The sequence below is a fragment of the Anabrus simplex genome, chromosome 3, assembly GCF_040414725.1.
Source record: "Anabrus simplex isolate iqAnaSimp1 chromosome 3, ASM4041472v1, whole genome shotgun sequence".
Classification (NCBI taxonomy): domain Eukaryota; kingdom Metazoa; phylum Arthropoda; class Insecta; order Orthoptera; family Tettigoniidae; genus Anabrus; species Anabrus simplex.
The window spans coordinates 14571514-14684227 of NC_090267.1; the positions used below are offsets into that span (position 1 = coordinate 14571514).

General features: G+C 38.7%; 1 protein-coding gene across 1 annotated transcript; it reads right to left on the reverse strand.

Annotated features, from left to right (window-relative positions):
* Positions 1–27186: 27186 nt before the first annotated feature.
* On the reverse strand, positions 27187–68518 carry LOC136866613 (uncharacterized). Its single transcript, XM_068226957.1, has 6 exons — positions 68365–68518; positions 67092–67162; positions 50605–50736; positions 36188–36295; positions 31790–31872; positions 27187–27274 (listed from the first exon to the last, which is right to left on the reverse strand). The coding sequence occupies exons 1-6, from the start codon at positions 68432–68434 to the stop codon at positions 27205–27207; spliced, it is 534 nt and encodes a 177-aa protein (XP_068083058.1). The 5' UTR covers positions 68435–68518; the 3' UTR covers positions 27187–27204.
* Between the last annotated feature and the right edge of the window lie 44196 nt (positions 68519–112714).

Here is a 112714-nt window from a genome sequence, read left to right on the forward strand (position 1 = left end):
GAAACCGATTCTGATCGTCATACATCCATTCCACCATTCTTTTTAAATAATGCTGTCTCTGAAGCTTTTTCACCTCCTGGACCGTTACCTACTATGTCACCTGGGTTTAGTAGTTTGCCTCACCCGTTGGCTATGTTGCTTAGGGGAATTTCTAAGTTTTCTATTAAATCTACTAATGAAGTAATTCAATTTGTAACATTCTTAGTTGAGTTTCAAGATCAAGCCCTAGTTTTGTCTCTCTCTCTCCTTCTCAAATTCTTCAGATTATTTACCCTTACTCTATTGGTGTCCTCTCGGACAAGATACTCAGAGCAATAGCTGAACAATCGTCTATAGAAGACTTTCACGCCCACCTGCTAGCTAATTTCATCCCGGCTCGAGCCATGTCTTCCCTAATTCAAAGATATTATTACAGAGTACAGCGACTGAATGAAAACCTCGCCGACTTCATCCAAGATATTAAGTTTTACACAAGGGTATTTGCTCTTCATTTCCCCGAAGATCAAATTCTGCAGACGATTGTTGAAAGGATTTCCCCGCCGTACGGGTCAAACTTGTGCTTTGCATCGCGCCCTCAAACCTTTGCTGAATTAGAGGCTATGGCTGTCTCAGCCGAAGAAGTTAGGTATGCCGATACCTTACGAGTCGCTAAGGAACCCCCTCCGTCTTCAAGTAATTTGCAGCCTCAACCTCGCCGAACATTCTTAACCTGCAAATGTTATGCTTGTGGATCAGCAGATCATCTCCGTAACGAGTACCCAGTAATAAAATTGAGTGGGACAAAGAATGGAGCAGGTTCATAACAAGAATGTTTAAAGTGTGGCTCCTTTAATCACCTCGCTAAGAATTACCCTAACGCAAATAGCACCCCCACTGTTCAACTTCTGGTACAACCTCCACCAACTCGAATAATCGAAAATGCCTAGTGGCATCGGCTGAGTCGGCAAATTCATCTTCCCAAGGCTCAGCCCCGGTTAAATCCTCCGAAAGCTCGGAACAGGGTAGAAGTTCTTCTAACCCCGCCGTTGAATGCTCCGAAGTATCCCTTAGGATAGCGGCGGAGACCCACGCACTTGTACCTTTTCTGAAAGTGGATTTGAATAATGAACCCGTTACTGCTCTATTAGACTCACTGAGTGTTTGTTCCATTATTTCGGCGGAATGGTATTCAAAATTAAAGTCTGTCTGTAAATTTTCTGACTATCGTTCATCTTTGGTTCAATGCATTTCGGCCAATTCCTCTCCTTCAGAAATGTTAGGTTTCATCTTTGCCAAAATTCGAATTTCTAAATTTACTTGGAAAGTTAAATTGTTTATGGCTAAGAACTTGTCTTGCCCGGTATTATTGGGAGCGGATTTCATGTTTTCTACTGGTCTAGTGCTCGACATTCAGAGCAAGTCGTGCACTTTCAAATTTGTCAAATATTGCAAAATTCCCTTGCTTAAATGTAATTCTGCACCATGTTCAGCTGTTTCGCCTACCCAGGATGAGATGTTGTTAGAACTTAGACATCTACATGAGGAGCAGGCTGATCGTATTCGGAAGTTGTGTCAGTTTTTCCCGATGTATTTTCCGATACTCTTGGTGTTACTGACCTTATTGAATACAAGATTGAGGTTACGGATTCGATCCCAGTTAGATATCCTCCTTATAGGTTATATCCTCCTGAAATGAAGGCTCTCAAGGAGACCATCGATTAAATGCTAAAGGATGGTATTATTCGACCATCTAAGTCGACGTATTCATCGCCTATTCTCCTGGTTCCGAAACCTCAAGGTGGCTTCAGGCCTGTGATTGACTATAGGGCTTTAAATCGGAAGGTGGTGTAACAATCTGTTCCTCTTCCCGACCTACACTCTAGTTTTTCATGGTTACGGAAAGTAAAGTTCTTCACTATCTTAGACCTTAATCAGGCATATAATCAGATCTCTCTAGCCGAGAAATCAAAACATCTAACTGCTTTTGCCACGAATGGAACTTGTGAAAGTACAACCGCGTGCCTATCGTGCTCCACACGGGGGCAGCTGTGCTAACTAGACTGTTAGATAGGGTCTTCTCCGACATCAAATTCGAAAACTTACACCATTATCTCGATTATGTCGTCGTATTTTCTGAGACCTTTGAGGAACATCTAGATCACCTGAAAGAGGTCTTCAGTCGCCTTCGTAAGGGAGGGTTAACGGTGAAGTTATCTAAGGTTGCTTTCGCTAAGCCTTCAATGTTATTCCTAGGGCATATTTTGTCTCCCGATGGTGTTCCGATCGATCATTCTACAACACTGGCCATCCGTGATTTCAAACCTCCTAAGGACATCAAAGGTATTGCCAGGTTCATCGGCATGGTAAATTATCTTCAGGAAATTTGTTCCCAACCTCGCTAACAGAGCGGCGCCCGTGAACTTACTCCGTAGGAAAGGCGTCAAATTTGAGTTGGGGCCGTCTCAACAAGCCGCTTTTGAAGACCTGAAATTAGCTCTTTGCAACGCCCCCGTCCTTGCTATGCCTGATTTCTCTAGGGAAATCATTGTTCAGACTGACGGCTCGTCGTCGGCGGTGGCTGCTGTGCTTCTTCAAGAAACTGAACTCGGAAGGCAACCCATCGCCTATACGTCTAGGACACTATCGGCTCAGTAAGCCAAGTATTCCATTTATGACCTTGAGGGTTTGGCAGTCTTATTTGCATTAGAGAAGTTCCGCCTCTATCTGGGAAATGTTATGTTTGACCTGGAAACAGATAATCAAGCCTTAAGTTGGGTCTTAGCTAGGCCGCGTCGTACTGGTCGAATAGCACGATTGGACATCAGGATTTCGGCCTTCCAATTTGATGTTAGGCATATCAGAGGATCCGAAAATGTTATGGCGGACGGACTAAGCCGAATGTTTGCTAATGATGTGGAGACCTCCGAATCGGAAGACAGTTCTTCTCTTCCCGAGCCCATACCTCCTGGTGTAAATGCCATTCTAACTGATGCCCCCATGTTGTTTAGATATATTGAAAAATATCAACGCGAAGATCCTGTGCTGGCCGCTATTATGGAAACTCTTGTCGTCCCTTATGTGTTAAAAATGGGGTTTTATGTTGCCCGTCGAGACACGATCAAAAGATGAAAGTTGTGGTTCCAGCTGTTCTTGTACCTATGATCTTCAAGTACTATCGTGAGACCCCATTAGGGGCATTAAGGCATCTTCAAAACTCGAGAAAAGATCCGAGAGATGTTTACCTGGAATGGTATGGACGGTGAAATTCGAGAATTAGTAAAACTTGTAAACCTTGCTTGCATAGTAAACCCACCTTGTCCACTAAGCTAGGTCTATTATCTTCTCATCAAGCGTCGCGCCCCATGGAACGCCTCTATATCGACTACGTCGGACCCATCCCCCAATCAAAGGGGAATGCCAACAAGTTTATTCTTGTGTGTGTAGATGGTTTCACAAGGTTTTCCTGGTTATTTCCGACTAAGCTGGCTACCGCTCAGTCCACCATTTCCTGTTTAAATTCCATCTTTGCTTCTTTTGATCCGTGTCAATATTTAGTTTCTGATAATGCTAAAACCTTTACCTCCAATCTCTGCCGTAAATTCTGTTTTGATCTGTCCATCTCTCATGTAACTACTTCTGCGTATTATCCTCAACCATCTCTGGCTGAGCGGGTCAATCATAATCTGAGATCGGCGCTCATCGCATTTCATCATGAAGATCAATCCAGGTGGGATACGTCCCTGCACTGGTTGGCAGTTCACGAGTCTCATAAGTTTATTCCTGCTTCTCTGTTTAAATTTGTGCCTAACACGCCGCTCCCTAACCTTCTACCAGAGACAATAGGTCCCGATAATATTAGAGATCTATGGAAGAAAGCTAAGGCCAATCGTAAAGCTTCTCATGAAAAGGTTAGGGAAAGGTATGATCATGGACGGAGGCCCACCAATTTAAATGTAGGAGACCAAGTCATGGTTAGAAACTTTGTTTCCGCAGGGAAGATTGGCCCCAGATTTCATGGACCGTGCATCATCTTGGACTTCGTGACTCCCGTTACACTATTAGTGAGCAATCCAGCCACGGAGAGGATCTTTAGAGTGCACCTCTCACAAGTAAAACCTGTTTAATGGCAGTACTTTGTTGCCACTAAAATTTAACAGGAGTTTTGAAGGTTATATTTTTTTATTTAAGGCATTCTGCCCTATGGTTTCATTTCCTTATGTGTATGATTTGAATGTACGATCTACCCCTCTGGTTTTACTGCTGTCCATTCCTGAGTGGCCATTACCAAGCACCCGCCTCATGCATATCCACACCATTGGCAAAAGTCTTCCACGTGTCACGCCCCTCAGTATCACCAATAAAGATCGTACCCTCTATTCTCAAGTCACCAACAACACTTTTCTGTCGCCGAGATCTTACTGTTTCAGTGCCCACGCAGTCGCTCGTTGCCGTACCACCACCGAGGTGGGGTACGGGCCCACTCCACTCCCGTGATGTCTTCCTGTGTACGGCGCTCCGAAGTCCGTCTCCCGGCAAAGGCTGAAGTGCGGCGCACCTACCGCCAATTCATCTGGGGACTGGAGATATACTTCTAATCTGCGGCGTCCTTCACCACGACTACACCTCTCATAGTAGCGGGAGAGGTGTATCTGAGGGTACTTGAGGGGTCCGGGCGACCTCAACTGGATATCGGCAGCGGCTGCAGTACTTGCCGTAAAAATTAATAACATGTATTTCACATTCTACAGCAACAAAGACATTCTAAAGCTGGAGTTTAATAAGTTTCTACCCATGAACAAAAAATTAGAATATTTGCTTCAAGTGAAATAATATTTCTTTTCGAAATTCTTGTGTCACCCCTCGGAAGGACATTTGGGGAGAGGGGGGGAGGCCTGTACCGGGAGGTACACCCCAACGCCGCGCATTTAAATCTTGCGCCTAAAAAAAGAACTCTTCTACTGGAGAAACCGTGAAATTGAAACTGGACCTAATTATAAATTTACTCAGAAGATGTCGCTACTGTAATTTGGCGTAATTTTGTTATTGTGAAGTTTCCAGCACTGTGTAAATTTCTACTTGCTTTGTCTACCCTTCATCAAGAAGTTTGAACATTCTTCCATAGATGTCACTGCTGAAAAACTATTATCATGCACCCTGGTGCGAAGTGCAAGAACATTTGATTTGAAGAAGTTTTGTATCCATAAGTTTCTGTTTACTAAATTATGTTCATTCATTTTTGGGTTAGCAATATTTATCTTTTATTTCCGCCAGTTTTGAATTTAGCCAATCACGAATTTTTGTAATTAACTTTCCGCCTATCAAATGCTTCTTCCTCGATTCTGAGTATCACTTTTGAAGTTAACCAATAAAATCCTGTGGGTGTGTCTTGATTATTCGTGAAAGGTCTCGAACTTTCCCCGAGTGTTCATAAATTGCGGATTTTCACGTCTCTTGGCCAATTGATCGTCATCTGAACTAGTGTGTGTCTCAAGCAGGAGGCGGGGGCGCCTCTTTCATGAGGCAGCAGTACAGCGACAAGATAATGGCCAATTTAAATCTTTATTTCTTGCAGTTTAACCCGAGGGAGAGGTCCGAAACTTTAACTATGTAGCCTACTTTTCTGAAAATGTTACTTCTGCCAGTTTATGTAATAATTTCATAAAATCTTTAACTGGGAATCGGGGATAGGGAATGATGTACCCTCTCGAGCTCCCCTTCATATTGGTTTGAGGTGACTACGTTTTATAACTGTTTTTTTCCTTTCCGTAAAGCCTTAAATTATTCTATATACGAGTCACCTCCATAGTTTGGGAATAGCCCCTGTTTCATCGGCCTAGTGCCCTTTAGGTTTTAAGAATTCATATTTAGGAGTGCAAGAATTCGCCTCCTTTTATTTTATGTTCGGGCCATTTATCTAACTGCTATTTCTTTTTACACGAAGGCCCTATAAGTTGGGTACGAGATACCCCTGTTTCAATTTTTCAGTTGGGCCATGAAAGGCCAAAAGATATAAGATATTTCTGGTGTTGCCTTGAGTAGGCTTGAAAACTGAGAGCCTGTTAGCTCTTTTTCAAAGTACGAATACTGGATGTTATGAAGGCTGGATATTGTATGTTGGGAGCAAGCGCTCCAGGTATTGGAGGATTTCTGCCCTTGTGTAAATTTGTGTCTTTCGTAAATTTGAGCTAGGAGCTCAGGAACTGTAATGCGAGGGCTTGAAGTCCAAGATCTGTTTTTACCACCAATTTTGTCTATCCTAGACTTGTTTATTACTACTGGTACCTGTTACATTGTTATTTGTTGATTTTTGTAATTCTAAAGAAATATAACCTTTGTTAAAGTTTTAAATCAATTCGTGACATTGTAGTTAGACCCATTCATCCCGGCCCCTTCTTTCACCTCTGCTGGTCCACGGGTAACCCCGTAACAATATTATATTACCTTATTAATTAATTCCAACAAGCCAAATGCTCATATACAGGAATTGTACAATACAATTTCTTTATCGTCTAAAATTAATATGATACATATACATTAGCTGAAAATGAATATATAAATTTGTTATTATGAACGTTACTCTAAATAATTCCTTTACCATTACACAAAGTCTTATCGAGAAAGTCATCTACTTACTTAGGTACTGATTCCATAGCACTTTCTTTAATTGAATTTTGATAGATGACAAATAGGAAACTGGTTTTAAATCTCTTGGAAGATGATTATATGATTGAGTGGCTGAGAACTTAAAGCTACGGTTGCCATACTTATATGAGTGTAAAAGAGAACTTTGTCACCTGTTTGTCGTGTGTTATAATTATGAATATCTGAATTCAGGGTGTAGTTACTATCGTGCAGGACACAGTTTAGTTGAATTTTGTGAATTAATATTGATGATCTAAAAGCAGTGCACATAGATAAGGGCATAATTTTACTATTAGCGTAGAGAACTCGAGTGGGTGTGTCAAAAGGAAGATGATAGGTATTTTTGATTGCTCTATTTTGTATTACCATAAGTTCATGAAGGACTGTCTTACTGCAATGAGACTAAATTACGTTTAGGTATTGTAAGTGACTGTGGATGAGTGAGTAACATACTGTAGGTAGAACTTTCCTACGGACAATATATCTTAACCTTCTCAAAAGCCCAGATACTGGAGCTATCTTTTTCGCAATGTAATCAACATGCTCTACCCAGCTTAAATGTTTTTTCTATTATTAGACCCAGATATTTAAAGTGATCGACCTCACCTATTTCCGTGTTGTTAATATATATCCTTGAATGGTTAATATGTTTTATACTCGGCTTAGTTATAATCATATATTTAGTTTTATTGTCATTCATAGTTAATTTATTGATACTGCGCCACTTGTTTATTGCGATGATGTTTTCTTGCATATTATTGATCACCGAGTCCACTTTGTCACCAGTGTAGAATACATTTGTGTCATCTGTGTAAAGCATAATTTTAGCATTTAGATTCAGAATATTTATATCATTTATGTATATCAGAAACAAAGTAGGGCCCAAGATAGACCCTTGTGTAACCCCACAATTCACCTCCTTGTCCGTGCTCTGATAATCATTGACGGAAATAAATAGCTTTCTTCCGCTTAGATAGCTGGGGAACCACTCTAATGCAACACCACGAATTCCAGCATCTTCTAATTTAGATAACAAAATTTCGTGATTTACCGTGTCGAAAGCTTTAGCGAGATCAATAAACAATCCGGCCGCAATCTGGCTACCGTCAACGCTTTCCTGAAGCATCGACACAATATCAGTAACTGCGAGTTCTGTGCTGGAATTCTCCCTGAAGCCATACTGGGATCGATAAAAAAATCTGTGTTTGTTAAGAAAAGCCATTAGTCTTACCTTTATAATGCTTTCTAATATTTTGGAAATGATGGGTAGTAAGGATATAGGTCTATAGTCCCCTGCGTTACTAGTGTTCCCAACTTTGAAAATAGGGATAACTTTAGCAATTTTTAAAGCCTGCGGCACGACCACAATTGCTATGGATTCATTAATTAATGTAACAAGTTTAGTTATTAGCTGTTCATCAAAACTTTTGATCATAGTAGCTGTAATCCCATCTACTCCACAACTTTTTTTACTTTATAAATCTTAATTATACATTTGACCTCCGCGTTATCTGTTAGATATAAAAAAGGGATTCAAGCTGGTGGTTACTATTCTGATCTATGATATCATGTGTGGTTATCTGAGATGCAAGATTATCGGTTATGCATGTAAAATACTTATTGAATTCGTTAGCAATTTCTTGTTTAACATTAATTACCACATTCCCTATTGACATAGTTTTGCAAGTTTCTGAGCTGTGTTTTTTGTTATATATAATTTCATTCAAAGATTCCCACGTTGTCTTAGGATTTTTACCAAACACGTTTAATTTTTCCGAATAATAATGTGTCTTAAGTTTCCTTTTTAGGAATGTTACTGAATTTCTACATTTAATGTATTCCTCTATCAAAGGAATATTATCTTTGTGTTGCCCAATCTTAAGTTAAGAGTGAAGAGTGTTCCGAAGCTTAACGAGTTTTATCAATTCAGATGTTTTCCAGGGAGTTGCCACATCCATTTTGAATTCGTTTTTCTGATTTTTGGTGTGGTGATTGCCTCTATTTTTTTTTTTTTTGGATTTGAGTAATAAGGGAGTTGTACATGTGGTTCATTTTAATTTCCTGGGCAGAATGTCTTGCATTCTCTGGCAGGAAATTACTGTTATTTAAATTAATTTTATCCCTGCATTTTAAGGGTAAAGTCAAAGTGTTGTTTTGGATATAGGTTCTCTTATGTGGTCATGCAGTATCCGTGATAAGGATGTTATGATCACTTATGTCATTATCTACATTCGAAACTGTGAAATATATTTTATCTGTGTTAACTGCTACATGATCCAGAAGAGTTGAAGATTTGTCAGTCGTGCGTGTTGCATACATTTTGTTACACAGTGTGAACCCATAGCATGAAAGAATGTTTTTATACTGCTTTTTTAAATGATCTTCAGTAAAAGTGTCAATATTTGTATCACCAATAAAAAACAAGGAGTATTGTTAGTCTGAGAAAGGAAATTCTCCAAAGATGTTAAAAATGACGTTGCATTGCCCATCACAGGATTGTATCCTCCAACTATATCCAGACTATCTGAATTGGAATTACCAGCTGAGATGTCTCCCCAAATCTCAACCCAGATCAAGCTATGTTTATTCCACATTTGTTAAGAATTTTAAATTTCCACTTTTTATGGATAAATATCCCTGACCCATCACCCCCTTGTGTACATTATCCCTGTGAGCAAACAAACATGAGTAGTTACTTAAATTGTAGTATTTGGCCTCGTGGCTTTTAACCCAAGTTTCGGATATAACCAAGACATCAACTTCACCTAAGATGTGGAGCAGTATTTCTAATTCGTCTAGCTTATTTTTAACACTTCTACTGTTAATATGGAGTATTCTTAGCTTTTTACAGTCAGGAAGAATGTTATTACTGTGAATAATGTAGTCATGCACACTCACAAATTTTAATTCCCTACAGTCGTAGGGATTAGCGTAGATAGTGTGGTCTGTCGGTATCGTCCCTCTCGTCATTGGCGTTTTACCGCAAAGGCCATCTTGAATGTCCACGGAGATGTTGTTTCTAGTTGCTACTAATACGGCTTCCATTGTTTTGGTCAGATGTCTTGTTCGTTATTACGGATTGGAGTTTGCAGATTTCATCTACGCTGGTAATACGCGTAGTCCTTCCAGTGTCGTCGTTTTTAACATACATTTTACAGTCCTTCGTCCAAACATACTTAAATCCGTGCTGTCGAAGATCCCTTGCCTTTTTGTGCAGATATGTATTCTGCGATGTCAGGTGTTCGTTGATATATGTATATTCCGTGACTTAGCTTGAATCACGGCCTCAGTGGAGGTCAATCTTGGTTTGCTTCTCTTTGCTGTTAGTATTTCTTCTTTCTTCAGGCGACTGCAAAATTTTACCGACAGAGGGGGCGGTAGTTCTGTTTTATTCTGAGGAAGTCTGTGGCACGCTTCAATGTCATTGGTGTTTATGTCTACTCCTAGACACTTAGCAACATCTATCACGATTTGGACAGGCTTCTCATTGATAACCACAGGCAGTCCATGCGAACATATTGCTGGAGCTCATTATTTTCAGATCTGAGCCGCTGTATCTCGTTGTTAGTTACATCACGCTCGTTTTGAAGTGTTTGAACATGGTTTAGCAGAACAGTTATTTCCGTCGTAGCTTTGTTGAACTTATCACTCATTCTGATTAGTCCAGCTTTCATTTCGTCAAAACTTGCGGCACAAAACGATACAGACTTTTGAATATCTTTCTGTTCACACTCGATAGATTCAATTTTAGTGAGTCTATTGTTGATTTGGTTAATCACACTAGCCAGGTCCTTGAGATTAGGACAGTCACTATTGTTTTTATTGCTAACACCTTCACTGTCGTCACAATCAAGACAATACCACTTACTGGTTTTAGAGAAAACAAGTTTTTTAAATTCTCTTCTGTTAAGTTCGACACAAGTTGTATGATAAGACTTACCACAGCCGTCACATATGATAAAGTCCTCTTTAAGTTGAATTTTCGCTTGTTTGGCAGATGTTATAAATAAAAATACTCGAATCCAGTTGTTATTCCATATAAAATAGAACTAGCAGATGTGAAAGTAAATAAAATGATAACAGAATTACCAAATATATTAGAAGAACTTAAAAAAAGAACATTACTATCTACTGGATTGAGATGTAACACAATATTTCGCAGGCATTTTTAATAAAAATAAATAAGCAAATATTTAATCAATAATTTTAATTTTCGAATGCAAGGAGAATATAAAGAAGATTCTAATGTAATAGTTAATAATAATAATAATAAAAATAATTCTTTTGGAAAAGATTGTCTACCTTGGCAAAATTCGAATTCTGGAGTAAAAACATACAATACAATTGTTTGCCAAATAACAAGCCCATGAGTTAAAAAACAGCTTGGAAACCATATTCTAGATATTTTAAATTGTCCAGATAAAAAATTAAAAGAAACGTTTTCTTCTAAATTAGCTAAAGAAGACGGTATTGCAAGATTGGAAGCAACAATTTATAATTATACGAAAGAAAATTTCCGATAAAAGAATTTAATCCAATTCAAGATTGTGTAGAATTCTTAGAAAACTCGAGAGAATATTTCCAAAACGCGCCATTTTATTCTGTTCCACTCGCTAAAATGTGGTGAAAATGAACAGATTCATTACAAAATAGTTGTCTTGTTTTAAAGATATATTACAATATGTGTACTGGGGTAACAAAAGTACGAGAAAATTAACCGGGATACAAGTTCGTTTACCATGGAACCAAGAATAAAGAAACAACGTTATTAAATATATACTATCTTATTTACCGGTTAACTATATAGAAACTCTAGAAGATGTAGATAACTCGAGTATTATATCTACAGTCCAAAAATGTTATATTAAAGCTGGAGAAACATACTTTACGAAATCTAATATTCCATATTCTACTACAACGAAAGAAATAGATATAGAATAATTTGAATTAACTAATACGAAAAATATTACACCGATTGTTTTAAGAAAAAACAAATACCCATAGCAAACTCCATCCATATCCCATTAAATAAATTAAACCAATTAATATGATATATTTACAGCCTACTAAGAAAAGAGAACAAGAACTAGGAAATATAGGAATCCAAGAACGAAACCTCTATTATTTTGAGTAAACAAGACCTGTACAAGAGGAATATAGGAAAGAACTAGAAAAAGAACAACAAATGGAAGAAACTGAAGAAAAATTACGAGATTATTTCAGTAAACGTCGGAAAGACTTGGACATAAACAATTGTAATTATAATACATATGCTTTTGTAGTAAATAATAAAAATAAATTTCCATATGTTGGAGCATTATGCGAAAAAGATGGAATTAAATATGTTTATTCTATTAAAGGGACACTTAAAATAAGCTAATAGATCCAAGTAAAAACAGAGAAGATTTAGAGGAGGAAGGATTTGGTTTTATCTCTTTTAATGGGATAAAAATAATAATATATAATAAATAATGCTATTTGTTTTACGTCCCATTAACTACTCTTTAACGGTTTTTCGGAGACGCCGAGGTGCCGGAATTTAGTCCCGCAGGAGCTCTTTTACGTGCCAGTAAATCTAGCGACACGAGGCTGACGTATTTGAGCACCTTCAAATACCACCGGACTGAGCCAGGATCGAACCTAACAAGTTGGGGTCAGAAGGCCAGCGCCTTAAACGTCTGAGCCACTCAGCCCGGCAAAATAATAATTTAACCAGCAGGAAATCCATTTATGGAAATAAAGGTAAAGGGAACTAACCATTATACTATAAACTCGTAGATGCTTTAGAAAATAAAGAAAATAATTTGTATAACGAAGAAATAAAAGAACAAGTAGATAATGCAAGAATGGGGGGAAAATAAAAATAACCGTGTGTAAAGTTTAAAAGAGGGAACATTATATGTTTATAGAGGAAAAGAAAGATATATATTTAAATTCGAAAATATAGAAAGGGTTTATGAATCTAATTATTGGTTAGAGAAAGAAATACAGGATAGAAAATTAGAATTAAATTATAAGATTAAAGTTTAAATCATTAACATAAAAATAAAGAAATATTTTGTTTAGATTTTAACAACTTTGATTTCTGGAATAGTTATATTGTTTCCTTTGAAATAATTTAAAAGCCCTTTTGGATAATCTATAGGAAGTCTATGTAAAGATCTTATATAATTTTTAATATAATATTTTCCACTCGGATAACAAGGAACTAAACCTCTCGCTTCTTCTTTATTATAGATTTGGTAAACATTATTATCTAAATAGGTAAATAACAATAACCATAATTTATATTTTATCTTATCTTTAGTTGTATGTATTTTATATAGGAACTTCTAGAGCAATATCTTTAGGTAATATTAATTTATACTTTTATTTTCAAAAATATGTGTTAACTGTATATACATATGAAACTAAGAACATTATAAGAAAAACAACTCGTTAAAGATTTTTAACTATATGTAGAAACTCGCAAATGTACCCCTGCTTCGCTACGGTATTCTACATTGTATATTACGGATATCGAAGTAAATTGCTGTACATGAAGTGAATAAGAATTGCATGTCTCTTAGCGTTATCCGAGAAAAAGCATAGGGATGTCCGCAGACGTTGTTTCCAATGTAAAGTGAGAGTTGCGGAGTTGTGATGATAACGACAGGTCCAATGTCTACCGCAATTCACTAAGTGCAACGTCAGTCACATTTTGATGGGGAAATTTGTTTACAATCGGGGGCACCCTTGCAAGTGGGCACCTATACCTAATGATAAAGATAATCAGGTAAAAGAGTTTTGAAATAAATGTTCGCTCCCTTGCCTTCTGCTTGTCAAATCGAGAAGGGAATTATTCATTACAATGGTACACAGGCGTTGGAGGAGAACCCCATTCCTACTGCCAGTTAAAGTCAATATGGAGAGTACTGATTACAACAGCAGACGCCCTCCTTCTGACAGTCACTATTGATTTGTAAAGTATTAATTACAATGTCAGACACCCCTTCTACATCGTTACAAATCGACTTAAATGAATAAATGTAGATCGACATACGGAAGTATATGCATGTTCACCTTCACTTACAGAATAACTGCTGCTAAACGGTGCATTCATATTGAAAAACAGATTGTACGAAAAGACGGCTCTGGCCTCCTTTAGCGATCTAAATGGCTGGTCCTATGATATTTCCTCGTATCTCGTCTATTTAAAGGTAAGATTGTTTTAGAAACGTCGAATAGGGTGAAATTTGTGTAAGGTTTTCACACAGTGAATTACGTTTCAGATACTTATGCGACAGGTTCAAACATAGAATTTCGCTCACATATGGCTACTGGGTTGGCCAATATTCGTGTAGAATTTGATGATCCTATCTTTCCTATAACTGAATCAAACCATCAATTATACGTGTACAAACTGCACAATTTAGATAAATCCAGAAATAGAGCCAAATTTAACGTATAAGGGATAGAGATACGACAAAATGTCATAGGACAAAAGTGGTAGATCACTCCAAATTCAACGGAGATTGTGCCATCCGTTTTGTGATACGAAATACCTCGGGGAGTTCTGCACCGTCATTAAAATTGCCTCCATATTTCGATATTTTTCGGCGGTAAAAATAAAATGTCATCTCGTAAATTTTCCGTCGGTCACAAGCTAAAAGCTATAATTTTGCCAAATTTCAATTTTCTAACTCGTCTGGGAGATTGTGCTGCCATCTTGATATGGGGAGGCTTTTAAAAATTTGGACTTTCAGGAAACCTTTAAGCCCATAAAACCTATAGGTTATCGTTCTGAATAAATATTACCGACTGTGTTCTTATGCAGATTTGAAACTCACAGCGTGTCCCCCTCAGAGAATTTTGAGAATTTTAGATTTTTCTAGGGATCCTGAAGTCATCAGCTTGTCTAGTACCAAGTTTGAAGTTTCTAAGATGCCTAGAATGGTCTCATTAATTCACGACTGTTTTAATTTTTCGTCTTAATTTATATATATAGGACAGTATATATAGATCACGACAAACTGACTTCCATTTATTAATATGGATTATATTTCACCCGCTTAACTAGTTGTCTTAGGGGCGCCTTGACACCCACAGTACGTTTTCCAGGTAGAAAGTCATACTTGAAAGTCATACTGGAACATACATACGTCCATTATCTCGGTCATTTTTGACAATTTTTTTAACCCTTTCTCACCCCCTATGCCAAAGGGGGCTGAAGTTGGACTTTAAAAATCCGGAATGTTACTATTCATCTCAGGGACTCGGAAAACTATGGATTCGGCAGTATATTCGATCATTTTTATATCTCAATCCACCCACACCCGCCACAAAAAAGGGGGATGAACTTGGACTTATAAAATATCCGGAGTCTCACTATTCATCTCAGCGACGCCGACAACTATGGTTTCGACACTATTTTCGATTATTTTTGTATCTCACTCTCCCATCGACCCCACCACGAAGGGGGCTGAACTTGGACTTTAAAAAAAGCCGGAGTGTCACTATTCATGTCAGCGACCCCGGAAAGTATGGATTCGACACTACCTTCGATGATTTGTATATCTAAGCCCGTCGCCTCTCCCACCCCCCCTAAGGGTTCCTGGGGTGTATTACCCCAACGTGGTTTGTCTCCTGATACTAAAAATCCGGAGTGTCATTATTCATCTCACCGACCCCGAAAACTATGTATTCGACACCATTTTTTATTATTTCTATATATCACTCCCCCATCGCCCCCTACTGTGAAGGGGGCTTTACTTGGACTTAAATTCTGGAGTGTCACTATTCATCTCAGCGACCCCGAGAAGTATGGATTCGACACTACTTTTGATGATTTTTATATCTCAGCCCCCTCGCCTCCCCCTAACCCTAAGGGTTCCTGGGATGTATTACCCCTACGTGGTTTGTCTTCTGATACTAAAAATCCGGAGTGTCACTATTCATCTCAGCGACCCCGAAAACTATGTATTCGACTCCATTTCATTTAATTTTATATATCACTCCCTCCTCACCCCCCCCCCCAAAGGGGGCTAAACTCGAACTTTAAAAACATTCGGAGTGTCACTATTCATCTCAGCGACCCCGAAAAGTATGGATTCGATATAATTTTCTTTAATTTGTATATCTGACCCCCCTCGCCCCCCCCCCCCCCCGCCCTTAAGGGTTCCTGGGCTGTCTTACCCCCATGTGGTTTGTCTCCTGATACTAAAAATCCGGAGTGTACTATTCACCTCGGCGACCCCGAAAACTATGTATTCGACACTATTTTCGTTTAATTTTATATATCACTCCCCTCTCGCCCCCCACCCAAAAGGGAGGTGAACTTTCACTTTTAAATAATCGGGAGTGTCACTATTCATCTCAGCGACCCTGAAAACTGTGGATTCTACACTTTTTGGATTATTTTACCTTGCCCTCACCTGCCGCCCCTTCCCTAACGGAGCTACGGATGGCTTACCCCCACAGTGCTTGCCTCCACATAGTAATTCATAAGAGTACCAAGTTTGGTTAAAATTACTCCAGTGGTTTAGGAGGAGATGTGTCATTTACACACACACACACACACACCCACACCCACACATACATACATACATACATACATACATCCATTTTTATATATAGTAGAAGAAGAAGAAGATTATGGTTGCTGTATTATTGCATAGAGAAATTTTATTTTGAACACTGCAGACATCTAAACTTATCCTGTATATGCGAGGAAATTATTCGAATCCAAGGAATGAATATTACTTCGCTCGCGGCATGCCCAACTATGAGAATGGCTTCAATAATAATATTATAATAATATTATGTCATCAGTTTTAGAGTCGTGTTCATTGCAGAGGGCAGGATTCTTATTCTTAAGAAGAATAATTGGTGCCACAATCGTCCGCTCTAAGATGCTCGATGTAACTTCAGGTGACTCCAAGTCTTTTAAAAGCTTTGCCGTGTAGTCGATAGACTTGTAACTGTGTAGAACATCGGGTAATTCTTGTAAAAGTTGCTTGTTGAAAGAAATGAATGACATGATATGTGATAGAAGGAATGAAGAGGATGAAACCCGGCGCCGGCATATAGACCACTCCTCTCGAATAGCTCAAGACTTTACGCCCCCATCCGACGGACGAATCACCATCAACAGCGTCATATGCCCTCACACCATAAGACCAAAAAAGGCCTCCTACGCCATGGACGTAAAATGGCTCCTTGAATATTGTGTTCTCTACTTATCTTATGTACGTTGCCTAGCGACAGTGACTTTATGCATTTAATCTTGGTGACAGCACGTTGGATTGTCATATCCCAAAGCACGTTTTTCAATGATTTTTCGTTCATAACTCAGCAACGAAAGCGAAAATTCCGGCTACGAGGTGCATTCGGACCCCCTTCCATCTACCTATGTTCAAAATTTCAGATCTCTGCGTGCTGTAGATTTTTAACTATATGTAGAAATACTGTTATCCTAGTAAAATTCTAATAAAATTTCCTTTAATAGAACAAGAAGGTGGAGAAATATTTAGAAATATACATTACATGCAGCCAAATACAGATTTATCTAAATCTAAGAACCAATAATATTTTAATAAAAACAGCCTGTTGGAGATGTTTAACTATATATAGAAAGACACTTGTTCTAGTAAAATTCTAATAAAAACAGAACAATTCTAGGGTTTTTAACTTTATATAGAATGTCGCTTATTCGATGCCCACGCAAAATTCCACTTTTAAATATTTTTATATAAACAAATAATATTTTAATAAGAAACAAATCCTTTAATATTCCTTAACTATATAGTGATGTATGTTCAAAATAATTATATATTGATCCATCGCTTGCAATTCTCCACCATAATTGAGAACTTTTTCGTTTTGTTCTCAGAATATTGGTATATTAACTTAAAAATTCAGATTCGGCTTCAGTTAAAATATATATAGTTATTGAACGAATCAACGACTTCCCGCAATTACGGGTTGCCACAAGCATATCAGGATAGAGAAAGTTTTTATCACATAGAAATATTGTGATAATACGGATTTCTTAGATTATGGAGGTCCGAACAGGTGAGATTTCAGGATTTGTACAGATCCACGTATGGTGGTGGTAACTATTCTTTCAATGCTGTTGATGGGCAGGTCTAACTTTTTCCAGAATTCTACGAACAAGGCAGGTATTGTGCCACGAGCACCAATCATTAGGCCGATAATCTCTACTTCATTCAGCTGGTATTTATTTTTGTAGAACGGAATGGTGGGCGCGTAGATGTTCTGCTTTTCAAGATGAACTTCAGTAGACTGGCCGACATGGTGCACGAATCGGATAGTCGGATCGATAATGAAGCCTTTCGTGTCGTTATCTTTAAAGGCAATTATATCAATTCGTCTTGTGCTCCCTGTCGTAGACAAACCGTGGACTTCTTCATATACACGGAAGTTTTTGCTTTATATTCAAAATCTTCGCAGTTATATTAATCTCGTTGCTCTTTATTTCCACATACTTTACATTCGTTTAATCTGACTTTCTGCGTATAACATAGTGTTGGAATTCCTTGGTTTCATTACAACTTATACAGGTCTTCATTTATTAGGAACAAAAACTATGTCTAATATTAGATAGCAAATAAATGTATAAATATAAAAATCGATTTTTTCCAAATGATATTTTTATGATTTTTTCTTAACTTTAGTTAATTTTGTTCGGTTTTAATTTTATTTTTTAAATTTTTATAATTTTCTTAATTTTACTTCATTTTGTTCGATTTAACTTAATTTTTAAACTGTTTTAATTTTAAGCATGTAGAAAAATTTGCATAATTTTGTGGAGCATAACGCAATATTGCGACTTCTTATATTTTATGTAAATTGTCGAAAAACTAGTGATTTTAGGTTTCTCTCATATTTTATGTGGGATAACATATAAAAATATAAAATTATACGCAGAATTGTGAAATTTTGAAACGCGTTTAGAAGTGGTCCAGAACCCGGGGTTTTCTACTACTGCTGTCCATGCACAACATTTGGTTACAAGGATTGTATCATGCACATACAACCTTTTAACTTTTATAGGAACAACAGCAAATCTCATGAAATAACGCAATGAAAATGAAAAGGTATAAAATAAAATAGCAATGACACAGATTTCAACACCTCGAGGGCAATTACGGAAAGACATAGAGATACAATTACTACAGTGATGATGAAGATAATGCTAGCTTTTTCAAAGGGCCTAACATCTAGGTCATCTGCCCCCAATGGTACGAAATGTAATGGAATTTAAGTGTCCAAAATTCATGCACTAACCAGAATAAAATGTTGATGAAGAAGTAATGTATAATAATTTAAAATAATCAGTCGATCCAACTCACAATATTCCAGAATCAATCCACTGGCTAGAATTCAAAGAGACGATGATGAACAATAATTATGAACTTAAAACAAACAGTGGATCTGACCCGCAATGTCCCAACTTCTAGAAAATAACTTAATGTAATATATATTGACCAAAGAGCTGCTTCCAAAGCACAATACTGAAATGATGATGCTTGTTGTCTAAAGGGGTCCAAAATCAATATCAACGCCCCCATCATGGTAATTATCGCTAGTAAAGTAGAACTATGGTATTTCCCATGTAGCGGTACTAATCACAAGTAACATAGACTCACTGTGTTCCTTCCATTGTGGTACTACTCACAGGTAATGTACTACACACAGGTGACACTGACCTATGATATTTCTCACATAATGGCGCCACTCATGGGGAACATAAAACCATGGTTTCCTCACATACTGGTACTAAACATAGGAACACGTACTATTCCATGGAGTTCCTGACATAGCGGGTACTAATCACAGATACCGCAGATCCACGGCGTCACTCATATTGTGGTACTAATTACAGGCAACGCCCAGACCCGTGGTGTTGCTCGGAACACAGAAGCATGATGTCCATAACCGGTAGCCGAAACACGCCACCGATGATAACCTCTTTTTATCTCCTTGGGGTGTTCCAATCAAACCTGGACATATGGAACTCTCCGTAATGGTGGCGTACACTATACACCGGTACGGTAAACCAATAGTGATCCACCCAAACCCATGGTTTTCCTCACCTAGTGGTACTAATCGCAAGAAAAGTCAACTCATGGTGTTCCTCGCATGATGGTACTATTCACAGGTACACTCATGGTTGAAAATTCAGCATCCCTTGGTTGTCCCTTTTAGTTGCCTCTTACACCAGGTAGGGGATACTGAGGGTGTATTCTTCATCTACTTTCCCAACCAGAGGGGATTGTGTGTTTGGTCCATCAGAGCTCTTTTATTTCACTCAAGTCCACCAGCAAGCCAGTTAGAACCCACCTATTGACCACCTGGGACACACCTCAAGGAAGTACCACCTATCCCCTTGCTACGACAGAATAGTAGGTTCGGGTTGTTGCCATTTTCTCTAGGTGTATATTCGCTTGGGAAAGAAAATGAGAAGATGCTTATAATCATGGTCACCAATGCAGCAACTTACATGATAAATGTACAATAAGTTAAGCTCTTAAAAGGCTTGTATCCTAACTTACAACATGTTGTCTGTCTGGCACATGGAATTCACAGGATAGCAGAATTACGATAACGATTCCCAGAAGTAAATAGAGTTATTTCTTCTGTAAAGGCACAATCTAGTATCAAACTTTTTAAGGATCTCCTGCCAGGCATTCTCTGCCACTAGAACCAATTAGAACCAGATGGGAGGAATGGAAAAATGTAGTTGTGGACCACTGTGATAATTTAGATGATGTTAAGAAGGTAAGGATTAATTATAGGCCTGGGTGATGTGGATCATGTAAATGTAGCTATAAGAGATAGGTAAAACAATGGACATGAATGACTTTAATGTTGGAACACTAAATTCCACATAAGAAGCAACATTTTTCTTTTCTGGAGGTGTTAGAAAAGTTAGATCATCATCATCATCTTCCTTCCAAGTATTGGGCCATGTGACCTGTTATGGTCTTGCATTTTACTTTTTGCAAGACTTGAAAGCAGTCAAATGTCCTTCCGATGGGTTGCTAGCCTGAAGGAAGTAAGACCATTGGTGGGGCTGCCACCTCTCAGCTAATGGACTAGCTGAAATCACAGCATTTCCTCCATAATTGATGTAACGGTTATACCGCCGTGACTCTGTCAACAAGTCTGGGAACAGGTTTTCATCTCGGGAAGGTGAGGTTGGCCTTTGGGCAGGAGAGGTTATGTCATAATCATCATCATCATCACCATCATCCTTCCAAGTACTGGGCCATGTGGCCCATTACGGTCTTGCATTTTCTTTTCATCACTTCATTGGACGTCCTATAGATCTCTGTCCATTGGCTGATAGCGTAGGATCTCCTTTGGTAGTCTTCCAGATTCCATCCTTTGAACATGACGTTTCCATTCCTACAGTTATCAGGCATGCAATGCAGTTAAATCACAGGCAATTAATATTCATCAAGAAAAATTATGAATGACTCCAATCAACTCTATGACGATTAGAGGATGTCCACAAATCAGATGTGCAGGAAATTATCCCAGGGGAAGCAGAAATAGCTATAAAGATAAAAGTGCAAAAAGTAGAATTGAAAAATCCAGGACAGGAGAGGTAAAAGTGCAAAAAGTAGAATAAAGAAATCTAGGGCTGGAATTTCTACATGATGTGAGCAATATTCAGAAAGGTGAATATAATCATGATATTTCTGGTTACTGCACCAGAGATTGCTGCTATGGAATTTGCACCTTTAACTCCCTGTGAAGTAGAAAGGAGGTTTTCAGTATCTAAACACATACTCACAGGTAAAGGAAAGTCCCTATTGACTGAGAATTCGGGGAAGTACTTAATTGTTAACTTTTTTTGCTAGTTGCTTTACGTCGCACCGACACAGATAGGTCTTATGGCGACGATGGGACATGGAAGGGCTAGGAGTGGGAAGGAAGCGGCCGTGGCCTTAATTAAGGTACAGCCCCAGCATTTGCCTGGTGTGAAATTGGAAACCACGGAAAACCATTTTCAGGGCTGCCAACAGTGGGGTTCGAACCTACTATCTCCCAAATACTGGATACTGGCCGCACTTAAGCGACTGCAGCTATCGAGCTCGGTGATTGTTTACTTTAATAGAAATACAACTGTTAGCAAAAGTGAGACTTAATCTGTGCAGACAACAGAGAGATTGCTAATGAAACATAGAATAAATATTTTCAGATAATATTAATGCACAGCAAAAACTATTGATTCAGTTTCTTCTGGGGCTTTCGCAGAGAGCATTAACTCTATTTAATAAAAATGTGAACTTTACTTTCATTTTGTGGTACATTTATTTCTCATATAAATATTTAGTGTATACTAGATGTTTTATTACATATAAAAGTGCATATTTTCCTTTCTTAATGTGCATGTGAATTCGTCCTGTAATTATAATGGTTTAGCTGCAGGCATCCTACTAAACATGCTGTGGATTAAACTCTGGACAACGCTGAGTTGAGAGGTTCATCTCAAACATTATGTGGTACCGGGAAGGGCATTCATCCAAAACAAATAAAGCCTTCAAGGCACACAACCATAATAAACTGAAGAATGTTTACACATTTTTTTTTAAGAACAAAGCAGTCCCAGTCCATTCACAGTCAACACCATATTGAGTTTGAACAGCTTTACCAACTTTTCCAATTGGAATGCTTCTTGAAGTTAATCTTTTGAAGATGCCTTGTTGAACAAACAGAAGTAACTGAAGTTGTTTCCAGAAAATATCAGTTTATCACATCCCTAAACTATCACAGGCATTTTGGTATTTACAGGTATTTGCCCATGCATGCCATGTGAGGGCAATAGCCAATAGCATGAATACCAGAGAGCAGCTAATTTTAAAAATAGAATACGTTATTTTCTATCTCAACATATGCAAAAATAATATATACCATTCTAAGCAGTGGCTCTTAGAACCAATCAAACCAATAGCACTGCTTGCAGAAAAGTCATGTTGCAAAAGAATTCATCCATAATATGAATAGAAGAAACGTTCAGTCATTTTCTAAGTAGCAGCGCACCGAATGCCCTTTGGAAGAAATCCTAGCTTGATGGCATTTTGAAATAGATGTCATAATTTTTCTGCCCAATTCCGGGCCTGTTTTGCACCATTCTTCCATGACATAGCATCAGAGCTTCTTTATTTTTAATACTCTTCTTGCTCAGTTTACATTATAATTTCACTGATACAGTTTATGTCTGGGGACTTGGGTGGAGTCTGCAGCATATGAGGTGTATTGTAGAGTAGTCATTCCCTATCAACCCAAGGAGTGTACATAGGGTCATTATCTAGCTGGATGAAGCACTCACTTTCAAGACATAATTTTGCTATGCTGGGTATGAAGTTCTGCTTCAATATATTCAATACAACATCTTACCCATCTGTTCCAGTATTTTATGGCAGTTATCCATCCCAACTGCCAACATACGCCCCCTTATAATTATGGAACCTCTTACATATTTTACAGTTACTTGCAGATTTTCACATTGGAGCTCTGTGTTCTTCTTTCTCCATACATGTTGCTTCCCAGAGCAATTAAAAAATAGAATTACCCTTGTTAGTAAACAACACACATTACCAAAACTTTGGTGGCTTCCTAACGCACCCTTTGGCAAACACCAGTTTCTACTTATGGTTCACCACATATCCAGGGCTTCTTCCGGTTTGTACACCCCAGCAAACTAGCTCCATGTAACAGGCGTCATACGGTGTCAGTGATGATGTTCTTCCCAGTGGAGGCTTGTACATCTGTTCGAAGCACAGGCACAGACACATGGGGGACTGTGCTGGACAGTGTGCAAAGTACTTCGCTCTTCTTGTGTTGTCAGCTTCCTTAGCCAAACATGATTCTTGTATTTGTTTTCTCAGCAATTACTCTCTGAAAATCACCAATTAGATGTAGTTGGATAATTAATTTGCATTCAACAAGAGCTAAGTCCCTTTTCTTAGTCATTGTAAATGGAGCATGTACTAGATATTGACTTACCAACACTGGACTGAGATTGGTGATGAGTCTTACTTCCTCAATGCTGTGATTATTATAAAGACCGTCCACAAGATGCCCAAATATTCTTGCATTGCCATTTCCTAGCACAACAACCACCGTGACTTTTTGTTAAAGAGTAGTGAAGTGCAAGAGGGTATATTCTGCAGTTATTATAAGAATAAATTGCATATACAATGTGTATAAATTTTTGAAGTACCTTAACATTTCTAATTCATCTTTGGTGTTTAATATAAGAAGAGGGCAGCTGGATGAATACTTATGCGGGAGGCTGCGTTTTGTTTGACAAGCAGAAATGCTCTGAAGGGACAGACTAAATGAACCTAATGCTGTAGGAACAAGCGACGTTACATGGTAAAGGCCATTGAAACATTTAATCTAAAGCATACACCATCACAGTATTGTTAATTCTCAATCATTTATCCACATGTTTTGCAGGATTAAGGCTTTGTCACAACAAGCCTTAGTCAATATATACAAGGCTAACCAATTTTTTATTCTTATTTAAATGTGGCACAGCTCTTTCCAAAGGACACCCCTAATGGAGATGACCATTAGGTATACTACAGCGCATACTAATTGACTGGCTTGAAGTCATCAAGTTTATGCATTTCCGAAATGTGAGGATACTCATGAACTGTGGATAGCTGGTAAACAAACAGACGATGCTTTGAAACTACTCCACAATATGTTCATATTTGAAGCAAAATTATATTTTAAAAGTCATTAACCAATTACCAACATCATCAATATCTGGCACTAATGAGAATCGAACCCCGCCTCGAAGGACGGCAGCTAATATCACAAGTTCTTACACTACATGCGATGTTCTTGAAGAGGATTGACTGTCAACATTAAGACATCTATGCTGCAACAAACTTGGCAACTTCGTAAATGCCTTGCCACATGAAGAACAGCAATATGGTTTCACCTTAGCGTGGTTAGTAACATGAACTCTTAAGTTTCTTTTACTATAAAAGGCACGTCCACAAGTAGCACAAGCAAAAGGCCTGACATTACTATGTATTTTTTCATGTACTCTGAGCATCGAAGACGTCTTAAAAGAATTTTCACAAATCGAACAACGGAAAGGTCTAATGTCCGTATGAACTTTCTCGTGTGCTCTTAAATTCCATGTATTTCGAAAAGCATTTCCACAGATCCCACAGGAGAAAGGCTTGTTATCACTATGAACACTTTCGTGTCTTTTAAGGTGTGTTGACCTTTTAAAAGAACTTCCGCAAATGGAACATGAAAAGGGTCTTTCATCTGTATGGCATAATTCATGAATTTTTAAATCTGCCAAACTTTTAAAAGCATTACCACAAATTGAACACGAAAATGGCTTCTCTTCAGTGTGTACATTTCGGTGAGCCTTAAGGGTCGAGGCACGTTTGAAAGCACATCCACAAATTGAACAAATAAATGGCTTAATTGCTGAATGACACAACATGTGGTCTTTGAGATTACTTTGACTTGAAAACATCTTGCCACATAATGCACAGGAGTACGGCTTCATTCCAGTATGAGTAGGTATATGCCGTTTGAGATCATATCGGCGTTTGAACCTCTTACAGCAAAGTTTACAATAATGCGCCGAGCCTCCAGCACTCTCCACACTGAAATATATGCAAAATTTCTTACCATTTCTAAACAGCAACATAACACAAGCAATTGCATGTCCATGAGCAGAACTCATAGTTACCCATACGTTCGTGGTCCTGTTTGAATATAACTTTATCATTACATTAAATTCTTCGAGCAACAATTAAAAAAGGGGATCTAAAAGTAAAGAGCCAGTTCCGACATAAAATAAGAAAATGACATTTATAAAACGTACTCATTTACATGAAAAGAGTTCCTCCTCACAAAATTACTCCTGAACTTTTAAGTACTGCGCACGCATGTATGCATAATCGAAATTATGTTCATGGTTCTGCTACTGCGTAGATGCAATGGAAATGCATCTTGACTCTACTGGTGTGTCATCTCTTGTAAAGTACTGGAAACAGAACAGCTCTGTAAGCACTCTTTTGCATGCGAAGATGTGACTATAAAAGAAAGCTGTTTGTTTATTTGAATGCCATAATAGTTGGCCATGTGGGGGCTGACCATAGTAATAACATTTTGTGTTTGATCGAATCTCATCCGAAATCATTCTAACCACGCTTAAAAGATTATTGGTCAACTGATTACCAGAGCATTTAATTTGCAATACCCCATGGATAAGGTGTAGTGATACCATGTTGGATGACAAATGGAATGTTTGCTCGCATGGAGAATGAAGGTGTGTGCTAGGTTGACAGTGAAAGTGATTATAAGGAAAATTCAAGTCATGATGTTAGTGTTGTGAAAAAAAAATGTGCTCTCAAGTGTCTTTGGAGTGAAAGTAGATTGTATTTGACACATAGAGAAGGCAGCTATCAAGTCAGCAACATGAGCGAATAATTTGCATGCATGGAGTGCATCATGCTTGCTTAACATATTACGTAAACTGTTAAGGCAGTTGTGTTAGAATACTGAACCAATTACATATACCAGAAAAAATTCAGGATTGGTCCCTCAGGGTCCAAATATACAGTCAGTCAGTGCCACTAATTCAGATCATGCAGTTCTAAAAGAATATTGGCAATGGGAATACAGATGCTTTTATCTGCTGCATCATATTCCCCGGCTTGGGTTTAAATAATATATGTCATTTGCTTTGCATCCCACTAACTACTTTTACGATTTTTGGAGATGCTGAAGGGTAGGAACTTAGTCCTATACGAGTCCTTCTACATGCCAGTGAATGTACCGATACAAGGCTAACGTATTTAAACACCATCAAATAACACCAGACTGAGCCAAGATCGAATATCTCACAAAGTGTACCAAAATTAGTGGGCTCATATAACTCTTCATAGATGCTGAATGCATTCATCTTCACAAAATAGGCAAAGGTGGATCTGGCAATGAGGTAATTGAAGTTTTGTAATAGTAACACCTTGTCAAAGAATCCCAAAACATAAGCAAGATTTTCTAACTACCAAGAGAGATTGTTGCCCTGAAATCTGCCCAATATATTGCAAATAGCTGATATAATCGTGGCCAGTTTAATAGTTTCTCCTCATCTACTACATTTTCTTTAATTCTTGTTTGCTTCTATAGGATCACCCCTTTCCCATCACATTTAATAGGAAGTCCATCAAGCAATTTATTACAGACCCACAAAAATTTAAGAATAAGAAAAAAGTAGAGTTATAATTATCATCGAGCATAAACAGTCTACGCAACGCCTATATTGGTAGTTATAGGCTTGTTGCATCATGTACTATTATTATATTCAATGCAAATTTTGACAATTGATACAATATGTCAGTAAATATAAATGGTTCTGTTCATAGTCGAATTTGGTCTGCACAAAGCTGTTTCCAACTGTGAACTAAGAACACAAATGATTTTCTTATTCATGAACAGCTTCGTTATTAGTCTGAGGATGATGACAGATACTGCTCTGAAAATCAGGATATTGGGAAGAATGATGAAAAATTGGGAGTCTTCCGCTTAAATCGGGAGACTTGGTACATCTGCGAGACTGGAAAACATTCTTCCCATAATGAGCTGACAGTACGACCTGAGGTGAAATAAAGATGAACTAATAAAAGTACAATTCATGTAAGTACATAATAATGACATACCAGCAAAAAAGAAAACTGTACAATATGAGAAGGGCCGGTCATTGAAGGAGTGACCCTGTTAGATTTCTCCAAAACGTTTGTGTCCAAACTTGTATAAGGGACGTGTCTGTCACCCTTCTTCTTGAACACAAACATTGATCCCTCATGGAAGGTTTACTTTAGGCATTGTTTTTCATTTTAGAATGAAAGGTGCAAGATTTCTGCCATCAGCTGTTACAGCAAGCATTGCAGTAAATCGTTGTTTTTTGCTTCCAGTAGTGTATACGATAAAACTTGATGTCCCTTTCTTATCCTTCAGTTTATGCTTCTCAATCACAAAGCAATTTAAATCTAACACCATACTTTTTGGTTGAAATCATTTGGTACTTTTTTGGCATAAGGTTATTCTTTGTCAAAGAGAAAGTCCATTTCTCTACATAAAATGAATCATCCAGCCACAGCTAAACTTCAAATCTGAGAGACTGGTTCCATGTGCAGCACCTATTTCCTCATCCCTTAATATACAGCATTTCATGACAAACATCATACTGAACATTGCACAATGAAATCATACATATAAGTAGATTCTCCTCTACTGGCGGAAACTTGCCGCTTTTTGGTCCGTGAAATGCTTTGCGAGACTTGTTAGTCACTTGAAGTGCACTCTCTGTTACCAAGGTACCGAGCATTGCATTCAAACATTGAATACTTGTGGCTCGCTGCCCTACTCCCATATGATTCAGCATAACTGATCACCGTGAGTTTATATGATATGATATTACTTGAATACTTGCTAAATGTGGACTAACAAGCAATTCTGAGATCACAGAAAATGCATGTTCCATACCCAAAACACTCACAAAATAAGTTTGTACCAGACAGGAATAGAGCATCACTAGTCACTACTGTGCTGATTCTCTCACTGAATTCGTGCAGTGGTATTTCCTACTGGCGATAACAGCAGGTTGCCCAGTATTTGGAATGCCTGGTTTTACAATAGGAAGGCTTCTGACTGAGTAGTTGAGATCTTTAATTCAAAACGTATCCTGAGCTGGGTGATGGATATTCAAAGAACTGTTGATATTACTTTTTCTCCACTTTGGACCCTAAAATACTGGGGTGCGTAAATTATATAAAGGCGTTAATTATGCGAGAAAATACAGTAGTACATCGTAGGGGAAACATTCAGGAGACAATAACAATATCAATTGGCTCCAGTTAACTTTCCAAATACTTATATTGTAGTCTATTATCAGCGCTTGTGAACCACATGTCAATAGAAAATGAACATGGGTTGTATAACTTTGTACAATTTCTTAGTATAGAATATGTTATATCACTGTAGAAATCTGCTGAAATATGTGTAAAACTGCAGTAATATTCAATGACTAGTACAATTAGTGATATGAATATGCAGTAACTTTTTAATAACAGCTGAATACATACTGTAGTGTTGAAATGCACATAATACACCACCTACAAATCGCTGCCTTATGTGGTATTTTCTATTAATGGCTAGTAATTTTTGTAATGTCTGCCTCTGTGGTGCAGTGTTTAGTGTAATTTGCTGCCACCCCCAGAAGCCCGAGTTTGATTCCTGGCTCTGCAAAGAAATTTGAAAAGTGATAGGATTGGTACAGGGCTCCAAGCAGCCTCAGGGCATTCCATATCCACCTCAGCCATCCTTAAAGTGGTTTTCCATTGGTTTCCCACTGCTCCTTTAGTCAATTGCTGGGATGGTATCTAACTTAAGGCCATGGCCACTTCCTTCCCCCTTCCTAGCTTATCCCTCCTAATTTTCCCATCCCCCACACGGCCCATGTTCAGCATAGCAGGTCAGGCCATCTGGATGGGGCATTGGTCCTCCTCCCTAGTTTTATCCCCCAAATCAAAATCTTACACTCCAGAACACAGCCCTTTATGTGGTAGATGTGGCATCCCTCACTGAGTCTGATGGAAAAACCAACCCTGGAGAGAAGAACGGATTGAGAAAGAAGACCTTTTTGTCATGTTTTATAATGCAATGTAATAATTAATTCATATACTGTCTTTAAGGTAATAATAATAATAATAATAATAATAATAATAATAATAATAATAATAATAATAATAATTGTACCGCGAGGGTACACCTGTCCCATTCATTTAAATCAAGCACCTTGCAAAACGACTTCTTATACTGAAAACATGAAACAACTAGTGCAGAAGTTCAGACTCTGATCAACAGATTTCACTACTCAAGTGATAAAGTAATTTTGTCTTCCTAGGTTTACTACACTGTGTTGATTGTCTTTTGTTTTTGGCATGTTAAAGCTGTCAACACTACAACATCCTGCTGCCAACTTCAAAAGTGGCCAATAGAAAAATACCTGTATTTGATTTTACACCTATCAATGTTTTCTTCCACATATTTAATTAACCTATAAAATTTGAGGGATGTGTCGGGCGTTAGTCCAGATCTTTCCCAAACCTTCCTCTCAGGTATAAAACCTGGCAATTTTTCAAGCTACCTTGTCTTCTTGATCATCGAGTGTACTGAGTGTGTTCTAGTAGTGGAGGCTGGGGCGTTTCGCACTTCATCGAGCAGCCCAGCGCAGTAAGGTAATGGCAGCCATGTTCTAACTAGGTGATAGCCTCTGAAAGCTAACCCGAGGGGAAGGCTTCCAGTCTTTAAAAATGTAACTTTAAATTTCTGATCTCCAACAATGTAAACTTCTTCAAATGTTAATCTCTAAACTAGCTTAGAAACTTAGCTTAAATTCAGGAACAGAGTGTGTGACACCCTCTCGAGTTCCCTATCAACTTGTATTTGAGATGACTATGTCTCTGTAACTGTTTTATATCTGTAGCCTTGTAATTAAAATTTTCTCCATCTAGTCACTTCAGTGGTATGGGATTAGACTCTGTAGCATTGGGCAGTGAGCCCTACTAGGATTTTAAATTTCTAAGTGTCAGTGTCATGGAGTGCAAGTGTCTGCCTCTGCATTATTTTGGTTTTCGGGCCAGTAACTTTAACCTGTGTTTTTTTCTTCCCATCACGGCCCAGTAGAACAGGTATTCGATACCCCTGTATCATTCAATTCCTTTCTTTTAGGTTAAGTAGTTTGATTGTTGTGTGTCTAAGACAGTGAATACTGTTGGAATTGTAAATAGTAGGTGGTACCTTTGACAGGCCTGGTCGTTTCTAAAAATTCTGTGTCCTATTGTAAAGTTTTAATAGTGCAAAGATGCTCTTTGTCTCTTGATGATTAAATGATGCCTTTTGGAAGGTGGCAACGTTGTGGTGGAGCAAAAGTGCTCTTCGAAGAGTTGTATCTTGTTAAAAGATATTGGTAGATCTATCTCATTGAGTGTGTTAGAAAGGAGAGACAGTGCTCTTGGAAAATATCAATTTAAAGAGCGACAAGCTCAGGTTCCTAATGTGTTGCTTGTTGAATGTTTTTTTCTGATTGTACCTACAAAGTGCCTGATCTAACCAACTATTTCTGCAAATGAAATCCTGTTTTTGCTAAGTGAATTGATTGTTAATATTTAGTTTCTGAAAATAAAACCAAACGATGGGAAAAAAAGGAATATAACTTTGATTTTTAAAGCTTTAATTAATCTTTTGATTATAGTAGATAGATCCATTCAGACAAGCACCTTCTTTCACCTCTGTCCACCACAAAAAATGTAACAATAATAATAATAAATATCCTGCCAGTGTACTAAAATTCTATTCAAAATTAAATTTGAATAGATTTATGAAATTCCACCTCATACAGGATCTTCTCAATTATAGAGCTGCCATCTTAACACTTAACTTATAAGGAAATTTATCTTAACATTATTAAAACACTCAAAACCAAACACGTTGATTTGCGTTTTACAATACTGGTTCAAATGGCTGCATTATTTTGTGCTGATGGCACCCTAATAGATGGATACTGGCTATATCAATCACTGAAGGTTTGATTTCTGTGCTTAAATTCAATATTTAGATATTTGTTTGTATTCCAAAATCAAGAAAGATCAAACTTGTATGTCTTGTATGAAAACTGTAGAAACAGCTTCCTCTGCTATAATTGCCACTAAAAAGGGAATTCACAAATGTTTTCAACAAAATAGTTGATGACATTTCAGATAGTGAATATAAAATGACAATATATGCAGTGACAGTTGTTAGGTACTGAAAGTAAACCTGCTTTAGAAATGTATTGGTCAACTTCAAGTACTTTTCTTCAATGAAACTACTTCCAGAAACAGGATTAACTTAAATGTAAATTCCCTGAACATTTTGCTCAATTCTCTTTCCTACTTCTTTTAGAAATTAAACTTTAAGTGTAATATTATTAAATAAAGGATGAAATTGACAAAAATGGTGAGCTCAGGGAGTTCCAATAATCAACACTGAGGATAGCTGTCAGTGTATAAATGACCTGCTCAGAACTGTGTAGAGTTAAAGTTACCAAACTGAACCAAACCGTACTTACTTGTTGTCTTCTTCAAAACATGGAAAATGTTGATCAGCTCTATGTTCGTCTATAAAGATTTCATCCTTTATGCCCGTCGAGTGCTATAAGAAATAAGAATATAAGTTAATAAACAAGGTAAAGAGGTAACAAGAATAAATATATATAGAGAGAAGGCACAATTGAACAAATGATAAAAATAAATTCCATACTTGCACAACAAAGTTACCTTCCAAAGTAAAAAATATGAATACCATACATATAAGAGAAATCCTGGATTATTTTTTCTCAAAATCTGGAATTGAGATGTTTGGGAGGAAGTATTATTTGCACTAATGTTGGTAATATGCTCCTAACACATAGAAATCTGAAAGTGTGTATTTTTCCATTCACTGTGTTGGCAACTCTGTTCCATACACAATCGAGAAGCATACCGCGTAGATTTCATGTCATTTACAAGGTGTCAGCTTAAGAAAAAGCAAATGTTCAGGATGGCTGGTGAGAGTTTTCAATATAAGTCGTTCACGGCTTTAAAAAAATTGCACAATACTGAAGAGGAAGAACAAATTGGTTATTACACTGTGGAAAGAATGTTGAAGTATATCATAGGAGGAAAAATATGGCTAGTTTTTAACATAAAACGAATAACTGCTAGAATTTATGGGCACAAAAAGCAAAGTCTCAATAAAAACCAGAATATTATAATATGTGATTGACAAGAGACAGTTTTGATGTGCAGACACGAGTGAAATGCGTCTGACGAAAACTATAGCAATAGAATGAGGGTTAAAACTGATGCATTTTAAAGTAAGCTGTGGATGGCTCGCACACATTTTTGAATGAAACAACTTCAGTTTCATTAAAAAAATGTCTCCTTATTAGTCAATGCAAGAGAAATTCGTATTTACGCTCGCAAACTGGAAATGCAGGCCAGACATCTGTCATGACAGATCTATTCTCTATTGTGTAATTATTTGTACTGTCATATTTACAGCTTTCAACATAAATATCTAACAAAGTTTTTTCAAAATTTCCCTTCCTAAAATTAGAGCTCGGCAATTATTCATGTATATAAAGTACAGTAATAGAAAGGAAAAAAAAAAGGGCAGTGTCAAATCAAGTCATATAGGGAGAGAAACATGAAAAGGGTCGTAAAATATTTTAAACACAACGAAGAACCAGAGTGAGAAGAGGGAGCAACAGAAAGAAGAGAAGGTGTGATGTTGTGGACAGCATGCCAAGAGTACTGGCCCAGGTATATAAGACAGGCGAGACTTGTTGGGGCTTAGGAGCAAGTTGGCCGTGATAACAGAAGGACGTACTTCCTTCCCGCTTAATCATACACTGTCCTTTAATTAATTTACATTACTGTCCTTAATATTAATTTGAGCTAATTAGCATAACTCATTCAAAGGTTTTTTTGACTAGTTTTGATCAATACAACGATCACCTTCAGCATATAAAATAAGATAAAAAACACAACTAAGAATGAAACATAGCTATCTAAAAACATAATGGTGACATGTCCATTTAAAGAAGTCAAGTGACCCCATTAGTGTGTTGGAAATGTGGTGGAGAAAAAAAGAAAAAGAAGAGTGGCTGAAGTCTTACTCAATCAAATGAGGCTTATTATTCTTATTATATAGTATTATATAATTCAGACTTTTTTGTGGAGTTTTGCAAGAGTGCTGCTGAAGGCATTTTGATTCCAGTCTACAACACCAAGGCTATAAACTAGAAATTTGGCAGATACCTGTAATTCTCAGTGAACACATAGTGACCGGGTGCATACGGGTTAAGAGAGGGGTTTTATTTACAACAATGAAAGTTTTAATCCCACCTAATCAATACATCAATTTGAGCTAATTAGCATTAACTCATTCAAAGGTTTTTTGGACTAGTTTTGATCAATACAATGATCATCTTCACCATATCTAATAAGATAAAAAACACAACCAAGAATGAAACATAGCCATCTAAAAACATACAGTAATAGTAAAATGCCTATTTAAAGTCAAATGGTACTGTGAAAGTCCTATAAGAGAAGAATAGAATAAGCATGAGAATAAATACAAATTATGGGTTAATGATTCTAAAAGTTACATAATTGTCAATAGTGACAGACGAGCAACCGTGCAACAAATCACGGCTCAATTCAACACAGGCCATGCTAGACACATCTCCCAGTGCACAATCCGTAGGAACATGGGTTTTATGGGGTTATGGGAGCCGACGCCACACACGGGTGCCACTGTTAACCCAACGTCATCGGGCACATTGACACGCATTTGTTCCCAGTCACCAGGGATGGACACCGGAACAATGTTTGTGAAAGATCATATTCCCAAAAAAGAAAAAAGTAAAATCTGCATTAAGCCACTGAAACAAGACAACTGGCATACTTACCCTATTCAATGTCACTACCTTCAATCTCTGAGCTATTCTAACATTCTGGTCACCATCCCATACTGCATCATCCTGACTTCCGTCCAACGCATTTGCTATGCCTGTATTCAAGAAACTCTTCACAATAATGTCTGCCAACACCACAACCCATGCCCGCATAGCCAATCACACACGAGTTCAACTGACAGCCTCTTTCTTGCGGTACCCTCTTGCCATCCATTCGGCATACAACCTACGTATATTGTCCTTGAAGGGCCAACGGCCGTAGCCACGTGAAACACCGGATCCTGTGAGATCTCCGAAGTTAAGCAACATTGGGCGTGGTCAGGAGTTGGATGGGTTGCCACGCGCTGTTGGTGGGGGGTAAGGGAATGGAGGAGCGGAAAGGAACTGGCCACACCCTACCGCACGTAAACTCCAGCTCAGGAACACCTCTGCGGAGGTTCAGACCTGCCTGTGGGCAGAATAACCTTTACCTACCTTGAAGGACTTGTTGACAGAAACATCTAAGGGCTGCAGACAATATGTGGGTCCACCAAGCGCTGAAGCAGTGCCCCTGCCTGTGCTCCCCACACCGTATGGACCCAGTCCAGGACAAGAGCTGTACCCATCCATCCTTTCTCTTGAACCCGTACATGAATGCCTGTGGTGAACTTTGCTTTAGGCACTGTTTTTCTTTTGAAAATAACGTACGGTGGCAATCTTCTTCCATCTGCAGTTATTACTAGCATGACAGTGACACACCCAGTTGTACGTACAAGCATGCTAGATTCTCCCTTCTTGTTGATGGTGGTGTTGCATGGCATGTCGAAGTTTATTGGGGTTTGATCTGCATTGCCAATTTGAGATAAAAGGCAGTTGTTTTCCTTCCGTATTGTTGTCATGTGGCAATGAGAATCTATGATTTTGTGGCTGAAATCGCTTGGCATTCTCTGGCAGAGAGATGTTCGACTTTGCAGACACAATCCCTTTCATGTCATGAATGTACGGATCCAACCCGGCTCACTTTCTATCTGAACAGCTGTTTCCTTCCTTAATCGCTAGTTTGCGTGCTTTGAAATGTAATATCTCATGCAAGATATTAAAGCCATCATTTTTCAAGTCTGTAACATAATGAAGCAACTCGTCTTCCAGCTCAGGAAACTTACCGGCCCTCTGAATGCCTTACGTGTTCAGTTGGTGGTTTCTAGCACAGCTTTCTGTTTATGCCAGTACCGAACATTAAACTCAGTCACACTGAAGTCTCAACTAACAGCTCTGTTACTATGTTCTTCAGCATATTTTATTACTTCGAGTTTAAACCCAGCCGTATATTTCCCACCTTTCTGTATACCTTAAAGATCGATCTAAATAAGAAAACATAACTGAGAAACAAGAATGAAAAGTGAAGACCGAATACTGACACTTGTCAACAATACAACAGATGGACGATACCTAATAACGTAATCACTTGACTGCCTGGACAGGTAAACACTCTCAGTTCGCACGATCAGTCCTGCCGGATAGGTAGCGGAAAGCATATTGACAGACAGAAGAGTGAGAGGGGTGACCGAGTGTTACAGGCTAGCTAGGAATGCTTCCTTGGGGCGGGGCTTTGTGAGTTAGGTATTTCTGTTACAACAGCTAGCTTCAGCCGTTCTGCAGGTAGAAGGAAATGCAGCTTTTTCTTGTACTGTCACGTACAAAGTACCATAACAGCAATTGGGACAGTCTCGATATTTAATGTAAGCACGTCCATGGAATACCCAAAGTGTAGGCACCATATATTTTTATGATAACATCAGACATGAATGAGAGTTATGAGCAGGGAATTTTTTCCTTGAAATTTCAAATGGTAAAAATGGGATGTGAGCTATACGTGGTGGCGAGTTATATGCTTGCAAATAAGGTATTCTCAGGAACTTGAACACAAGAGAAGAAATCATGCAGAAAATGTAAATCTGGACATGTTGACCTGTGAAGGAATGGGAACAAATCCCCACGATTTCACAATGTTACTCCTGGAGCACATACCTCTTTGACTGCATCTACATCAAGCTCTTTCTCAAATGTGGAAATAAATGGTTTTGGATCATCCTTCCCCATCACCTGGTTCTCTGTTGAAGGGTGGACACTTCGATCCTTAAAGAAAATTAAAACAAGAATAAGGTTTTTAAGTTAAAACAATTACTAATTAGTAAACACAGCTTAATATAAGTCTACACATTGTAGAATACAACAGAGACATGTGGAACAATCAATATCACAATCTCACCACATTCAGAAATGAAAGAGGACAAGCAAATAAAATGGAAGCCACATATAGAAAGACAGGCAAGTGTATAACATGATAAACACGAAGAAAGGACCGGCAATAACAGCAAGAGGAGATGAGGACATGTTTTGATATTTGTTGCAATCCTTCTTGTTCCCTTTATAATCGATAGGGCCAGTTACTGCACAGTTAAAAACAGCCTCATATAACACCATTAACTAAGAGATAAAAACCTTAAGAAAATATCATAATGAATAACCCTGGGTTAAAAGACAGTCATTAAAATAAAACCATGAGGGACTCTAGAAAAAAATTAGACCTCGAGTTCATTCACTACTGATCTGCATTTAGTTGCCCAGGTGGCAGATTCCCTATCTCTTGTTTTCCTAGTCTTTTCATAACCCTTTCGTACTCAGCGAACCAATCTATCGGGCCAAGACATTATGGTGAAAAAGCTCACGGTGCCAATACATCGGCTCTGTCCTATTTAGGGATTTTAGTCATATGAGCAGCTGTTAAATGGTAAGAGTTGATCATAACAGTAACTTAATGTGTTAAATTTGCATTTTACTTTACAGATATATCCACCAATCCTACAAAATATTTTTATTTTCGACAAATGAAATCTGTTGAATGTGAATGTTTATGTTGTGGTTATTCGAAGTTGTTTTTGTGTTGATCAGTTTTGGCTGGCTTATGAATACAAAAATTTGATCTTGCTATTAGTTTAGTTTAGAGTTTATTTTGCTTCTTTGGTATATCGTGTGTTCGCTGTACTTCGCAAACAATAATTTTACTCCTCATTACTCTGTTGTTGCAGGTGCTTGCGTCATCTTTTTATCGCAATGGCTAGGCTATATTCAAGGCCGATTGAGGCCGATATCTTTCAATTTTCAGATGATTAATTCAGTAATAATGACCTTCTTTTGCTCATTATGTGGGAAACGGCACAGTCCCAGCTGCTCACCGTGCATCGGACCGCGAGGACCTGACATCGATGAGAGTTACGTGTACAGTGAATAACTTTGTGCCATGCTTCATGAATGAATTGCAGCACACACATCATATTGATACCAAATTATTCTGAATTAAATGTTCTTTCTTTCAGATCTAACAGTAAAGAAGCAAAATGCAATAATGTCTGATCTTTCTGTCATTGCAAACCATAATTTATTTTCTTTAAATTTATTTTCAAAGTTTAATATTATTTTTTCTCTGCAAATAACATCAGCCTTTGTGGGTAAGGTTAACTTCTGAAAGTAACCAGCGGAACCCGACCTCTACAGAGTGCGTCCCCAGGTGGCGGACAGGGGGACCTAGTGTATGAAGGGCTGGTTGAAATACCCAATATAACCCACAGACCAACAGGTACCCCAATTCCTGGGGACATTAAAATACGGTGACACCCTCTCCCCAGGGGTCATAAATATGGAGGGCTCCTGCCCTTGGTTATGGGTAAAGTCCTCAACGGTATCTACAGCGGAAAAGATGAAGAAGGCAGAAGGGGCAAACCTGTAGCACCTGTACTCCAGAGGAGCAGCTATGAAAGGCATGTCTCCGTGTTAGGGGCGGCCATGTTTGAACCTGGTAGTAGGTATAAAATCCCTTTGGGTGTGACGAGCCCATCGAACAACAGCCTATATGGATAAAGCAGATATGGTGCCTCGGAAAAAGTTAGGGCATCCCCTGCTAAAAGCGATGCACAGCTCTTTGGGTGCAAAAGAACTGTGAGAAGTTGGCAACCAGCACCAAACTACATCAATATTGTGATAGTAAATGTCCTGACTCTGACAGGAAAGACAGAAGAGCTGGTTGACTTCATGAAAGAAAATGATATAGCCATACTTGGACTGTGTGAGACAAAGAGAGGGTTACGGAAGAGATTCCTCTGAAAGGAGGATGCAGGCTGTATTACAGCGAAGGACTTGAAGCAAAAAATTGAGTGGCCATCATACTTAGAAAAGAAATCCAAGAATATGTGGCATATACAAAATGCACTAGTGATACGATGATGGTAATGAGACTCCAGTTTGAAAATGGCATGAATGGTCTATTTCAGTTGTATGCCCCACAAACGGGTTGCACAGATGAACATGTAGAGGATTTTTTACAGGAAGTGGATAGACAGATAGAAGATTAGGAAGTGCTATTGGTGGGAGATCTAAATGCACAAGTTGTAATGGAAAGATAAGGAAAAAGAAGTAGGATCCTTTGGATATGGAAACGTAAATCCAGAAGGTTGGTGGATTTTTGCATGTTGGAAACACCTGGTTTAGGAAGAAGAACAGTCAGAAGATTACAAGGTATGGTTGGAGAGACAGACGAACAAAGACTATGACTGAATATATAATCATTGAGAAAGAACACCAGAAGGATCTTTTAGATGTAACAGCCATGCTCAGGCAATGTTAAAGAATGTTGAAGATGAATGGAAAAGATTTAAGAAAGCACTGGTTGGATGAGCAGAAAAGGTATGTGGTAGAACATCAGGAAATGTGAAAGACAAAGAGACACACACTGCTGGAATGATAGGGTAAAGAATAAAGTGAAGGAAAAGAAAGTGTCATAGAAAGCATGGAAAACATCTTCTTAAGATTGAAGAAAGTAGTAGAAAATACGTGGAGGCAAAGAATCTAGCCAAGAAAGTAGTGAAAGAAGAAAAGAGGAAAATCTGGGCCTTATTGACACATATATTGAGAGATGATATGCAGGCCAGCAAGAGATTATAGAATGGTATCCTAAGAATCAAAAAGACAGATCAAGTAAACACCAGATTTGTGATATCCCATGTTGCTAAGATAATGGAGAGGATACTGTAAGATACGGTCGGGGTTGAAAATTTCACAAAACCAGAAGAAATAAGAAACAGATAGAGTATTTTCAGAAGTTGATGAATTTGAGAAATAATGACAGTCATTCAATGGACCACCAGGAAAGGCAAATAGTTGATGAAGAAATGGATAAAGAAATTACAATGAATGAAATTGAAATGGCAGTAAGAAAGACGAAGAATGGCAAAATTAATGGAATAGATGAAATTTCAGTGGAAATGAAAGGCAGCTGGAACTGTATGCCTTGAGTGGACATATCGAGTTCTCAGGATTGTCTGGCAGAATAAGGAAGTCTCTGTGGATTGGCAAAAAGGAATAATCACCCCAAATTTCAAGAAAGGTGATAAGAAAGTATTGAAGAACTGCAGGGAAATTACTCTGATATCCCATGTTGCTAAGATAATGGAGAGGATACTGTAAGATACGGTCGGGGTTGAAAATACGATACTCGAAAAGCAGTTTGGTTCCAGAAGTGGAAAGTCAACAAAAAAGCCCATTCTCATAATGAGACAACTAATGGAAAAGCAATGGGAGTATGGGAACGATATGGTGATGACATTCATTGACAATGAAAAGGCATATGAGTGTCCTGAGGACTAAAGTTTGGGACAGTCTGGTGCAAAAAGGAATTGGACAGGGATTAGTAAAAATGATCATGGCAATATACAAGGAATGTTCTAGTTGTGTGCAAACACAAGTTGGCAGGACAAGTTGGTTCAAAATCACCAGTGGGCTGAGACAGGGAAGTGCTCTATCACCAATCCTGTTTACAATACTAATAAATGACATCATGAAAACAGCAAAAGCAGCATATGGAGGAAGGGAAATGAACATGCACATGATATTGTGATTAGGGGAGAAGATGACATGAAGGTTCAAGAACAGTTGGATGTAGTGAATGGGAAGATCAAAGAATATGGATTGAAAATAAGTGTAGAAAAGAGTAAAACACTTCTTATGACTAGAGGGGAGAAAGAAGGGAAAGGTCAGATTAGACTTGCAGACAAGGTCCTGGAAGTAGTGAAAACATTCAAATACCTGGAGAGTGAATTAATGGAGAATGCTCAACTGGATGCTGAGATTAGTAAGAGGTTTCAAGCTGGAAGTTGTTTCTATCATAGTGTAAGAAACATGTTATGGGACAAAAATGTGCCAATGGAAGCAAAGGAAACTATGTACAAGATGTATTACGTACCCATAACAACTTACGGAGCAGAAACTTGGGCAATGACAAAGAAGGATGAGAGTTGAATACAGGCAGCCAAAATGAAGTTTTTGAGGAGTATGACACAGAAGAGTAGATGAAGTAGAAGAGATAAATAAGGAATGAGAAAATCTGGGAAGAAATTGGAGTGGAAAAAATTAATGATAGAATAGAGAAGAGCCGATTAAGATGGTTTGGGCACGTAAAGCGAATGAGTGATGAAAGAATGCCAAAAAAGGTGATGGAAATGCAAATGCAAGGAAGGAGAGGCTTTGGAAGACCATGACTGAGATAGAAGAACACAATCCAATGCAGTAATAGAGAAAGAAACCTGGACTGGGACACAGTGTTGGAGGAGGAGTGGTGGAAACACTGAAGAAAGTGAAGGAGGAACTATATTTGCCCTTACCTGGCTACAGCTGGTTAATGGGAAATGATGATGATGATAATGATGATAATTATTTTTTGCTTTACCAGTGATAATACCTCCAAGGTATATTAATTTCTGAAATGCTCATATTTTGCTGGGTCTTTTTTCAAGCAAATCCCTGCATATAGGCTAACTGCAAAAGTGTTAAATAACTGCAAGGTATTTGGAAAAAATTTTAACATCTCCCTTGGTCAATCATTCCAATCTGTAACTCGCCTTCCTATAAATAAATATTTGTCCCAATTTATCCTCTTCATCTCCAACTTTATCTTCATATTGTGAATTTTCCTACTTTTAAAAACACCATTCAAATTTAGTCATCTACAAATGTCATTCCACGTCATCTCTCCACTGACAGCTTAGAACATACCAATTGAACCAGAACCTCATCACCTTTCTTACAAGTCATCCCAGCCCAAACTTTGAAACATTTTCCTAACATTACTATTTTGCTGGAAATTGCACAGAACAAATTGTGCTGTTTTCTTTGAATATTTTCCTGTTCTCAAATCAAGTAATCCTGGTGAGGGTGCCATACACTAGAACAAACTCTAGTTGGGGCCATACCAGACTTACATGCCATCTCCTTTACATCCTAACTATAACAACTAAATAACCCCATAATCATGTGCAGAGATCTGTACTCTTTATTTGCAATCCTGTTGATGTGATTACCCCAATGAAGATCTTTCCTTATATAAACACCTAGGTACTTACAGTGATCCCCATAAGGAACTTTCATCCCATCAACGAAGTAAATAAACTTGAAGGGACTTTCCTTATTAGTGAATCTCACAAAGTGACTTTTAACCACATTTGCCAACCATTGCCTACTGTCCATTGTTGATACTGTTATTTGTTGGCAGGGTAAATAAATGAGTACAGAACCCTGCAGCATGCTATTTCTAAGATTCATTAGCTAAGCACTAAACTACACACAACTTTCCCTCATACCACACATTTACACAGTTTGCACACTCTCTCTCCCACTTGTTATCTCACTACACAGTTTTACATTCACACACAAGGCTACATGTTCTCCTCTTTGCCGTCAGTGTGCACTGTAGCACGCTAGTCGGACAAACATGGCAGTTCACACACTTCGTAGCACTGGCAGTCGCTCACAACTGAACCCAGGCTAGTCACTCCTCCCTTAAACAGTCCGGATGTCGGATGTGTCCTGGAACCTCGGAAGATGGAAGACTCCAGATTAATCGTCTGGTAATTTCCATAGTTCTATGCCGTGCTAGCATGGACGAAAGCGAGTGGGGGGCCGGTCTAGCATTTAAGTCTTGCTCATGGTTGATGTGGTTGAAGCATAAGCGGGTGGGCCAATACGGTGACATCCCCACACATATGAATTTGGCATGGTGGACGCTATAACCATGACATTGCCCCCTCCTTAAGGCTGCTTGTCCCGAGGTGCTCCACGATGCGTTGCCAGACGGTTTGCTCGGTTGGTCACCACCTTCCCATGGGGGATCCGTTGGGTCCGTTTGACGGTGTCCCCGTTCCCACTGATAACAATCAACAAGTCCTCGCGTGGCAGCCGGAACTTCGGTGGTTTGCTTTTGTCCATACCCGCGTCCAATTTCAGGGCTTGAGCATCTTCGTAGTCCTCCAGTGTGATGCACGGGACTGGTTTGCTTGTCCCGGATTTATTCCTGCTGAATTTCCTCTTCTTCTGGGGTGCAAAATTCAATGTTTGTATTGGCATGCAGCTTCATGCTGGAACAAGCGTCCTGGTCAGGTGGCATCCTTGTTTGTTAGTCATCGGTTTGTCTTCCATTGGTACTCCATCTCCTGGTAGGGGTCCCTCCAACCGCGCCATTGCCATCACTGCCTCCATCTCCCGGGACATCGTCAGAGCCTCCCCATTGTTCTGCTTCCTGCTGATCATCCTCCCTGGACAGACCTCAGCACCGAGCAGCTTATCACAGGTGTCAGCCGCCTTGAGCTTGGTGTCAGCTCGGAGTAACTTTCCCACAATCACATCTCCTGTTCGCTTGATCTCAGCGTCGAATACCCGCAGCATTCTACCAGCGCAATTAGTCCCCTCCTGCAGCTGCACTCGGTAGGCGGCTCTCGGTTGGTGAACACCGCAGCACCCATCAACCACTCCCACAATTTCCTCATAGATCAAACATGGCCGGGGCTGCGTCGTACTGTTATCTTCTGTGCACGTAGTCCGGCGATCAGATATTTGGCTATCTTCTTGGACGTCAATCCGGACTCGATCTGGGTCTGGCACATTCTCCAGGAAGTGATCCTGTTGTCCCATGGGGTTTCGACCTTCACGATGGTAGAGCCACCATCACTGCTAACAGGATTCATTAATGTCTCCACAGCCTTCGTGTTCGCTCGCAGGGCACTCACCTCCACCACTGGGCCACGAAATCCGGGCTCCACACCGCGAGCATCTCTTCGGATCACTTTTCGTCCAGTTCGTTACCATTCTGCAAGACGTCACTGTCGACCTCAGTATTGAGAGAGTGCAATTCGTCTTCATCCTTTAACTGTTTGCTCTTCCGTTCACTTAAGTCTGCTTTCAGTTGGTCCGGGTTAGATCTCCGTTCAGATCTTAATTCACTAATGAGTTCCTCATAGCCAGATAAGATTTTATTTTCAAGTTAACTAAACTTAGAAAAATCTGAAGCTGTTCGGAATTCATTTCACTCGAAGAAATTTCTACCAATTAAAAATTACGCTACCAGATACTCGATTCTGACACCAGTATTAAAGTAAGAGATTATCCACTAGTTTATCACACTCGTCCATCCCAATTCTGATGTCAGTTATTACGTCTTGGCAGGGTAAATAAATGAGTACAGAACCTGGCAGCATCCAATTTCCACAATTTATTAGCTAAGCACTAAACTACACAGGACTACACACAACTTTCCCTCATAACACACACTTACTCAGTTTGCGCTCTCTCTCTCTCTCTCTCTCTCTTAGTTTCTCATGTTCTCACACTACACAGTTTTACATTCACACACAAGGTCCCACGTCGCACGGTTCTCCTCTTTGCCGTCAGTGTGCACTGTAGCCCGCTAGTCCGACAAACATGGCAGTTCACACACTTCACAGCACTAGCAGTAGCTCACCACTGAACCACACCAACTTAAGACTTGCTTGTGATTGGCATGGTCGAAGCGTACGCGGGTGGGCCGATATGGTGACTTTCCTACCCATAGCAAGTTGGCATGACGGACGCTATAACCATTACAATATCTTTTTGCTGTTGCTAACAATCTTATAACTTATTTATTTCTCTAACAAGATCATCTGCAAAAAGCTAAAACACCTGCGTCTCCCTTTAGGTATATTCAAGAAATACAGATAATTATAGCTCTTGAGTTAGTCTGGTATATCTCACTGATTCAGGGTCTAGTAATTTTCATTCATAAACTGAACTGTCCTGGGATCAGAAATTATTTTGCACAGCTAAACACTTGACTACTGATGTGTGTGGGCAACTTTAGAACTACCTGTTTGGATCAGTTGAAAAGATGACCTGGTGTCTGAGCTTCTTCTCCACATGGGCATGCAGGTCATGTAGATTTACCAACTCTACAAAGGTACTCACGTAATTTCCATAGTCAAACAGGAATTATGTTGGCATGAATGAGGGGAGTTTGTGGACATGGTAATGGCAACAGATATCTGGAAAGAATAGTTTTGTGGATGAAACTTCAGGAAACCTTACATTTCCTAGATACTTGGGTTGTTCAATTACATAATATCGAGTGTATCCCCAGATCCGGTGAAGTGCGATATTATAGGTAGTATGTACAGCATGGAGATCCTTTCTAAACCGAATGATCATAGGGTTGCTGGATTCACTGGATTAGACAGCTTTTAGTGCAGACTGTGAATAGACGATTTCATATTTGTATCTTTCTATGTTCTGGAATATCCAGTTTACAGCCATCCGAATTCCTTGCCCTTTTGCTTGAAAAACTGTTCATTGACATGAAGGATGAGAATGTAGATAAACAGAAACAGAATGATAACAAAGTATAGGGAAAAGAAGAGAAAATCTTTCCCCTAGTTTCTACCACCACTTTCACCTTCTAGCCATCTTTGGAACAAATTCCCCAACACTAAGGTTCTTCCAACAGAGTTCTCGAAACATAGCAAGGCCACTTCAGTTCTTTTCTTCTTGCATTATATCAACAAAAGCAACATCAAATATTTTCCACATGTAACAATGGAGGAAACAAAGAAAGAAAGATTAAGTCACTTGCATTAGTTTACACAGAATTCTATCAACATTTTGATAAATCAGCAATTGGTTGACAATGAACAACAGAACCTATTTCAAGAAGAAAAGGATACATGCAGGATATTCTGTTTTTGAGCTTTAGTGTGCATTACCACATGAGTATATGACACAGATGTTGATTCCCATAGGGAACCTGAAATATTTGTCTCAAATGAGTAAATTTATAATACCAATATAAATGGTCCGTTATTGGACGTTACAAATTTTTCAGCTAACTCATTCCTGGTTGCCAGCGTTTACCCCAGTGTGGTAATTTGGGCTCATCAGTTGCTAAATAGCACATCTACCAAGACGCATGGCTAGTGTGTACCGTGCAGGCCACTGCATAGGCTACTTGGAGCCAACAGCAATGCCACTGCACTATGAAAGATTTGTCCGACTCGTTGCCTGAATGGTCAGCATGCTGGCCTTCAGTTCAGAGGGTCCCAGGTTCGATTCCCTGCCGGGTCGGGGATTTTAACCTTCATTGGTTAACTCCAATGGCTCGGGGGCTGGGTGATTGTGCTGTACCCAACATCCCTGCAACTCACACACCATACATAACACTATCCTCCACCACAATAACACACAGTTAGCTACACATGGCAGATGCCGCCCACCCTCATTGGAGGGTCTGCCTTGCAAGGGCTGCACTTGGCTAGAAAAAGCCACACAAAATTATTATATGAAAGACTTTGTCTCATTGTCAACAATTGATGCCTGCCTGGCCATCAGATGATACACAGACTGATTCCCATTGGGAACCTGAAATATATGTCCTGAATGAGTAAATTTATATCTATACTTCTATACTAATATTATAAAGAGGAAAAATTTGTTTGTTTGTAACGAATAGACTCAAAAACTACTGAACTGATTTTAAAAATTACTTCATATATACAAAGCTACATTGCCAGTGAGTAACATAGGCTGTATTTTATTTTCAAAAAAATTCATGGTGGGAGGCACAGGGCAGGGTGGGGGGATATAAAAATAATAGGCTAATATAGGCAAAATATCGAATTTGTTGTATAAATACGAGATAAAGCTCAATTTAATCCTCTTGACGCAAAGAACAAAACTCGGTAAGCTCTACGGGCCCGAAAACCATGTTTTAAGGCCCTAAAACCAACCGTTACAGAGATATTGGCACCACACTATCCCTGCTCTAGGAATTGGATAAAGTAATGAAATGCCGTAACCATGGCAACGTCAGCTCCAGGATTCTACAGCAGCGAAATTATCTACAATAAATCACAAAAACCTAACATGTTACAGACATGAAAATTGATATTTGGAATCCCCTTAAAAATAAAAGAACACAAATATTCGTTTCCAGAAAATCCACTTAAGGGGGAGGGGGTGTGTGAAAAAAAGTGAGGAAGGAGTTGAATTATTTATATGAGGATATATATTTCTCCAAAAATGAAGATGTTACAGACTTTAAAATTGGTACTTGGAATCTCCTTTTAAAAATGAACACACTTTTTTGGAAAATCTACTTAAGGGGCAAAAATAATAAAAAGCGGGTGAATTTTTAAAACGAGTATCTTCTTCTATCGCTTTACACACACCTGTGGGGTTGTGGGTGCGAACTGTGTCGCACATTTGGATTTGACCCTGTTTTATGGCTGGATGACCTTCCTGATCGCAACCGTATGAATAGGGATGTAATCTATACTTCTATACTAATATTATACAGAGAAAAAATATGTACATTTGTTTGTAACGGATAGAGTCAAAAACTACTGAATCGATTTTAAAAATTATTACATCTATAGAAAGCTACATTGCCAGTGAGTAACATGGGCTGTATTACATTTTCAAAACAATTTGAGGGGGGTGGTGACTGGGGGAGATATAAAAATATTAAAATAATAGGCTAATATATGCAAAATTGAATTTGTCGTACAAGGACGAGACAAAGCTACTTTAAGCCCCTTGACGCAAAGAACAAAACTCGGTAAACCCTACGGGTCAAGAAACAATGTTTTAAGGCCCTAGTACCGACTGTTATGGAGATGTTGGAACTACACTACCCTGCTCTAGGAATCGGATAAAGAAATGAACGGCCGTAACCTTGGCAACGTCAGCTGCAGGATTCTACAGCAGCTAGATTATGCATGTACGTTTGGGCATAGCTGCCAACCAAAATTGATACACATATGACTTACTATCTGGAAAAAATAAACTGATGTGTAAGACACTCATAGCACTCCTTTGGGCGGGGATGGAAATGGAGTGAAGTATAAAAATAATAGCCCTGGGGATCTCTGTAGTACAGCGACCAGCAGTTGCCGACGGGCCTCCGTTTTTACGTACTGGCTTAGGTTTCAGCATTTTGCGGAGTCTGTTGCCTATAGTTTAAACCATTTTCTATCAAATCATGGAGTAGTAGTATCACTGATGTTATTAGTGCCGATATTTTGATCCACTTTTACGATCATTGTAACCATGAAAATAACCTATATTCTCAACATTTATACTCGGGTTCATTCTATGATGTGCGACATGAGTGACAAGCCCTGAGAATTATAATTCTCGATATTTATAGTAGTTTTTATGCATCGCGTATTTCCTTGATCATTTGTAATAGTTATAAAATGTCGGATCAAACAAATACATTCAATAATATTTAAAGTTGTGGTACTATCTAGCGGAAGTATACTTACACTAAACCTGCAGCCTTGTGAAGGGAGCAGGTATATCTAGATGGGAATGAAGAAAAAACATGGTAGCAAAAGATCTTAGATGTCTACGCTAATTAAGAACTAATATTTAAAGGCCCGCATGAAGGAAAGAACAAGAAGATACTTACACTATAATTCCAAACATGACAAATAATTTCTATGTACTTAAGTAAATACACCAGTGATATAAATATGTAATGAAGTCAGTCGCACCGCTAGTATGAGTAACTAAAGCCAGTTTCTAATAATCCGTACGAAGAACTGGTACCTCTGCTAGTTACTAATATAGTTGGTCCGTTATTGGACATTATAAATTTTCCAGCAACTGTATCGTCTGATGGCCAAGCAGGTATCAATTTTTTTAAATGAGACAAAGTCCCTCATAGAGCACTGCTGGTTTCTCTAAGTAGCCTATTCAGTGGCATCTACGGTATGCACTAGCCATGCATCTTGGTAGGTGTGCTAAATACCAACTCATGAGCCCAACTTAGCACACCAGAGCAAAACGTTGGCAACCAGGAATGGGTTAGCTGGAAAATTTATAATGTCCAATAACGGACCAACTATAGTGGTATTATAAATTTACTCATTAGGGACAAATATCTCAGGTCCCCTATGGGAACCATCATCTGTATCACCTGATGGCCAGGCAGGCATCAATTTTTGAAAATGAGACAAAGTCTCTCAGAGTGCACTGGCACTGCTGGTGGCTCTAAGTAGCCTATGCAGTGGCCTCCACGGTATGCAGTAGTCATGCATCTTGGTAGGTGTGCTATTTACCAACTGATGAGCCCAACTTAGCACACTGGGGTGAAAAGCTGGCAACCAGAAATGAATTAGCTGGAAAATTTATAATGTCCAATAATGGACCAACCATAGTGGTATTATAAATTTACTTACTTGGGGCAAATATTTCAGGTTCCCTATGGGAATCAACATCTGCATTACCCCAGTGAAAGTCTACTGGGGCTACAGGAAATATAATAGTAGTTCCAGTCCTTGGGAGAAAGGAGATGAGCTGCTCGATTAAGTGGTATGTTCCGAGCTGTCAGTGGAGAGATTGCGTGGGAGAACATCAGTAGACATTTGAGTGGTGTCTTTAAAAGTAGGAAAGATCATAATATGAAGATAAAGTTAGAATTCAAGAGGACAAATTGGGGCAAATATTCGTTTATAGGAAGGGGAGTTAGGGATTGGAATAACTTACCAATAATTTTCCAATTTCTTTGCGATCATTTAAGAAAAGGCTAGGAAAACAACAGATAGTGAATCTGCCACCTGGGCGACTGCCCTAAATGCATATCAGTAGTGACTGATTGATTGATTGATTGATTGATTGATTGATTGATTTATTGATTGTTGATGGTCCTAATTTTTAGATGGCACTGGAGGTCATTCACAATGTGTAGATAGTTGCACGAAGGTTCTGTACATGGCAGGCAAGTGGGCATGAAAACAGCAATTTTTGTAAATAAAGTTTGTTTGCCTCGAAGTGAAGTATTTCAAGTCTAACCTCAATCAGTGGGTCCTTCTGACAAAGATTCAGTCATTTAACATCAAGTATTATAGAAATAATATTGCTGGATTGCACTGAATCCGACTTTACTCAATCAATTAACTTTGTTCGAACTAATATTGATTTGAAGCGATTTCATGCTACACTATTTGTGTTGTTTCAATTCCAAGTGCGCATATGCCTACGCTGGAAATATTTGTTCCCTGTTGTTGTTTATTGGATTCTATCTTCACCAGTCCTCCTAAAATCCTGTATTTCCTGTCTGAATACACCTCAGGGGCTGGAAGCTGAATGGTTCTATTAATGCATTTATAAATATTTTCTGTCTCAGTGCACTTAATTCTGTTATTTTTATTTTTGTGTGGTATTTGGATAATGATATGATACCCGTATCTTGCACTTGTCATATTTTTTATTATTTGACATAATATCAGCTTTGTGGTAATGTGTCAACCATTCATTTTAAAGTAAAGCTACTTTGTTATGTGAGGTTATGCTCTCAATATCATATTATAAGATCATTAACATTATTTAGGATAGAGCAAGTACTTTAAAATAAAAAATATATAAATTATAATGTATTGGGAATGGAAATAGTAGAACTAAATTAAAATCATCATAGTAGGAGAGGGGGTATGGTAAAAGAGGGGAGAATAAGACAGAAGGTGGGGGAGAGAGGGAGGGTAAACCAGATGTGTGTTGCTATTGACTTCCATCTCTATCCTATTATATCCTCTTTGAGCTGTATCATCTGATGGCCAGGCAGGCATGAATTTTTGAAAATGAAACAAAGTCTCTCATAGTGCATTGGCACTGCCGGTGGCTCCAAGCAGCCTACGCAGTGGCCTCGATGGTATGCACTAGCCATGCGTCTTGGTAGGTGTGCTATTTACCAACCGATGAGCCCAACTTAGCACACTGGGGCAAAATTTGGTAACCAGGAATGTGTTTGCTGGAAAATCTATAATGTCCAATAACGGACCAACTATAGTGGTATTATACATGAGTGTATGATTCACTGTTTTGGTTTCTTCTGATCACTCCTTTGACAGTAAAATAGAATTTCCTCAGGATCTAATATTATTTGATTTTCAATTTTTGTATCAGATACTTCCTACTCACGAAAAGGCATACAGCTTTGTGTAAGGCTTCAGGTTCAATGGCTGTGATTAGTGCCTGAGCTTGGAGTTGAGGAAGACAGATCTATAACTATTATTATTACTGGGAAAAACACTCACCTCAATTTCATATTCCTCCTTAATGCTTGTACCATCCTCTTGATCATCGTCTTCACTGGAAATTACAGGAAGTGGTTCAACCTTCACAATAGGCAGCATTTCATCAGCAAGAGGAGACGGCACATTTGGCTGCTGAAAATGTTCAGTAAATGACTATAAGTACACAAGGTGAGTCTCTCCTCTATGGCTAAAAGCAAGGATGTGATTCAGGAAGTGACAAGGAAGACGTCACTGCCAAGGTGTATGGTCCAATTCACTAGCAATTTTTGTTCTAACCTGTCTGCTGCAGAGACAGCAACTGTGTATCGAGGTCTGAACTGTTAGTTCTTGGTTACAGTTATATTGTAACTAATGAAAGTATAGAGGATGCTATAGATGAACTGCCTTTAAGGTGTCCATGTATGGTAGAATTTTCCTCCCTGTACCGTCCAATGTAAGTTGGCCAGCGGCGGATATTTCAGAGCTAGTACAGAAAAATCAGTGAGCAAGTTGGAGTATGAATGGGGTCTTAAGACCTAGTATCAGTATCAGTTTTAACTAATTGCTTCAATTGCTTCTAGGATAATGTTGGACTGGAGAATCACACCTTGAACATTTTAAATCAAATTCATCCAACTGTACCATGAATGTTCCACTACTACTAATCTTGCTCTCATAACACAACACAATACACAACATGTACTCGCAGATACCTACCTCACTTACCTCTCTTCATAAACTGCCATGGATGGACTAAAACAGTTCGGAGCTGGACCCATGTGTATACAGAAGGGGAGCGAAAGGACAGAAAGGCAAGAACCCATAACCCCATGAATAAAAGAACGGATCAAATGAAAATGGGGTTTATTATCAACATACATAATATTAAACTGAAAACAAAAATGGGAAGCTGCATCGAGAATTACTTACATAACTGCAGGAAAACTGTACATCAAGTAGGATCCCATTCAATGACATGGTAAGTTTTGTGCATACGATCGCACTATTCACTTCCGTGTGACCACATAAAAAAAACTCGTTTCAGAAAAATAATGCGACGTGGATCACGTTATCGAGGGAATCGAAAAATGGAATCAGCACAGGGATAATACAATTGTACAAATGCACATATCAACAGTTAGCATACTTGTGCTCCAAACGAGCATCCACTCGATGCTAGCACGTCACAACAATGCCAAAGCACAGTCTCCCAAAGGAGCAGAAGCAAAGAACTAGAAGATGTTGCCACAGTTACAGAAACAAAAACTTAGCACCGACAATGGAGCAGATGACAGCCTGAAAATATAAAATAGCACACCACACATGGCCCAGGCTGGCCAACTAAAACGAAAACAGAAAAGAAAAAGAAGAAAAATTAAAATTAAGATTATGAGATATGGAGAGTACTACAAACCAGGGGTGGCCACTAACCTTACTTCTGGGAACCGCAAATTTAGGAGACAAAAAATTGGGAACATGTTTAGAAAATGGTTTATAAAATGAAAACACGTTTTTCATTTTATGACAAATGAAGGGACATTTATTTTCTACATTACACAGAACATTATTTTTCAGGTACACATCAATGAATGAGATTTAATTTTTGAAAAGTGCTTTTTGAGTGTTCATTTTTGCTGTTAGTTTTTTGAAATTTTTCTGATAATTGGTAAGCGCAGTTCGCACAAGTTCACTTAAATGTTCATCAGTTCGTTCAGATCGATATGTAGATTTAATAAATTTAATCGTTGAGTACAGTGATTCACATACATAAGTAGCCCCAAAGATTGTGATAAGGCTCTTAGCACACACTTTTGTTAGTGGGTATTTTATTTCTGGAACATTCTTCCAAAATTCTATGGTAGAAATGCCACTTCGTTTGAGTCCTTTTAGTCCTTCGTCCTCTTGCAGTTCTTGTAGCAACTTTACAGGTGCTGTATACTTTGTTATTGGTGATGAAACAGGACTGCCATCGCCCACAACATCAAGAGCAAAAGGATTTTCCAGGAATGAAAATGAAGGTTTAAGTGATCTCAAATATTAAATCTGCATTGATTTCTTCAGCAAACCAGACATTTTACTCATGTAATCTTCAGTTTCCACCTGAACGCCAGGAAGGCTTTCAGTAATTTTATTCAAACATTTGAAGTGAGAAGATGTTTTAGTCTGAAGGTCTTTCCCAAAACGCTTCAACTTTCTATGAAAGCTAAATACAGTCTGGGCCAATTCGGAAATATCTTTACAAGGAAGATATTGCTCTGAGCAGGAGTGTGTGTCAGTGAGCCAGTGTCGTGAGGTGAAGCCAGTCGCGTTCACATATAGGCAGTAGCGAGTGTCAATACTGTACTCACGTGAATGCGACTGGCTTTACCTCACGACACTGACTCACTGACACACTCTCCCGATCAAAGCACTATCAAATGGAAGGCGCCGGAACTATCTTCACCTCCCATGTCTTACCACTGACCTACAGCGCTAATAACGTTAAGCCGCACATCACTGCTACTGACTGCCACCAGTCGCGAGATGTCATTAGATTCCATTAATTATATCATTTAATTTGATTCTAAGGTTGGTGTCAAGAGCCGCATGCGGCTCGCGAGCCTCGTTGTGGCCAGCCCTGCTATAAACCATACACAGGCACGCACACACACGTATGAACAAGAACAGAGACCCAATATAAAATCGACCCAGACCAGGCCAGCGTGTCAAGGCACGCGACGTATATTTTCACGAGGATGGCGACGGATATCATGGACTCACAAGCTTGGTTTGAACACCACAGATACAATGCTTGACTGCCGCAAAAACAGGCAAAGCTGATCCAGATATAATCGTAGCACTCATAATTTTCGTCGACCCGCTACCCGGGACATCCAAATTGCCTCACATGGACAAACACGGATTAAACCCAGCAGCGTCAAATCATACAATATAGCAAAGCTCAGCCATGATTCAGAACGATGAGGAAACAGAAGTGTATGGTCTCAAAACCCACAAACACACAGGCCCAAAGAAACAGATAGGTAAATACCACTCTCCGTTCTCGCGCGTGTGCACACAAAGAAAGAAAAATTTAAAACACATAAAAAATTAATTAACTAAGAACCTGCAAAGACAGGGTGATAAAAGACTATGAAAATTCAATCACATAGAACCATTCTTGTAACTACAGCACGTGAAATGAAATAAAATGAAATACCTGGGAGCAGCACATCTGGAATATCGAAATATTTACGTCAATCAAAATAATGATTCCCAGCAGAGAGCCAAGCACTGAAGAAAGTAAATCCACGATAACAACAATTCGTAGATCAAGAAGCACATTTTAAATCCCAATTTGTTCATCATTTCTGACCCCTCCATTGTTGGTATCACGAGCAGACCAATTTAACACTCGGAGAGCGAGAGACAGACTGTGTATCAGCACAGATGGCTAGAGCGCCGTCTTCGATGAGAAGCTATAAGTTTCACGTAACATTCTAATGGCGACAAAGACAGTCAAGAAGAAGTAGGAATAAAGGAAGTGCACCACCAAGGCAGGCTGAAAGGTAAAGAGTATTTTGGTCATGAACAGTTACGTGTTATTCATTCATTCAAGTTTTGTAATGTGATAAACCTCTTCCACATTTGCCTGTCCATAGCCAAATTTTTCATGTATTTCTTTCCACTGATGTCCAGCATTTTTTATATGTTTCCCTTCCTTTTCTTCGCTTCCTTTTGTTCATAATTAATCCCTGAGCAACAAAAAAAAGCAGTGGTAAAAACAATTCACCACAAAGTTTTTTTAAAAAACTGAAGAAAGTCCAGGAATCTCAGAAGTTAGGCAATGAAACAGATGACAACTGTATCCAAAATATGTGATATTATGAGGACTTAGTGCTTTTAACCTTTTAAGTGCCGAGTTACCAGTTGACTGTTTGGTACCTCAGTCCTGAGTATTTTCATTCGTATGTAAAGAAAATAATTGTAGAACGGGCGAGCTGGCATGCGGTTAGAGGCGCACAGCTGTGAGCTTGCATCCGGGAAATAATGGGCTCAAATCCCACTGTCGACAGCCCTGAAGATGGTTTTCCATGGTTTCCCATTTTCATTTAATTATGTACACCAGGCTTGCACCGTACTGCATATATAACAACAAAGGCAGAAATATATAACATTAAATTGTGTCAGGGTGACTTTATTTCCTTAATTGCCCATTAACTGTCTTAACTATGAATATCATGATTGACCATTTATTATATTGCCATGCTGAGTGGCTCAGGCAGCTGAGGCACTGGTCTTCAGACACCAACTTGGTAGGTTTGATCCTGGCTCAGTCCAGTGGTATTTGAAGATGCTGAAATACGTCAGCACCATGTCTGTAGATTTACCGGCACATAAAAGAACTTCTGTGTGACTAAATTCCAGCACCTCAGCATCTCCAAAACAACATGAAATTAGTTTGTAGGACGTAAAACAAATAACACAGTGGTATGTTTCAAATAATAATGCTTCACATCTCACTAAATACTTTTATGGTTTTTGGAAATACTGAGGTGCCAGAATTTAGTCTCAAAGAAGTTCTTTTAGATGCCAGTATATCTACTGACATGAGGCTGGCGTATTTTAGCACCTTCAAATATCACTGGACTGAGCCAGGATCGAACCTGCCAACCTAGGGTCAGAAGGCCAACACCTCAACCCTCTGAGACACTCAGCCTTGTGGGCATGTTTTATATAGCTCATTGTCCTCAGAATACAGTTCCTTAGAATCTCCTTTTTAACATGTCTTCTATTAGGCATTCCATAAAAACCTTTGATCTCCATCAGAAGATTGGTTGCTGTTTTTACATTTTGTGGAAATCTGTTGTATATATAAATCTTAAGAAACTTATAACATTAATGCTATTACTACCACTTTTTCATTTTTCAAAAGGCTAGATGCCAGAATGTTAATGATGCGAGTACTAGAAATATTATCTGACTCCTAGGTTTGAGTGCTGACACCTAGTTTTTTTTTTTAAATTGTCATAGGCTGCATTATTCATTGTTGCTGCTGCGGAACTGATACTTGCATAACCACTTGCACCTTTCCAGGGCAATTCATCCTTCTTCCTATCTAATGTGTACAAGATTCCTGCATTCTTGAACCTGTTTTCAATGAAGTCTGACTCGGCTGCGTGGTCAGGATACTAGCCTTCAGTTCAGAGGGTCCCGGGTTCCAATCCTGGCCGTGATCAGGAATTTTAACCTTCATTGATTAATTCCAATGGCTCAGGGGCTGGGTATTTGTGTTGTCCCCAACATCCCAGCCACTCACACCCACACATAACACTATCCTCCACCACAATAACCCGCAGTTACCTACACATGGCAGATGCCGCCCACCCTCAATGTCTTACAAGGGTTGCACTTGGGTAGAAATAGCCGCACGAAATTATTATCTTCCATGAAACTATGTTATGAGAAACAACACAAACAACGTGATGCAACAATCATATACTCAAGAGGTTCTTCTTCTGCTTGCAGACACCTATATTTTCCGAGCTTCAAAATGCTTTATGGCAAATTTTAGTAGAGGGAATAATATTTTTCTGTTTCTGCTAGTTTTGTACTAGCACTATGACACTAAAAGCTTGCAGCCCTCTGCCCAATTAATGTGAATCGTGGCATAACTGGTAGGTGTACCAAGAGATTATATGATGCAGATTACTTGAAAGCATATATTTTGTCCTGCATAGGAGGGAAAACAATACTAATCCACCAGCGGTAAAAGTTCTTGTAACAACACTTCAGCTGAAAATTGTAGTGTAGATATAGTATATTTAGATAGTGCTGTATCTTGTCTGCTATATTCGTGTGTTATTTTTCGTGTGTATCTATTAGAGCGTAGTTCTAATAATAATTTGTCTAAGCATTTAGCTTTGTTAGTAATCTTTGAGTACAGTAGTTTTGGCAAATTTCATTTCTGTTTGTGCTTAGTAGTGAGATAGGGTACCGGTAATGTAACTAGGATACATCTGAAAGTAGCTTAAAAATTACTGTAGTGTACCGTACAGTAGTATACGAGTAGCCGAATATCCTATCAGAATTTAGTGTGCTTATTTTATTATTGTAAAATATTTGTGTAGTACTGGTGTAGTAGAGGTATCTGTAGAAACTCTTACTAAAATTCTGTTGTTGTAATTAGGATAGGCTTAACTGCAGTTTGGAATTGTGTAGTTCTTGTGTATTCCTTTAGATATTCAGTAATTAACAGCAGTTTTTATCCTGTTAGGGGTTGTAGGATAAAAAATAGAGTAGTATTGTAGTGTAGTCGTATATTAATTACCTTATTGTTGAGTACTATCCCAGACAATATATCACTCCGTTCATTTATTTTTTTTCAAATAAGTTATTTTATTTTTATTTTCATTTTTTCTGCAAAGAATGGCTAAGGAGCGAGTGTACGAACTGTGGGTGTGGCGAGGCATTGAGGGGTATGAGGGAGGAGTTGGAGAGTTTGAGGGAGATAATTAGGATTCTTAAAGAAGACAGGAAGGAAGATGGTACTCCCTCAAACAATGTACAGGTTACAGTAGGTGTACAGGAGGGAGTGGAAGGAAAGGGGGGATTTGCAGAAGACAGGTGGTCTAATGTTCTAAAGGGAAGGAGATTGCAGGCTAAGGGCTTTATTCAGGATCAGAATTCAGGACAGGTGTCTGTGCGAAATTGGTACGAGTCACTCCAGGTAGAACAACAGAGGGAAGATGAGGGACAGGGAAGTTGCTGAGATGTGTGGAAGTAGGAGGAAGGGAAAAGGTAGGAATGGGAAATGTAGAGTAGAGGATAGGAAAAGACAGGTGGGACAGGGTCATGGGAAGGAGAAAAGGGAGGAGCAAGTAGCATCTGCAGCTATCAGGAAGGATAGGGCTGACCAGGAGGGGAGGGGATCAAATGAAGTGGGTAGGGTTGAGGCTCTGGTCATGGGGGATTGCATCGTTAGACACGTGGGGAAAGTGTGTGGAGGAAAGGGAACCAGGGTAGAGTGTTATCCAGGAATTAGGTTGAGGCAGGAGTTGAGGAAAGTAGAAGAGAGGGAGGAGGGGGAGGAGAAGGTGGTAGTGTTTCACGTTGGTACCAACAACGTAAGACAAGCTGATGTAAGTACCAACATAGTTGGAGATGTGTGGAATCTGGTAAATGCAGCACGGGTGAAGTTTAAGAAAGCGGAGGTTGTTATTAGTGGAATACTGTGTAGGAGGGATACTGACTGGAGGGTGATTGGGGGACTATGGAGTGGGTATGTGGGACACTGGGAGTGAAATTTCTAGATCCTAATGGGTGGATAGGAGATAGGGATCTGCACTCAGATGGCCTTCACTTAAACAGCAGTGGTACGTATAAGTTAGGAAATTTGTTTGGAAGGGTAATAAGGAGGTACATTCAGGGAAACGGGGTGGCCTAGGGAGTGGCGATAAGGGAACAGGCAACAGGAAATCAAGTAGGGAAAACATACAAATGTTATTGTTGAACTGTATAAGTATTGTAAAGAAAGGAATAGAATTGAGTAATTTAATAGATTTACCAGATATTGTAATAGGAGTTGAATCATGGCTGAGAAATGATATAATGGATGCAGAAATTTCTCACAGAACTGGAGTGTGTATCATAGAGATAGGATAGGAATGGTAGGAGGGGGAGTATTCATTCTGGTGAAAGAAGAATTTGTAGGTTACGAAAAAGTTTAAAATGAGACACATGAAATTCTAGGTGTATGGTTCATTTCTAAAGATAATAGGCAACTTGATATATTTGGAGTGTACAGACCGGAGAAGGGTAGCACTGACATGGATTCAGAATTATTTGATAAGATAGTCAGCTATGTGGGAAACGACATGGAAAGAAATGTGATTGTAGCGGGAGATCTGAATTTACCAGATGTCAACTGGGAAGGAAATGCGAACGACAGGAAGCATGACCAACAAATGGCAAATAAGTTAATATGGGAAGGACAGCTGATTCAGAAAGTAATGGAACCAACGAGAGGGAAAAATATCCTGGATGTGGTGCTGATAAAACCAGATGAGCTCTATAGAGAAACTGAAGTAACAGATGGCATTAGTGATCATGAAGCTGTTTTTGTCATAGTTAAACATAAATATATTAGAAAGGAAGGTCTTAAAGTAGGACTATTAGGCAGTACCATATGGCTGATAAAGCAGGCATGAGGCAGTTTCTAAAAAGTAACTATGATCGATGGAAAATGGTACATAAAAATGTAAACAGACTCTGGGATGGGTTTAAAGAAATTGTTGAGGAATGAGAAAACAGGTTTGTACATTTAAGGGTGGTAAGGAATGGTAAAGACCCAGCTTATTATAATAGAGAAATAAAGAGACTAAGAACGAGGTGCAGACTAGAAAGAAATAGAGTTAGAAATGGCTGTGGAAGTAAGGAGAAAATGAAGAAACTTACCAGAAAATTGAATCTAGTAAGGAAAGCAGCTAAGGATAACGTGATGGCAAGCATTATTGGCAGTCATACAAATTTTAGTGAAAAATGGAAGGGCATGTATAGGTATTTTAAGGCAGAAACAGGTTCCAAGAAGGACATTCCAGGAATAATTAATGAACAAGGGGAGTGTGTATGTGAGAATCTTCAAAAGGCAGAAGTATTCAGTCAGCAGTATGTAAAGATTGTTGGTTACAAGGATAATGTTCAGACAGAGGAGGAGACTAATGCTAAAGAAGTATTAAAATTTATATATGATAATAATAACATTTACAATAAGATACAAAAATTGAAAACTAGTAAAGCGGCTGGAATTGATCAGATTTCTGGGGATATATTAAAGTCAATGGGTTGGGATATAGTACCATATCTGAAGTACTTATTTGATTATTGTTTGGTCGGAGGAGCTATACCAGATGAATGGAGAGTTGCTATAGTAGCCCCGTGTATAAAGGAAAGGGTGATAGACATAAAGCTGAAAATTACAGGCCAGTAAGTTTGACATGCTTTGTATGTAAGCTTTGGGAGGGCATTGTTTCTGATTATATTAGACATGTTTGTGAAATTAATAACGGGTTTGATAGAACGCAGTTCGGTTTTAGGAAAGGTAATTCCACTGAAGCTAAACTTGTAGAATTCCAGCAAGATATAGCAGATATCTTGGATTCAGGAGGTCAAATGGACTGTATCACGATTGACCTGTCTAAAGCATTTGATAGGGTAATTCATGGGAGACTAGTGGCAAAAATGAGTGCAATTGGACTAGACAAAAGAGTGACTGAATGGGTAGCTATATTTCTAGAAAACAGATTGCAGAAAATAAGAGTAGGTGGAGCTTTATCTGACCCTGTAATAATTAAGAGGGGAATTTCTCAAGGCAGTATTATCAGACCTTTATGTTTTCTTATATATATAAATGATATGAGTAAAGGAGTGGAATCAGAGGTAAGGCTTTTTGTGAATGATATTATTCTCTATAGAGTAATAAATAAGTTACAATTGTGAGCAACTGCAACGTAACTTCGAAAAGGTTGTGAGATGGACAGCAGGCAATGGTATGTTGATAAATGGGGTTAAAAGTCAGGTTGTGAGTTTCGCAAATAGGAAAAGTCCTCTCAGTTTTAATTACCGCGTTGATGGGGTGAAAGATCCTTTTGGAGATCATTGTAAGTATCTAGGTATTAATATAAGGAAAGATCTTCATTGGGGTAATCACATAAATGGAATTGAAAATAAAGGGTACAGAACTCTGCACATGGTTATGAGGGTGTTTAGGGGTTGTAGTAAGGATGTAAAAGAGAGGGCATATAAGTCTCTGGTAAGACCCAAATGAGAGTATGGTTCCAGTGTATGGGACCCTCACCAGGATTACCTGATTGGAGAACTGGAAAAATCCAAAGAAAAGCAGCTCGATTTGTTCTGGGTGATTTCCGACAAAAGAGTAAGGTTACAAAAATGTTGCAAAGTTTGGGCTGGGTAGAATTGAGAGAAAGAAGGAGATCTGCTCGACTAAGTGGTATGTTGCAGGTTATAAATTTCATCTTCTTTGTCCGTATTGAAGATCTACTTGTGATATAAATTGTTATAATTTTGTTAATTACCACCTATTCAATACAATAATTGAATAGGTGGTAATTAAATAGGTGGTAATTAACAAAATTATAAGAATTTGTATCATAAGTGGTATGTTCCGAGCTGTCAGTGGAGAGATGGCGTGGAATGACATTAGTAGACGAATAAGTTTGAGTGGCTTTTATAAAATTAGGAAAGATCACAATATGAAGATAAGGTTGGAATTCAAGAGGACAAACTGGGGCAAATATTCATTTATAGGAAGGGGAGTTAGGGATTGGAATAACTTACCTAGGGAGATGTTCAATAAATTTCCAATTTCTTTGAAATCATTTTGGAAAAGGCTAGGAAAACAACAGATAGGGAATCTGCCACCTGGGCGACTGCCCTAAATGCAGATCAGTATTGATTGATTGAATAACAAATAGTTACGAGAATGCAGAACATATGCGAATCACTTGCATAGAATATAGTATGTACATTACGTAACATACTGTAATGAGCGTTACTACATCAGGTAAGCATCGACTCACATATGGACACTTGCAGAGCACTGCAATCAGAAAGTAAATTTACCTATGATAACAAAAACATTCACAATAATACAGGGTGCAAAAGTTGAGAACTGCAAAAGAAGTGATTTCTGGGGATACACGAATGGCAATGGGTGGGATATAGTACCATATCTGAACAGAGCTGTTCTAATGCAGTGTAGTTCCTATGTATGAAGAAAAGGATGATAATCATAAAGCCAATAATGAAAGACAGGTCAGCTTCACTTGTGTTGCATCCAAGCATTCTTTCTGATTATATTAGAAATGCTTACAAAATTACGAACCGGTTTGATAGAACACAGTTCAGTTTTAGGAAAAGTAATTTCATTGAAGCTCAACTTGTAGGAGTCCAGAAGATATAGCAGATATTTTTGATTCAGGAGGTCAAATGGACTGTATCACGATTGACCTATCTAAGGCTTTTGATAGGGTAGATCATGAGAGACTGCTGACAAAATGAGTGCAACTGCTCTAGACAAAAGAATGTCTGAAAGAGTCACTATATTTCTAGAAAGCAGAACCTGCAGAATTTGAATAGGTGAAGAATTATCTGATCCTGTAACCATTAAAAGAAGAAATTCTCAAGGTTGTATTACTGGACCTATATATAAATATATAGTACCTGGTCGGGAAATGAATGAAGTATTCAGAGCATAAATGAGAATAATTATACCACTGTCTGTAATGGAACTTGAATCTTGGAGTGCTGGATAGCATATCCAAGCGATATGAGCAGTCAGAAAGGGGAAGTCCACAGCTTGCACCAGGGAATCCCCGCAGCTAGTAGGTGGGGTAAACACCACAAGCTCTCAATCAGCAGAAAGAGGGATGTGTTTTCTGGAGAACAAAATCTCCAATACATCAGAAACCAGCATATCCAACTTTGTTTCCATTTAGTGCATTTCAAAAATTGGATTAATACATCAAACATGAAATCAAAATATAACATCAACAGTGGAATTTATAAGGACCTGTAACATGCTTTTTTAATAAAAATGAAGAGAAAAGAAAGGACTGTGTTACATAAGAATGGAAAGTTCCACTAGATGTCTGGCAAGTGTCTCAAGGCACTTGAAAAGTAGGGAATTACCTTCGGGGATAGAGCAAACATATATCATCACAACTCAAAAATTTACGGAATAATCTCAATTTGAACTTCATAATATTGGCTACCGGATTACCACACTAGTTCATTCATAGCATCCCAAAGAAAGGGGGAATGCTATTTTGAGTGGGGGAAATTATCCTCAGTTATGCCATTTTGTACATGAAGTTATAAAACGAACTAGACATCCTTACCAGGCATCGCTTGACTCTTATACTTCAGGTGTGAAACACGTGCATGAGTGTTCCCGAAACTCCTCCCTTGTGTGAGAGTGAGTTTAAATGGACAGTTGAGTAATAAATATCAAGTAATAACAGATATTCATGAAATACAGTAGTATCTGGTAAAGAAGATGTGTGTGACAAATGGATATTTAAGGAACTTTCTGGGATGATTTGCTCTGATTATTACTAATGGGAGACAAACGAAACCAGGAGCTGTGAATAATATGGGACAAATAATTTGATACAAGACATAGTGAAACATATCAGAATGCATAAAACTTTTTTAAGCCAATGTTCAGAACAGTGTGACGTTAAAGAGCTAGGCATTGCAAAGTGTGCGTGAATTCTGACATTCAAAAATGGGAAATAACTCTGGGTGCCTGTTCCCCTGTGTTATCAGTGGATAGTAAAGAAAACAACACCACGAACTGTCATGGCTGGACAAGGATTGGAACCAGGTCTTAACAAGATTCAACGCGAACTAGATGCAGTTTCTGGAGTTCAAATGGAGACTTGGAGAACGCTTAAAGGCTGAGTACAAAAATCGATCTAGTAGTGCATGAACATGTGGTGATGTGAATTAACGTAAAACTTTTGTAAATATCAGATGATAGGGTTAGATTTAAAATGGGTCTAAGAAGCAAGCCATAAAAGTAATGATAGGTACAGTCTGAGCGATGTTGTTTCCTTTAATTTTGTGTAAATATGCATGCAGATTTCATGGAAATTTATCATCTTCCTTCGGGGTATTGTACTATATATTTCTAACTAAATTTATGTAAGTCTGTAATTGTGAATGCCTGTAGTTTAGCTATTGGTAGTATTAGAATTGTCCTCGTAATGTTAGGCTTGTGAATGGGAACAATACCAGTTTGTTGATTTATTCAGTCATTTTTTGTAGGGACACATTTGAGCTTTCCTAAGGAAACTTGGGCCAAGACTGGCATTCAGTCTTAAAGTAAGATGCATGTGATTTATTATTAGTAGAATAGTCCTAGGTGTAAGCATGACATGTTGAGGATTTGTGTCTGAGGTTCGAACAAAGCCCACATTACAGCTATGCGAGAGACATTGTGTATAGAATCACTCCTAAGATAAAATTAAAGTCTGTGAGTAGAGAATGAGGTTGTATCACCCTATTACCTTACAACAATAATTTTAAGAAGTAACGAAGTTGTCATGAGGATACAGGAGTAACACTGCCTCAGAATGCAGTGGGTTTGGAAGTCGGGACTCTGGTGTGGGGAGATTTAATATATGCTATGCAATGGATTACGATACGTGATACCTCCATGAACCATGTGAATTTACAAGCTGAATTTGAGATACAACAGATAAAGAATTAAAGCCAAGAAGTCAGAATAAAAGGTACTGAGAATACGTGAAGAAGGTTTGCGTGTGTTGGCTGCCCCAGTAATGGAGCAGGATATTTTAGAGGATAAGTCACGCACCCAGGTTCGGATGGATTGCCCTTCGGTCGAAAGGCAGCAATACATTTTTGTGAGGCAAAGACATAGTGAGGATAGATTTACATTGAGACTGGTCTTCCAAAACATGCATTTTTTGTGTGAATCATAAATAGAGCCCGGATTTTTATGCAGTAATAGGTTAAAATGCCAACTTACAAATGGTCCTGTTATGAGTTTTGCATACACATTAGGGGTTCGGCCCATGAGAGCCCTAGAAATAAGGTTACTCGCACTACATTGTGGAAGAGCGGCCTAGACTACACATCCTAATAACCAAATTAGTTTGCAATCTAAACTATTACTGCATAAAAATTCAGGCTCTATTCATAAGATAAGGTTACAGTTCCTCCTTTTTATTTAATCAGACAGAGAGTCATTGATCTAATGTAATACAGCCATTATTTTACAGATGGTAGGGGTTTCAGTGGCTACCTTCAGGGTGGGAAAAATACGTATTCAAAACTCAGTGGCCGCATTAGGCATGGCCAACAACACGGAATGGTGCCATGTTCGACTGAATTTAATGTGTTTATATTTGAATTGCTGTGTATTGTACAGTATATAATTTGTGTGTATACTGAAGATGGAAGTTTTGCTCTTGTCGTCATATATGTTTTAGATTTAGAATAGGTCCCACTCAGACACGCATAATAGTTGTGTAATAAAGTTCCAGTTCACAGGGAACTATCTTAAATAATGTTAAAGTGTATCACTCAAGCATAGTGATTATAATTCTCTTACCAGAATTGTACCCTGTCTTACCTTTCAATTAAAGAATTCTCAATAAAGTCAATAATTAAATGCACTTTGTTAGACAAAGAGGAAATCTTGTGCTAAACTGTCCAGCAGAAAAGTTAATATTTATGTATTCATCTGAGTTAATGTTTATTTGTTTATATTTAATATCTCATCATCACCCTTAATTTCAAGGTGATATTGATGCTCATTCATTATAAGTTAGATGCAAACCTCTCCTCCTCTGTTGGCCTCTAAGTGTTATAATAACATCCAATGCATGACCCAGAACGACCCAGAGATTAATGCCGGCGCGCTTTGAGGAGCAGGGTGACAAGTGCAATATATATACTGTATATGTTTGTAACAAACCAGAATCAGAGATATGACATTTTGTGGTAATGTTTTAAGATTGTGACCAACTGCAAGAGCTCAACAATGTTGTGAGATTGTCAGCAGGCAATGGGGTGAAAAATAAGGTTATCTCTTTCATAAAGTGCAAGAGTATTCTCAGTTTTAATTAATGCATTGATCAGATGATCAGGGATCACTGTAAGCGCCCAGGTGTTAATATGAGGAAAGAATTTCATTTGGGTAATCACGTAAATGGGGTTATTAATAATGGACACAGATCTCTTCATGTAGTTATGAGGGTATGTACAGGTTGTAGCAAGGATGTCAATGAGAAGGCAGTTAAGTCTCTGGAAAGACCTCAATGAGAGTATGGTACTAATGTATAGGACCCCTCACCAGGATTATTTGATTAGAGAACTGGAAAAATCAAGAGTAAAGCAACTTGCTTTGTTCTGGGTGATTTCCAACAAAAAAGTAGCATTGTGAAAATTTTGCAGTTTTGGCTGGGAAATACTTGGCTGAAAGGAGACATGCTGCTTGACTATCTGGTATGTTCTCAGCTCTGTGAAGAGATGGCACAGAATGATGAGTGGTGTTTTTAAAGGTAGGAAAAATCACAATAATGAAATGAAGTTGGAATTCAATAGAAGTAATTGCAGCAAATATTTGTTTGTAAGAAGAGTTAGAGGGAGTGTAATAATTTATCAAGGGTGATGTTTGATGAATTCCCAAATTATTTGAAATTACTTAAGAAAAAGACTATTGTAAGTAAACTAGTAATAGGCAAGCTGCCCTAATTGCAGAGCAGTGGTGACTAATTCATAGAATGTTATTAGATATCTGAATAATAACAAAACAGGTGTGTGAAATTACAGTAGATGACCCAAAATATTATGCTGCCTAGGAATATTTAACTGACATCTGGTGATCATTCAGGTGCATTTTTCACTAAATATTAGGTGATATACTATAAAGAAACCTTAAACTAAAAGTTTGTAACAGAGAAGAATTACAAGCAAGAAGATAAGAGGCGACTGACAAGAGTTATAATACAGAATGCCCAACAAAAGTGTAAACAGAGCCAAAAACAGCCGTGAAAGGATTTTTTAGATTTTAACCAGATCGACTAAAATGTAAGGAGAAGCTACCATCTACCTCCAATGGACAATATGCATTCTTACGGGTTTAACTCAACCTTTTACAGAATAGTAAAGTATTTACATGATTAATACAAGAATGTTAAGTTATTCATGGATATACCCTGCCTCACCTGTGAGTAAATTTAATGAAAATAGAAAACCTTTTCATGGGATGAATTTCCAAGGAACAGTTCTCTAAATACCATCTCTAAAAATAAATGGTATAATGACCACCCAGAAACAAGCATTCAACCCTTGGTAATGTTCAAAATATATAATGGTTACTTTAATTGCTCACATTAGGATTTGTCTGTTAGTGAGCAAAACATGAACAGATTAGTTTTAAATGATTCTTTTAAGCTTCCTTGATAACATTTTATCATCATTAGGATATTTTATCAACTGCACAACAGCTAAGGAAGTTGAGATCTTGCAGCAACTGAAAGCAGCATATGATCCAGAGAAGCTGCTGCTCAAGATTCTAATTCCTTACAAGCAGGACTTTCAATGCACAGATTTCAACTTACTATCAGCATTGTGTGAGGAGATCAACATGAAGGTGTACTTGTAATGTTGTCATTTGTGATGCCTGGACATCAGTGATGGAAACTGAATGAAAATTATGGACTAGCTGATATCTATAGACTTATTTTCATATTAATATATTCAATACCCATAAATTGGAGAACATTCCTTATTCTGTCCTGTGACAACACATTTTTAAATATATCCACCTTTTGTGAGTAGCAGTTTGAGAGAGTCCACACACCTGAAGTTTTTACATTCAATTGCTAGTGAAGGTGATTTTTGTTTAAAGAGGAAGTACGACTAGGTAAACATCCCCTTTTATCATTTGGACACAACTATAATAAAAGTTCACTTACACAATCAGCGATCTCTGATGCACCCATCAGCCATCCTGACTCACACTTGATGTGTGGCTCGTCCATGCCGTCTGAACAACATACAAAATTAAAAAATTAATGTTATAAACATGGGAAGATCAAACAATATCTTCAACAGAATTATTTAAGCCCTTTTTTGATTATTGAATTCAGGGCTCAGAATAAAAGATATGATCAACTTTTGAATTTATACCTTATCAAAAAAAGTCAGATAGCACAAAATCACCTACAACTTGCGAGATTGTCCAGAGCATTGATTACTTGATTAAGAGTAATAATGAATTATGTAATGGATTACAAATAAGGTTAAAACATATACCCATTCACGACTATATACTACCACATTTACCAAAATATGTATGCATGTTTGATTACTTCAACAGTTTTCAGTCCAAAGGCAGTTACAATCTCCAACAGTTTCATCAAAATCTGTAATGGAACTCATCAAGAAACTGAGGAATGTGGTAGTTTTGCACGGTTTTCCGTACTGAACGAGGAGCTAAGATGTATGTCAACGAAACCAACTGAAATCAATATTACAACTTTACTTAATATAAACATAACATCAACCACACCTACATTGCCAGGCTTCTATACAATATATCACAGAAATGGTGAGTTACTGGCATCATTCATACCTCAGTCACTTTGATAATAAGGAATAATCAAGATTAAAGTGAAGGAAAAGAAAATGGCATGGAAAGCATCTAAAACTGAAGAAAGTAGAAGAAAACATGTGGAGACAAAGAATTTGGCCAAAAAAGTAGTGGAGGAAGAAAAGAGGAAACGGTGAGCCTTATTCACACAGAAATTGAGAGATGATATGCAGGGTAGTAAGAAATTACTGTATGGTATCTTAAGAAACAAGAAGAGAGATCAAGTAAACACCAGATTTGTGAAGGATGAAGGGGGCATAATATTAACAAAGCCAGAAGAAATAAGAAATAGATGGAGAGATTATTTTCAGAAGTTGCTGAAATAAGAAATGATGACAGTCATTCAATGTATGACCAGGAAAGGCAAATAGTTGATGAAGAAATGGATAAAGAAATTACATATATAGGCATGATTTAAAGTGATTCCATTGAATATGAGGATGTTCACGCCATTCTTTGTTTCATAGAGTGTAATTTTTTTACGCTAGTTACAGAAAAATACTTTAGGTACCGAAAAGGATACATTTGTATAATTCCAACAAACGAACCACTTCGTGAAGTACCGCAAAAAACACAAAAATGAATACAACCCTAACATGAGTCATGACTCCATCTGAATACAGGCAGCAAGGGTGCAGTCGGTTTTGATCCTAAACTCTTCTTCATATGAATATTTTACCAGTAACTGAATTCCGATTCCAAAGTCACATGCTTCACTTCCGAGAGCGCAGGGGCGAGCTGATTTGGCAGCTGAGGGGAGCCACGACAGCTCGAGACTGAAAACCCTGGCGAAGATCACCTATTCTCACATAACGCACCCTTCGAAAGAGATCTCCTTTTATTTTCACTTTCTTTAATTAATCCGCTACAAGTGATACAACTTGGAGCCTCCGTGGCTCAGACGGCAGCGCTTCGGCCTCTCACCGCTGGATAACGTGGTTCAAATCCCGGTCAGTCCATGTGAGATTTGTGCCGGACAAAGCGGAGGCGGGACAGGTTTTTCTCCGGGTATTCCGGTTTTTCCTGCCATCTTTCATTCCAGCAACACTCTCCGTTATCATTTCATAGCATTTATTAGTCATTAACTACTCACTTTGGGAGTGGCGACCCCATCGTACTAATAGCCTATATATGGTTCATTCATTACATCACTGACCCGGACAATGACTGCAAAACAGGTTTTCAAATGATACAGCATAAAATTAAATATTTCCTTAAAAGAATGGTTAACATTTCAATATAAAATGTGTTCATATTGCCGGCACGACTTCCCGAACTGGAATAAATTTTCTCATCGCTTACTTCAGCTGCAGTAGGCGTACGGTACCAGTAAAAGTATTGTTTCAGTGTTTAAATTCCAGGAGGATAAGAAGATTTAATTGTTGTTGTCTCTTTACATAGTCTACACAATGATACCCAGAATGGTGATAATTAGACTAAAATAATTGCATGCACTATTTCACCGTTAATGTGGCCGGATGTGCTCTGAGATTTTAATGGTATTGATGTCCCAGATAATCACCGCACTGCTAACCGAGTTCGAACATTTATTACACTATAATTACAGTAGCCTACGTGTATTTATTTTCAGCTTACCTCCCGACAAGTGTGTCTTCTAGGTTACCTGAAGTTCTAATAATCACGTTTAGCTGTTAAATTGTAAAGAACACGGTCTGGTGCATATAGCAACGTCGCCTGCATCCGAGACAAGGTGGTATGGACAGGACGACTGCGATCACTGTGACATTTTGTATAGAATATTTTGCTTCAGCTGCAGAAAGGAGTGTGTGTCTCCTGAAAGCTGCTTGTACTGTACGATGGAATGTACGTGTGAATGTAGTGATAAGCAATTTGCAGCAAGAAAGAATTTATATGCTCGTGCACGAAACATTCATAAAATAGGCCTACTCTTAGAACATAAATTACCGGTACCGGGTTAAAAGAAATTGTGTTGTACATTTGACGGCCTGCGAGATTATTATGCCGAGTTACCTAATAATGAAATCTTCAAGGAAACAGAAATATTGGGTTCATTACCCAATAAGGACGTGGGTTCGAATCCCCGTCAGGAAGTCAAAAAAATTAGAAACGAGATTTTCAGTTCCGGACGTGCACATGACACTAGTAGACAAATAAGGGGTTGTGTGGAGCTTTTAAATGTAGAGCAGCTCAAATTATGAAAGTAAAAACTGTACAACCCGCAGCCCAACGTTTATAACATTAAAGAGGACAAATTGTGGCAAATATTCATTTATAGGACGAGAAATTAAGGATTTGAAAAATTATCAAGGGAAATATTTGACAAATGTTCAATTTTTTAGAAGCCATTTAAGGAAACACTAAGTACGGTAGATGGTAGGGAATTTGTCACCTGGGTGGCAGCCATAAATGCATATGAATGATTACTGATTGATTCATTCATTAATACAGTGAATTATTTTAAGCCACTTTATTCACACCACACACCCGTCATAAATGTTCAGTGAAATACGTAGATATTTCCAAAAGAGCAGAAGTAGAAGTTAAGTTGATCTTAATATCAGTGGCAAAGCGTGAACTAAGTAAGGAGCGAGACAGATATTCTTTTATTTAAACTATTTTAATCATATTACATACGGAATTTCGTTTTCGACGGATGCAGACCTGTGTTCAATGTTATATAAATGACTCTGAAACTAAGACAAACCCCATAACAACCTACGAACACTCGTTTCATTTTTAAATACCGGTATCGACTAAATAGGCAGCGGAAGTTGTCAAATGACAACATACTTTTAGAATACCGTAAATGAATATAAATGTACGGTATGTCATTATTACGTAAATTAAATAAGAGAAATAAGAAATAAAAAGATTTTGGTACAAGTCACCTTAAACAATTTTCTAGAAAATGAGTTCAATCCGTCTGTCCTTCATTTCAGCAAATAATATCTATTACTGTCGTCTTGAAGTCAAGCGTCTTGTTAAGATGCCACAGCAGTTCCTTCCCTACAGCTAGAGTTCCCAAGTTAGTCTCTGGTTGGTCACCGAATTCCTTAAATAGGTTTTAATTCGTTTGAAGGCACTCATAGCGTGTTCACGATAATAATAATAATAATAATAATAATAATAATAATAATAATAATAATAATAATAATAATAATAATAATAATAATGGCGCGTGGCTTTTAAAGAGGCCTGGTGCAGGTCTTTCAAGTTGACGCCGTATAGGCGACCTGCGCGTCTGTGAGGGTGGGGCCCTACCTATGATGAATCCTAATGATTAAGATGGCCCCCGAGGCATTGGAAATAACCAATTAGGGTTAGAATCCTCGCCCCGGCTGGGAATCGAACCCGGGACCCTCAGGACCAAAGGTCAGTGCGCTAACCATTTAGCCATGGAGCCGGACAGCGCGTTCCCTAGACACTGGTGTTAACGGAATATACAGCATCAAGTTAAGCAGTTTTCGTATGCGCACTCTGAAGTTCATTATTAAGAAGTAAGCCAATAGTATGTTGTTGGGGTTATAATACCGTAACTAATATTGGCGGGCAAGAAAATGCATGTATTTGAAGGATTGTGAGGCTGTCGTTCCTTTATTAGGTGTAAGTTTGTTATACTTTGTATTTGAATATTATTATTTTATTTTTAAACGTGTCTAATAATAAAGTAAATTCAAAATAATTACATTATAAGCATGTCTGTGATGGTAGCCAATAAGAGGACCGTTATAACCGAGGTCCAAATACTAGCCAATGAGAGCAAGAAGTCTGTCTACTGGGCGGAGAAATTTCGCTATAGGAAAGTCATAGTTCCACAGGCACCACCTACAATTAGCGTTAGTGTTGCTCTATTTGAAAGCTTTGAAAATCAAAGGGACCCTACACAGAATGGACAGCGTCTACTTTCGCCTACGTGATTCGTGTAACTGACGCGAGCCCTACCATTGCCGAAGTGAGATAAAAATAAGTAAAACGGGGAATACCATAATGTCCTGAAGGTGGAAATAATTAATGTTTTAAAATAATTCAATTAACTAGACAATATTTCCTTCACAAAATGTTAAGGGTACACGCTGTCTACCCTGTCTCCCCTGACGCTTCGCTTCTGCTTAATATATCGGCACGTGCTACATATTCATGTTTTAGATGTTGACAATATTATTATTAATATTATTACTGTATTATGTCACGTAAACTTCAGCGGCATATCTTTCAATAGAACCCTTGATGATATCCGAGGCAACATAAATATGGTACAGTCCATGGAAATAATCCATCTCCTAAGTTGACATGATATATTGAGAATGAAATGTTGTTAAAAGTGAATCTCAGTTATGCTGTAAGTGTAGACGTGTCAGTTCACCAGATGTCCAAGTTTTCTGCCTGCTCTTCTGTGTTATTTTATTGATGGCATGGTAGGGAGAGCGGGCCGGAAATGCTCGAAAATAATGCTTTTATTCTAATAATAATGACATCAGCACAATAATCACTGAAACGATTTGGAAACAGTAAGATTTGCGTGGATTCCATTCACAGTACGGTACTGTCAACGGAGATACTTTGACCCAATATTTTCCAACTTTATTTTTAATATTGACATATTGAATGAAAGTGCTCTAATAATTTTAAAAACACATTTTCCTAGTTGGTAAGTACCTACTCAGTACGCACAGCACGTTAGGAGCTTCTACAGCATTTACTGATGTATGATTTTACTTTTTCAAAATCTGGGCCAAAGTATCACCAAGTTGGGGCTACATTGCCCCAAATAAGCGTTTCAATCAGTCAGTCAATCACTACTGATCTGCATTTAAGGCAGTCGCCCTGGTGGCAGATTCTCTACCTGTTGTTTTCCTAGCATTTTCTTGAATGATTTCAAAAATACTGGAAATTTATCGAATATCACCCGTGGTAAGTTATTCCAATAATTCCTAACTTCCCTTTCTATAAACAAATATTTGTCCCAATTCGTCCTCTTGAATTCCAATTTTATCTTCATATTGTGATCTTTCCCTACTTTTAAAGACACTTCTCAAACTTATTCATTTACTAATGTCATCCACACCATCTCTCCACTGACAGCTCGGAACATACCACTTATGATATAGAGGTTTCCATAATTAATGTTAATTTCCATTATCTCGGGCCAAAGAAACCTCTCAGGATAAGTAATTCAGGTAATGTAGCAACCAAACATAGCATTATTTTAAGAAATTTGAGTTTATTGTAGGCTACGTATCCAACTTCTCGCTTTCGTGAAAGACGCTTCGTTCCAAATAAATCATTACCGTACTTCACCAAGAAAGAGGTACGTTCTAATTCTAGTTGTAATTGCAATTCACAATGTTTCCTTACAATTTTGTTAATATCTACCAAACGGCACTTATTATGCGCTTTTTTAAAGCCATTACGTCTGTGATAAGTAATCTCTTTGCTTTATCTCCTCTTAATTTTTGTTCGCTTTGCGTTTTTATTTGAATTCCTACTTGTGTTAACAAATTTATATTTTTGATCCCATTCTTTTATTTGGGGGTGCGGGTTATCACCTTGTCTGCTTCCTATCGTTGATTGATGAGGTGCGAGTCCAGCTCCGGGCTGTTTTTAGCTTGTTCCGACCAGTCCACGAGGTAGGTATTTATGTTCGTATGTGTGTGTGTGTGTGCGGTGAGATGCACAGGAGTGAGATAATTCTTCTGTGCTCTGCACTAAAATAATTGCAGGTACGTTATCTGTACCGGAAGCAGCACCAGGTCGAGTCTTCCGAAGGCTGTTAATTACCTCGATTTCCGTGAAGTAAAGTTTGGAGAGGGAGAATAGTAATGGTTGAGTTAATCAAAGTTTCCTTTAAATTTATCACGGAACACTCTGGCAATAGCCTCAGGGGTTGTAACTATTGCCCCATTACAGTAGAATGCACTTGGTGCTGAGTTGCATTGCTTTATATTCAGGAATTTCCACATGGCTGTGTTGTTGTTGTTGTTACTTACCTCATTTATGTCGTTTTTGTATGGTTTGCGGATGAGTTTCTTGGTTGTGGTCCTCATGCGTTTATATTTCCCCCTTATAAGATAATTTGAATCTTGTTTCCATTCCTGTAAAGTGCGTTCTTTTCGCGTATCACTTTGACTATTTATTTTGTGATCAGTGGAGAGTTTTCGTTGGTACCTACCGATTTTCACTTTAATCGCCGCTTTGTCTACACGGTGAGGTGTTTTAAGAGGAAGCACAAGTAGGCAACCATCCTCTATGTAACACTAATCAGACAAAAAATAGGGGAAGGGGTCCAACACTTCGAAAAGTGAAGGTATCGGCTAAAGGAAGACAAGGGCCGCGAAGGGCATGAAAATGACAGACTCTCTAGGCCTCCATACATAATACCGTCGAGGTCAGAAAAGAACAGGAGTTGACCAAGGGAGGTCAGATAGGATAAATGAAAGTGAGGAGCCTGGCACAAGTAAGTGGAAGCAATGTCAGGACTCAGCTAAGGGCCCAGTTGTCGCCATCACATGTTTCAAAGTTCAGAGCCCCTGAGGCCCTTTTAGTCGCTTCTTACGACAGGCAGGGGGTACCGTGGGTGTTATTCTATCGCCCCCACCATCAGGGGGATCTACACGGTGAAAGAAACTTTCTTGCCCTCCAGACAACACTGCACTAATGTCCGCAGTGTTTGAAAGATAAAGTCTTGGATAGATGGTTTTCGAGAAAGTATGATAATACTTCCCAGGCAACGTTTTTCTAATTATAGACTTCTCTATTATATTTTATTACTGGTGGTTTCTTGTATTTTAGGGTAACTGTTACTGTCAGGTAGGCGGATAAACCGGGGATGACATCTGTCTACAGTACTGACGATGGTAGATTAGTAAGGAATACATCGTTATACAGCTTTGTCAAGAAACAGGTCATAGAATGCCCTAAGGCAGTGGCCCGTATGTATATCTAAATTATTTCAATCCCCTCCCCACTAATGAATTATTGACTTACACATGTTCTACTTTTCTGTTGGGGTTAATATTACAAAAAATGTTTTATATAATGTTTTATTATTATTAATTTTGAGTGCTTAATACACATTATTACATGTACAAAGTAATAATTATAATGCGATAAATTTACAAAGAAAGTCACGATTAACAAATAATAATACAAGAGAATAAAACAAATTGTACGTATGTTGGGTATCCCTTCTTCAGTTGGTACTCCTGTTACTTTTCAGCTGTTTTTGAGAATTAATGTAAATCTTAAATCAATTTATATACATATATTTGTTCACTCCATTCATACTGTACAGTCTTTATATTTGTAGTCAAAATCTTATCAAATAGTTGTTGCTTTCCCCTGGTTCAAAAAGAAGTACTGTATTTATACACATGCTATTTGAAATTCCGATATCTTGTTTTGCCCGTATATCCTTCGGTTCTAAACGTCCTCCTTATCTAACTTTGAGCCCCTTTATTTTCATTCCACTGCGTATATATATATAGGATTCTAATGAATTCAACTTTTAGGTAATAAGCATTTACATATGCATTCGCGTTACCCCCATGGTGACGTTACAATTGGTAGCTGACCGTCACACGTATAAAATTCGTAACAAATCCCAGTCCCCGTGCCGGAGGAATTAATCATTTATGGTTAAAATTGCCAAACCTACCGGGAATCGAACCCGGGACCCCTGTGACCAAAGGCCAGCACGTTAACCATTTACCATGTAGCTGGACCATTCCCCAATGAGGGAGAGTATTGAAACATTTGAGACATTTGCATAATTATTCCTTTATTTCATCATGTTTCATTTGTATTATCAGTTATCGAACCGTAGTCTAAGAATACTATTATTCCGAATACCGTCTACAATATCAGACGTTAATGCAGCTAAAAAGGCGTCGCATTCGGTTTGCACGAGCATGCGCGAGCAAGCTGTTTCTGTGGGTTTGGTTTGATTGGAAAACGTTAGTGTAATGATGCTTTTATTGAAATTTGGTTCTGAAACTAATGTATTAGGACCGTATCGTTTGTGTTGTGTGCCTGGATGTAAATCACATTAAAGCAGATGCACTCACGTTGAATTCAATTGTAGGGGAGAGTGGTCCACAGAGCGACATCGTCCACAGTGAGACACGGCTGACTTTAAACATATTTCATTATCTCCGGAAGGAAGAACTCTGGTGGTTAAAACAGGAACTAAATCAATGTTGACTATCCTGATCCTAGAAGTCTTGAAGAAGAAGTTGCTTTGTTATTCCACCAGATTACCTTTGAGGTAAGTAATGTAAACTTTTTAATGTTCGCTTCGTGTGTTCTAGCTTTTTATAGTAAACTATAATCACTTTTCAAAATATTGCTAATAGAATATAGCTAGCAATAGGTATAAAATGCTGTAGAAGAAACTTTGCTATCGGTTGTTTTTAGGTTAGAAAAACAGTTGTTTACAAAAGCACTACATGTGGGTCACAGTGAGACAGAGCTAGATCGGGTACTATGAGACAACATAAAACTGAGTGTCTCACTGCGCCCCATGCAAAAAATGAAGGTTAACTTTAATAATAAATTTTTATATAACCCCATTTTGTATGCTATAATATGATAGAAGCTTTAAAACAAATTGACTAATAAAGGACTACTAGTTTTCCTCTTTATTACAGACGATGGCTGGAAATCGAAAAAGGAAAACGAGTGTTGGCGCATTTCCTTCTGATTGCATGAAAGAAGCAGTTGAATTGGTTATGAATCAAGGCTTCAGTATTCAACAAGCAGCTCACCAAAAGAATCTTTCTTTTCAGACATTGGCAACCAAGGAAACCTTTGGAGAAAGGAAATCTAGGTGCATGAATATTAAGAGCTCAGAGGTAAAGCCACTTCTAGGGAAAGAAGACAAAGCAGAAAGATGGCAGGAGCATATCCAACAGTTGTATCAAGGTAACGATGTAGATAATTTCGTTCTAGAACATGAAGAGGCTGTTGATGCTGATGAAATGGGAGACCCAATTTTGAGGTCAGAGTTTGACAGAGCTGTGAGTGACCTAAATAGGAACAAGGCACCTGGAATTGATGATATTCCCTCTGAACTACTGACTGCCTTAGGAGAAACCAGCATGGTAAGGTTATTTCATTTAGTGTGCAAGATGTATGAGACAGGAGAAGTCCCATCCGATTTTCGGCAGAATGTTGTTATACCTATTCCCGAGAAAGCCGGTGTTGACAGGTGTGAAAACTACCGCACTATTAGTTTAGTATCTCATGCCTGCAAAATTTGAACACGTATTATTCACAGAAGAATGGAAAAACAAGTTGAAGCTGAGTTGGGGGAAGATCAATTTGGCTTCAGAAGAAATGTAGGAACACGTGAAGCAATCCTGACTTTACATCTGATCTTAGAGGATCGAATCAAGAAGGACAAGCCCACGTACATGGCATTCGTAGATCTAGAAAAAGCATTCGATAATGTTGATTGGACCAGGCTATTTATGATTCTGAAGATGATAGGGATCAGATACCGAGAACGAAGAATTATGTACAACCTGTATAAAAATCAGTCCGCAGTGATAAGAATCGAGGGCTTTGAAAAGAAGCAGCAATCCAGAAAGGAGTGAGGCAAGGCTGCAGTTTGTCCCCTCTCCTTTTCAATGTTTACATAGAACAGGCAGTAAAGGAAATCAAAGAGAAATTTGGAAAGGGAATCACAGTCCAAGGAGAGGAAATCAAAACCTTGAGATTTGCCGATGATATTGTTATTTTATCTGAGACTGCAGAAGATCTCGAGAAGTTGCTGAATGGTATGGATGAAGTCTTAGGTAAGGAGTACAAGATGAAAATAAGTAAGTCCAAAACAAAAGTAATGGAGTGCAATCGAACGAAGGCAGGTGATGCAGGAAATATTAGATTAGGAAACGAAGTCTTAAAGGAAGTAGATGAATATTGTACTTGGGTAGTAAAATAACCAACGATGGCAGAAGTAAGGAGGACATAAAATGCAGACTAGCACAAGCAAGGAAGAGCTTTCTTAAGAAAAGAAATTTGCTTATTTCAAACATTGATATCAGAATTAGAAAGATGTTTTTGAAGACTTTTGTGTGGAGCGTGGCATTGTATGGAAGTGAAACATGGACGATAACTAGCTCAGAAAGAAAGAGAATAGAAGCTTTTGAAATGTGGTGTTACAGAAGAATGCTGAAGGTGAGATGGATAGATCGAATCACGAATGAAGAGATACTGAATCGAATTGGTGAGAGGAGATCGATTTGGCTAAATTTGACGAGAAGAAGAGACAGAATGATAGGACACATCTTAAGACGCCCAGGACTTGTTCAGTTGGTTTTTGAAGGAAGTGTAGGTGGCAAGAACGGTAGGGGTAGACCAAGGTATGAATATGACAAACAGATTAGAGCAGACGTAGGATGCAATAGTTACGTAGAAATGAAAAGTTTAGCACATGATAGGGTGGCATGGAGAGCTGCATCAAACCAGTCTATGGACTGATGACTCAAACAACAACAACAACAAGATCGTTATTCCTGTTCATTAATACAGATGGCAGACCAAGAATGTCCTCAGTATTAGATCTATACCTAGTATAGACATTTTTCCTTCTCTCAGATATGTACGAAAAAAACGTGCTAACCCTGAGGGTGTTGTTCGTATGAGTCCAAACTATACCTGCTGCAAGATAATGTCGGATAAGGAAGAAGCTGTCTTTGAATACTACATTTTAACGAGTGCTAAAATGAATTATCCTTTGACAACATTAGACTGTCGCCGTCTAGCATATGAGACAGCTGTGAAGAACAATATTAGAATTCCAGATCAGTGGAAAGAAAACAAAATGGGAAGTTTAGAATGGCTTCGATATTTTTTGAAAAGGCACCCAACTCTCGGTATAAGACAACCTGAAGGTTTTAGTCTCTCTAGGGCTACTTCTTTCAACAGATTTAATGTGGATAGTTTTTTGACAAACTTGAAATTGTTTCGGAGAGGAATGATTCGTTTGCAGATGGTTCTTGCATGTAGAATTTAGATGAAACTGCAACAACAACTGTGGAAAAGGAAAAAAGGTAGTGGCAGGAAAGGGTACAAAGCAAGGTAGTCAAGCAAAAAGTGGTGAAAAGGGGACTTAAGTAACAACTTCTTGTTTCATTCATTCCACCAGCAATGGTATTTCCTCACACACATTTTAAAAACCACATGATCCGAGAAGCACCTCCAGGTACACTTGGCTTAGCTGCACCATCTGGCTGGATGAATGCAGAACATTTTGTCGATGTAATGAGACAACACACATGCTCATCTAATGAAAATCCAACGTTGCCAACAATGAAAGCCATCTTTCCATTGCCTGTTTGGATCTAGCAAAAGGGAATGGGGTTACACTGCTAACATTCCCCCCACACTGTACACATAGACTCCAACCCCTCGACGTAGAGTTTATTTCTCCTTCAAATCTCATTACAATTCAGCAGTCAATTTCTGGCTTGTGAACCATCATGGAACTCCGCTCACAATATGTGATATTTCCAGCTGTGTCAAAGTAGCTTTTCAGCGTTCAATGACACCATCCAACATTGCATCTGGATCTAGGAAAACAGGGAGATTTCCTTATGACGGAAGTATTTTCACCGACGATGATTTTCTTCCCTCTGGCGTGACTGATAGATCCATCTCAGAGGGGAATGTGGCTACTGAGACAGAGGAATCCACGTCACTTTGACAATGTTCAGACCATAGCGATTCTCAAAGTGATAGTACCGTAATATAAAGCCTATTGATGAGTCAAATTCAACTCATGAATTAGCAACAGATGAAGGCACATCACATGGTGAAAAGAGTAGCAACTCACCATGTGTTCATACAGCTAGTAAAGATGTAATTTCATGGCCAGACTCTGAACATCATAAAATTTTAAAGCCCACATGTGTTTCGGGGGTTCCCGAAGGCTCAACCTACGAAATCCAATCCAAAAGGAAAGGCAGAGGCATTTTAGCCACAGGCACAGCGGAAAAGAATGAACTAACAGAGAATGCATTAAAGCGTAAGACTAAAACAAAGTCAACTCTTTTACGGAAAAAATCAAGCATGTGAAGATTGTTTGAGGAAATGGACACAGATTCATATTCTTCAGATGACAATTTTGAAATCTCTTCCGGTTCTTCAGTTATGGATTGTGAAAAAACATTTTCAGGCTAGAAGAACTTAATAGGCCCCCCAGTTGTAGCAGATTACGTTTTGATTGAATCTCAAGGAAAAACAACTTTATCATACTACACTGAAGAGGTCTTTAAAGAAGGAGATATAGATGGAGATATTAAAATATCATTCCTTAGAAGGTTTAACAACACAGACAAATTTATACATACAGAGACTCCAGATGTTGCATCAGTGGATGAAACAGACATTAAAGTGATCCTACCTAAACCAAAATTGTTTGGGAAACAGTTACCTCTTCTACAGTGGTAACACAAAACAAGGCACAAACAGAGTTAAAAGGGGAAGGTAAGAGCAAACTACACAATATAAGAAATCACTACACACCCGGAAAAACAGTAGCTGGCATTACGCGGATCTCCAACAAAAACATGTACGTAAATATCAGTAGGGCCAACTAGTGGACAACAAAACGGGAAGATGAAAACGGCTGGGAACCTACCAAAGGCATGGACATGGCTTAGACTGCGGATTCTGAAATAAATCGCCGTGATCCTTAGATTTGAAAAATATTATTTACAAAATAATTTTACAAATACATTCCAAATACAATTCCAAGTTACGAGCTATAAGTTCAGTGATATACATAGCTTAGAGGTTCTTTGATATTGCTTTCGTAGCAGTGAAAATTCAAATTTCAAATCAACTATACATCTAGTTACCAATGCAGTTGTACAATGCGATTTACAGTGATGTGAAACAGGTTCTCCAAAATCTAGCATACCTCAAGTGATACAGAATTACCAGAGGCAAACCCTAAAGGAAATAATATTAAACTTCAACCTACATATCTTAGTGAAACAAGAAATTTGAATGCCTCGGAAACGAACAGGTAAGCCCAGCTGAAAAACTAAGGCGTCATAAGTAACTAATTTGGCGAATCTGGGCGAGGTTAGGGCAAACTCCTGTATGAAAAGCAAATCGGAACAGTACGGAAATTTTAGCAGGAACGGAATTCAAGAGTGCTTACCCAAAGGAGTGCCATCCCAGTTACCGGGCGACGTCAACCAGATAGGATGCTCACAGACAGACACACAGGTAGACCAAGACCGACAGAATTCAAAATACCGGGCGAGTTGGCCGTGTGCGTAGAGGCGCGCGGCTGTGAGCTTGCATCCGGGAGATAGTAGGTTCGAATCCCACTATCGGCAGCCCTGAAGATGGTTTTCCGTGGTTTCCCATTTTCACACCAGGCAAATGCTGGGGCTGTACCATAATTAAGGCCACGGCCGCTTCCTTCCAACTCCTAGGCATTTCCCATCCCATCGTCGCCATAAGACCTATCTGTGTCGGTGCGACGTGAAGCCCCTAGCAAAAAAAAGTATTCAGAATACCTAATTAATTCGAAAACTGCCTCGCTCTCTATATATAGGAAATTCCGGCCTTGGAGCAGCCAATCAGCGTGCACGAGTTCCCTATCGCCACCTAGACTCACCAATCACAACCTTACTTTCGGTCGCGAACTTTGACTAACATTCTAGAATACGCCTGATCGCGAATGTTGTATTTCCAGAACAGTCAGAAATATTTTCTAGAATACATTACCCACAAAACAACACACCCTGTTCCATAATTCATGTAACTTTCTGGATCCTTCCAGGAAATATAGAACAGAATTCTACTATTTACAAATGCACATGTCACCAATCATACACAGTACAGGTTAGGACATTACGTTATATCATCCTTTACAAATAACAGTACAGGTCAGGTCATAATAAATAAAACATCATATTGTACTTCACAAATAAAGTCTTAAAAACACTTTCCACTTGCACTACATAGTTCACTTGTGACATCTTCCTCCCCCCGAAAATCGAGCCATGCTCGACCATTAATATAACCTAACTGGGGAGCAAGCGACAAAACATTCTCACACAGTACAGGTTAGTACATTACGTTATATCATCCTTTACAAATAACAGTACAGGTCAGGTCATAATAAATAAAACATCATATTGTACTTCACAAATAAAGTCTTAAAAAACACCTTCCACTTGCACTACATAGTTCACTTGTGACATCTTCCTCCCCCCGAAAGTCGAGCCATGCTCGATCATTAATATAACCTAACTGGGGAGCAAGCGACAAAACGTTCTCACACAGTACAGATCGTAAAGATACCTCACTCTAACACACACGATTTCTTGAAGTAGACTTTCTGATAACAACAACACAAACTGTCACATAATTTTCAAAAGTAATATAGATCCAACTCTTCAACAAATATCACAATATCCACATGGATAGTCAGATGATTAGACAATTTGTACTCTGTCCACCAAATCATGTACACCATTCTTTCCGCCAAATGTTAGAAATACAGCAGAAACTTCTCACTTCTTGCTAAATAGGGTTCAAAGCCTCCTATTAGGTGAGTCATGGACTAAGTATTTTGCACTATTCCACACCAGTCACAGCACAGCTAGGCCACAGGGTCTCGCTGATGATGCGGCTGCCGACACGGCCGTTTGCCGCCAGCCTCCATTCAACTTCAGTCCGATCCATGTAGCTATGTAATTGCAGTCCAGTGGTATCTTGCACCAGATAAGCAGCAGGGTGAGCCACCGTCCAGGCAGACTGCCACCACTAGGACGTACGTCACAGGACCGTGGTGCGGCATGGTAGCGCCCAAGGCACAGCATGTGCCTCCCAACTTGGCAATTCAGGTTGCTGTCCGAAGGTGGTTATTGCAGCCACTGTAACACAAACAAACCGCAGCAGACAGGGGAATATTTAAGGAAAGTATGCTGCTGGGCTCATAGCTCTTGCGCAGTCACCCAAAGGGTGGCTTAATAAGTATGCAGGAGGGACTCTCCCTCGCGCGCCAGGGATATTAGGCCACTAGCCTCAGGGTAAGCACTGCTATCTAGAATACATCTGACAAGATTATGGTGGGGGCGAAAGGAAACTACAGGAGGGTGCCCTAAACCTGTCAGTAAGGGGAAAGATTTTCAAGGAGTGATCCTAAACTAAAACCTACCTAACTTATAATACTAAATCAATTACATTAGAAGATACCGAAAGTATTCACTTACACAATTACTTACAACTAACTTACAATGAAACTTATTATATCAAGGAAAAACAACTATATCATACTACACTGAAGAGGTTTTTAAAGAAAGAGATATAGATGGAGATATTAAAATATCATTCCGTAGAAGGTTTAACAACACAGACTCCAGATGTTGCATCAGTGGATGAAACAGACATTAAAGTGATCCTACCTAAACCAAAATTGTTTGGAAAACCAAACAGCAAAACAATTATTTAAGTTTCGAGATTATGTTTGCTAACCTGAATGTAAAGTAGGTTGTCTCACTGTGGACCATACACTGTCTCATTGTGGACCACTGTGGGGTACGAGACAACCTCTCATGGCTCAGATGTTCATTTTTATGAATTTTCTGATAGCAAATTAGAAGTAATTATGTTTATTGTATGTGAATAAGAGTTAATCATAACATCTCATGTAAATTTTCAAAGGGTTCTGTGAAAAATTAATATTCTAAAATGTATAAAAAAAGTGTCTCATTGTGGACCACCCTCCCCTGCGCTTCGTGACGATTTCGTAGCTAAAAGTAATTCATTAGGTTGCATTGAACTTTCCAGAATCTCTTTGTCATTAGAGAGGGCGTTTTCCGTGTACGTGATAAGCTATTTTATCCGGATAAGGCAAAACACTGAGTTGGTGCCTATCGTATGGCATTTCCCAACTGCTATATCTTTTGAGGATTTAAAAAGGTGAGGTTGTACAAAATGATAAAACTATTTATTTTATATGTGAATAAAGATTGTAATCCATTTGTTAAATTAGAGGACAAGGTATCATCTAATTTTACTATCACTCACAGTAAGAAATTGCTGACCAGCAATTTGACTTACTATATGCCCCAAATGCAGATGGATGGATGGATGGATGGATGGATGGATGGATGGATGGATTTAATTTTTTTCGTGCCAGGGTTATATTTCGTAAAAAAAACCTTTAACGCGATAGACTATTACATTAAAAGCGTATGGTAATAGGAAATTCATTCAAATACATTTGTTTCTTTAACAATAATTGATTTATAGAAGAAGAGTTACGGACTGGAATAATTTACCAAGGTGCCTACTACTACATCAATTTTATAAATCTACAACTACTTTGAAATGATTTAAGACTAGATAAACGCATCAGGTATTCTACAGGACTGTTATATGAGAATGCAATCCTATATTACCCGTTGGCTGGACCATACTCGTTCATAGAAAAACATATGTTTTGAATTATTTACATATTGCACTCTTGCCTCAAGGAAAGCATTCTTTAATGAAAATATTAAACTGGTTTAAGAATCAGGGATGTTATGTGATATGACTTACAGAGGACGATAATTTTGCGTATGGCAGAAAGTAAACTTAGATGTCGATTTATATTTCTTCAATGTCATATTCACGAAATAAGGATATCATTGAACTTCCCTATTAAACCTATTTCAACCGGATACCGTACATCATGTAACGTCATAATTGACGGTTTTAATGTAATGCATGAGCTTGCGAGAATTAAAGTAATACAATCAGTGTTCAATATTGCTGATGTGTCAATGTCATTACTGTAGTGTACAAATAGGCCTGTGCATTACATGTGTCTAGTGTCGACATTTAGTTTATAATTCGCTGTATTTTCAGATGGACCATCTATTTTTTATTTTAACTTAACATGGTATAATTACATTTATACGTAATTATTGACAACTTAACGAGTCAATACTACAATCAGGAGGTCATTTTTATGTATCACAGGCTTGTTTATATTCAACCGATGCGTCGGCCATGTTGATTTTGTATTAAGGTCTTATACTGTTGGAGACAGTCTTGGGGTCTTTTACCGAATTACATGACGTTTATTTCAACTTAAATCATAATATTCAACATTTTAGGAGTTTAATGAAACTCTGAAGAGTACTTACATACGTCAATGTGCTTGTTGCAACACCTCAATATCGTATTGTGCACGGCCTGCTGTAAAATCATACTATGTAGTGTTACATTGTAATGAACAGTTTGTTTTGTAGAAAATTTTGAAATTTGTGATTCTTTATCATATTTCATTTAAGACTTTTATTTAAGAGAAAAAGAAATAACTAGTATTATTCCTGTGCAATGTAACATTTATTTTACTGGAGTTGCTTAATATTTAAGTGATTCTTCCTCAAGGAATGCTGAATTCCAGTTTCGACCGCGCCTTCCTCCCCACTGCCGCGAGTAGGTTAGGGTAGCACGTGGTGTGGACGCTATACTACTCCTTGCTTCCTTTTACCCTGAGTAGTGTCAGTAAATAACCAAGGTACCATCACCAGGACCTTCACGAATAAATGTTCTTAATAACAAAAATTATGATGTAAAGACATCTTCTGTGAGTACAGCACGGACCTATATTCAAGTTTGAAATTCACGAAATTACTTTCCCTGCGCTAAAAGGAGTGATGAGCAGTCTGAGACGAGGTCTCGAGATTTCTCGAGACTAGCGCAGGCACTATTTCTCGCGAGAAATTTCGAGAAATCTCGAGAGCGTTGTCCACGTATTGTGTGGCGAGCAGCGTGTCGTAGGCCTACAGGTAGTCGGAGCTGAATGTTGTTTGCGCCGAGAATGCGAATAGCCACCCACGGGCCTTCTCAATTACGTAAATACATGTCAACAAGCGAATAGGGCGTTCATTTCTACCGAAGTCTATTTTGACGCAATATAACATCATAATTATAAAATAATGCTAAGATATATATTTTGTCATCTATAAGCACTTAGTTTTCATATATTGTGAGCAATGTAGTAGCATTAAGAACAGACTACATGATAAAATTATAATCATGAATTTTTCAGCCAGTAGGCCTAATTTATGGTACCTAAGCATGAAAAAATGAATATAATTATCAAAGGAGCGTGAACGGTTCAAATTAAATAATTACATACAGGGTAAGGCCTAACACAACATTAGGTCTATTATAATAAATATTAAAGCCAGCAATTTAGGCTACATTTCTAGTAACAGGAATAAATGCATACTTTAGAAAGCTGACTTCGTAACGTAACGATTAGTGTAATTAAGTGCCGTCCTTGGGGTCCGGGCTCGATTCCCAGTACTGCCAGAAATTTAAGAATGGTATGTGGTCGAAATAGTATATGCAGCTCACACGTATTGTGGGTGTGCTTGGAAAAGAAGAGTCGTACCATCAGAGGATTATGACACGAGTTTACTATTATAATGTAATACATTTTATTACAATTCGCTTTACGTCACACCGACACAGGTAGGTCTCTTGGTGATGATAGGAGGGGAAGGAGTTAGGAGTGGGAAAGAAACGACCATAGCCTTAATTGAGGTACATTCCCAGCTTCCTTTTTTTTTCTTTTTGCACTGACCCAGATAGGTCTTATGGCGACGATGGGACAGGGATGGCCTAGGAATCGGAAGTAAGTGACCATGACCTTAATTAAGATACAGCCTCAGCAGTTGCCTGGTTTGAAAATGGGAAACTACGGAAAACCATCTTTAGGGCTGCCGACAGTGGGGTACGAACTCACTATCTCCCGGATACGAGCTCACAGCTGCGCGCTCCTAACTGCACGGCCAACTCGCCCGGTCATTCCCAGCTTTTTCCTGGTATGAAAGTGGGAAACCACGGAAAACCATCCTCAGGGCTGCTGACAGTGTGGTTCGAACCCGTCATCTCCCAAATGCAAACTGATAAGTACGTGAGCCAAGACGCGCAGCCGCTTGCTCAGTGATAAACATTTTATAAGATAATATTATAATATATATTATTTTACGTATTACTTCCCTCTTTCTTAATCTGTTTACCGTCCGGGGTTGGTTTTTCCTGCGGACTCAGCAAAGGATCCCACCTCTACGCCTAAAGGGCAGTGAGACTTTGGGTCGGGGATATATAACTGAAGAGGAGGACCAGTTCTTCGCCCAGGCCGACCTTGCCTGCTATGCTGAACAGAGGCCTTGTCGGGGTTTGAGAAGATTGGATAGCGTAGACAAGGAAGAGGAAGGAAGCGGCCGTGTTCGTAAGTTAGGTACCAACCCGACAACTGTGAATTATGAGTAGGCCTGCAACTTTTTGAGTACCGGTACCGGTACAAGTAATAATCGCCATATTTTTCTACTAACATTAGGATGTCATTTATTTTACCAGTTCCATTTACTATTGAAGGCTCTCCTATTTCTTTCGGGGCCTTTCTGACACCCGAGAAAGATTTCGGGGGATCAGGAACGTCGAAGAGTATAGGGATGGCATTCCATTTTAGCAGCTTCCTTCCATCTGCTCTCTTTACTTCAAACTGACATTCCTCAAAATGAACCTGTAGGAAAAGATTATAATCAGTATATGGTCAGTAAAAATAGTTTGATACAACAAGCTTTTTACGAAAGCATATATTATTAATGAATTAAACATGGTGGCAAAGGTTATACTAACCTCACACAAGTGCCAATGTTCTGTGGGCTGCAACTTGTCACGTCGGCAATTTTGAATCCATCTTGCTCTCCTGGCCTTATCTCGCGGAAACCTAAATAACCTAGTCCCTTTTCCTGAATTAATTCTGCAATTTGGTACCAATATGGTCGCTGCCGCAAAGAATTCTGCACGTGTGACCAGACCTCTGTATATAGAGCTTAATACAGCCCTTCTATGTTATTCTACCTCGTTGGAGCTACGAGCGCAGGAAACTTGAAAACCCTGGCCAAGATCATCTGTCCTCACATATCGCATACTTCAAAGGAGATGTATCTTTATTTATATTTTGTTTAATCCATCGATTACAAATGATATTACTTTCACAAAAATGAGATATTTCATTAGAAAAAGGTTAGCATTTCAATATAAAATGCGGTTATACTTCCCGAATTAGAATGCATTCGCGTCGCTTACTTACACTGCAGTTAAAGTAGTGTTTCAATTTAAATTCCACGAGTAAAAGATTTAAATTATTTAATTTTTTTATATCATTAATTATTCTACATAGTGATACACACTGGAAGGGCACGGCCATGTAGAGTTGGGAGTACAGTTGGGTTGTTCAAGAACTAAGTAGTTCAATTGAACGACTCCTATATTTGAACTGGTACGAGTTCGTTCAAATTTTGTGAACAGGTCGTTCAGGTGAGCCGTTGCCTACGCTATTATACAAGGCCTTGAAATGCACTCGTGGAAACGGGTAGCATCCTAATTCACCATTCAGCCGCTAGGATCGCGTTCTTGCCCTCTTGTATTCGCATGGCCGTATATGTCAATAAGTAAATTATATCCTAAATAAAAATAACTGGATGTTTTTGCGAGTATTGACAGTACTTTATTTATAGAGCGGTGCTGCATTGGCTTGGATATGTCATTGCAGTTTCAAAACTTTCCTTTTGAGGGGCTTCTTATCAAGTTTCAAAACTTTTAATCTTCTACTTGAGTGGATCGAAGCAATGTTGTCTAACAGAGGTCTGAGAAATTTCCGTAGTAGAAAAAGAGGTGGTTTGTCGTCTTTATGCTTTCTACACTTAATTTCACTGTTGAACATGTCTTTCGAAAAAAACGTACACCTTTTAGTAACTCTCTTCGGGGGACGTACTGCGTAGCGGAGGTGACAAATTCCGACGTTTACTGCAGAAGTGCCACGGACGATGATTTTCGGTATCTGAGGGCGCCTCGATCTTGAAAACGAATGAGACACAATGTTGGACTTTGAGTAGCTGGAGATGTTCTAAACAGCCTTTACAGTCTGTTTGTTCTTTTGCCACACGAACCATGTCATTATATTCCGCTTGGCGTCTTAGGTACCGGTAGCTGAAGAAGAGCTCGATATCATGCTGGAATAGATAAGATTTCTGGGGATATACTAAAGACAATGGGTTGGGATATAGTACAATATCTGAAGTACTTGTTTGATTTTTGTTTGCATGAAGGAACTTTACCAAATGAATGGAGAGTTTCTATAGTAGCCCCTGTATATATAGGAAAGGGTAATAGACATAAAGCTGAAAATTACAGGCCAGTCAGTTTGACATGCATTGTATATAAGCTTTGGGAAAGCATTCTTTCTGATTATATTAGACATGTTTGCAAAATTAATAACTGGTTTGATAGAAGGCAGTTTGGGTTTAGGAAAGGTTATTCCACTGAAGCCCAACTTGTAGGATTCCAGCAAGATATAGCAGATATCTTGGATTCAGGAGGTCAATTGGACCGTATTGCGATTGACTTATCTAAGGCATTTGATAGGGTAGATCATGGGAGACGAATGTCAAAAATGAGTGCAATTGAACTTGACAAAAGAGTAAATTTGTAAACTTCTGTCATCCTGTCCTGCCCTCGCGAAGTCCTCCATCCCGGCTACTTGCGCAAGGAGGAATTGATGTACGAACTATCTATTAGAAATGTTCAATCCTGAGGCACGGTTGCGGCAGATACAACCAAACTGAAAGAGTCATTAGAGTTACCAATTTTTATCCCAACCTTGGGAGAGGTGAAAATTGATGAGGTTCTATCCACGATCATGGAACACACCACTGAGCTAGCATCCGTAGTTAGTTTTTTGAAGTGAGTGATCCTTCTGCTAATCAACTTAAAAGAGTGCAAGCTAGATTGTTTCACTTTTACAATAGAGTAAGGGATCTATTGTCTCTTAAACGAAAAGAGGACCATGCTAAGGAGGCTAGCAACCTTGTTGAACATCTCTCTGAAATGTCAAATAACGTTCTTCAATTGTTGACAGGGGCACTACCCCTAAAACCGAGCAAGCCACTGTGGTAAACGTCGTAAGTGAGGAAGACTCGTCCAAGAATGTAGAAAGCAGGAAATCGGTAGCTACTCAACAAACGTCTGCCCCATTGGACACCGAGTCTTATCGTCATACATCCATTCCGCCATTCTTTTTAAATAATGCTGTCTCTGAAGCTTCTTCACCTCCTGGACCGTTACCTACCATGTCACCTGGGTTTAGTAGTTTGCTTCACCCGTTGGCTATGTTGCTTAGGGGAATTTCTAAGTTTTCTATTAATTCTACTAATGAAGTAATTCAATTTTTAAGATTCTTAGTTGGGTTTCAAGATTACGCCCTAGTTCTTTCTCTCTCTCCTTCTCAAATTCTTCAGATTATTTACACTTACTCCATTGGTGTCCTCTCGGACAAGATGCTCAGAGCAATAGCTGAACAATCGTCTATAGAAGACTTTCACGCCCACCTGCTAGCTAATTTCATCCCGGCTCGAGCCATGTCTTCCCTAATACAAAGATATTATTACAGAGTTCAGCGACTGAATGAAAACCTCGCCGATTTCATCTAAGATATTAAGTTTTACACAAGGGTATTTGCTCTTCATTTCCCCGAAGATCAAATTCTGCAGACGATTGTTGAAAGGATTTCCCCGCCGTACGGGTCAAACTTGTGCTTTGCATCGCGCCCTCAAACCTTTGCTAAATTAGAGGCTATGGCTGTCTCAGCCGAAGGAGTTAGGTATGCCGATACCTTACGAGTCGCTAAGGAACCCCCTCCGTCTTCAAAGTAATTTGCGGCCTCAACCTCGCCGAACCTTCACCACCTGCAAATGTTATGCTTGTGGATCGGCAGATCATCTCCGTAACGAGTACCCAGTAATAAAATTGAGTGGGACAAAGAATGGAGCAGGTTCATAACAAGAATGTTTAAAGTGTGGCTCCTTTAATCACCTCGCTAAGAATTACCCTAACGGAAATAGCACCCCTTCCTGTTCAACTTCTGGTGCAACCTCCACCAACTCGAATAATCGAAAATGCCTAGTGGCATCGGCTGAGTCGGCAAATTCATCTTCCCAAGGCTCAGCCCCGGTTAAAACCTCCGAAAGCTCGGAACAGGGTAGAAGTTCTTCTAACCCCGCCGTTGAATGCTCCATAGTATCCCTTAGGATAGCGGCGGAGACCCACGCACTTGTACCTTTTCTGAAAGTGGATTTGAATAATGAACCCGTTACTGCTCTATTAGACTCACGGAGTGTTTGTTCCATTATTTTGGCGGAATGGTATTCAAAATTAAAGTCTGTCTGTAAATTTTCTGACTATCGTTCATCTTTGGTTCAATGCATTTCGGCCAATTCCTCTCCTTTATAAATTTTAGGTTTCATCTTTGCCAAAATTCGGATTTCTAAATTTACTTGGAAAGTTAAATAGTTTATGGCTAAGAACTTGTCTTGCCCGGTATTATTGGGAGCGGATTTCATGTTTTCTACTGGTCTAGTGCTCGACATTCAGAGCAAGTCGTGCACTTTCAAATTTGTCAAATATTGCAAAATTCCCTTGCTTAAATGTAATTCTGCATCATGTTCAGCTGTTTCGCCTACCCAGTATGAGATGTTGTTAGACCTTAGACATCTACATGAGGAGCAGGCTGATCGTATTCGGAAGTTGTGTCAGTATTTCCCGATGTATTTTCCGATACTCTTGGTGTTACTGACCTTATTGAATACAAGATTGAGGTTACGGATTCGATCCCAGATAGATGTCCTCCTTATAGGTTATATCCTCCTGAAATGAAGGCTCTCAAGGAGATAATCGATTAAATGCTAAAGGATGGTATTATTCGACCCTCTAAGTCGGCGTATTCATCGCCTATTCTCCTGGTTCCGAAACCTCAAGGTGGCTTCAGGCCTATGATTGACTATAGGGCTTTAAATCGGAAGGTGGTGTAACAATCTGTTCCTCTTCCCGACCTACACTCTAGTTTTTCATGGTTACGGAAAGTAAAGTTCTTGACTATCTTAGACCTTAATCAGGCATATAATCAGATCCCTCTAGCCGAGAAATCAAAACATCTAACTGCTTTTGCCACGAATGGAACTTGTGTAAGTACAACCGCGTGCCTTTCGGGCTCCACACGGGGGCAGCTGTGCTAACTAGACTGTTAGATAGGGTCTTCTCCGACATCAAATTCGAATACTTACACCATTATCTCGATTATGTCGTCGTATTTTCTGAGACCTTTGAGGAACATCTAGATCACCTGAAAGAGGTCTTCAATCGCCTTCGTAAGGGAGGGTTAACGGTGAAGTTATCTAAGGTTGCTTTCGCTAAGCCTTTAATGTTATTCCTTGGGCATATTTTGTCTCCCGATGGTGTTTCGATCGATCATTCTACAACACTGGCCATCCGTGATTTCAAACCTCCTAAGGACATCAAAGGTATTGCCAGGTTCATCGGCATGGTAAATTATCTTCATGAAACTTGTTCCCAACTTCGCTAACAGAGCGGCGCCCGTGAACTTACTCCGTAGGAAAGGCGTCAAATTTGAGTGGGGGCCGTCTCAACAAGCCGCTTTTGAAGACCTGAAATTAGCTCTTTGCAACGCCCCCGTCCTTGCTATGCCTGATTTCTCTAGGGAAATCATTGTTCAGACTGACGCCTCGTCGTCGGCGGTGGCTGCTGTGCTTCTTCAAGAAACTGAACTCGGAAGGCAACCCATCGCCTATGCGTCTACGACACTATCGGCTCAGTAAGCCAAGTATTCCATTTATGAACTTGAGGGTTTGGCAGTCTTATTTGCATTAGAGAAGTTCCGCCTCTATCTGGAACATGTTATGTTTGAGCTGGAAACAGATAATCAAGCCTTAAGTTGGGTCTTAGCTAGGCCGCGTCGTACTGGTCGAATAGCACGATGGGCCATCAGGATTTCGGCCTTCCAATTTGATGTTAGGCATATCAGAGGATCCGAAAATGTTATGGCGGACGGACTAAGCCGAATGTTTGCTAATGATGTGAAGACCTCCGAATTGGAAGACAGTTCTTCTCTTCCCAAGCCCATACCTCCTAGTGTAAATGCCATTCTAACTGATGCCCCCATGTTGTTTAGATATATTGAAAAATATCAACGCGAAGATCCTGTGCTGGCCGCTATTATGGAAACTCTTGTCGTCCCTTATGTGTTAGAAATGGGGTTTTATGTTGCCCGTCGAGACACGATCAAAAGATGAAAGTTGTGGTTCCAGCTGTTCTTGTACCTATGATCTTCAAGTACTATCGTGAGACCCCATTAGGGGCATTAAGGCATCTTCAAAACTCGAGAAAAGATCCGAGAGATGTTTACCTGGAATGGTATGGACGGTGAAATTCGAGAATTAGTAAAACTTGTAAACCTTGCTTGCTTAGTAAACCCACCTTGTCCACTAAGCTAGGTCTATTATCTTCTCATCAAGCGTCGCGTCCCATGGAACGCCTCTATATCGACTACGTCGGACCCATCACCCAACCAAAGGGGAATGCCAACAAGTTTATTCTTGTGTGTGTAGATGGTTTCACAACGTTTTCCTGGCTATTTCCGACTAAGCTGGCTACCGCTCAGTCCACCATTTCCTGTTTAAAGTCCATCTTTGCTTCTTTTGATCCGTGTCAATATTTAGTTTCTGATAGTGCTAAAACCTTTACCTCCAATCTCTGCCGTAAATTCTGTTTTGGTCTGTCCATCTCTCATGTAACTACTTCGGCGTATTATCCTCAACCATCTCTGGCTGAGCGGGTCAATCATAATCTGAGATCGGCGCTCATCGCATTTCATCATGAAGATCAATCCAGGTGGGATACGTCCCTGCACTGGTTGGCAGTTCACGAGTCTCATAAGTTTATTCCTGCTTCTCTGTTTAAATTTGTGCCTAACACGCCGCTCCCTAACCTTCTACCAGAGACAATAGATCCCGATAATATTAGAGATCTATGGAAGAAAGCTAAGGCCAATCGTAAAGCTTCTCATGAAAAGGTTAGGGAAAGGTATGATCATGGACGGAGGCCCACCAAATTAAATGTAGGAGACCAAGTCATGGTTAGAAACTTTGTTCCCGCAGGGAAGATTGCCCCCAGATTTCATGGGCCGTGCATCATCTTGGACTTCGTGACTCCCGTTACACTATTAGTGAGCAATCCAGCCACGGAGAGGATCTTTAGAGTGCACCTCTCACAAGTAAACCCTGTTCAATGGCAGTACTTTGTTGCCACTAAAATTTAGCAGGCGTTTTGAAGGTTATATTTTTTTATTTAAGGCATTCTGCCCTATGGTTTCATTTCCTTATGTGTATGATTTGAATGTACGATCTATCCCTCTGGTTTTTCTGCAGTCTATTACTGAGTGGCCATTACCAAGCCCCCGCCTCCAGCATATCCACACCATTGGCAAGTCTTCCACGTCGCACGCCCCTCAGTATCACCAATAAAGATCGTACCCTCTATTCTCAAGTCACCAACAACACTTTTCTGTCGCCGAGATCTTACTGTTTCAGTGCCCCGCAGTCGTTCGTTGCCGTACCACCACCGAGGTGGGGTACGGGCCCACTCCACTCCCGTGATGTTTTCCTGTGTACGGCGCGCCGAAGTCCGTCTCCCGGCAAAGGCTGAAGTGCGGCGCCCCTACCGCCAATTCATCTGGGGACTGGAGATATACTTCTAATCTGCGGCGTCCTTCACCACGACTACACCTCTCATAGTAGCGGGAGAGGTGTATCTGAGGGTACTTGAGGGATCCGGGCGACCTCAACTGGATATCGGTAGCGGCTGCAGTACTTGCCGTAAAAATTATCAACATGTATTTCACATTCTACAGCAACAAAGACATTCTAAAGCAGGAGTTTAATAAGTTTCTACCCATGAACAAAAAATTAGAACAATTTCTTCAAGTGAAATAATATTTCTTTTCGAAATTCTTGTGTCACCCCTTGGAAGGACATTTGGGGAGAGAGGGGGAGGCCTGTACCGGGAGGTACACCCCAACGCCGCGCATTTAAATCTTGCGCCTAAATAAAAGAACTCTTCTACTGGAGAAACCGTGAAATTGAAACTGGACTTACTTATAAATTTACTCAGAAGATGTCACTACTGTAATTTGGCTTAATTTTGTTATTTTGAAGTTTCCAGTACTGTGTAAATTTCTACTTGATTTGTTTACCCTTCATCAAGAAGTTTGGACATTCTTCCATAGATGTCACTGCTGAAAAGCTATTATCATGCACCCTGGTGCGAAGTGCAAGAATCTTTGATTTGAAGAAGTTTTGTATCCATAAGTTTCTGTTTACTAAATTATGTTCATTCATTTTTGAGTTAGCAATATTTATCTTTTATTTCCGCCAGTTTTGAATTTAGCCAATCACGAATTTCTGTAATTAACTTTCCGCCTATCACAGGCTTCTCCCTCGATTCTGAGTGTCACTTTTGAAGTTAACCAATAAAATCCTGTGAGTGTGTATTGATTATTCGTGAAAAGTCTCGAACTTTCCCCGAGCGTTCATAAATTACGGATTTTCACGTCTCTTGCCCAACTGATCGTCATCTGAACTAGTGTGTGTTTCAAGCAGGAGGCGGGGGCGCCTCTTTCATCAGGCAGCAGTACAGCGACAAGATAATGGCCAATTAACATCTTTATTTCTTGCTAGCTCTGTAGTTTAACCCGAGGGAGAGGTCCGAAACTTTAACTATGTAGCGTACTTTTCTGAAAATGTAACTTCTGCCAGCTTATGTAATAATTTCATAAAATCTTTAACTGGGAATCGGGGATAGAGAATGATGTACCCTCTCGAGCTCCCCTTCATATTGGTTTGAGGTGACTACGTTTTGTAACTGGTTTTTTCCTTTCCGTAAAGTCTTAAATTATTCTTTATACGAGTCACCTCCATAGTTTGGGAATAGCCCCTGTTTCATCGGCGTAGTGCCCTTTAGGTTTTAAGAATTCATATTTAGGAGTGCAAGTATTCGCCTCCTTTCATTTTGTGTTCGGGCCATTTATCTAACTGCTATTTCTGTTTACACGAAGGCCCTATAAGTTGGGTACGAGATACCCCTGTTTCAATTTTTCAGTTGGGCCACGAAAGGCCAAAAGATATAAGATATTTCTGGTGTTGCCTTGAGTAGGCTTGAAAACTGAGAGCCCGTTAGCTCTTTTTCAAAGTACGAATACTGGATGTTATGAAGGCTGGATATTGTATGTTGGGAGCAAGCGCTCCAGGTATTGGAGGATTTCTGCCCTTGTGTAAATTTGTGTCTTTCGTAAATTTGAGATAGGAGCTCAGGAACTGTAATGCGAGGGCTTGAAGCCCAAGATCTGTTTATACCACCAATTTTGTCTATCCTAGACTTGTTTATTACTACTGGTACCTGTTACATTGTTATTTGTTGATTTTTGTAATTCTAAAGAAATATAACCTTTGTTAAAGTTTTAAATCAATTCGTGACATTGTAGTTAGACCCATTCACCCCGGCCCCTTCTTTCACCTCTGCTGGTCCACGGGTAAACCCGTAACAATATTATATTACCTTATTAATTAATTCCAACAAGCCAAATGCTCATATACAAGAATTGTACAATACAATTTCTTTAGCGTCTAAAATTAATATGATACATATACATTAGCTGCAAATGAATATATAAATTTTTTATAATGAACGTTACTCTAAATAATTCCTTTACCATTACACAAAGTCTTATCGAGAAAGTCATCTACTTACGTAGGTACTGATTCCATAGCACATTCTGTTATTTAATTTTGATAGATGACAAATTGGAAACTGGTTTTAAATCTCTTGGAAGATGATTATATGATTGAGTGGCTGAGAACTTAAAGCTACGGTTGCCATACTTATATGAGTGTAAAAGAGAGCTTTGTCACCTGTTTGTCGTGTGTTATAATTATGAATATCTGAATTCAGGGTGTAGTTACTATCGTGCAGGACACAGTTTAGTTTAATTTTGTGAATTAATATTGATGATCTAAAAGCAGTGCACATAGATAAGGGCATAATTTTACTATTAGCGTAGAGAACTCGAGTGGGTGTGTCAAAAGGAAGATGATAGGTATTTTTGTTTGCTCTATTTTGTATTACCATAAGTTCATGAAGGACTGTCTTTCTGCAATGAGACCAAATTACGTTTAGGTATTGTAAGTGACTGTGGATGAGTGAGTAACATACTGTAGGTAGAACTTTCCTACGGACAATATAACTTAACCTTTTCAAAAGCCCAGATACTGGAGCTATCTTTTTCGCAATGTAATCAACATGCTCTACCCAGCTTAAATGTTTTTTCTATTATTAGACCCAGATATTTAAAGTGATCGACCTCACCTATTTCCGTGTTGTTAATATATATCCTTGAATGGTTAATATGTTTTATACTCGGCTTAGTTATAATCATATATTTAGTTTTATTGTCATTCATAGTTAATTTATTGATACTGCGCCACTTGTTTATTGCGATGATGTTTTCTTGCATATTATTGATCACCGAGTCCACTTTGTCACCAGTGTAGAATACATTTGTGTCATCTGTGTAAAGCATAATTTTAGCATTTAGATTCAGAATATTTATATCATTTATGTATATCAGAAACAAAGTAGGGCCCAAGATAGACCCTTGTGTTACCCCACAATTCACCTCCTTGTCCGTGCTCTGATAATCATTGACGGAAATAAATAGCTTTCTTCCGCTAAGGTAGCTGGGGAACCACTCTAATGCAACACCACGAATTCCAGCATCTTCTAATTTAGATAACAAAATTTCGTGATTTACCGTGTCGAAAGCTTTAGCGAGATCAATAAACAATCCGGCCGCAATCTGGCTACCGTCAACGCTTTCCTGAAGCATCGACGCAATATCAGTATCTGTGAGTTCTGTGCTGGAATTCTCCCTGAAGCCATACTGGGATCGATAAAAAAAAATCTGTGTTTGTTCAGAAAAGCCATTAGTCTTACCTTTAAAATGCTTTCTAATATTTTGGAAATGATGGGTAGTAAGGATATAGGTCTATAGTCCCCTGCGTTACTAGTGTTCCCTCCTTTGAAAATAGGGATAACTTTAGCAATTTTTAAAGCCTGCGGTACGCAATTGCCATGGATTCATTAATTAATGTAACAAGTTTAGTTATTAGCTGTTCATCAAAACTTTTGATCATAGTAGCTGTAATCCCATCTACTCCACAACTTTTTTACTTTATAAATTCTTAATTATACATTTGACTTCCGCGTTATCTGTTGGATATAAAAAAGGGATTCAAGCTGGTGGTTACTATTCAGATCTATGATATCATGTGTGGTTATCTGAGATGCAAGATTATCGGTTATGCATGTAAAATACTTCTTGAATTCGTTAGCAATTTCTTGTTTAACATTAATTACCATATTCCCTATTGACATAGTTTTGCAAGTTCCTGAGCTGTGTTTTTGTTATATATAATTTCATTCAAAATTTCCCACGTTGTCTTAGGATTTTTACCAAACACGTTTAATTTTTCCGAATAATAATGTGTCTTAAGTTTCCTTTTTAGGAATGTTACTGAATTTCTACATTTAATGTATTCCTCTATCAAAGGAATATTATCTTTGTGTTGCCCAATCTTAAGTTAAGAGTGAAGAGTGTTCCGAAGCTTAACGAGTTTTATCAATTCAAATGTTATCCAGGGAGTTGCCACATCCATTTTGAATTCGTTTTTCTGATTTATGGTATGGTGATTGCCTCTATTATTTTTTTGGATTTGAGTAATAAGGGAGTTGTACATGTGGTTCATTTTAATTTCCTGGGCAGAATGTCTTGCATTCTCTGGCAGGAAATTACTGTTATTTAAATTAATTTTATCCCTGCATTTTAAGGGTAAAGTCAAAGTGTTGTTTTGGATATAGGTTCTCTTATGTGGTCATGCAGTATCCGTGATAAGGATGTTATGATCACTTATGTCATTATCTACATTCGAAAGTGTGAAATATATTTTATCTGTGTTAACTGCTACATGATCCAGAAGAGTTGATGATTTGTCAGTCGTGCGTGTTGCATAAATTTTGTTACACAGTGTGAACCCATAGCATGAAAGAATGTTTTTATACTGCTTTTTTAAATGATCTTCAGTAAAAGTGTCAATATTTGTATCACCAATAAAAAACAAGGGGTAATGTTAGTCTGAGAAAGGAAATTCTCCAAAGATGTTAAAAATGACGTTGCATTGCCCCTCACAGGATTGTATCCTCCAATTATATGCAGACTATCTGAATTGGAATTACCAGCTGAGATGTCTCCCCAAATCTCAACCCAGATCAAGCTATGTTTATTTCACATTTGTTAAGAACTTTAAATTTCCACTTTTTATGGATAAATATCCCTGACCCATCACCTCCTTGTGTGCATTATCCCTGTGAGCAAACAAACATGAGTAGTTACTTAAATTGTAGTATTTGGCCTCGTGGCTTTTAACCCAAGTTTCGGATATAACCAATTCATCAACTTCACCTAAGATGTGGAGCAGTATTTCTAATTCGTCTAGCTTATTTTTAACACTTCTACTGTTAATATGGAGTATTTTTAGCTTTTTACAGTCAGGAAGAATGTTATTACTATGAATAATGTAGTCATGCACACTCACAAATTTTAATTCCCTACAGTCGTATGGATTAGTGTAGATAGTGTGGTCTGTCGATATCGTCCCTGTCGTCGTCGGCGTTTTACCGCCAAGGCCATCTTGAATGTCCACGGAGATGTTGTTTCTAGTTGCTACTAATACGGCTTCCATTGTTTTGGTCAGATGTCTTGTTCGTTATTACGGATTGGAGTTTGCAGATTTCATCTACGCTGGTAATACGCGTAGTCCTTCCAGTGTCGTCGTTTTTAACATACATTTTACAGTCCTTCGTCCAAACATACTTAAATCCGTGCTGTCGAAGATCCCTTGCCTTTTTGTGCAGATATGTATTCTGCGATGTCAGGTGTTCGTTGATATATGTATATTCCGTGACTTAGCTTGAATCACGGCCTCAGTGGAGGTCAATCTTGGTTTGCTTCTCTTTGCTGTTAGTATTTCTTCTTTCTTCAGGCGACTGCAAAATTTTACCGACAGAGGGGGCGGTAGTTCTGTTTTATTCTGAGGAAGTCTGTGGCACGCTTCAATGTCATTGGTGTTTATGTCTACTCCTAGACACTTAGCAACATCTATCACGATTTGGACAGGCTTCTCATTGATAACCACAGGCAGTCCATGCGAACATATTGCTGGAGCTCATTATTTTCAGATCTGAGCCGCTGTATCTCGTTGTTAGTTACATCACGCTCGTTTTGAAGTGTTTGAACATGGTTTAGCAGAACAGTTATTTCCGTCGTAGCTTTGTTGAACTTATCACTCATTCTGATTAGTCCAGCTTTCATTTCGTCAAAACTTGCGGCACAAAACGATACAGACTTTTGAATATCTTTCTGTTCACACTCGATAGATTCAATTTTAGTGAGTCTATTGTTGATTTGGTTAATCACACTAGCCAGGTCCTTGAGGTTAAGACAGTCACTATTGTTTTTATTGCTAACACCTTCACTGTCGTCACAATCAAGAAAATACCACTTACTGGTTTTAGAGAAAATAAGTTTTTTAAATTCTCTTCTGTTAAGTTCGACACAAGTTGTATGATAAGACTTACCACAGCCGTCACATATGATAAAGTCCTCTTTGAGTTGAATATTTTCATTGCAGCATCCGCACACCGACTTCTGTTTAGACCCCATCTTGTTTGGCAGATATTATAAATAAAAATACTCGAATCCAGTTGTTATTCCATATAAAATAGAACTAGCAGAGGTGAAAGTAAATAAAATGTTAACAGAATTACCAAATATATTAGAAGAACTTAAAAAAAAGAACATTACTATCTACTGGATTGAGATGTAACACAATATTTCGCAGGCATTTTAATAAAAATAAATAAGCAAATACACTGACTGACAGAGCAAATGCAACACCAAGAAGGAGTGGTCAGAACTTTATGCCAATTGCAGGGTAGACTGACGTCACTGAGGTATGCTCATGATGTGAAATGCGCCACTGTGCTGCGCACGTAGCGAACGATAAATGGGACACGGCGTTGGCGAATGGCCTACTTCGTACCGTGATTTCTCAGCAGACAGTCATTGTAGCACGTGTTGTCGTGTGCCACAGGACACGTGTAGAGCTAAGAATGCCAGGCCGCCGTCAACGGAGGCATTTCCAGCAGACAGACGACTTTACGAAGGGTATGGTGATCGGGCTGAGAAGGGCAGGTTGGTCGCTTCGTCAAATCGCAGCCGATACCCATAGGGATGTGTCCATGGTGCAGCGCCTGTGGCGAAGATGGTTGGCGCAGGGACATGTGGCACGTGCGAGGGGTCCAGGCGCAGCCCGAGTGACGTCAGCACGCGAGGATTGGCGCATCCGCCGCCAAGCGGTGGCAGCCCCGCACGCCACGTCAACCGCCATTCTTCAGCATGTGCAAGACACCCTGGCTGTTCCAATATCGACCAGAACAATTTCCCGTCGATTGGTTGAAGGAGGCCTGCACTCCCGGCGTCCGCTCAGAAGACTACCATTGACTCCACAGCATAGACGTGCACGCCTGGCATGGTGCCGGGCTAGAGCGACTTGGACGAGGGAATGGCGGAACGTCGTGTTCTCCGATGAGTCCCGCTTCTGTTCTGTCAGTGATAGTCACCGCAGACGAGTGTGGCGTCGGCGTGGAGAAAGGTCAAATCCGGCAGTAATTGTGGAGCGCCCTACCGCTAGACAACGCGGCATCATGGTTTGGGGCGCTATTGCGTATGATTCCACGTCACCTCTAGTGCGTATTCAAGGCACGTTCAATGCCCACCGCTACGTGCAGCATGTGCTGCGGCCGGTGGCACTCCCGTACCTTCAGGGGCTGCCCAATGCTCTGTTTCAGCAGGGTAATTCCCGCCCACACACTGCTCGCATCTCCCAACAGGCTCTACGAGGTGTACAGATGCTTCCGTGGCCAGCGTACTCTCCGGATCTCTCACCAATCGAACACGTGTGGGATCTCATTGGACGCCGTTTGCAAACTCTGCCCCAGCCTCGTACGGACGACCAACTGTGGCAAATGGTTGACAGAGAATGGAGAACCATCCCTCAGGACACCATCCGAACTCTTATTGACTCTGTACCTCGACGTGTTTCTGCGTGCATCGCCGCTTGCGGTGGTCCTACATCCTACTGAGTCGATGCCGTGCGCATTGTGTAACCTGCATATCGGTTTGAAATAAACATCAATTATTCGTCCGTGCTGTCTCTGTTTTTTCCCCAACTTTCATCCCTTTCGAACAACTCCTTCTTGGTGTTGCATTTGCTCTGTCAGTCAGTGTATTTAATCAATAATTTTAATTTTCGAATGCAAGGAGAATATAAAGAAGATTGTAACGTAATAGTTAATAATAATAATAATAATAATAACAATAATAATAATAATAATAATAATAATAATAATAATTCTTTTGGAAAAGATTGTCTACCTTGGCAAAATTCGAATTCTGGAGTAAAAACGTACAATACAATTGTTTGCCAAATAACAAGCCCATGAGTTAACAAACAGCTTGGAAACCATATTCTAGATTTTTTAAATTGTCCAGATAAAAAATTAAAAGAAACGTTTTCTTCTAAATTAGCTAAAGAAGACGGTATTGCAAGATTGGAAGCAACAATTTATAATTATACGAAAGAAAATTTCCGATAAAAGAATTTAATCCAATTCAAGATTGTGTAGAATTCTTAGAAAACTCGAGAGAATATTTCCAAAACGCGCCATTTTATTCTGTTCCACTCGCTAAAATGTGGTGAAAATGAACAGATTCATTACAAAATAGTTGTCTTGTTTTAAAGACATATTACAATATGTGTACTGGGGTAACAAAAGTACGAGAAAATTAACCGGGATACAAGTTCGTTTACCATAGAACCAAGAATAAAGAAACAACGTTATTAAATATATACTATCTTATTTACCGGTTAACTATATAGAAACTCTAGAAGATGTAGATAACTCGAGTATTACATCTACAGTCCAAAAATGTTATATTAAAGCTGGAGAAACATACTCTACGAAATCTAATATTCCATATTCTACTACAACGAAAGAAATAGATATAGAATAATTAGAATTAACTAATACGAAAAATATTACACCGATTGTTTTAAGAAAAAACAAATACCCATAGCAAACTCCATCCATATCCCATTAAATAAATTAAACAAATTAATATGATATATTTACAGCCTACTAAGAAAAGAGAACAAGAACTAGGAAATATAGGAATCCAAGAGCGAAACCTCTCTTATTTTGAGTAAACAAGACCTGCACAAGAGGAATATAGGAAAGAACTAGCAAAAGAACAACAAATGGAAGAAACTGAAGAAAAATTACGAGATTATTTCAGTAAACGTCGGAAAGACTTGGACATAAACAATTGTAATTATAATACATATGCTTTTGTAGTAAATAATAAAAATAAATTTCCATATGTTGGAGCATTGTGCGAAAAAGATGGAATTAAATCTGTTTATTCTATTAAAGGGACACTTAAAATAAGCTAATAGATACAAGTAAAAACAGAGAAGATTTAAAGGAGGAAGGATTTGGTTTTATCTCTTTTAATGGGATAGAAATAATAATATATAATAAATAATGCTATTTGTTTTACGTCCCATTAACTACTCTTTAACGGTTTTTCGGAGACGCCGAGGTGCCGGAATTTAGTCCCGCAGGAGTTCTTTTACGTGCCAGTAAATCTAGCGACACGAGGATGACGTATTTGAGCACTTTCAAATACAACTGGACTGAGCCAGGATCGAACCTAACAAGTTGGGGTCAGAAGGCCAGCGCCTTAACCGTCTGAGCCACTCAGCCCGGCAAAATAATAATTTATCTAGCAGAAAATCCATTTATGGAAATAAAGGTAAAGGGAACTAACCATTATAATGGACATTGTTATCCTATAAACTCGTAGATGCTTTAGAAAATAAAGAAAATAATTTGTATAACGAAGAAATAAAATAACAAGTAGATAATGCAAGAATGGGGGGAAAATAAAAATAACCGTGTGTAAAGTTTAAAAGAGGGAACATTATATGTTTATAGAGGAAAAGAAAGATATATATTTAAATTCGAAAATATAGAAAGGGTTTATGAATCTAATTGGTTAGAGAAAGAAATACAGGATAGAAAATTAGAATTGAATTATAAGATTAAAGTTTAAATCATTAACATAAAAATAAAGAAATATTAGTATTTATTGTTTAGATTTTAACAACTTTGATTTCTGGAATAGTTATATTGTTTCCTTTGAAATAATTTAAAAGCCCTTTTGGATAATCTATAGGAAGTCTATGTAAAGATCTTATATAATTTTTAATATAATATTTTCCACTCGGATAACAAAGAACTAAACCTCTCGCTTCTTCTTTATTATAGATTTGGTAAACATTATTATCTAAATGGGTAAATAACAATAACCATAATTTATATTTTATCTTATCTTTAGTTATATATATTTTATATCGGAACTTCTAGAGCAATATCTTTAGGTAATATTAATTTATACTTTTATTTTCAAAAATATTTGTTAACTATATATACATATGAAACTAAGAACATTATAAGAAAACCAACTCGTTTAAGATTTTTAACTATATGTAGAAACACGTAAATGTACCCCTGCTTCGCTACGGTATTCTACATTGTATATTACGGATATCGAAGTAAATTGCTGTACATGAAGTGAATAAGAATTGCATGTCTCTTAGCGTTATCCGAGAAAAGGCATAGGGAGGTCCGGAGACGTTGTTTTCAATGCGGAGTTGTGATGGTAACGACAGGTCCACTTGTCTACCGCAATTCACTATGCGTAACGTCAGTCACATTTTGATGGGGAAATTTGTTTACAATCGGGGGCACCCTTGCAAGGGGGCACCTATACCTAATGATGAAGATAATCAGGTGAAAGGGTTTTGAAAAAAATGTTCGCTCCCTTGCCTTCTGCTTGTCAAATCGAGAAGGGAATTATTCACTACAATGGTACACAGGCGTTGGAGGAGGACCCCATTCCTACTGCCAGTTAAAGTCAATATGGAGAGTACTGATTACAACAGCAGACGCCCTCCTTCTGACAGTCACTATTGATTTGTAAAGTATTAATTACAATGTCAGACATACCCCTTCTAGATCGCTACAAATCGACTTAAATGAATAAATGTAGATCGACATACGGAAGTATATGCATGTTCACCTTCACTTACAGAATAACTGCTGCTAAACGGTGCATTCATATTGAAAAACAGATTGTACGAAAAGACGGCTCTGGCCTCCTTTAGCGATCTAAATGGCTGGTCCTATGATATTTCCTCGTATCTCGTCTATTTAAAGGTAAGATTGTTTTAGAAACGTTGAATACAGTGAAATTTGTGTAAGGTTTTCACACAGTGAATTACTTTTCAGATACTTATGCGACAGGTTCAAACATAGAATTTCGCTCACATATGGCTACTGGGTTGGCCAATATTCGTGTAGAATTTGATGATCCTATCTTTCCTATAACTGAATCAAACCATCAATTATACGTGTACAAACTGCACAATTTAGATAAATCCAGAAATAGAGCCAAATTTAACGTATAAGGGATAGAGATACCACAAAATGTCATGGGACAAGAGTGGTAGATCACTCCAAATTCAACGGAGATTGTGCCATCCGTTTTTTGATACGAAATACCTCGATAGGGAGTTCTGCACCGTCATTAAAATTGCCTCCATATTTCGATATTTTTCGGCGGTAAAAATAAAATGTCATCTCGTAAATTTTCCGTCGGTCACAAGCTAAAAGCTATAATTTTGCCAAATTTCAATTTTCTAACTCGTCTGGGAGATTGTGCTGCCATCTTGATATGGGGAGGCTTTTAAAAATTTGGACTTTCAGGAAACCTTTAAGCCCATAAAACCTATAGGTTATCGTTCTGAATAAATATTACCGACTGTGTTCTTATGCAGATTTGAAACTCACAGCGTGTCCCCCTCAGAGAATTTTGAGAATTTTAGATTTTTCTAGGGATCCTGAAGTCATCAGCTTGTCTAGTACCAAGTTTGAAGTTTCTAAGATGCCTAGAATGGTCTCATTAATTCACAACTGTTTTAATTTTTCGTCTTAATTTATATATATAGGACAGTATATATAGATCACGCCAAACTGACTTCCATTTATTAATATGGATTATATTTCACCCGCTTAACTAGTTGTCTTAGGGGCGCCTTGACACCCACAGTACGTTTTCCAGGTAGAAAGTCATACTTGAAAGTCATACTGGAACATACACACGTCCATTATCTCGGTCATTTTTGACAATTTTTTAACCCTTTCTCACCCCCTATGCCAAAGGGGGCTGAAGTTGGACTTTAAAAATCCGGAATGTTACTATTCATCTCAGGGACTCGGAAAACTATGGATTCGGCAGTATATTCGATCATTTTTATATCTCAATCCACCCCCACCCGCCACAAAAAAGGGGTATGAACTTGGACTTATAAAATATCCGGAGTCTCACTATTCATCTCAGCGACGCCGACAACTATGGTTTCGACACTATTTTCGATTATTTTTGTATATCACTCTCCCATCGCCCCCACCACGAAGGGGGCTGAACTTGGACTTTGAAAAATGCCGGAGTGTCACTATTCATGTCAGCGACCCCGGAAAGTATGGATTCGACACTACCTTCGATGATTTGTATATCTAAGCCCGTCGCCTCTCCCACCCCCCCTAAGGGTTCCTGGGGTGTATTACCCCCAGGTGGTTTGTCTCCTGATGCTAAAAATCCGGAGTGTCATTATTCATCTCACCGACCCCGAAAACTATGTATTCGACACAATTTTTTATTATTTCTATATATCACTCCCCCATCGCCCCCTACTGTGAAGGGGGCTTTACTTGGACTTAAATTCTGGAGTGTCACTATTCATCTCAGCGACCCCGGGAAGTATGGATTCGACACTACTTTTGATGATTTTTATATCTCAGCCCCCTCGCCTCCCCCTAACCCTAAGGGTTCCTGGGATGTATTACCCCTACGTGGTTTGTCTTCTGATACTAAAAATCCGGAGTGTCACTATTCATCTCAGCGACCCCGAAAACTATGTATTCGACTCCATTTCATTTAATTTTATATATCACTCCCTCCTCACCCCCCCCCCAAAGGGGGCTGAACTCGAACTTTAAAAACATCCGGAGTGTCACTATTCATCTCAGCGACCCCGAAAACTATGTATTCGACTCCATTTCATTTAATTTTATATATCACTCCTTCCTCCCCCCCCCCCAAAGGGGGCTAAACTCGAACTTTAAAAACATTCGGAGTGTCACTATTCATCTCAGCGACCCCGAAAAGTATGGATTCGATATTATTTTCTTTAATTTGTGTATCTAACCCCCTCACCCCCCGCCCCTAAGGGTTCCTGGGCTGTCTTACCCCCGCGTGGTTTGTTACCTGATACTAAAAATCCAGAGTGTACAATTCACCTCGGCGACCCCGAAAGCTATGTATTCGACATTATTTTCGTTTAATTTTGTATATAACCCCCCCCCCGCAAAAGGGGGCTGAACATGGACTTTAAAAAGATCCGGAGTGTCACTATCCATCTCAGCGACCCCGAAAAGTATGGATTCGATATTATTTTCTTTAATTTGTATATCTGACCCCCCTCGCCCCCCCCGCCCCTAAGGGTACCTGGGCTGTCTTACCCCCATGTGGTTTGTCTCCTGATACTAAAAATCCGGAGTGTACTATTCACCTCGGCGACCCCGAAAACTATGTATTCGACACTATTTTCGTTTAATTTTTTATATCACTCCCCTCTCGCCCCCCACCCAAAAGGGAGGTGAACTTTCACTTTTAAATAATCGGGAGTGTCACTATTCATCTCAGCGACCCTGAAAACTGTGGATTCTACACTTTTAGGATATTTTTTACCTTGCCCTCCCCTGCCGCCCCTTTCCTAACGGAGCTACGGATGGCTTACCCGCACAGTGCTCGCCTCCACATAGTAATTCATAAGAGTACCAAGTTTGGTTGAAATTACTCCAGTGGTTTAGGAAGAGATGTGTCATTTACACACACACACACACACCCACACATACATACATCCATTTTTATATATAGTATAAGAAGAAGACGATTATGGTTGCTGTATTATTGCATAGAGAAATTTTATTTTGAACTCTGCAGACATCTAAACTTATCCTGTATATGCGAGGAAATTATTCGAATCCAAGGAATGAATATTACTTCGCTCGCGGCATGCCCAATCATGAGAATGGCTTCAATAATATAAGTCATCAGTTTTAGAGTCGTGTTCATTGCAGAGGGCAGGATTCTTATTCTTAAGAAGGATAATTGGTGCCACAATCGTCCGCTCTAAGATGCTCGATGTAACTCCAGGTGACTCCAAGTCTTTTAAAAGCTTTGCCGTGTAGTCGATAGACTTGTAACTGTGTAGAACATCGGGTAATTCTTGTAAAAGTTTCTTGTTGAAAGAAATGAATGACATGATGTGTGATAGAAGGAATGAAGAGGATGAAACCCGGCGCCGGCATATAGACCACTCCTCTCGAATAGCTCAAGACTTTACGCCCCCAACCGACGGACGAATCGCCATCAACAGCGTCATATGCCCTCACACCATAAGACCAAAAAAGGCCTCCTACGCCATGGACGTAAAATGGCCCCTTGAATATTGTGTTCTCTACTTATCTTATGTACGTTGCCTAGCGACAGTGACTTTATGCATTTAATCTTGGTGGCAGCACGTTGGATTGTCATATCCCAATGCACGTTTTTCAATGATTTTTCGTTCATAACTCACCAAAGAAAGCGAAAATTCCGGCTACGAGGTGCATTCGGACCCCCTTCCATCTACCTATGTTCAAAATTTCAGATCTCTGCGTGCTGTAGATTTAGATTTTTAACTATATGTAGAAATATTGTTATCCTAGTAAAATTCTAATAAAATTTCCTTTAATAGAACAAGAAGATGGAGAAATATTTAGAAATATACATTACATGCAGCCAAATACAGATTTATCTAAATCTAAGTAAGAACCAATAATATTTTAATAAAAAGAGCACCGGGCGAGTTGGCCGTGCGCGTAGAGGCGCGCGGCTGTGAGCTTGCATCCGGGAGATAGTAGGTTCGAATCCCACTATCGGCAGCCCTGAAGATGGTTTTCCGTGGTTTCCCATTTTCACACCAGGCAAATGCTGGGGCTGTACCTTAATTAAGGCCAAGGCCGCTTCCTTCCAACTCCTAGGCGTTTCCTATCCCATCGTCGCCATAAGACCTATCTGTGTCGGTGCGACGTAAAGCCCCTAGCAAAAAAAAAAAAATAAAAACAACCTGTTAGAGATGTTTAACTATATATAGAAAGACACTTGTTCTAGTAAAATTCTAATAAAAACAGAACAATTCTAGGGTTTTTAACTTTATATAGAATGTCGCTTATTCGATGCCCACGCAAAATTCCACTTTTAAATATTTTTATATAAACAAATAATATTTTAATAAGAAACAAATCCTTTAAGATTCCTTAACTATATAGTAATATATATTCAAAATAATTATATATTGATCCATCGCTTGCAATTCTCCACCATAATTGAGAACTATTTTTTCGTCTTGTTCTCAGAATATTTGTATATTAACTTAAAAATTCAGATTCGGCTTCAGTTAAAATATATGTTTCAAATTCTTTATATTCAAAATCTTCGCAGTTATATTAATCTCGTTGCTTTTTATTTCCACATACTTTACATTCGTTTAATCTGACTTTCTGCGTATAACATAGTGTTGGAATTCCTTGGTTTCATTACAACTTATACAGGTCTTCATTTATTAGGAACAAAAACTATGTCTAATATTAGGTAGCAAATAAATGTATAAATATAAAAATCGATTTTTTCCAAATGATATTTTTATGATTTTTTCTTAACTTTAGTTAATTTTATTCGGTTTTAATTTTATTTTTTAAATTTTTATAATTTTCTTAATTTTACTTCATTTTGTTCGATTTTACTTAATTCTTTAATTGTTTTAATTTTAAGCATGTAGAAATTATTTGCATAATTTTGTGGAGCATAACGCAATATTGCGACTTCTTATATTTTATGTAAATTGTCGAAAAACTAGTGATTTTAGGTTGCTCTCATATTTTATGTGGGATAACATATAAAAACATAAAATTATACGCAGAATTGTGAAATTTGGAAACGCGTTTAGAAGTGGTCCAGAACCCGGGGTTTTCTACTACTGCTGTCCACGCACAACATTTGGTTACAAGGGTTGTATCATGCAGATACAACCTTTTAACTTTTATAGGAACGACAGCAAATCTCATGAAATAACGCAATGAAAATGAAAAGGTATAAAATAAAATAGCAATGACACAGATTTCAACACCTCTAGGGCAATTACGGAAAGACATAGAGATACAATTACTACAGTGATGATGAAGATAATGCTAGCTTTTTCAAAGGGCCTAACATCTAGGTCATCTGCCCCCAATGGTACGAAATGTAATGTAATTTAAGTGTCCAAAATTCATGCACTAACCGGAATAAAATGTTGATGAAGAAGTAATGTATAATAATTTAAAATAATCAGTCGATCCTACTCACAATATTTTAAAAAAATATTCCAGAATCAATCCACTGGCTAGAATTCAAAGAGACGATGATGAACAATAATTATGAACTTAAAATGAACAGTGGATCCGACCCGCAATGTCCCAACTTCTAGAAAATAATGTAATATATATTGACCAAAGATCTGCTTCCAAAGCACAATACTGAAATGATGATGCTTGTTGTCTAAAGGGGTCCAAAATCAATATCAACGCCCCCATCATGGTAATTATCGCTAGTAAACTAGAACTATGGTATTTCTCATGTAGCGGTACTAATCACAAGTAACATAGACTCACTGTGTTCCTCCCATTGTGGTACTACTCACAGGTAATGTACTACACACAGGTGACACTGACCTATGATATTTCTCACATAATGGCGCCACTCATTGGGAACATAAAACCATGGTTTTCTCACATACTGGTACTAAACATAGGAACACGTACTATTCCATGGAGTTACTGACATAGCGGGTACTAATCACAGATACCGCAGATCCACGGCGTCACTCATATTGTGGTACTAATTACAGGCAACGCCCAGACCCGTGGTGTTGCTCGGAACACAGAAACATGATGTCCATAACTGGTAGCCGAAACACGCCACCGATGATAACCTCTTTTTATCTCCTTGGGGTGTTCCAATCAAAGCTGGACATATGGAACTCTCCATAATGGTGGCGTACACTATACACCGGTACGGTAAACCAATAGTGATCCACCCAAACCCATGGCTTTCCTCACCTAGTGGTACTAATCGCAAGAAGAGTCAACTCATGGTGTTCCTCGCATGATGTTACTATTCACAGGTACACTCATGGTTGAAAATTCAGCATCCCTTGGTTGTCCCTTTTAGTTGCCTCTTACACCAGGTAGGGGATACTGAGGGTGTATTCTTCATCTGCTTTCCCAACCACAGGGGATTGTTTGTTTGGTCCATCAGAGCTCTTTTATTTCACTCAAGTCCACCAGCAAGCCAGTTAGAACCCACCTATTGACCACTTGGGACACACCTCAAGGAAGTACCACCTATCCCCTTGCTACGACAGAATAGTAGGTTCGTGTTGTTGCCATTTTCTCTAGGTGTATATTCGCTTGGGAAAGAAAATGAGAAGATGCTTATAATCATGGTCGCCAATGCAGCAACTTACATAATAAATGTACAATAAGTCAAGCTCTTAAAAGGCTTGTATCCTAAGTTACAACATGTTGTCTGTCTGGCACATGGAATTCACAGGATAGCAGAATTACGATAACGATTCCCAGAAGTAAATAGAGTTATTTCTTCTGTAAAGGCACAATCTAGTATCAAACTTTTTAATGATCTCCTGCCAGGCATTCTCTGCCACCAGAACCAATTAGAACTAGATGGGAGGAATGGAAAAATGCAGTTGTGGACCACTGTGATAATTTAGATGATGTTAAGAAGGTAAGGATTAATTGTAGGCCTGGGCGATGTGGATCATGTAAATGTAGCTATAAGAGATAGGTAAAACAATGGACATGAATGACTTTAATGTTGGAACACTAAATTCCACCTAAGAAGCAACATTTTTCTTTTCTGGAGGTGTTAGAAAACTTAGATGAAGAAGCCAAACCCATTCCTACAGTTATCAGGCATGCAATGCAGTTAAATCACAGGCAATTAATATTCATCAAAACAAATTATGAATGACTCCAATCAACTCTATGACGATTGGAGGATGTCCACAAATCAGATGTGCAGGAAATTATCCCAGGGGAAGCAGGAATAGCTATAAAGATAAAAGTGCAAAAAGTAGAATTGAAAAATCCAGGACAGGAGAGGTAAAAGTGCAAAAAGTAGAATAAAGAAATCTAGGGCTGGAATTTCTACATGATGTGAGCAATACTCAGAAAGGTGAATATAATCATGATATTTCTGGTTACTGCACCAGAGATTGCTGCTATGGAATTTGCAACTTTAACTCCCTGTGAAGTAGAAAGGAGGTTTTCAGTATCTAAACACATACTCACAGGTAAAGGAAAGTTCCTATTGACTGAGAATTCGGGGAAGTACTTAATTGTTAACTTTTTTTTTGCTAGTTGCTTTACGTCGCACAGACACAGATAGGTCCTGTGGCAACGATGGGACATGGAAGGGCTAGGAGTGGGAAGGAAGCGGCCGTGGCCTTAATTAAAGTACAGCCCCAGCATTTGCCTGGTGTGAAAATGGGAAACCATGGAAAACCATTTTCAGGGCTGCCAACAGTGGGGTTCGAACCTACTATCTCCCAAATACTGGAT

What these genes read in the sequence shown, in the direction of transcription:
- LOC136866613 (XM_068226957.1), bottom strand. Translation starts at nt 68,434, where the DNA reads ATGAAGAAGAGTTTAGGATCAAAACCGACTGCACCCTTGCTGCCTGTA. An exon ending in CATCAGAGATCGCTGATTGT is followed by an intron (nt 50,737 to 67,091) that starts GTAAGTGAACTT and finishes GAACATTTTCAG; the next exon opens with CAGCCAAATGTGCCGTCTCC. An exon ending in ATGTAGATGCAGTCAAAGAG is followed by an intron (nt 31,873 to 36,187) that starts GTATGTGCTCCA and finishes TATTTCTTATAG; the next exon opens with CACTCGACGGGCATAAAGGA.